The 144,179-nt window shown below is 37.2% G+C and overlaps 1 pseudogene; it reads left to right on the top strand.

Moving 5' to 3' along the window:
• The first annotated feature begins 86,482 nt into the window (after nucleotides 1–86,482).
• On the top strand, nucleotides 86,483–140,938 carry LOC149146598 (eukaryotic translation initiation factor 3 subunit A-like; annotated as a pseudogene).
• Nucleotides 140,939–144,179: the final 3,241 nt, after the last annotated feature.

Raw genomic sequence — 144,179 nt, 5'->3', positions numbered from 1 at the left:
CCGGGACCATTCCGGATAGTTCTCCTTGATAGTGAGAACTATTCCCACCATGGATATGATTGAATGCATACTGTAGCGAAAAAAACTTATGTTGCAAAACTTTTACTCTTAATGGAAAAAAAATATAGTTCTGATGTGACTGGACAACAAACTCAAATTGACAGCAAATGTCAATACCCCAGAGATATATATCGGCCGCACTATTCAAAATATAAATGTGTTTCTTCTTTCCTTTTTTTTTTTTTGGACGAACACTAGATTTCATTTTTTTTTACTTCAGGTATCAACAAGACATCCATAGGAAGAGCTACAAACATATGCAAACATTACAGTATTTCCCAGGTGTATGTCCTAGCAATATCGAAGTGTCTTGCAGGTGCAAATGTTTTAATTTAAGAGCCCTATGGCGAAATGCCACAACCCCAATTTTAATTTCAAAATGAAGAGCGAAACCCAATTATAACCCAACGTTGAGATCTTCAAGAGGCCGCATGCAGGTCATTAAGAACAGATTCGATTTTAGAGAGAAATTCCATTTCTTCAAATATTGTCCATCAAGCAAAGAGACTACAATCTCCACCAGTAATCGAGCCTCCGTTGATGTGTCGCTGGTTCTATAGACACCGCAGAGATAGTGAGCACCTGCAATCAGATTCGAAATGGATAATGGTATAATAATGGATAATGGTATTATAACCACGAGGAGGAATATGGGATGGAGATGGAGAGCTGCAGAAACCCTTGTATGAGATCGATGTCATCAATAGAAAGATACAAGGGTTTCTAGCCCTCTTTACAAGGAGAAATACGGGATGGAGATGGTGTCAGGTCACAATGGATATCGAATATAATACAAAAGCGTTATTTCAACATATTAGACTGTGGACGGAGAGCTCCTCTGATACCCAACAACATTTGCTGCGCAATGTGAATACCAAGAAAGCCAACGAAACAGAATACCTTAATGAATACATGTGACGTCATTTTGAAACAGAATCGTAGGCCCTTCAAAAAAATTTAACGCACAGTGCTTCACCCAGCTTACTGCCATCGAGGTGTTCACTAAAGGAATGTCAGGACAACGCTTTTATTCCATGAAAGGATCATTTCGAGCACAGTCATTTTATGGACAGTCATGTATGGAGGCACCACAATCGTTAGAGAGGGGAGGGGCAGTATGGACAATGCTTTTTATGAAATGTTTATGGACAGTCCAGAGAGTGCAGGTAAAGAAGAATTTAGACCTGGCAGCAACAGTGGAGGGGGTAGGTCTAAATATATGGAATATGGCAGACAGAGGGCGCAAGCAGTGTTAGGAGAAGCTAATTATATGGAGGAGCAGCTCAGCTATATGGAGAGTAGACTAAGGAGTTAAAAGGGACATAAGAGCTAAAAAGGAGCTAGCTCTGATACCATGTCAGGCTAGGCAGTAACTCCATCAGGAAAAAAGGATTCGTGTGTTTTATTCCATTAGGTAGGTCTTCATTATATACATGAGGGAGAGACTGTTCAGTTCATCTCCCGATGACTATTCATATTTCTAATTTATATATTGACATAAATTCACCCAGTCATAAGGATTAGGTGTCAACAATATTACAGTACGGTTTACTCCTCCATTTCTCTACATTTGTAGTTATGTTGCTTGTTTCTCTGTCGCTAATCTCAAAGAGTTGTTGGTGGTTTTGCCACAGAGTATTACTGATGCTATAGGAGTTTGTCAAGTGCTCCATTGTTTCTTCTTGTTCCTGGCATATGACAGCGTGATGGTCCGTGCGTCCCCTTCCTTCTCAATTGGTCTCAGGTTAAGGCTCGCCCATGGGACAGTATCCAGGTAAATAATGCCACCTTTGTCCAAGTATTCATTCTCCAGATTCTATCCATTTTTTTATGTCTGGGTTGCTGGTACTTCTGACCTTTATGTAATACCCTTTCTGTTGTTCTAAACATTCCTGTGATGCATTTTCCCCACCTTATTATGTATGTTCCTTATTTGACTGCAATTTTCCTTGTCTCCATTTCCTTTTTGTAATTTACCCATTGTTGTGTTTTTGGTGCTTCTTTTCAATCGTTTTTCATTTTCCATTTTCTCCAGTAACCATATTTTTCTGACAGCCAGTAGTTCTAGGTTGCATCTTCCTCCATTTTGGTGGTGAATTGTTGAATATCTTGGAGTTTAGGTTACTGGTTGAGGGTTTCTCTCTGTTGCCATGCCTCCTTCCAGAATTTTTCTTTGTCACCCTCCCTAATTTCCCAAAAACTATTTTCTCTTATCAGGTCCCTATTTGTCCTTGCTAGGTTCCAAATTGCTGAGCCTTTCTTATCTTAATGGCTTCGCAATTTTCCTTCAAGGGACCTTGCCATCTCTTATTTCTTTTCCCATAATGTATTCCATAGATTTTCTCCTCCTTGAATCCACCTCCACCATAGTTTTTCACCCATTATTTGGTTTAATATATATGGATCATGCAACCCTAATCCTCCTTCCGTTAAAGATTTTCTCAGCCATTTCCATGAGAGCAGCACCTACTTTTTCATTTTGTTTGTTCTTTGCCACAGAATTTTTTTGAAAATTTCCACCATTTTTTGGCATATAGATTTTGGGATAGCTTGGCTGGCCATTTGGTATATTGGCATAGATTAGAGGACTGACTTAAGGAGAATGAGGCGGCGTGGTATGTTCAACGTTTTGAACGTCCAATTTTCCATTCTTTTTTGAATTTTCCCTATCAGGCCTCCCCAGTTAGCTATTATATTTTTCTTGTCACTCAGTTGGACACCCAGATATTTGGTGGGGAACTTCCCAATGCGGAACCCCATTATTCTGGCTAGGAATGATTGTGAAATCATCGGGGTGTTGAAAAATAAGATTTTTGTTTTATCCTTATTTATCTCTGTACCTGATGCTTTTGTAAAATCTTCAAGGATATCCAGTAATTTCTTTGCTTCCTTAAGATTGGCTTGACCATACATCATTACATCATCTACAAATTGTTGATGTGTAATGGTTAGTTCTTCTCCCCATAATCTAAGGCCTTTTAGTTTCCCATTGTTTACTCTTGCTTTTATTAATCTACCCAAACCATCAGCTGCTATTATGAATAGGAATGGTGACAGTGGGTCCCCTTGTCTAAGCCCTCGGGATGGTTTAAAGGTTTCTGTAGGGGTTCCATTTAGCATTATGGACATACTTGGAGTGGAGATCATAGACATTATCCATTCTATCCATCTATCATTGAACCCATAAGCTTTTAAGATTCTTTGGAGGTATTCCTAGCTTAGCTTGTCATAAGCTTTTGCTAAGTCGAGTTTGATCATCATTCCTTTGTGTCGTGAATGCTTCAATGAATGAATCGCTTTTTGTGCAACTATGATTCCATCCACTATATGTCTCCCTTTCATGAACCCTGTTTGTTTTTCTAAGATGAATTCTAGAAGTATAGACTTTAATATTTTCATCATTATGGTGGCTAGGATTTTGTATATTACATTACATAATGTTATTGGTATAAAACCTTGAGGTTCATCAGCCTTTTTTAGCTTTAGTATCAATGCTAGGAAGGTTGTGTTCCATGTTGGGTGCATTCTTTTCGTGCATCTTGATTCTTCCACTGCATTTACAATGTCTTGCTTCATCAAACTCTAGGTTGCTTGGAAGAATTCTATTGTATAGCCATCTGGTCCTGGGGCTTTGTTCTTAGCCATTGTCTTCACTGTCTCCTCTACCTATTTTTCAGTGATTACCCCTGGGAGTGCCATGTTTTGCTCTCGATTCACCTTTTTGGGAATATATTTACTTATTTTTGATATCTCCTCTTCTCTATTGGTTTGCATCTCTGTCAAGGTGCCTTTAAAGTGTTGTATCAGTAATCTCTCCATTCCCTCTTTCTGAGTTAACCTGTTGCCTTGGTTATCTCTTAGATAAAAAAATTCTATTATGTTGCCTGTGTTGCTGCAAGGCTCTGTGGAAGAATTTTGTATTTCTTTCCCTCTCTTTCAACCATTGTACTCTTGACTTTTGTCTCCATAAAATTTGCTCCTGTTTTCTTCTTTCCTCCAGTCTGTTTAAAGCCCTCCTTCTTCATGTGCTAGTTCCTTTGTTTTCCCTTCTTCTATTATTTTATGTTGTATCCTTTTCATGTCTATCGGAAGCTTTTATTGGTCTTTTTGAATATTACCAAATTCTTCTCTACTCCATTTCTTTATTTTGCCTTTTAGCTCCTTTAATCTCAATTGGAGTGTGTACATCTTATTCCTTCCTTTTATTTCAACCTCACTGCTCTGCCACCATTGCTCCATTTTTTCTATGAAGGTTAATTCTCGCAGCCAAAAAGCTTCAAACCTGAAAGGTCTGTTTTGATTTTGATTTTCCATGGCTATTTATAGTTTTCTGGGCTAGTGGTCTGATCCTTGGCATGGAAGGATTGTCCCTTCATAGAATATGTCTTTCCTAATAAAGTGTTTTGTTTCTAAGAACCTATGCAACCTTGAAGCTATCTGCCTGCTTCCTCCTCTTTTGTTATTCTAAGTGTATTTTCCATTAATGGTGTGTATATCAATCATTTTTAGAGCTGACTGTGTTTCTCTAAATATTTCCATGTCTAATTCCTCCCGTTGCAGTCCCCCTTTCTTTTCCTCTTTTGATGTGATCATATTAAAATTGCCCGCTATCAGCCACAATTTTTCTCTGTGCATGTTTCCCAACTGTTGTAGATGTGTGAGGAAGTTCCCTCTTCCACTGTTATATGGGGACCATAAACCGCCGAAACTAAGAACCCGTCTTTGTGGCCTATCAGTCTGAATCTCCCTAAAAGGATCCTTTTCATTCCTATCTAGTCGTCTATAGTAACTTCTGCAGGGTTCCACAAGTTTGAAATTCCTCCCACACTACCTTTTGGATCAATTGTCATACATTCATAAGTAGGTTTGACTTTTTAAGAATCTCCTCCATTTCCCCCTTGTTATTTTTGTTTCTTGTAGCAGCATAATTTGGGGTTTTTCTCTTTTAATCCTTTCTGCTAGGTATCTCTGCTTACCTTTTCTATTAAGACCCCTAATGTTCCAGGATGTAATTATCATTGGGTAGGTGGGGTTGTTTGGTGGAAGACCACTGAGAGCGGTACTACTCTTCCCGTATTAACTAGCATTTCTCCCATGACTTGTATTGACTCTTGAAGGTTCTTTCTTCCTCTTTTTTTTCCTCCTTTCCCTTTACTTTGTTGTTCTTGGTTATTTTTAGGTTGTATGCCTAGTTGCTCATTCATTCTTGTGTTTCCTTGATCTTGTTTTTCTTTATATTTTTGGAAGGTTTCCTTATATAATTTTTTATCCTCTTCTGGGATAAACCTTTTGTCCAAGTGTCCCCATTTGCCCAGAAGTTTCCTTAGAATTTCTTCTTCTGTTGTTGGGTCTTCCCCTTTCCTGATATCTATTTGCATTACTTCATTTTCCAGTTTATCCTACTTTCTTTTCCTAACTTTTCCCCTGTTTCTCTTTGGGTTTTTTGTTTAGTGTTTTTGTGTCTTGACTTGGTCTGCTTTCCCGTTCTTTTTCCTCCGGATAATCCATTACTCGGATCTCTTAATCTTCTTCTTCTACCTGTAGGATTTCAAACCGATTTACCTTATTTGTTTTGACTCTTTGTTCTTCTTTTCCGTCCTTAGGCATTTCCTTTGCAGGTTTTTTCCTATTTTTTATCTCTTGGAACCCATCATTATCTTCTATACTTTTCCTTTGTTGCTTGGTCTTCTGTTTTTCCTCTTCGGCATTAAGGGGGCATTCCTTGTAGAGGTGCCCATATCCGTGGCATTTTCTGCATCTGAAGGAGATGTGTTCGTAGTCCAATGCCCGATGCCACACCTCCTCGTGGTATTCTAGCTCCACTGCCCCTGGGATAGGGTTTTCTATGCTCATATAGACGTAGATTCTTGCATAAGAGATATATCTTCCTTTCTTTGTTGATTCAACTATTTTGACGAAGCTACCTATGGTATTTCCTATTCTTTCTAGGATCTTTGGATCCCAAAAATCCAATGGTAATCCAAGCAATCTTACCCACACTAGCGCTACTAGGAATTTTTCTATATCAAGGTTGTAACATTCCTCACAATACCTCATAAATAAACTTGCATTATTATGAAAATATGGACCATTCTCAAACACTCTTTCTTTATCTTGTGGGTTTGAGAAGATTACCATAAAGAAGCCATGTGCGCCTCGCTTCAACTCTATGTGGCTTCGGGGTCGCCATTTTTGTTGTATCCATCTTGTTAGGTCTTTCTCTGACGACCAAACACTAATGAACTTGCATATTAATGCATGGTCCTTCATGTAACTTCTATTGCGCTCGAGTTTGTTCATAGGAATAACAAATCTCGGTTTTTCTATTGCACATGGTAAGCATTTCCCTTTGCTTCCTACCTGCCATCTTGCTTCGAGGACTGGTTCTGGTGTCCTTATCTCCTCCTCTAGTTTGTTGTTGCTTGTTCCCTCTCCTGTCGCTGCATCTCTATAGGAGGGGATCTCTCACCTCCTCACTTCCTCTGTCATTTTTGTGCTCACTTGGTTTCAGTGCTTTTTGTCTGCTTGCTTTCGAGGTTTTCCACGCCGCCTGCCTCATGAGCGCGTGAACATTAGAGTTGCAAAGTTCCAAGAAACCCTCATCATTTAAAATGAATCCTTAACCTGACATTTGCTCTCCCTTAACGAGTTTGACAAATTATAATAAATAACGTCTAAATATTTTACGAATGAATAAATATAAAATATAAAATATTTTATGGCTAACAAATAGTCAAGATGAATAAATATAAAATATTTTATAGCTAACAAATAATCAATTTAAAAAAATATATATTAAGGGGAAAAAAATCATATGTGAATCCTTTATTTTATTTGGGATAGTGTTAATCATTCATATGATAATGCTTGCTTTTGTAATTTTAACAGTAATTTCAAAGACTGAGATGACCCATTGAAACATTATCTCATAAGTTTTAATTAAATTTCCATCCATAAATAGTTTCAAGATCCTCACTTCGAGGTAGTTACATTATCTCATATATATATATATGAGAGAGTATAATGAAGGGTTTGAACTATCTTTTGCATTGTGGAAAAAAGGTGCTATGATAACAATTATGGAAAAGAAAAAAAACATGGTACATTTTAATTGTGGAGAATTTATTAAACTTGTAATTTTGTGGTATGATAAGTAATTATATATATAGTAATTGAAAAAAATATAATATTATTATTTTATATTATTAAAATAATATTTATTTTTATATTTTATATAGATTAGGTTGAGGAATAAAATTTGTTTGAGTATAGTAATATTATTTTTAAAATATTTTTTTTAATTTTGTTAAACTTGTAATTTTATGATATGATAAGTAGTTATATATATAATAGTTGAAAAAGAAAATATGATATTATTATTTCATATTATTAAAATATTTATTTTTTATATTTTATTTAAATTAAGTTGAAAAATAGAATTTGTTTTAGTGTAGCGATATTTCTTTTAAGTAAAAAATTCTTAATTTTATTTAATTTAAAATAAGGAATAAAATTATATTATGTAAAAGTTGAATGCATTTGGTTATATATGTCTTTAGTTTGATTAGCAATAAAAAAAAAAATTATAAAAATTAATAAAAGCAATAAAAGAAAAGTTATAAAAATTATGCCCAAGTCAAGTGTGATAAAAATCACCCATTTCTCTTTTGCTTTTATTTTTTGAATCATTTTGCTAAACCCCATGGTTGGGTTCGACTATTTCCATGGCTAATTCATTTCGAACAGTCTACAAGGGGACTTCTTTTGTTTGAGTCTAAACTTTCAGAGACATGGGTTCACTTTGTAGCCACCCTTCCCTTTTCATTTTGTGGTTCCTCCTTCTACGTTGATGCTTGGATCTCTAGCTTTATACCTCCATTTGCTTGGTTATCATGTAGTGATATCTTGTTGGCATAAAAAATAATCATGGATAATAAATAATAAAATATATTACATGTAACATGGTTAGAGTTTATGAAAGGTAATGATTCCTAATAAATAATAAAATATATTACATGCAACATGAGTTTATGGAAGGTGGTATTAAACTCCTCTAAGCCATGCAAGTTGTTTCTCTTCCATCTCAATGATGATTTTACAGGCTTTCCCTTTAGGAATTTCATAGTACACCATCATTTTACTTTAAAAATCACTAGAATATTCTGTCCCATAGAAAAATTACAAAACTACTTTGTATAAGCATCAATTTGTCTTGGCATGGGGCAATTTAGTCAATATGCAATTAATAGGTTCATAATTTTTTTTAAGTTTATTTATAGGTAAATAAAGGAAAATTTTGTGATCAGGATTTAAACATAAATGCTACAAATTACAGATATAAACATAAATACAAATAAATTACAGATATAACCATAAATACAAAGATGCACCAAAAATAACACTTCATTTCATTAATATCAAATACTGAAATATGCTTACAAACAGAATGGAAATAAGACTAGCTTGGGCGCTCTCACAAAATAAATGGCTGCTACATGTCTCTGAATTGTGTTACATTGAGGCTCAAAGGCCTGTGTATTATTGAGAAACAATGGAAAGCCCTACACATCCAAAAACCTAACCCAACCTAACCCTAGGAGATGAAGCACCAAAACTGTGGACCCCTTTGGGTAAATTGGTACATCAACTTCCGAGAGTTGTAATTTGGCATACAATCTTTGTTTGGCTATCATAATACCTCTACCATAATACCTCGTTTCAAAGATCTGGAAGAGAAAGTCCAAAACAAATTGGCAAGACAATTTGGGATGTTTTTGGTTTTTCCGTTTTCCCTAAAAACATTGTTTATTGTAGCTCCTAAAATTGACCCGAAAAACTAGAAAAATAGTAAACTCTGCTACAATTAAGGAAACAAGAAAATTGAAAAAGACAATGTTTAGGTTCTTGCTGAAAAAAACAGTGTTAGGGTGCAATAAGAATAACCAAATTGCAACCAATTATCCATTTAGATTATTTTCATACCGAAATAAAACTTTTGCAAATGGACCATTTAGATTTTCCTTAAACAAGTTGTTAGTTCTTTGATTTTCGTCTTCCTTGAGCGGTTAGTTCTTTGTTTGCACTAAAAATTCGAAATTAAGAGCTGGAAGTTCATCTCTGCCTCATAAATCATTTGGATGTTCAGAACTCGAGGTTCAGCTAGACTCATAAATCATTTTCCTTCGTCAATGGAAGTTCATCTCTGCCTCATAAATCATTTGGATGTTCAGCACTGGAGGTTCATCTAGCCTCATAAATCATTTTCCTTGGTCAATGGAAGTTCATCTCTGCCTCATAAATCATTTGGATGTTCAGAACTGGAGGTTCATCTAGCCTCATAAATCGTTTCCCTTGGTCAAGCTGTTAGGATGAATAAAAATAAATACTTAGAAAACCTCTAGGTATTTACATGTTAAATTCAAAAAGTATTCGAGACCAGTCCGAAAAGACTAGCCAAAAATATTTCAGTCGTTTACTACATCGGCGTATGTACTTAACACAGCTGCTAGAGACATTTGAACGAGATAATGTTTCCGGATTTTCTATTTCGCTAAGGCACCAGAAAGAATATGCAAAAACAAACCCCAACAAAAAGTAATACGGCCGAACAACTACTCCATTAGACACTCTACAATATACGAACAACTACTCCATTAGACACTCTACAATACAAGAAGCTTATGCCTTCAACCAAATGCAAACAACCCTACGAAACCACATATCCAATCTTCAGTAGCAGAAGTACAAAAAAAATTATGGGATTGAAACGACCCGAAAGAAGAACTTAGCTTTCATAGCCTTTTCTTTAAGCATGTCCCATGCAGATGGTGCAGATTGAATTTACCCATCCAACAAATTCAGCAACGCTAATCTAAAAAATCCGGGAATGCTGCTGGCTTCATGAAGAGGGATGACTATAATCATATAAAACACAAACTTGGATATAAACAGGGAAACATAATTTTATACATCAGAGTGTCTTACATTTGTTTCCTTAGAAGTTTATCCTACAGAGTGTGCTACATTTGTTTCCTCGGTTTGAGAAAAATATATGGAATTATTTTTTTTAACTAAAAAAAACCAATCCAAATTGAATTAGTATGAGAATATCATATTAATTCTAAATAAAGTGACCTTTTTATTTTATTGGGAAAAATAATATTTGTGGAAATGATTGGAAAACACCTAACATAATTTTTCATAAAATCTAAGAGGCAAATGTCGATAATCATGCATAGTGAAAGAAGGTTTTGAACTTTTCCTAAAATATCATGACTTGAAAGAATTTATGATCATTGTGTGATATTAAATGAATAAAGATAAAAAGTACTTTCTTTTGTAACATGTTATGCATACTCCATAAAAAATATGTTGATTTAAAAATGTTTTTCAAAAAGATTTTAATGTAAACAAATAGTTTTTTAATGTAAAGAGGTAATTTTTTATTTTTTTTGGAATTTGATAAACTAAATTTGATTTCAATTCACGTTAAATGTTATCATGGATCCATCTTAACTCTCGATGTACCGGGCATGGAGAGGGAACAAATCTATTTTTCACTTTAAAAAAGGTTTGTACCTCAAGAGATTTGATCCCTCTAAGTGTTTGGTACATTGAACTTAAGATGGATATAGGTTAGTTTTACTTTAAAACTTATTGCCCCAAGACAATTATCATTTACATATTTTATTTTTATCTCAATGTAATTTGATAAGTCAAAATATTTAACATGGTAGGATATGACAAGACCTTACATCTCTTTGTTATTGAATTGGAGAGAGCCTATTGGAACAATAAATTTTAAAGTAAAAATAACCTAAATTCATCTTAATTAGAAAAATTGAATCTCTTAAAATACAAAGATCATTGAGAATAAAAAAAATTGATTTTGTTAGCACTTGATAAATAAAAAATTAAACAAATTATAATAAATAATATTTAAAATTTTTGCTCTAAATAAATTATTATTACAAGGAAAAATATCATATGTGAATCCTTTATTTGGAATAGTGTTAATCATTCATATGACAACGCTTGCTTCTGTAAATTTAATAGTAATTTCAAAAACTGAGATGACCTCTTGGAACATTATCTCATAAGTTTTAATTAAATTTTCATCGCTAAATAATTTCAAGATCCTCACTTCCAGATAGTTACGTCTATCATATATATATATGAGAGAGTATGATGAAGTGAAATGATTGAATTGCGTTTTGCATTATGAAAAAAGGTAAGGTGCTACACACTTACCATGTGATAACAATTATGGAAAAGAAAAAAACAAATATGAGAGAGTATGATGAAGTGATTGGACGGCGTTTTGCATTGTGAAAAAGAAAGGGCAAGTGCATTTAGTAAGTGATAACCATAATGGAAATGGAAGAAAAAAAAACATGGTACATTTCAGATACGGAGAATTTATTAAGCTTGTAATTTTATAGTATGATAAGTAGTTATATATATAATAAAGTAAATTAATAAATTTTTACTATAGAAATTGTTTTTATTATTGAAAAAAATATGATATTCTTACTTTATATTATTAAAATAATATTTATTTATTATTTTTTGTTTAGATTAATTTGAAAATATAAAATTTTTAGTGTTGTGATATTTTTTTTAGTAATTTTTTTTAATTTTAGTCAATTTGAAATAAAGAAAAAAATTGTATTTTGTAAACGTTGAAAGCATTTGGTTATATATCTTTTTAGTTTGATGAGCAATAATTTTTTTTTATAAAAATTACATAAATTATGCCTAAGTTAAGTGTGATAAAAATCATCTAACTTCTTAAATTTGTCTTTATTTTTTTTTAATCTTTTGCTAAACCCTATGGTCGGGTTCAACTATTTCTTTTTTTTGAGTCCGAACTTTCAGAGGCATGGGTTGAACCCTTCCCTTTTCATTTTGTAGTTCATCCTTATACATTGATGCTTAGATCTCTAGCTTTATACCTCCATCTACTTGGTTATCATGTAGTGATATCATGTTGGCACAAAAAATAATGATGGGTACTAAATAATAAATTATATTACATGTAACATGGTTAGAGTTTATGGAAGGTAATGATGGGTATTAAATAGTAAAATATATTACATGCAACATGGCTAGAGCTTATGGAAGGTGGTACTAAACTCTTCTCAGCCATGCAGGTTGTTTCCCTTCCATATAAATGATGGTTTTACATGCTCAAGGTGCTACTAAACTCCTTTGAGTCATGCAGGTTGTTTCCCTTCCATCTAAATGATGATTTTACATGCTCTCCCTTAAGGTTGTTTCCCTTCCTTCTAAATGATGATTTTACATGCTCAAGGTGGTACTAAACTCCTCTGAGCCATGCAGGTTGTTTCCCTTCCATTTAAATGATGATTTTACATGCTCTCCCTTAAGGAATATCAAATGGAAGGACTATTTAGATAACATAAAGTATTGAGTTCTTTCAGTTTTGGATTTGGTGTTATCTATGAACATGGTAAACATCTTTATATGGTTCTCTCTATTTTCCCTTTTTGATAAAGTTATTTTCTTGGTCTCTCCTTATTTTTGGGCCTGGCTGAGTTAGCATCTTGGTTCCTCCCATTTATTAACTCCCAATAAGCTTTGGCTCCTCATAATTTTTCTATATACGAAGTTCTAGCATGTGGAAATTAACTATGGAACTTCTTTTACTTCAGTTCAAAGTGTATATTTTGAGGGTATCCTCCAATTTGTTTCACCTTTCCTTTGGGTTTTCTAGGTGGCCCATATTATCCACATATCTCTCCTTACTACACCACCTTATGACCCTTATTCAACCTATTAACTTGTGAACTTGTTACCTCAACTCCTTTCTTCTTGTTAACTAGTTACCTCATCTCCTTGTTTCTCTAGATAGTGTTCCTACAAGCATGCCTTAGCATGGTGTAGGCCAACACAATAGAACCAAGCTTGGTCACAAAGGATCCCCCCAAACTTGTGCTCAAATAAATTCTAAGAACTCATCTAATAACTGTTGGGTTTAGATGCATCTAGAAGAGAGAAATGAAGTTAATATTCTAGAGCCTGAAGCAAAAGTAGAAATATGGCTCATGTAAGATAAGAAATAGAACAAAATGTGGGTCAAGGAATCCTTGACACTAGAACTAGAAAGATACAATGGATATAACCAAATAGCGGACCTATATTAGCCAGTGAAAAGCATCATGGAAAAGTGATGGTGGAAATGATTGAGGCCCAGTAGGATATCTTGTTATGCATAGATTTTATTCAACTCCAAGTGAAAAAACTGGATCATAAGGTCTACTATCTCACAAAAAATATTGCCATCTTGGAATTCCAGGATTCTGAAAAGGAAGAGGATCATCTAGTGGTAGAAAAATTGGACTCACACTTTAGGTAATCGTATTGAGATTTTTTTTTTTTTTTACCTTTCATCAACAATAAATATCCGTAGTAGTTTAATTTAAGTAGGCTATGTATGTGAAACCCAAACATAATATCTCCCAAATGACAAAGAATTTCCACTAGCATGGCTAGTTCAAGAGTAGATGAGGCTTACCTGTCGTCATTGAGAGTGGGAGACGTGGGAAATACAGTGGGATTTTTGCGCAATGGGACTAGGTATGTTCACAATTTAGCTATACGGAAAATGAATTCAACAAAATCGATCTTGGACAGAATGATAACAAAGAGGCATGTTGTGCATAATCAGATCATATAGATTGGGGGAAGTTTAGGTCACAATGAAGATAGTGAAGGAAAGAGAGTAGAGAGGGGTGCAAAGGAGGAGTTCATGCATCAAGAGTGGAGCATAGTGCCATGGAGAGGGCCCTCCACCTAGATACGAGGAGAAGAACACCATGATGGAGAAGAAGAAAGGGGAGTGCAACATCCAAGTATCAACATGGAAGTGAAAAAGGAAGGGGAAGGACGCCTTGATGTAGAGGATTTTCTACACCCCATTTTCCAAGCCATAGGCATACTTTCAATTGGAGTGATGACCCCACACACACCTTTTGAACTAGAGGTATATTATTTTTTTGCTATTTTTTCTCAATTGTCGATGTCATGAAATTGTGACCACTTGGAGAGTGATAGCAGTATTAGGGAGAGAGAGAAAAAAGTAGAAGGAGGATACATAAGTTTAGGTACAATTATAAAACAAGTCAAAGGAATAGAAATAGGTACATGTACATGTGTAGGGGAAGCTTAGGTATCTTAGATGGAAGAAACAATTTGAATTGTGTTATCTATGACAAGGACCACAAACGTAGAATAGGTACACACCAGGAGACCAAACATGGTAAGTGTTGATTCTACATTGAGACTACTAATATTCCAGAGAGTAGAACTAAAGACCCAGAACAACATTAGATTGTATGTGAAGCCATGTGGGCTACTAAAAAATCCCAAATGAAGGAACATAAATAGCTGGACTAGAGACCACTTTTCAAGACCATGCACTTGCATGGTATATGAATTATAAAACCACCTCATCCTTGAAAAAACTTTGAACTTTGGAATATATCAAATAGGCATTATTGAAAGAATTCCAAATGCCCAAGTTAGAGTCCCAATGTATAACTGAGATCAAATAGATTACGTAGACCAATAATGAGTCATTGTGGGACTATAATTAGAGGTTTAAAATTTTCATGGACAGACTAACATTCCAAATCCTCAATGCATTACATTGGGAGTGGTTTATCATAGGGTTATATCCATATCACACTAACATAACAGAAAGTGACTTGACAACTTGAAATGTTGGAGATTTCTATGCAGTTGGGGGCTATGCCAACATGTGGGGAGAGTAGTGCAGGTATAGTTGCAATTGGTTGCATTTATGCTATAATACAGGACCTCACAAAGAGTAAGGATAAATGTAAGGTGGTCTACAATTTGCAGGAGGGAGGGACATCGTCGCAATGAATGCTCGACTGTAAGAGATTTTTTCACTATAGCTGTAGTGAATCCATTGGTCCAAGGTAAGGGATTATGGTGTGATATTTTCAAAGCATGGGGGTACCTACCAACAAACTACCCTATGATGTAAAATTTACCCAAAGCTCAATAAGGACACCATTTATGATTTTTGTAAATCAATTAATCATGGCATTCACTCTTGTCACACATTGGAGTTAATGTGCGAATATACCTCAGATGCCTACTGCATACATGTGGTAGAGGGAGGTTATGGGGCTGCACAAAAATATTAAGGGAGAGATTATCTCGAAACAATGTGAGGATAGGAACCTCCAAGAAGAGGATAGGGCCCATATGCAAGAGGGTGAGGGGGATTCAGATGGAGAAGAGGATAAATAATTTTCAATAACCATAGTCATCTAGGATAATTGGTGAGAGATGGTCTGAATCCATGCATGACTTATATATATATATATATATATATATATATATATATATATATATATATATATATATATATATATATATATATATATATATAGATATATATATATATATATATATATATATATATATATATATATATATATATATATATATATGTGCGTAGTGACCAGAGGTGGTACCAAGACAAGCATGGATGTGTTGAACCCATCAAAACATCCTCATTAGTGGGTGTGAAAATCTACAAAAACTTATCCAACATTTGACCCTGCCAAGGATAATCAAATGTAGAAGGAGGCGAGGAAGGACTTCCTAATTATAGAATGGGGAGCATCAAACTCAACAAGGAAGATGTAGGGGCCACTGGTATATGATGCTCCACTAATGTTTGATGAACCCTTACATGAGGTGATGCCATGGGAGGTAAGTCCCATCCAAAAATTCTTAAGGAGTTGTTTGAATTCAATGAGAAATGAGTAGGAAATTGAGAGACTGCATAAGATGATTGATCACTATGCCCAAGAAACTGTGGATCACTATGGGTAGGATAAGGAATCTAACATCACATAGTTACCTATAAAGAAAATAAAGTAAGTGTTACACAAAAGGTGCATGAACAAGGAATTTAGATTCAACGCCTAGATAGTTGACTGCGACATGGATAATTCCATCGCGATTTAGGTACTCACATTAATATTCTACAAAAGAAGGCTTGGGAATTGATGGGAAAATCTAAGCTTGTATGGTCATCGATCTAGTTTTTCCTTGCTAATTAATATTGAATATTCCTAATCGGGTTGTTAGTGGATGTGTAAGTGAATATTGATGGAGTAAAGAGTCTGAAAAACTTCAAAGTTATTGAAATTGTTGATGGCACAGACTCGTACATAGCCTTACCTAGTATTGATTAAGCATTCAATAACTAGGTTACTATTAACTTGAAAAATAGACAGCTGATTTTTCAATTAGGAGATTTGTGGGTCGTCATGCCATTGGATGCTAAGGAGGGGGACAACTATTTCGAACTAGTGAGAGAGGACCTCGATGCAGTCAACCTCAACAGTATTTATAACATTATAGATTAGTGCAATGTTTGCATCAAACCATTCGTTGTTGGTACATTGAGATAGAGAAGTATTAACTCATGTTCATTAGACATAGATGAAGCACTAGAGAAATAGCCGCAATAACTCCATGAGGTTTCCACTAGAAGATGTACCCAAATTACGAGGTCTATGAGATGGATTGGCATAGAAGTATGGGAACCTCCTCAATTTGATGCATTACTAGAAATATTTTATTTTTTCAAGGGTGCTCAAATAGAGGTGTCATACAATCTTAGGTTTTCCACGTTAGATGTTGCTCTCAAGGAAACTCTTGCATGTTACTGGGTAATGCATGAGGTAGACATAGAGATGTGGAAATAGTGTAGGCACTTGATACAAATAAATTCTGGGTTGGATGCTAGGGAGTATGCAGAATGATACAACAGGGAAGACTCACCAAAACCTCATTTGGAGAAGTGTGATGCCCTCAGTATTATTGCAACAACAATGTTGCAACTCTAGCGAGTCTCATCCATAACTATCAACCCAGAGTTTGTACAAACTTAAGACGGGTCAACACTATATGTGCAACATGCACTTTTTTTTTCTTTTGTTTATTTTTATGTAAATGAAAATACTATAGAGAAAGATAGATGTATAGAGACCATGTTGACTAATCTATTCTATAGGAAAATTACAATTGCCGGAAATAACTTGCGAAAAGGAAAATGGAATTCAAACTTAGGATACTTGCAATAAAGGAAGGAACAATCACACACTTATACATTATCTAGAATTAAATGAAAGAATACTTGCACAACTCTATGCTATCTTGCAAGGAAAGAAAATCATGCTGCTAAAATAAAAGTTGGTAAACTGAAAAACTTAATTTGTCGTAAAGAAATTTTATAAAGAAAAACGATCAAAAGCATACATAAGGTATCTATACCTCCAAGTTCCATTATCAGGGTTCTAGGAGTGTTGTAATATAACAAAGAATACAAATCATGAATTTATTCTAATTCTGAGTGAGTTTGAAAGGCTAGTTACAAAATGCTACAAGAGTCCATGTTTTACTATAGGAGATAGTCCAATGAGCATGTCACCAAGTGAAATGAAATATTGAGAAGAAAGGAAGCTATGGATATGTTAGGAAATAAAAAAATAAACCTATTCAAAGCATCGAAACAAATGATTTCAATTTGAACCTAGAAAAACCCAAATCTATGTGTTTTATGTAGCTACAAAATAGGTTACACCATGCAAGAAAATAATGAATATTAAAAAATGAACAACAAATGTGTGAAAACAAGAAAAATGAATTAAAATCAAAGTGGAAATGAAACTAATTAATATAAATATTCTAACGTAGTGACCATAAGAACTATAAGAGATGTTTGTTAATTAAAAATTTCTAATTAACCATGCATGAGTGATATAAAAAGGAACATTTATAAATTATTTGGGAAAGTAAATAGATGCATATTACTGATAGAAATATTACAAGAGGGATCTATAACAACTAGGGTGGGCCCTAATCGAAGGAAGTTGATAACCCTAAGAAAAACTCCAAACTAGGAGCTGAAATAGGACACCACTTCCGTTAATTTTTTTTTGGTACATTACAGAGTTACAAAACTTTCTTGTAAACACAAATCTATAATTTCACCCTCTTCTTCACATTCTTATCTTCATTTCTATTGGGTTACTCGAGTATCTTGTTTATACAATGAATAGGAGGCAACCTCCTTGAGGGGAGGATTACATTTCCCTCCAAAAATATCTAGAAAAGGTCATGTTTCTTCCTAGGCCACCTTGTAGTAGTAGGAAGTGCCATCAAACACTCTCATCTAGCTAATTTGAGACTCTCATGCAACCTAGAATAGGATGAGAAAATATCTCTAGCTATATATTCTCAAAATGTGTGCAAAATATCTTCAAAGAATACATAGTAGACATGTTAAGGAACATAAAATATGAAAGTCTCATTGACTCCTAAGATCTCATTAAGTTAGGAAAGAATGTCATCAACTTAAAAAGCTAATATAGTTTGTATGTTCCTAGGAGTGGATACATGGGCATTATGTTTTACTTATTTAGGAGGCTCATCATACCCCCCACTAGAACTATTTCTCGCCATTTGAGCAACTAATTCTTCTTCTTTTCCTTTACTATTTTTCATTCATCTCTCTAATATCCTGCTTGACATCCCAAGATGAGCTAGAAATGGTTATGTCTACTAGGTGGAAACCCACATTTTCTTCTATGGACTTCCATTCCTTAGATTCATCTTCATGAATCTGATGTTGTTGGAGTCCGAAAAACAAGGGTGGATTAATTGTTACCCCAATCCACTAGACTCTACGAATTTGGATAATTCTTTTTTTTTTGTAAGCTGGGGCGGGACTCTCTAATTTACATGTCCATTATGTACCCCTCTACGGGGGAGGGGTAGCCCAAGATTTGAACCCAAGACTTCTGGTTCAGTGAGACTTCATTTCCATGGCCCTTGCCGCTTGAGCTACCCCATGTGGACGGAATTTGGATAATTCTTTTATATAAGGGAGTCTTGGCAATTTCTTCTTGTAATCGATAAAGTGAGTGGTATTCTATGATTTTTCACATTATGTGAAAATTATTTCCGTATTATTTAGAAAGATTTTGTGAGCTCTCCTCACCTAACATTATGAAATGTATTCAAAGTGGAGGATGACCTCCACTTGTCTTTTCATCCAAATTTCCACTAGCTAAGGATATTTTACAAGAATGGCATGAGTTAAGTTGAGTATGGAGGGGTTTGGGTTCTCATTTGCTTTAGGGATTGAAGAAGGGAGTAGGGAATACTCAATATTTGATGAGATGTTGGAGGGTGAGCTTGTAATCATAGTTGATATAATAATATAAATTGATAGGCATACAATATACTTAACTTACCCTCATAGGAAATGTATCTAAAAATGTGATAGGCTACCTCATCCCAAGGGCTAGGTAGACTCTCCCTTCTAATTCCATTTTTATCCTCATTAGGTGTCTCATTGTGTAATAAGAATGCTCCCTTAGAATAATGGCTTCTTGTCTCTCTTCTTTGTTCAAGTGCAACCTCCTAGGGAGAGTGGTGACTCTACTAATGTATGCTTCATTAATATAGATCACAAGTGCCATAACTACAATGAATAGTTCTTAACCATCAGGATTCTACAAATGCATTGTAAATTTCATAGCATCCTCATCACCAAACCTTGTGAGTTTCTCCATGAATCCCAACCATTGATAATTTTCTAAGATAGTAACAAGCTCAAGATTTTGGTCAATTCTAATTGTATCAATTGGTTTCCTTCTGTTAAAGTCACCCCCCATATTGTATAACAAAGTCCTTTCAAAGGTTTGGGGTTTGATTTCACAAATTTAGACAAAATTTAACAAGTTTTCAGATATAAGAAGGAATTGTTTCTCTGTTGCTACAAGATATAGATTTTCTTGTGGTAGCAAGTTGCTCTAGTTTTTCTACACCTATAAAAGTAATACAACCTAACTAGAATTGTAAAAGAAAGAAAACCTAACCTTATTTCTTAACTATCAGAATAGGGTAACATGTATGCAGTTGGAAAAATTTATTTTTTCTTATTTGACAGTTATTGTATAGGAATTCTAAAAAACTAATTGATAATTCTCAACTAGTATCTAGTAGGATAATGCAAAATGCGGGATAAGATGGTATCATGAATTCAAATGTAAATATTTTTGACAGTACCAACCTCTTACAACATGCTTGGGGATATCTACAAGTGATTTCAACAACACATTGTTTTATTGTAGCAAACCCTCTGCCTTATGTAGCGTTTTGTGACCTATCTCTTGTAGCTTTGTAACCTAAGTCTCGTAGTTTTGCAACCTGTAACTTCTCTTCCTAAAGTGATTGAAAATATCATCATGGGCTCTTTATCATTTTTTGCATGCGTAATGTTGAATGGAGGATGGGTGGTGAGCTCGAGTTAACTCTCGATTTAAGCAGATATGAGTTTGGGTAGTAGAAGAGGAAGGCTCAACATGCAAACCTACTGTCATAAATCCTCATGTTTCCTGTATATTCACCTTAGCCAGTCATCATTGATAAAAATGACCACCTTTTTGAAGGATAATTTTTTTTCTCATTTTTCGTCTCCCACACATGGGACCAGCCTTTCATATAAAGTTGAGTTGTATACTAAATTGGTCAAGGTTTTTGTTAATTGGGATAACTATTTAAATTATTCCTTTTCAACAAAGAACATTTTATCCTATGTTTGAACGAATTCAGAGGGCAAGTGCTAGAGGATTCATACTTTATGATTACATTTAATGGTGTTGAAAAGTGTTGTTTTTCCATTTACAGGTGCCTTCAATGTGATGTGTGGTGAAGAAGTAATCATATAACAACCTATAGGGAATCATGTAACTACTCAGGCCTCTTTCATCAAAGTTGGAGAGAGTGTCTAGAGTTACTGATCTTGTTGGAGGATGTCATCTTCTTTAGGAGAAATTTTTCTATCCCAAAACTTGAGCTTGTAGAATTTTTGCAATATGGTACAGGACTATGTACTCCCATACAATAGATACAAAAGTCCTCCATGCTCACTGAAAAATCCTTTAAAGTGGCATGGTGAATTGGTAATTTATGGAGAATTATTTGATGTTGATGGAGAGGGATTCTATTGTGACTATGGTAGAAAAAATTTAGGAAATGAGTTGTTTCATGGTGAAAGATGGTGATTATTAGGGGAAAACTAGGTTATGATGCATGATGATGAAATAATTAAGTGCTAGGGTTCCCCTAGTGTCTTTCTCATTAGAGAAATTTTGAGGTCTAACATGAGCCTAAAAACCAACTTATAAAACCAAACTAAAATTTATAAGAACCAATAGGATTCAAGATAATGATGTCAACCACAGGGCATGATTCACCAATTTTTGAGTATTAAAGTAAAAAGATTAAAAAAAAAAAAAAAAAAAATCAACTCATATTTTCAGCTTATCTCCCCATGATTTTACTCAAATTTCAAGAGAGGGCACTTATTGGATGAATTTAATCCTCATCCAAGTACTACCCATGTTGCATACTTTTGATGGACCCTACTACATGAAAAATGAGAAATACATGAAAACATGTGAAATACATGAAAAAACATGTAGTAGGGTGCATCAAAAGTATGCACCATGGGTAATAATTGGATGAGGAATTGAATTATGCATTCAAATTATGATTAATCTCCCTTGAAATTTGAGTAAAATCATAAGGAGATAAGTTGAAAATATGAGTTTAAAAAAGTAGTTTTTTCTTTTTTCCCACTAAAATTTGATGATCTAATCTTGTCTTATTTTATTATTTCCACTATTATTTAATAATAATACTTGGGAGGCCCATTTTATACCTCAAAATTTCTCTAATGCCAGTTCATATGCGAAAATATTCGTTTCTTGTAGATGTTTCTAAAAAATAAGATTTCTTGTAGAAATATAGGACTTTCTTGTAACAGTTCAAGGAAACTGGAGAAAGCGTATGGGAAGGAGATGGTGATTGATGCTTGATGTGGTGGATGATGAAGAAAAATGGGAGATGGTGTAGGGATGCCACCTTAGCCATCTTGAAGTGCTTGGGTTGATGTATTAGACAACTGATGCGGTCTAGACTATTCAATTTGTGTTGTTGTATTTCATGGTACCTACACATGAATCAAGGAGAGACAAAAATAGTTTTTATTTATTTATTTATTTTCCTTTTTTCTTTTTCTTCCTTTTGGGCTTACAAAATTCCTCATGGACATTTTCATTTAGTGGGTATTCTTCAGATTCCTTTAAAGAGGTTTTCACATGTAGTTCTTATGTTTTCTCTCTTTTCCCTTTTGACTTACAAACTATATCATGGAGGTTTTTAGTTAGTGAGTCTCCCTCAAGTGCCTCAAAGGAGGTTTTCACTTGAGGTTATATTTTTTTATTTTTTCTTTTCTTTTTATTTTTCTTTTGTTGGTCAGGGACTGAATGGATTGGGAGCTTTCATGCTCTCAATCATATTCAATTCATTATTTATTGAATTTTTAAACTCAACCTTGGAGATGAGCCTCTTGTAATATTTCAACTGGTATCAATTAACTAGAAGTGAAATTTGTTCCTCATTTATAGTCCTAATTTTGATTGAGCCATTACCAAAGCACTTTTCAACCCATTAAATCCCCAACCATTTGGTCAAGAGATCTCCCTTAAAATATTTAAACCTAGAGTCATATAGGAGGGCCCAATCACCCTCTTGGAAGGCTTTTGTTTTAATTTTCTTTTCATGCCATACTTTTCTCTACAATTTGAGTACTATAGTGTGTAACAAGGCCTACATTATATACCCATCTACTGCTTTCTATTATTGTAGCCTATCATCCCATGCTTTAGTTAAATCAATGTAAAGCTATGCTTCCATACTATGTGTGTTGCACTCAAATTAAATTGAAAATAAAGCCTTCATATGGGGTGAAACAAGTGATGGTTTTCAAAGTAGTGTTGTGGGAACAAGTTCCCTTAATAAGTCTTTCTACCTAGCCCTTTTTGCTTGATCTAGATTTAAACAGGAACGCAACAAATTACAGATATAACCATAAATACAAAGATGCAGTAGAAATAACACTTAATTTCATTAATATCAAATACTGAAATATTCTTACAAACAGAATGGAAATAAGACTAGCTCAAGCGATGGTAGCTTATCTCTGAGAAGAGATGTGGTGGCTACATGCCTCTTAACTACGTTACAATGAAGCTGAAGGGAATTTTCATTTTTGAACAAAAGAGAAAACCCTAAAAAACCAAAATCCTAACCCGAGGAGATGTAACACCAAGAGTTTATGGGCCCCGTTGGGGTAAGTTGGACAACAAACTTCCCAGGGTTGTGACTTGGTCATATTATCTCCATTTGATGCGCATGATACCCTGTTGGAAATATCCCTCGGAGGAATATGACAAAAAAGATGATTTCAAAGAAAATATTGTTGGTGCAAGATTGTCAAAAAAACATCATTTAGGGCCTCAAAACGGCTCCGGAAGTTTAGGACCTGAAAAGCTGCTAAAAATAGTAAATTGTGCTACATTTAAGGAAACTGGAAAACTAAAAGAAACAATGGTGGGGGTCCAAGTGGAATTGGTAGGTGGCCACCAATATCCACCTGGATCATTCCTCCCACTTTAGGAAGCAATGATCACCATTGCTTGAGTTCGTCCACGAGGTGGGCAAACTTTTGTTGAACTTGGTCCCTAGTGAGCCACTTGCCCTAGTGAAGGAGTTGTCCTTCTTTGAAAACTCAATACAGTTGGATATTCTCCTAGCGAGTGTGCTTGATCTGTGTGTCCATGATAAAATTTGGCACATGGTCCCTTCCCCGTCACAACATTGTCCACTTTATGTATTTATCCTCATAGCTTTCGATAGGGTAGTACTGCTCCTTGATGGCATCCTAGATGAGTTCCAAGTGGGTGTGGCTAAAAACAGTTAGTTCATACTTTCATCCTTCTACTCACAATAGGTTTCCCACCAATCCTTGGCATGGGGGGCTGCTTTGAGAAGTGAAAAAGTGATCTTTTCCTGGCTAGAAAAATCATGAATGGAAAAATATCCTTCTAACAGATTTAACCAATTATCTATAGCATCTGCATCTATCTGACCCTCAAATATGGGAATGTCAAAGTTAACCTATACCTTAAAGGGTATGGCGCTTGCAGAGTATCTTCCAGAAGTAGATGCATCGCCCTTGGGTAGTCGCTGAAGGATCTAGGCAAAGTTGTACATCATCACATTCCTTTATCGCTCAAGGGCTTCTTCGAGCAAGACTTTGATAGGATCTCCTTCCCCCTCAGCTTTCTTTTCATTCACCATGGGAGGCCATCAGGATTTGCGAGGCTGGTCTTGCAAAGGTTTAGCCAGTTCAAGCACTAACTCCTTATATCCTGACCTTGTTGGGGACATGCAAGGAAAAACAGAGAAATAGAAGACCACTTTGATACCACTGATCTAGATTTAAATAGGAATGCAACAAATTATAGATATAACCATAAATATAAATATGTAGTAGAAATAACACTTAATTTCATTAATATCAAATATTGAAATATGCTTACAAACAAAATGGAAATAAGACTAGCTCGGGCGATGGTGGCTTATCTTTGAGAAGAAATGTGGTGGCTACATGCCTCTGAACTGTGTTACAATGAGGCTCAAGGACCTTTTTATTATTGAACAATAAGAGAAAACCCTAAACAACCAAAACCCTAACCTGAGGAGATGTAACACCAAGAGTTTATGGGCCCCGTTGGGGTTCGTTGGATAGCTAACTTCCTAGGGTTGCGAATTGGTCATATTATATTTTTTTGACATGCATGATACCCTGTTGGAAAGATCCCTCCAAGGACTATGATGGAGAAGAGGATTTTAGTTACGAAATCGTTGGTACAAGATTTCCAAAAAAATGTCGTTTAGGGCCTCAAAATGGCTCCAGAAGTTTAGGACCCGAAAAACTACTAAAAATACTAAATTGTGCTACAATTAAAGAAACTGATAAAATGAAAGAAACAATGGTGGGGGTCCAAGTGGAATTGGCAGGTGGTCACCAATATCCACCTGGATCATTGTTATGACTAACAACTTTGGTAAGAGTGCTCTCCAATGTCGTGTTAGTGATTTCAACCTTCCCATCTTCTTAGGGGTAGTATGTTGTTGGCTTAAGGGGGCCTCACCCATGTTCAGAGTTGTTCACACCAACCAAAAAAACCCTAACTGCCGGCCCTTTCGGCAACAACCTGCATAGTGAAGGTTGCAGTCTCGCCAGAAGCAGTATTGGGGGATGATAGAACTAGGTTTCTGCATCCAAAGATCGTGTGATAAGATATCTTAACCCATTGTCACTCAAATATTCCCTCTTGTAGGTTTCTATCTTTCTATGGTATGCTACTTTAACTCCAAGAAAACGGATTCTATACCTTCGCGAAGGTCTGTGATCAGACTTTATAGACCCTAAAGAAATAGACTATCCACTTTCACGCACTAAATAGTAACCCTAGATCTGCCATCGCACGGATCTACCTGATTCAAAATAAATCATAACATATTTAACTTTACCTTCGCAAAAACAGAATATTACTTTGTTCATGCGTAAATATTAAAGATTCAATAGATTCACATAGCAATTACACTTCATTTCACATAAAACATATCATTAAACCATACTGCATAACTTGAATAGAAATAGGAATAATACACAAAGGCAAGATATTTGTTCCAAAATTGGTATTTATTATATTTAGTGTTAAACTTTACAGAATCTTCCACCCTATGCACCCAACTACAGGGGCCCACGCACTTAGTTGCGGACTTGCCAAGGTCTCCGTGAACTCAGCTAAAGGACTCTTTCCCTTTCGCCTAAGTACATGAAACAAAGCTTTCCTGCATTAGCACTTTCCCAAAACATAATATTCTATCTCTTTTTTCTATATCTAGTCTCGATATGACTCAAATATATATAACATTTTTCTTACAAGACCATGGCTTGCGGCCTATGGGTGAGTCTCAAAACCAGCCTACCAATTACCAAAACAAGGGCATAAGGCCCCTTTGCTTCCTACTTAGCTACACACTCCACTTCCACCTTTCGCAGAGACTTTACATTCTTTACAAACTCTTTCTCAAAAATTGGTTAAACTAACCCAAAATTGACCATGGGGACCTTATCCTAACAGGCCCCCAACACAAATATGGTGACTCACCCTCGAGTCACTCAATTGGTGCCTCGATCTTGGTGTTGAGGCCACTGAACTCAACCTCCAATGTTTCTACATCAATAGAACTCTATACCGTGGTCTGTTGCACTTCCTCTACTAGCTTTTCTGTCGTTGGGCCTTCTACTGCTATGCACATCATTCTTTGTGTTTGTTGCAGTGTCTTTAACTTTTCCTAAACTGGAAAACTTAATTTGTCGTAAAGAAATTTTAGAAAGAAAAAAGGTCAAAAGCATACATAAGGTATCTATACCTCCAAGTTCCATTATCAGGGTTCTAGGAGTGTTGTAATATACCAAAGAATACAAATCATGAATTTATTGTAATTTTGAGTGAGTTTGAAAGGCTAGTTACAAAATGCTACAAGAGTCCATGTTTTACTATAGGAGATAGTCCAATGAGCATGTCACCAAGTGAAATGAAATATTGAGAAGAAAGGAAGCTATGGAGATGTTAGGAAATAAAAAAATAAACCTATTCAAAGCATCGAAACAAATGATTTCAATTTGAACCTAGAAAAACCCAAATCTATGTGTTTTATGTAGCTACAAAATAGGTTACACCATGCAGGAAAATAATGAATATTAAAAAATGAACAACAAATGTGTGACAACAAGAAAAATGAATTAAAATCAAAGTGGAAATGAAACTAATTAATATAAATATTCTAATGTAGTGACCATAAGAACTATAAGAGATGTTTGTTAATTAAAAATTTCTAATTAACCATGCATGAGTGATATAAAAAGGAACATTTATAAATTATTTGGGAAAGTAAATAGATGCATAATACTGATAGAAATATTACAAGAGGGATCTATAACAACTAGGGTGGGCCTTAATCGAAGGAAGTTGAGAACCCTTAGAAAAAATCCAAACTAGGAACTGAAATAGGACACCACTTCCGTTAATTTTTTTTTTGGTACATTACAGAGTTACAAAACTTTCTTGTAAACACAAATCTATAATTTCACCCTCTTCTTCACATTCTTATCTTCATTTCTATTGGGTTACTCGAGTATCTTGTTTATACAATGAATAGGAGGCAACCTCCTTGAGGGGAGGATTACATTTCCCTCCAAAAATATCTAGAAGAGGGCATGTTTCTTCCTAGGCCACCTTGTAGTAGTAGGAAGTGCCATCAAACGCTCTCATCTAGCTAAGTTGAGACTCTCATGCAACCTAGAATAGGATGAGAAAATATCTCTAGCTATATATTCTCAAAATGTGTGCAAAATATCTTCAAATAATACATAGTATACATGTTAAGGAACATAAAATATGAAAGTCTCATTGACTCCTAAGATCTCATTAAGTTAGGAAAGAATGTCATTAACTGAAAAAGCTAATATAGTTGGTATGTTCCTAGGAGTGGATACATGGGCATTATGTTTTACTTATTTAGGAGGCTCATCATACCCCCCACTAGAACTATTTCTCGCCATTTGAGCAACTAATTCTTCTTCTTTTCCTTTACTATTTTTCATTCATCTCTCTAATATCCTGCTTGACATCCCAAGATGAGCTAGAAATGGTTGTCTACTAGGTGGAAACCCACATTTTCTTCTATGGACTTCCATTCCTTAGATTCATCTTCATGAATCTGATGTTGTTGGAGTCCCAAAAACAAGGGTGGATTGATTGTTACCCCAATCCACTATACTCTAGGAATTTGGATAATTCTTTTATATAAGGGAGTCTTGGCAATTTCTTCTTGTAATCGATAAAGTGAATGGTATTCTATGATTTTTCACATTATGTGAAAATTATTTTCGTATTATTTAGAAATATTCTGTGAGCTCTCCTCACCTAACATTATGAAATGTATTCAAAGTGGAGGATGACCTCCACTTGTCTTTTCATCCCAATTTCCACTACCTAAGGATATTTTACAAGAATAACATGAGTTAAGTTGAGTATGGAGGGGTTTGGGCTCTCATTTGCTTTAGGGATTGAAGAAGGGAGTAGGGAATACTCAATAGTTTATGAGATGTTGGAGGGTGAGCTTGTAATCATAGTTGATATAATAATATAAATTGATAGGCATACAATATACTTAACTTACCCTCATAGGAAATGTATCTAAAAATGTGATAGGCTACCTCATCCCAAGGGATAGGTAGACTCTCCCTTCTAATTCCATTTTTATCCTCATTAGGTGTCTCATTGTGTAATAAGAATACTCCCTTAGAATAATGGCTTCTTGTCTCTCTTCTTTATTCAAGTGCAACCTCCTAGGGAGAGTGGTGACTCTACTAATGTATGCTTCATTAATATAGATCACAAGTTCCATAACTACAATGAATAGTTCTTAACCATCAGGATTCTACAAATGCATTGTAAATTTCATAGCATCCTCATCACCAAACCTTGTGAGTTTCTCCATGAATCCCAACCATTGATAGTTTTCTAAGATAGTAACAAGCTCAAGATTTTGGTGAATTCTAATTGTATCAATTGGTTTCCTTCTGTTAAAGTCACCCCCCATATTGTATAACAAAGTCCTTTCAAAGGTTTGGGGTTTGATTTCACAAATTTAGACAAAATTTAACAAGTTTTCAGATATAAGAAGGAATTGTTTCTCTGTTGCTACAAGATATAGATTTTCTTGTGGTAGCAAGTTGCTCTAGTTTTTCTACACCTATAAAAGTAATACAACCTAACTAGAATTGTAAAAGAAAGAAAACCTAACCTTATTTCTTAACTATCAGAATAGGGTAACATGTATGCAGTTGGAAAAGTTTATTTTTTCTTATTTGACAGTTATGGTATAGGAATTCTAAAAAACTAATTGATAATTCTCAACTAGTATCTAGTAGGATAATGCAAAATGCAAGATAAGATGGTATCATGAATTCAAATGTAAATATTTTTGACAGTACCAACCTCTTACAACATGCTTGGGGATATCTACAAGTGATTTCAACAACACATTGTTTTCTCGTAGAAAACCCTTTGTCTTATGTAGCGTTTTGTGACCTATCTCTTGTAGCTTTGTAACCTAAGTCTCATAGTTTTGCAACCTGTAACTTCTCTTCCTAAAGTGATTGAAAATATCATCATGGGCTCTTTATCATTTTTTGCATGCGTAATGTTGAATGGAGGATGGGTGGTGAGCTCGAGTTAACTCTCGATTTAAGCAGATATGAGTTTGGGTAGTAGAAGAGGAGGGCTCAACATGCAAACCTACTGTCATAAATCCTCATGTTTCCTGTATATTCACCTTAGCCAGTCATCATTGATAACAATGACCACCTTTTTGAAGGATAATTTTTTTTCTCATTTTTCGTCTCCCACACATGGGACCAGCCTTTCATATAAAGTTGAGTTGTATACTAAATTGGTCAAGGTTTTTGTTAATTGGGATAACTATTTAAATTATTCCTTTTCAACAAAGAACATTTTATCCTATGTTTGAACGAATTCAGAGGGCAAGTGCTAGAGGATTCATACTTTATGATTACATTTAATGGTGTTGAAAAGTGTTGTTTTTCCATTTACAGGTGTCTTCAATGTGATGTGTGGTGAAGAAGTAATCATATAACAACCTATAGGGAATCATGTAACTACTCAGGCCTCTTTCATTAAAGTTGGAGAGAGTGTCTAGAGTTATTGATCTTGTTGGAGGATGTCATCTTCTTTAGGAGAAATTTTTCTATCCCAAAACTTGAGCTTGTAGAATTTTTGCAATATGGTACAGGACTATGTACTCCCCTACAATAGATACAAAAGTCCTCCATGCTCACTGAAAAATCCTTTGAAGTGGCATGGTGAATTGGTAATTTATGGAGAATTAGTTGATGTTGATGGAGAGGGATTCTATTGTGAATATGGTAGAAAAAATTTAGGAAATGAGTTGTTTCATGGTGAAAGATGGTGATTATTAGGGGAAAACTAGGTTATGATGCATGATGATGAAATAATTAAGTACTAGGGTTCCCCTAGTGTCTTTCTCATTAGAGAAATTTTGAGGTCTAAAATGAGCCTAAAAACCAAGTTATAAAACCAAACAAAAATTTATAAGAACCAATAGGATTCAAGATAATGATGTCAACCACAGGGCATGATTCACCATTTTTGGAGTATTAAAGTAAAAAGATTAAAAAATTAAAAAAAAAATCAACTCATATTTTCAGCTTATCTCCCCATGATTTTACTCAAATTTCAAGAGAGGGCACTTATTGGATGAATTTAATCCTCATCCAAGTACTACCCATGTTGCATACTTGTGATGGACCCTACTACATGAAAAATGAGAAATACATGAAAACATGTGAAATACATGAAAAAACATGTAGCAGGGTGCATCAAAAGTATGCACCATGTGTAATAATTGGATGAGGAATTGAATTATGCATTCAAATTATGATTAATCTCCCTTGAAATTTGAGTAAAATCATAAGGAGATAAGTTGAAAATATGAGCTTAAAAAAGTAGTTTTTTCTTTTTTTCCCTCTAAAATTTGATGATCTAATCTTGTCTTATTTTATTATTTCCACTATTATTTAATAATAATACTTAGGAGGCCCATTTTATACCTCAAAATTTCTCTAATGCCAGTTCATATGCCAAAATATTCTTTGCTTGTAGATGTTTCTAAAAAATAAGATTTCTTGTAGAAATATAGGACTTTCTTGTAACAGTTCAAGGAAACTGGAGAAAGCGTATGGGAAGGAGATGGTGATTGATGCTTGATGTTGTGGATGATGAAGAAAAATGGGAGATGGTGTAGGGATGCCACCTTAGCCATCTTGAAGTGCTTGGGTTGATGTATTGGACAACTGATGCAGTCTAGACTATTCAATTTGTGTTGTTGTATCTCATGGTACCTACACATGAATCAAGGAGAGACAAAAATAGTTTTTATTTATTTATTTATTTTCCTTTTTTCTTTTTCTTCCTTTTGGGCTTACAAAATGCCTCATGGACATTTTCATTTAGTGGGTCTTCTTCAGATTCCTTTAAAGAGGTTTTCACATGTAGTTCTTATGTTTTCTCTCTTTTCCCTTTTGACTTACAAACTATATCATGGAGGTTTTTAGTTAGTGAGTCTCCCTCAAGTGCCTCAACGGAGGTTTTCACTTGAGGTTACATTTTTTTTATTTTTTCTTTTCTTTTTATTTTTCTTTTGTTGGTCAGGGACTGAATGGATTTGGAGCTTCCATGCTCTCAATCATATTCAATTCATTATTTATTGAATTTTTAAACTCAACCTTGGAGATGAGCCTCTTGTAATATTTCAACTTGTATCAATTAACTAGAAGTGAAATTTGTTCCTCATTTATAGTCCTAATTTTGATTGAGCCATTACCAAAGCACTTTTCAACCCATTAAATCCCCAAAAATTTGGTCAAGGGATCTCTGTTAAAATATTTAAACCTAGAGTCATATGGGAGGGCCCAATCACCCTCTCGGAAGGCTTTTGTTTTAATTTTCTTTTCATGCCATACTTTTCTCTACAATTTGAGTACTATAGTGTGTAACAAGGCCTACATTCTATACCCATCTACTGCTTTCTATTATTGTAGCCTATCATCCCATGCTTTAGTTAAATCAATGTAAAGCTATGCTTCCATACTATGTGTGTTGCACTCAAATTAAATTGAAAATAAAGCCTTCATATGGGGTGAAACAAGTGATGGTTTTCAAAGTAGTGTTGTGAGAACAAGTTCCCTTAATATGTCTTTCTACCTAGCCCTTTTTGCTTGATCTAGATTTAAACAGGAATGCAACAAATCACAGATATAACCATAAATACAAAGATGCAGTAGAAATAACACTTAATTTCATTAATATCAAACACTGAAATATTCTTACAAACAGAATGGAAATAAGACTAGCTCAAGCGATGGTAGCTTATCTCTGAGAAGAGATGTGGTGGCTACATGCCTCTTAACTACGTTACAATGAGGCTGAAGGGAATTTTCATTATTGAACAAAAGAGAAAACCCTAAAAAACCAAAATCCTAACCCGAGGAGATGTAACACCAAGAGTTTACGGGCCCAGTTGGGGTTAGTTGGACAACAAACTTCCCAGGGTCGTGACTTGGTCATATTATCTCCATTTGATGCGCATGATACCCTGTTGGAAATATCCCTCGGAGGACTATGACAAAAAAGATGATTTCAAAGAAAATATTGTTGGTACAAGATTGTCAAAAAACCATCATTTAGGGCCTCAAAATGGCTCCGGAAGTTTAGGACCTGAAAAGCTGCTAAAAATAGTAAATTGTGCTACATTTAAAGAAACTGAAAAACTAAAAGAAACAATGGTGGGGGTCCAAGTGGAATTGGTAGGTGGCCACCAATATCCACCTGGATCATTCCTCCGCCTTTAGGAAGCAATGGTCCCCATTGCTTGAGTTCGTCCACGAGGTGGGCAAAATTTTGTTCAACTTGGTCCCTAGTGAGCCACTTGCCCTAGTGAAGGAGTTGGCCTTCTTTGAAAACTCAATACAGTTTGATATTCTGCTGGCGAGTGTGCTTGATCTATATGTCCATGATAAAATTTGGCACATGGTCCCTTCCCCGTCACAACATTGTCCACTTTATGTATTTATCCTCATAGCTCTCGATAGGGTAGTACTGCTCCTTGATGGCATCCTAGATGAGTTCCAAGTGGGTGTGGCTGAAAACAGTGAGTTTGTAATTTCATCCTTCTATTCACAATAGGTTGCCCACGAATCCTTGACATGGGGGGCTGCTTTGAGAAGTGAAAAAGTGATCTTTTCCTGGCTAGAAAAATCATGAACGTAAAAATATCCTTCTAACAGATTTAACCAATTATCTATAGCATCTGCATCTATCTGACCCTCAAATATGGGAATATCAAAGTTAACTTATACCTTAAAGGGTATGGCGCTTGCAGAGTATCTTCCGGAAGTAGATGCATCGCCCTTGGGTAGTCGCTGAAGGATCTAGGCAAAGTTGTACATCATCGCATTCCTTTGTCGCTCGAGGGCTTCTTCGAGCAAGACTTTGATAGGATCTCCTGCCCCCTCAGCTTTCTTTTCATTCACCATGGGAGGCCGTCGGGATTTGCGAGGCTGGTCTTGCAAAGGTTTAGCCAGTTCAAGCCCTAACTCCTTATATCCCGACCTTATTGGGGACATGCAAGGAAAAACAGAGAAATAGAAGACCACTTTGATACCACTGATATGGATTTAAATAGGAATGCAACAAATTACAGATATAACCATAAATATAAAGATGTAGTAGAAATAACACTTAATTTCATTAATATCAAATATTGAAATATGCTTACAAACAAAATGGAAATAAGACTAGCTCGGGCGATGGTGGCTTATCTTTGAGAAGAAATGTGGTGGCTACATGCCTCTGAACTGTGTTACAATGAGGCTCAAGGACCTTTTTATTATTGAACAATAAGAGAAAACCCTAAACAACCAAAACCCTAACCTGAGGAGATGTAACACCAAGAGTTTATGGGCCCCGTTGGGGTTCGTTGGATAGCTAACTTCCTAGGGTTGCGAATTGGTCATATTATATTTTTTTGACATGCATGATACCCTGTTGGAAAGATCCCTCCAAGGACTATGATGGAAAAGAGGATTTTAGTTACGAAATCGTTGGTACAAGATTTCCAAAAAAATGTCGTTTAGGGCCTCAAAATGGCTCCAGAAGTTTAGGACCCGAAAAACTACTAAAAATACTAAATTGTGCTACAATTAAAGAAACTGATAAAATGAAAGAAACAATGGTGGGGGTCCAAGTGGAATTGGAAGGTGGCCACCAATATCCACCTGGATCATTGTTATGACTAACCACTTTGGTAAGAGTGCTCTCCAATGTCGTGTTAGTGATTTCAACCTTCCCATATTCTTAGGGGTAGTATGTTGTTGGCTTAAGGGGGCCTCACCCATGTTCAGAGTTGTTCACACCAACCAAAAAAACCCTAACTGCCGGCCCTTTCGGCAACAACCTGCATAGTGAAGGTTGCAGTCTCGCCAGAAGCAGTATTGGGGGATGATAGAACTAGGTTTCTGCATCCAAAGATCGTGTGATAAGATATCTTAACCCATTGTCACTCAAATATTCCCTCTTGTAGGTTTGTATCTTTCTATGGTCTGCTACTTTAACTCCAAGAAAACGGCTTCTATACCTTCGCGAAGGTCTGTGATCAGACTTTATAGACCCTAAAGAAATAGACTATCCACTTTCACGCACTAAATAGTAACCCTAGATCTTCCATCGCACGGATCTACCTGATTCAAAATAAATGATAACATATTTAACTTTACCTTCGCAAAAACAGAATATTACTTTGTTCATGCCTAAATATTAAAGATTCAATAGATTCACATAGCAATTACACTTTATTTCACATAAAACATATCATTAAGCCATACTGCATAACTTGAATAGAAATAGGAATAATACACAAAGGCAATATATTTGTTCCAAAATTGGTATTTATTATATTTAGTGTTCAACTTTAAAGAATCTTCCACCCTATGCACCCAGCTACAGGGGCCCACGCACTTAGTTGCGGACTTGCCAAGGTCTCCGTGAACTCAGCTAAAGGACTCTTCCCCTTTTGCCTAAGTACATGAAACAAAGCTTTCCTGCATTAGCACTTTCCCAAAACAAAATATTCTATCTCTTTTTTCTATATCTAGTCTCGATATGACTCAAATATATATAGCATTTTTTCTTACAATACCATGGCTCACGGCCTATGGGTGAGTCTCAAAACCAGCCTACCAATTACCAAAACAAGGGCATAAGGCCCCTTTTCTTCCTACTTAGCTACACACTCCACTTCCACATTTCGCAAAGACTTTACATTCTTTACAAACTCTTTCTCAAAAATTGTTTAAACTAACCCAAAATTGACCATGGGGACCTTATCCTAACAGGCCCCCAACACAAATATGGTGACTCACCCTCGAGTCACTCAATTGGTGCCTCGATCTTGGTGTTGAGGCCACTGAACTCAACCTGCAATGTTTCTACATCAATAGAACTCTATACCGTGTGTTATAGACAATTTTGTGCCTTACAGCAACAAGCATGAATTGTCAATAATCCAAGGGATCCAAAGTTCCCTAAACATGATGTTCCTACCCCTAGAGGAACAAGGTCAGCAAACCAACAGCTCTCAGATCAGTTCTCCACCTGAAAACACTCAAAAACAAGCAATCCTGAAATCAAAGCAGGTGCTCCACTAGGTTTCTGCGCTGAAACTCAGTTGCTCCATGGTGTACCTGCATTGCAAAGCAAGTGGGACAAAGGCCACCTGCGCTGAGCGAGATGGGACAAGTGGCACAATGAGTCATTGCTTTGGAATCTTCCAAAAATGACACTTGGATCAGGTATTTCGCCTTGTGATGAGTCAGAGGCTCTGTTTCTCCAAGTGGAAGCAAAGTTCTCCAAGTGGACTCAAGAACTGAAGATCAACTAAAGATTAACTGAAGAGAGAGAGGACACAAGGCAGCTACACATCAGTTGCAAGCTGACTCATCCCTTCTCAATTCATCTATATATTGAGCTATCTCCTATGAGCTCAGGGGGCTGGAATTTTGTGCAAAGTAATGATATGCTGTTGGTTTCACTATTGAGCTATTGGGTGATTGTTTGAGAGAGGTGAAGAAGAGCAATTCTTTCTGCTGGGAGGTGTTGCTGGGTTGGAGCCTTCAATGGTTGTAATACTCTCAGAACCTTTACTTATTCATTAATAAAAGCTATTGAGGTTCTTCTATGTGCTCTTGTTTCAATAATATATTGTGATGATTGCATGTTTGGTTTACACTAATCCATGAACCAATTATGATTGCATGCCTCTTGTAGTTTCCTTCTTTGTTATTTTGCAGGATCTCATTGTAGCTGGGCAAGCAAAAGAATAAGGAGCTAGGAGCAAGCGGCCAAAGAGAAGAGTTTGGATTCGACATTAAGCGCAAGGCAACGGTTAGTGCATTTCTCCATTCTCTTTTGCTTTCATAAAGAAGTAAACCTTAAGTAGTTTGTTTTACAGTTGTTGCTAAGGAACTATCACCCTTAGAGTGGGATAGGGTCATCCGAGTCGGTTACTTTTCCCTACAACAAACTGGCGACTCCGCTGGGGATTATCCTTTATCCATAGGAAGCCGTGTCGGCCGCCCTACTGATCGCGATGCAGTGAACACAGCATTCACGAAGATTGACCACCCGTACCGTAAAACGTATTCTGTGGTTTCGCGAAAAGTTTGGCACACCCTCTGCCTAGAACTCCAGAGAAGTTTCTTTTGGCCTTTTTCAAACTCTATAACTGAAAAAGTCCATCCGAGCATTTGTCACTTCGGGCTCGTTAATACATCGAAGGCGACTAGAGTCATCTTTAGCTTTTTCTCGACTCTTAAAACATGAAAAAGCAAGTTTGTGTCTAAAAGTGTCATTAATAAAATTTATTTTAAGCGGAACATAATCACCTGTTATTCCCACGTTGATCTTTCAGTTGAAAAGTATGGAGCCCACCAACCAAGGAAATAACCTTGGTGGAAGTCCAAATCCCTTCTCCTCTTGGGGAGATGTTGGTGCGCCTCATATGGCAACATTGTCACTTCCAGGATTGACAATTGGCCTACCTGTATGGCTCTTTTCAACTAATGTAGTCCAGATCGCCACTAATCCTGAGCAGTCGAATCAACAGTCAGAACAGTCTAGAGCTACCCACCAGCCTTCCACTTCTTACAATTCTTCCTCTGATCCTTCATCTTCACAAGGTAGAGCCGGCAAAAGTCAGCCTCCCATGGAGAAGAAGGAAAAGAAGAAGAGAGAAAAGAAGCAGAAGGGGCCTATGGCGAAGGCGACTGGGGGCAAGCAAAAGACAGCTGACAAAAACCCACACACTGCACCGACCGGGCCTAAATCGCCATGTGTCATTTGCAAAGGGGCCCACTTCCATCGTGATTGTCCTTGTACTCCCCGGATACTAAGGGACTGGTCCCCAAGGTTGCACAATCCGATAGCATCAACCTCTGGTAGTCATGTTGATTGCAGTCCATCAACTAGCGAGAGTGAAGGACGAAGAGGGAGACCAAGATCACCCTGTATGTTGTGTGAAGGCGAGCATGCCATCCACTGATGTACATATCAAACTAGCGACTCCGCTGGGGATCGTATCCGTTTGATTGTGTTTGTAGTATTTTGCTATTCATTTCCTGAACAAAAGAGTACCAAATCGAAAAGCTTTTGACTATATCAAAAGCGAAGTAGAGGGCAGCTACTCTAGCTCATTTCTGAGCAAGTTCATAATTTGAAGAGCTGATCTACAAAGATCCTTGTAAGCTCTTAGTGATAGTTTTTTACCTTCCTAATCATCCCTTTGAGTGTGCTTGACTGATTGCTTCTGATTTGAGCAAAAACCGTGCATTTTTGAGAAAATTATGACCCGGAAACTGTGAAAACACAATTCTCGTTTTCCAAAGCAGGTAGTACATAGGCTACCTGCTTTGCAACGCAGGTCCCGAAGGGGCTACCTGCGCTAAGAGCCAGTTTGGCTGTGCAGCACCTGCGTTGGCCCAAATTTGCCTAGTGCATTTGGGGATCGTATCTGTTTGATTGTGTTTGTAGTATTTTGCTATTCATTTCCTGAACAAAAGAGTACCAAATCGAAAAGCTTTTGACTATATCAAAAGCGAAGTAGAGGGCAGCTACTCTAGCTCATTTCTGAGCAAGTTCATGATTTGAAGAGCTGATCTACAAGGATCCTTGTAAGCTCTTAGTGATAGCTTTGCACCTTCTTAATCATCCCTTTGAGTGTGCTTGACTGATTGTTTCTGATTTGAGCAAAAACCGTGCATTTTTGAGAAAATTATGACCCGGAAACTGTGAAAACGCAATTCTCGTTTTCCAAAGCAGGTAGTACACAGGCTACCTGCTTTGCAACGCAGGTCCCGAAGGGGCTACCTGCGCTGAGAGCCAGATTGGCTGTGCAAAGCCTGCGTTGGCCCAAATTTGCCTAGTGCATTTGGGGTTTCCTCCCTTTCTCTTGCCTGTTTTCACTTAGTTTTGCTGCTAGGTGTCAGTCTTGTGCCTGTTCTGAAACCAATATTACTTGCCATCATTCTGCCTCTGTTATATAATGAAATTGTACTTGTTCTTTGTATTTCTTACTCATTTACAATTTCCCATAACGAAGAGTAAACTAGTCTTGCTTATTGGCCTCTTAGATCTGAACCTGTGTTAGGCATTTTGCTGGTCTAAAGAGTTAGCTTGTTTGCTGTCCATAGCTGATTAGTCATTTTACTTTCGTTAGTATGGTTTGATTTCATGTATTTCCAGTGATTAAGCAAGTGAATCTTAAGGTGTCTTTTGATTTTGGACAAACTTGTTTGTTTTCGCTCTAAATCGAAATCAAAGTTATATAACCACTTTCTTTTTGTAATCCATCCACATTAAGAAAGGGAAAAGAAAATACATGCATTGTGCATTTTGCATTTGACTGTTTGCTTGACGATTTAGGAAAAATTTGCATTTTAGTGTGTGCTCTATGATCTGTGTGAAAAGATTTGCCTTTCTTTTCCCTCAGTAGTTAAGGTTTTCAAAGTTGAAAGATTGAAAAGTTTGCTTCTCATCTTAGACTGCATTCAGGAATTTGTTATATACATCTCGTGGTGATCCTTAAAGGCAAACTGCTAAGCAAGATCAACATTAAAATAAATCCAATTTACATAACAACGCTTTGTAACATAACGCAAACACATAGAGGTCTAGGTAGAGACGTGTTCCGGCGTCGTTAAACATAGTGACTGTCGATCTCTACGAAGGTGGGTGATTCCTCCTGAGAGTCGGTGGCACTAATACGGACTTGTGCTCCCACGTACCGTTGCGTATATATTGGGAGACCCCTATAGGCAATTATCCTTTATCCATAGGAAGCCGTGTCGGCCGCCCTACTGATCGCGATGCAGTGAACACAACATTCACGAAGATCGACCACCCGTACCGTAAAACGTATTCTGTGGTTTCACGAAAAGTTTGGCACACCCTCTGCCTAGAACTCCAGAGAAGTTTCTTTTGGCCTTTTTCAAACTCTATAACTGAAAAAGTCCATCCGAGCATTTGTCACTTCGGGCTCGTTAATACATCGAAGGCGACTAGAGTCATCTTTAGCTTTATCTCGACTCTTAAAACATGAAAAAGCAAGTTTGTGTCTAAAAGCGTCGTTAATAAAATTTATTTTAAGCGGAACATAATCACCTGTTATTCCCACGTTGATCTTTCAGTTGAAAAGTATGGAGCCCACCAACCAAGGAAATGACCTTGGTGGAAGTCCAAATCCCTTCTCCTCTTGGGGAGATGTTGGTGCGCCTCATATGGCAACATTGTCACTTCCAGGATTGACAATTGGCCTACCTGTATGGCTCTTTTCAACTAATGTAGTCCAGATCGCCACTAATCCTGAGCAGTCGAATCAACAGTCAGAACAGTCTAGAGCTACCCACCAGCCTTCCACTTCTTACAATTCTTCCTCTAATCCTTCATCTTCACAAGGTAGAGCCGGCAAAAGTCAGCCTCCCATGGAGAAGAAGGAAAAGAAGAAGAGAGAAAAGAAGCAGAAGGGGCCTATGGCGAAGGCGACTGGGGGCAAGCAAAAGACAGCTGACAAAAACCCACACACTGCACCGACCGGGCCTAAATCGCCATGTGTCATTTGCAAAGGGGCCCACTTCCATCGTGATTGTCCTTGTATTCCCCGGATACTAAGGGACTGGTCCCCAAGGTTGCACAATCCGGTAGCATCAACCTCTGGTAGTCATGTTGATTGCAGTCCGTCAACTAGCGAGAGTGAAGGACGAAGAGGGAGACCAAGATCACCCTGTATGTTGTGTGAAGGCGAGCATGCCATCCACCGATGTCCATTCTTAGATGAGGCAAAGAGAGTTTTAGAAGATCGTCCGGTTTCACCGTTACGACTTCCTCCTGGATACCAAAAACTCGCGCCTAATCCCTCGGTAGTTGAAAATCCAGCTGACCCGCTAAAGTGGTCGGCTGAAGTGTCGGTCATTGAGAATGAACCTACTGAATCTAGACCAGACGAAAGTCTAAAGGTCGAAACGGCAGTTGACCCGGTTCTTCCTTCAGAGGTTTCATCGTCCAATGACTCCGTCATTGAAGACCCATCTTCAAATGACACCCTCACTGAAGAGGATAAGGATGACACTGTCCATATTCTTTTCATCAACACAGACTCTGATGAGCATCAGGGCAATGCGCCCATTCCTTTATCGCAGGAAGGAACATCGTCAGGGTCGTATCCGGCCATATATTCGGTCCCACCACCAAGCAACCTAGTTGTATCCTTTGATTGGAATCAACTAGGCAGACCCCGGTTACCAGCCAGTATCCCATTCAGAATCATAGTCCAAATCTACAGAATGGTGATGGTTGGAACTATCATTGATGAAGGGGCATCTGTGAGTATCCTTTCCTCTGTTGCTTGGAAAGCACTGGGTTGCCCGGCGCTTTTACCTGAGATGAGAAATCTATCAGGTTTTGATAAAGGAACCAGTCACCCGTTAGGGATTCTCCCCAATGTTCCAATTACATTGAAAGGGAAAACAGTTCATATGAACATCATGGTCGTCCAGGGACCCTTAGTTTATAACTTACTCCTTGGACGAGACTATATATATTGCATGGAGGCAATAGTGTCCTCGCTCTTTAGAGTCATGTGTTTTCCGCACGAAGGAAGAATGGTCAAGCTCGTGACCAACTTTCATTTCCAGGATCATGCATTGCAAATAGTCAAATACCATCCCTTAACGGTTTATTCACTCAAGGAATGCCACCACCCCCGGTTCTACTTCCCGATGAATGCGAGTAATTCGGAATGAAAAGAACTGGGACCCAGGGGGCATGCACCCTGGCCTGCCTTGGGCAGAGAAAACCTTAGGTATAAAGTTAATTTCCGCAGAAGAATGGACTAGTTCGTACCCCGTCCGAAAAAGGAAGAGAGGGTTGTTCTAGGATAAAATTCTTTTGTCAAAGTTATGTTGAAGCGGAAGAATCGCTCCCTTTGTCTAAAGAAGTAGGCTCTCCTAAGGAGGAGGTCTATCTGTGGCAGCAAGAAGGCACCATCTTTGAATGTCAAGCCTCACCCATTAAAACAATATGTTTTAAAAGAGAGTAGGGGCAGTCTTCAAAGAAAGAGAGGAAATTGCTGCAACAAGTAGTCACCATCCTTAGCAACCTAATGATAGACATCGCCGAAAAGAGAGTTTGGTTTGCGGCAGCAAACAAAGCCATTTTTCGGATAATAAGTAAGAGGACAGAATCTCGAAATTATTCTTTATACCTGGGGGCATGCAAACCTTTTGGAGTGCAAGCACGGGACGACTATTTATTTTTTAAATTTTTAGGTCCTCCCTTTAAACCTGTAGGTCTAACCCGTTAAACTCGTAGGATTAGTCGTTTCCAGCTTGCATAAAGAAAGGATGAAGGGCAAAAGTTAAAACCTGCCAAATTGGAGTAATTAGTGAGGTATCGCTCCTTAAATAAGATTACCTCACCTAAAGCATTCCTTGTATTAAGACTGGTATAAATCGAGCAGTTTTAGCAATGTTCATGCTCGTTAAAAAATAAACGCAGGAATCGAGCAGTTTTGTACAGAGTTCATGCTCGTTAAAAAATAAACACAAGTTGTGAGCAATCTTTCCCTAGCAGTTCAAGCTCATCCAGAAAAAATGAACCGGTAAATAACCTGGAGAAATGTAACCTTTGAAAGCCGTTTTAAAAGCCCTTGGTCGTGTTTTCACCTCCATCCGTTCATTTGGCCAATCGTTCACCTCCATATGTGTGTTTACCCATTTTGAGGAACAGCTGCGAAGAGTGATTTCACTTAGCCATCCTTGTGACACTGCCGTGATTGGAGAATTCCAACCTGTACCTGGAATCTGCTGCTATCCCTGTTCATCACTCGTTCCTCAAAAGACGAGTCTTCTTTGAGCTCTTTTCACTGACTCGTAAAATATGAAAAGTTTGCCGAGTTTTGGCCTTCCAGCTCGTTAAAGGACAAGAAGAGCTATCCCTCCTCTAGATTTTAATCTTTTTGGACCTGAGGGATTATTGCACAAAAAGATCGAGCGCTTGTCTTGTTCGGCTCGTTAAAGAAATCGAAAATTCATCCCTTCTGTATTGTTTTATACTTTTTCGGACTTAAGGGATTAGAAGACGAAAAAAGAATTTTGGAGTTAACTTTTCGTACCTTTTCAGACTCTCTAAAAATGAAAAGGACCGAGTTTTCTTTGTTGTTAGACTCGTTAAAATGATTAAATAGCGACAAACTTGTCTTTAGACGAGAACGAGTTTCCCTATCGCTAGGCTCGTTAAAACATAGCGATGGGCTTGCCCGAAGGGTAGGTTATAGAACAAGCATATGTTATCCTCCTCAAGCTTGAAAAAAATAAAGAGGTACTGGTCAGCAATGACTGGGGAAAAATTGGGAGAACCTCACAGCATTAATGGTAGCAAGTCGCTCTTGAACATGACACTTTGTCCTCCGTATCACATCGGGTTGGGTTGTTTCATTCACCGGTCTCATAACCATGGTCCTCGCCACACCATCCGCAATTGGGGTAATGCTACCAATCCATCACATCAGTGTCGTTATATGTTCAAGAGATGTGGTTCTGCAAAGAGTCAACCGTGTTCCACCCGCTGCCATACATTATCCTTCATCCACTTCATGACCGCCACCCTGAATCATACATCACAGTTTGTTTTCACCTCATCACAATCACTAGCTCCGTTCCGTGTCACTGATGTGGGATTCATTAAGGCCCTCCTTTGACGGATCGCTCCTTGTCGACATCAGCTCATTATCCAAGGAGTTGATCTAGGAACACCCCCTTCAGTACTTTGAAGCTTGCATGCCTCAATGGCAAGTTTCTCACTTCCGGCGACAGGTATACATCAATGACCTTCGACCAGAAGATTTTGCATGGTGGTCGACGTCAAGTCCTTTATTCCCACCATGTGGATTGTACTGTCGTACCTTGAGGGTCATCATCCTTATCGGTGATTCCTCTCGCGCTTGTTAACGGTTTACATCATTGACCGGTAATCAAGTGATGTCTTTCCATGTTCGACTTCAAGAAATTCTCACATGGATCGACTTGTACATCGAGTGAAGATTGGAAGAGATTGAAGACCCCGGATCTAGTTTCATCCATCCGGGCTGCGATATATATTCAGGACATAAAGACATTTGATATGTACATCATTACAGTAGATGATCATCCTTCTCAAAGGATGATAATTTCAGCAGAGAATTATCAGTCTACAATCAGACGATCGTCTGTTCTATGTACCGAAATGTATTTATAAAGCTGAGCATGGGAATGCCCGCCTCAGCTAGATCATGAAAATGTATGAAAAATAATGTATTGTATTGTATCTTATGACAGGACACTTCTCAGCAGATTGAATGAACTTCGGATCCTCTCAATAAAGCATTTCACCCGATAAACGACCTCATACTTTAGGGGGCATCTGTTATAGACAATTTTGTGCCTTACAGCAACAAGCATGAATTGTCAATAATCCAAGGGATCCAAAGTTCCCTAAACATGATGTTCCTACCCCTAGAGGAACAAGGTCAGCAAACCAACAGCTCTCAGATCAGTTCTCCACCTGAAAACACTCAAAAACAAGCAATCCTGAAATCAAAGCAGGTGCTCCACTAGGTTTCTGCGCTGAAACTCAGTTGCTCCATGGTGTACCTGCGTTGCAAAGCAAGTGGGACAAAGGCCACCTGCGCTGAGCGAGATGGGACAAGTGGCACAATGAGTCATTGCTTTGGAATCTTCCAAAAATGACACTTGGATTAGGTATTTCGCCTTGTGATGAGTCAGAGGCTCTGTTTCTCCAAGTGGAAGCAAAGTTCTCCAAGTGGACTCAAGAACTGAAGATCAACTAAAGATTAACTGAAGAGAGAGAGGACACAAGGCAGCTACACATCAGTTGCAAGCTGACTCATCCCTTCTCAATTCATCTATATATTGAGCTCTCTCCTATGAGCTCAGGGGGCTGGAATTTTGTGCAAAGTAATGATATGCTGTTGGTTTCACTATTGAGCTATTGGGTGATTGTTTGAGAGAGGTGAAGAAGAGCAATTCTTTCTGCTGGGAGGTGTTGCTGGGTTGGAGCCTTCAATGGTTGTAATACTCTCAGAACCTTTACTTATTCATTAATAAAAGCTATTGAGGTTCTTCTATGTGCTCTTGTTTCAATAATATATTGTGATGATTGCATGTTTGGTTTACACTAATCCATGAACCAGTTATGATTGCATGCCTCTTGTAGTTTCCTTCTTTGTTATTTTGCAGGATCTCATTGTAGCTGGGCAAGCAAAAGAATAAGGAGCTAGGAGCAAGCGGCCAAAGAGAAGAGTTTGGATTCGACATTAAGCGCAAGGCAACGGTTAGTGCATTTCTCAATTCTCTTTTGCTTTCATAAAGAAGTAAACCTTAAGTAGTTTGTTTTACAGTTGTTGCTAAGGAACTATCACCCTTAGAGTGGGATAGGTTCATCCGAGTCGGTTACTTTTCCCTACAACACCGTGGTCTGTTGCACTTCCTCTACTAGCTTTTCTGTCTTTGGGCCTTCTACTGCTATGCGCATCATTCTTTGTGTTTGTTGCAGTGTCTTTAACTTTTCCTAAACTGAAAAACTTAATTTGTCGTAAAGAAATTTTATAAAGAAAAACGATCAAAAGCATACATAAGGTATCTATACCTCCAAGTTCCATTATCAGGGTTCTAGGAGTGTTGTAATATACCAAAGAATACAAATCATGAATTTATTGTAATTCTGAGTGAGTTTGAAAGGCTAGTTACAAAATGCTACAAGAGTCCATGTTTTACTATAGGAGATAGTCCAATGAGCATGTCACCAAGCGAAATGAAATATTGAGAAGAAAGGAAGCTATGGAGATGTTAGGAAATAAAAAAATAAACCTATTCAAAGCATCGAAACAAATCATTTCAATTTGAACCTAGAAAATCCCAAATCTATGTGTTATATGTAGCTACAAAATAGGTTACACCATGCAGGAAAATAATGAATATTAAAAAGTGAACAACAAATGTGTGACAACAAGAAAAATGAATTAAAATCAAAGTGGAAATGAAACTAATTAATATAAATATTCTAACGTAGTGATCATAAGAACTATAAGAGATGTTTGTTAATTAAAAATTTCTAATTAACCATGCATGAGTGATATAAAAAGGAACATTTATAAATTATTTGGGAAAGTAAATAGATGCATAATACTGATAGAAATATTACAAGAGGGATCTATAACAACTAGGGTGGGCCCTAATCGAAGGAAGTTGAGAACCCTTAGAAAAAATCCAAACTAGGAGCTGAAATAGGACACCATTTCCGTTAATTTTTTTTGGTACATTACAGAGTTACAAAACTTTCTTGTAAACACAAATCTATAATTTCACCCTCTTCTTCACATTCTTATCTTCATTTCTATTGGGTTACTCGAGTATCTTGTTTATACAATGAATAGGAGGCAACCTCCTTGAGGGGAGGATTACATTTCCCTCCAAAAATATCTAGAAAAGGGCATGTTTCTTCCTAGGCCACCTTGTAGTAGTAGGAAGTGCCATCAAACACTCTCATCTAGCTAAGTTGAGACCCTCATACAACCTAGAATAGGATGAGAAAATATCTCTAGCTATATATTCTCAAAATGTGTGCAAAATATCTTCAAATAATACACAGTAGACATGTTAAGGAACATAAAATATGAAAGTCTCATTGAATCCTAAGATCTCATTAAGTTAGGAAAGAATGTCATTAACTGAAAAAGCTAATATAGTTTGTATGTTCCTAGGAGTGGATACATGGGCATTATGTTTTACATATTTAGGAGGCTCATCATACCCCCCACTAGAACTATTTCTCGCCATTTGAGCAACTAATTCTTCTTCTTTTCCTTTACTATTTTTCATTCATCTCTCTAATATCCTGCTTGACATCCCAAGATGAGCTAGAAATGGTTATGTCTACTAGGTGGAAACCTACATTTTCTTCTATGGACTTCCATTCCTTAGATTCATCTTCATGAATCTGATGTTGTTGGAGTCCCAAAAACAAGGGTGGATTGATTGTTACCCCAATCCACTAGACTCTAGGAATTTGGATAATTCTTTTATATAAGGGAGTCTTGGCAATTTCTTCTTGTAATCGATAAAGTGAGTGGTATTCTATGATTTTTCACATTATGTGAAAATTATTTTCGTATTATTTAGAAAGATTTTGTGAGCTCTCCTCACCTGACATTATGTAATGTATTCAAAGTTGAGGATGACCTCCACTTGTCTTTTCATCCAAATTTCCACTACCTAAGGATATTTTACAAGAAGGGCATGAGTTAAGTTGAGTATGGAGGGGTTTGGGTTCTCATTTACTTTAGGGATTGAAGAAGGGAGTAGGGAATACTCAATAGGTAATGAGATGTTGGAGGGTGAGCTTGTAATCATAGTTGATATAATAATATAAATTGATAGGCATACAATATAATTAACTTACCCTCATAGGAAATGTATCTAAAAATGTGATAGGCTACCTCATCCCACGGGCTAGGTAGACTCTCGCTTCTAATTCCATTTTTATCCTCATTAGGTGTCTCATTGTGTAATAAGAATGCTCCCTTAGAATAATGGCTTCTTGTCTCTCTTCTTTATTCAAGTGAAACCTTCTAGGGAGAGTGGTGACTCTACTAATGTATGCTTCATTAATATAGATCACAAGTGCCATAACTACAATGAATAGTTCTTAACCATCAGGATTCTACAAATGCATTGTAAATTTCATAGCATCCTCATCACCAAACCTTGTGAGTTTCTCCATGAATCCCAACCATTGATAGTTTTCTAAGATAGTAACAAGCTCAAGATTTTGGTGAATTCTGATTGTATCGATTGGTTTCCTTCTGTTAAAGTCACCCCCCATATTGTATAACAAAGTCCTTTCAAAGGTTTGGGGTTTGATTTCACAAATTTAGACAAAATTTAATAAGTTTTCAGATATAAGAAGGAATTGTTTCTCTGTTGCTACAAGATATAGATTTTCTTGTGGTAGCAAGTTGCTCTAGTTTTTCTACACCTATAAAAGTAATACAACCTAACTAGAATTGTAAAAGAAAGAAAACCTAACCTTATTTCTTAACTATCAGAATAGGGTAACATGTATGCAGTTGGCAAAATTTATTTTTTCTTATTTGACAGTTATGGTATAGGAATTCTAAAAAACTAATTGATAATTCTAAACTAGTATCTAGTAGGATAATGCAAAATGCAAGATAAGATGGTATCATGAATTCAAATGTAAATATTTTTGACAGTACCAACCTCTTACAACATGCTTGGTGATATCTACAAGTGATTTCAACAACACATTTTTTTCTTGTAGCAAACCCTTTGCCTTATGTAGCGTTTTGTGACCTATCTCTTGTAGCTTTGTAACCCGAGTCTCGTAGTTTTGCAACCTGTAACTTCTCTTCCTAAAGTGATTGACAATATCATCATGGGCTCTTTATCATTTTTTGCATGCGTAATGTTGAATGGAGGATGGGTGGTGAGCTCGAGTTAACTCTCGATTTAAGTAGATATGAGTCTGGGTAGTAGAAGAGGAGGGCTCAACGTGCAAACCTACTCTCATAAATCCTCATGTTTCCTGTATATTCACCTTAGCCAGTCATCATTGATAACAATGACCACCTTTTTTAAGGATAATTTTTTTTCTCATTTTTCGTCCCCCACACATGGGACCAGCCTTTCATATAAAGGTTAGTTGTATACTAAATTGGTCAAGATTTTTGTTAATTGGGCTAACTATTTAAATTATTCCTTTTCAACAAAGAACATTTTATCCTATGTTTGAACGAATTCAGAGGGCAAGTGCTAGAGGATTCATACTTTATGCTTACATTTAATGGTGTTGAAAAGTGTTGTTTTTCCATTTACAGGTGCCTTCAATGTGATGTGTGGTGAAGAAGTAATCATATAACAACCTATAGGGAATCATGTAACTACTCAGGCCTCTTTCATCAAAGTTGGAGAGAGTGTCTAGAGTTACTGATCTTGTTGGAGGATGTCATCTTCTTTAGGAGAAATTTTTCTATCCCAAAACTTGAGCTTGTAGAATTTTTGCAATATGGTACAGGACTATGTACTCCCCTACAATAGATACAAAAGTCCTCCATGCTCACTGAAAAATCCTTTGAAGTGGCATGGTGAATTGGTAATTTATGGAGAATTAGTTGATGTTGATGGAGAGGGATTCTATTGTGACTATGGTAGAAAAAATTTAGGAAATGAGTTGTTTCATGGTGAAAGATGGTGATTATTAGGGGAAAACTAGGTTATGATGCATGATGATGAAATAATTAAGTGCTAGGGTCCCCTAGTGTCTTTCTCGTTAGAGAAATTTTGAGGTCTAAAATGAGCCTAACAACCAAGTTATAAAACCAAACTAAAATTTATAAGAACCAATAGGATTCAAGATAATGATGTCAACCACAGGGCATGATTCACCATTTTTGGAGTATTAAAGTAAAAAGATTAAAAAATTAAAAAAAAAATCAACTCATATTTTCAGCTTATCTCCCCATGATTTTACTCAAATTTCAAGAGAGGGCACTTATTGGATGAATTTAATCCTCATCCAAGTACTACCCATGTTGCATACTTTTGATGGACCCTACTACATGAAAAATGAGAAATACATGAAAACATGTGAAATACATGAAAAAACATGTAGCAGGGTGCATCAAAAGTATGCACCATGGGTAATAATTGGATGAGGAATTGAATTATGCATTCAAATTATGATTAATCTCGCTTGAAATTTGAGTAAAATCATAAGGAGATAATTTGAAAATATGAGTTTAAAAAAGTATTTTTTTCTTTTTTTCCCTCTAAAATTTGATGATCTAATCTTGCCTTATTTTATTATTTCCACTATTATTTAATAATAATACTTAGGAGGCCCATTTTATACCTCAAAATTTCTCTAATGCCAGTTCATATGCCAAAATATTCTTTGCTTGTAGATGTTTCTAAAAAATAAGATTTCTTGTAGAAATATAGGACTTTCTTGTAACAGTTCAAGGAAACTGGAGAAAGCGTATGGGAAGGAGATGGTGATTGATGCTTGATGTGGTGGATGATGAAGAAAAATGGGAGATGGTGTAGGGATGCCACCTTAGCCATCTTGAAGTGCTTGGGTTGATGTATTGGACAACTGATGCGGTCTAGACTATTCAATTTGTGTTGTTGTATCTCATGGTACCTACACATGAATCAAGGAGAGACAAAAATAGTTTTTATTTATTTATTTATTTTCCCTTTTTCTTTTTCTTCCTTTCGGGCTTACAAAATGCCTCATGGACATTTTCATTTAGTGGGTCTTCTTTAGATTCCTTTAAAGAGGTTTTCACATGTAGTTCTTATGTTTTCTCTCTTTTCCCTTTTGACTTACAAACTATATCATGGAGGTTTTTAGTTAGTGAGTCTCCCTCAAGTGCCTCAAAGGAGGTTTTCACTTAAGGTTACATTTTTTTATTTTTTCTTTTCTTTTTATTTTTCTTTTGTTGGTCAGGGACTGAATGGATTGGGAGCTTTCATGCTCTCAATGATATTCAATTCATTATTTATTGAATTTTTAAACTCAACCTTGGAGATGAGCCTCTTGTAATATTTCAACTGGTATCAATTAACTAGAAGTGAAATTTGTTCCTCATTTATAGTCCTAATTTTGATTGATCCATTACCAAAGCACTTTTCAACACATTAAATCCCCAACCATTTGGTTAAGAGATCTCCCTTAAAATATTTAAACCTAGAGTCATATAGGAGGGCCCAATCACCCTCTTGGAAGGCTTTTGTTTTAATTTTCTTTTCATGCCATACTTTTCTCTAAAATTTGAGTACTATAGTGTGTAACAAGGCCTACATTCTATACCCATCTACTGCTTTCTATTATTGTAGCCTATCATCCCATGCTTTAGTTAAATCAATGTAAAGCTATGCTTCCATACTATGTGTGTTTCACTCAAATTAAATTGAAAATAAAGCCTTCATATGGGGTGAAACAAGTGATGGTTTTCAAAGTAGTGTTGTTGGAACAAGTTCCCTTAATAAGTCTTTCTAGCTAGCCCTTTTTGCTTGATCTATATTTAAACAGGAACGCAACAAATTACAGATATAACCATAAATACAAAGATGCAGTAGAAATAACACTTAATTTCATTAATATCAAATACTAAAATATTCTTACAAATAGAATGGAAATAAGACTAGCTCAAGCGATGGTAGCTTATCTCTGAGAAGAGATGTGGTGGCTACATGCCTATTAACTACATTACAATGAGGCTGAAGGGAATTTTCATTATTGAACAAAAGAGAAAACCCTAAAAAACCAAAATCCTAACCCGAGGAGATGTAACACCAAGAGTTTATGGGCCCCGTTGGGGTTAGTTGGACAACAAAATTCCCAGGGTCGTGACTTGGTCATATTATCTCCACTTGATGCGCATGATACCCTGTTGGAAATATCCCTCGGAGGAGTATGACAAAAAAGATGATTTCAAAGAAAATATTGTTGGTACAAGATTGTCAAAAAAACATCATTTAGGGCCTCAAAACGGCTCCGGAAGTTTAGGACCTGAAAAGCTGCTAAAAATAGTAAATTGTGCTACATTTAAGGAAATTGAAAAACTAAAAGAAACAATGGTGGGGGTCCAAGTGGAATTGGTAGGTGGCCACCAATATCCACCTGGATCAATCCTCCCCCTTTAGGAAGCAATGATCCCCATTGCTTGAGTTCGTCCACGAGGTGGGAAAACTTTTGTTGAACTTGGTCCCTAGTGAGCCACTTGCCCTAGTGAAGGAGTTGGCCTTCTTTGAAAACTCAATACAGTTGGATATTCTGCTGGCGAGTGTGCTTGATCTGTGTGTCCATGATAAAATTTGGCACATGGTCCCTTCCCCGTCACAGCATTGTCCACTTTAAGTATTTATCCTCATAGCTCTCGATAGGGTAGTACTGCTCCTTGATGGCATCCTAGATGAGTTCCAAGTGGGTGTGGCTGAAAACAGTGAGTTTGTACTTTCAACCTTCTACTCACAATAGGTTTCCCACCAATCCTTGACATGGGGGGCTGCTTTGAGAAGTGAAAAAGTGATCTTTTCCTAGCTAGAAAAATCATGAATGGAAAAATATCCTTCTAACAGATTTAACCAATTATCTATAGCATCTGCATCTATCTGACCCTCAAATATGGGAATGTCAAAGTTAACTTATACCTTAAAGGGTATGGCGCTTGCAGAGTATCTTCCGGAAGTAGATGCATCGCCCTTGGGTAGTCGCTGAAGGATCTAGGCAAAGTTGTACATCATCGCATTCCTTTGTCACTCGAGGGCTTCTTCGAGCAAGACTTTGATAGGATCTCCTGCCCCCTCAGCTTTCTTTTCATTCACCATGGGAGGCCGTCGGGATTTGCGAGGCTGGTCTTGCAAAGTTTTAGCCAGTTCAAGCCCTAACTCCTTATATCCCGACCTTGTTGGGGACATGCAAGGAAAAACAGAGAAATAGAAGGCCACTTTGATACCACTGATCTGGATTTAAATAGGAATGCAACAAATTGCATATATAACCATAAATATAAAGATGTAGTAGAAATAACACTTAATTTCATTAATATCAAATATTGAAATATGCTTACAAACAAAATGGAAATAAGACTAGCTTGGGCGATGGTGGCTTATCTTTGAGAAGAAATGTGGTGGCTACATGCCTCTGAACTGTGTTACAATGAGGCTCAAGGACCTTTTTATTATTGAACAATAAGAGAAAACCCTAAACAACCAAAACCCTAACCTGAGGAGATGTAACACCAAGAGTTTATGGGCCCCATTGGGGTTCGTTGGATAGCTAACTTCCTAGGGTTGCGAATTGGTCATATTATATTTTTTTGACATGCATGATACCCTATTGGAAAGATCCCTCCAAGGACTATGATGGAAAAGAGGATTTTAGTTACGAAATCGCTGGTACAAGATTTCCAAAAAAATGTCGTTTAGGGCCTCAAAATGGCTCCAGATGTTTAGGACCCGAAAAACTACTAAAAGTACTAAATTGTGCTACAATTAAAGAAACTGATAAAATGAAAGAAACAATGGTGGGGGTCCAAGTGGAATTTGCAGGTGGCCACCAATATCCACCTGGATCATTGTTATGACTAACCACTTTGGTAAGAGTGCTCTCCAATGTCGTGTTAGTGATTTCAACCTTCCCATCTTCTTAGGGGTAGTATGTTGTTGGCTTAAGGGGGCCTCACCCATGTTCAGAGTTGTTCACACCAACCAAAAAAACCCTAACTGTCGGCCCTTTCGGCAACAACCTGCATAGTGAAGGTTGCAGTCTCGCCAGAAGCAGTATTGGGGGATGATAGAACTAGGTTTCTGCATCCAAAGATCGTGTGATAAGATATCTTAACCCATTGTCACTCAAATATTCCCTCTTGTAGGTTTGTCTCTTTCTATGGTCTGCTAGTTTAACTCCAAGAAAACGGCTTCTATACCTTCGCGAAGGTCTGTGATCAGACTTTATAGACCCTAAAGAAATAGACTATCCACTTTCACGCACTAAATAGTAACCCTAGATCTGCCATCGCACGGATCTACCCGATTCAAAATAAATCATAACATATTTAACTTTACCTTCGCAAAAACAGAATATTACTTTGTTCATACCTAAATATTAAAGGTTCAATAGATTCACATAGCAATTACACTTCATTTCACATAAAACATATCATTAAGCCATACTGCATAACTTGAATAGAGATAGGAATAATACACATAGGCAAGATATTTGTTCCAAAATTGGTATTTATTATATTTAGTGTTCAACTTTACAAAATCTTCCACCCTATGCACCCAGCTATAGGGGCCCACGCACTTAGTTGCGGACTTGCCAAGGTCTCTGTGAACTCAGCTAAAGGACTCTTCCCCTTTCGCCTAAGTACAGGAAACAAAGCTTTCCTGCATTAGCACTTTCCCAAAACAAAATATTCTATCTCTTTTTTCTATATCTAGTCTCGATATGACTCAAATATATATAGCATTTTTTCTTACAATACCATGGCTCGCGGCCTATGGGTGAGTCTCAAAACCAGCCTACCAATTACCAAAACAAGGGCCTAAGGCCCCTTTGCTTCCTACTTAGCTACACACTCCACTTCCACATTTCGCAGAGACTTTACATTCTTTACAAACTCTTTCTCAAAAATTGGTTAAACTAACCCAAAATTGACCATGGGGACCTTATCCTAACAGGCCCCCAACACAAATATGGTGACTCACCCTCGAGTCACTCAATTGGTGCCTCGATCTTGGTGTTGAAGCCACTGAACTCAACCTGCAATGTTTCTACATCAATAGAACTCTATATCGTGGTCTGTTGCACTTCCTCTACTAGATTTTCTGTTGTTGGGCCTTCTACTGCTATGCGCATCATTCTTTGTGTTTGTTGCAGTGTCTTTAAATTTTCCTAAAGTGATAGAGTAAGTTGACAAACTTCCTCTATCCATGGTTGTATTATGGCTTTGAGAAGGGCCTCTTTCCTTTGTATCTCTTCGATTTGTGATTGTAGCTATTTGCATTCCTGCAATCGTGAGAGGTGTTGGGCTAGCCCCAAAGTGTGCATAGTCACCCTAACTTCATCAAACCTTCGTTGTGTCTCCCATATATCTGTGTTAAGCTTCAGAACATTTGGGTCCTCCTTGAGAGTCGTCCATACCTCCATGGCCTGATCGAATATCAACATGCAGCTTGTGATGGCTACATCCAAGGTTCCCATGCTTTCCTTGATAGCTTCTCTGCACTGCTCCCAGACCTCTATCGTAGTGGTTGGATATAAATTCAACTGTAGCTCTAATATATTCATCTGAAATTCAAACGTGACTTTTCCTATCTCATCCTTGGATGCACGGACCAAAACAACCAATTTCTTGATATTTGTTGTAGCTGTGGCATCCTCCGAAATGTTTAATTTTGGATGTGTCATGCATGCCTATGTTATTGTTGTCTCTAGGCTCTGATTGTGTACTTGCAACTATTCCTTTTATTTCAGAGCTTGAGCCTTCTCTGCAAAAATTGGCTCAATATTTACTTTGAATTCTCTTATCACTACAAGCATGCGCTACCCTCTGATTCTAAGCTCATCTGAGACCCCCTGGTGCATTGCATGGAGAGTCTGAAGCAGAACCATGGCTAAGTTCACCCCAATATCTTTGACTTTACTCAACGTAGCGTGGTATTTCTCTGATTCCACGTAGACTGATCCTTCTGGTAAGGTTATGACTCTGAGGTCCAGAGTCTATTTTATATCTACTACTTGCTCACTCCATTGTGCCAGGCTTGCTTGCACCCCGCTCACTTGCCCAACGCTCACTTGAATTCGGCCTGTTTGGATCTCCATCTCACATAGATCCTTTTGGATTCTCCCTAGAATCTACATACACTGTTTTTCAAATTGCTACCACAAATCTGTTGTGGTGTCTCTTACCTTGTTTCCAATCTCATCTAGATCCCCTTCTGTGAGGATCATTAGGTCATTGTGCGCTTTTTTATCAAATTTGTGCTTCTTCCTTGGCCCAACATTTGTCTCCTTAACGCGCTTCCTCAATGTGAAGGGAGTTCTCTTCTCCTCTCCTCCATATCCACCCTGTTTCGATAGTTCCTGCTCTTCGGTATGCTGAGAAGTTGATGCTTCAACTTCCTTTGTGCTAGTGCGCTCTGCCTCAGCATGCTCTTTCACAATGTGCTCTTACTCCACAACTGCCTTAACAACAACTTCTTTCTTTTTCCACTCAGCCAAAGCTCATGTTGCTTTCTATGCTACTTTTTTTCGCTTCTGCGTAGCTATCGTATGCACATTAGAGCTTTCTGCAACCTTACTCTTGTCTGCGCCAATGTCTATGGGTTCACACCACTTGGCTGGACAACACCCTACAACTTCATACACATCGGTCTCTGAGACTAAGTATGGTAGCTTGTGTCATATATGTTTAGGGTCCTTCCACATCATGACTGATACATTTTGGAAATTGGCCTTGAACTCTACGAAGGCCCTCAACTGCTCGAACAAGGTTGGAGACAACCTTGGCCACTGATTGATTACTGTGTGAAGATTCATTTCCACTAAAATACAACAAATATTCAACTCCTTGATCCTCTTCGAATCCTTTGTTGCAAATAGCGAAGCAAACTTCACTGCCTCTGGTAAATCTTCTAGCGGGGGGGGGGAACTTATTGTCCTTCGAAAATTTCCAAGCTACTAAGACAATGAGCAACAAAAGCTAGCATAATGCAAGGGTTTACTATCCTCCTGCACTTCATGAAAGTTAGTGAGGAACTCCTTACACAAATATTATGTATAGTTATATTGTACTCCCTTCACGCACTGGGCAGCCAATGACACTACTGGCGCTAAAACCTCATCCACGTGGCATTTCCTCATAATCTTCCCTGATGAGATTTGGGCGAAAAACTACACTGCCTAGTCCTAAATGGAGCAGATAGAATATCCGTGTGACTTCTTTACTAAACCAAATTAAGCCTTCATCTTATCTTTGAACTCTTTTTCTTCACTTTTCCCTCCAAACACCATGGCAAGGTCCACCCCTTTATAGGGAAGTTTCAAAATCCAATGGATAAGAATATTCATGATAGGGACGGGTTGGTTGAGACATAAGCATGCATCATGCACCAACATAAGCAACTGGTGCACACAAACAATGTTGATAATGAACTTGTAAAGATGTGGTATAGAGAGCATGTGGAGCAACCCATTCTACTTAACCCCTCTGACCCATTTCATGGGTTCCAGCCGTGTAATCCTAGTTTCTTCGTAATAAATATTCTTCATGTATTTGTGAGTAGCCAAATGAGGGAACCTCTCATGGTCCTGGAGATCCCAATCCTCTACTTTCAACACCAGAATGTGCGTTAAGACTACACCTTCAAATTCAACTTGTTCTGGTAATAGGGGCATCAAGACCATAAAATTTATGGAATCAAGGTCTTTCGTTATGTTTGTCTTTCCTTTCTGCAGAGGGATATACTCTAGGAGCCATGTCATAGGCTTGCCCTCCTGAGCATCCAATTCCTCTACTCCTTGGAATTCCTCTTCCTCCAGGTCCACGATTTTCTCCGGCTGCTTATCCTTCTTTTCCTTCTGCCCAACCTCCAAGTTCTTCCTCGGTGAATGTCTCACTAGTATAGGTTTCTTCTGCTTCTCTTTTCTAGTTGATTTCTTCATCATAGGCAACCTCGGTGCCATAGGCACAATGGATGTAGCTTCCATAGATACAACCTCAGGGCCCTCTGCTTGAGAAACAATGGCTTCAGGACTGACTAGCGTAGACATTTTGACAAGGATGAGCTTCTGGTTCCACTTAGGTAAGGTTGAAAATATTGGGCTTGAAGCTAAATCCTCCCAAAACTATTGACTCATATAATTAAAGCAACAAGGCTCATAGACAATTCTTAGAAGTCAAAGTGTTCTTTGGTGGACCAACCTATCGAATTTATAGGAGGGTTTAAATTCAAATCTGACCATTCCCTCAAATTTCTAATCATAAATGCATCTTTGGCGGAAGATCTCCAAATAGTTTCTCCATAAATGGTGCCTACCTAGTCCTCTTAATGGAATTTTTGCTATAAAATCATGAATAGTGACTCCAATGGCTACTTTTTGACCCATATGCACGGTACCATCTTCCATGGCGTAGCTATCCAAGTGCAACTTCACCTGTCACACTCTTGTCTTCCATCGTGCAACCTCCCTACTATGTTTTTCTCCTCTTCGGGCAGCATAGTTTATAGTCTCGCAATCCCTTGCAGCTACTAGGATTACTAAGATTGTCCTGCTACTATGTAGTCATTATGCAGGGGCAAGATCCCCTATATATAGCTTCAGCGTACTTCCATTCACTTTCCCCGGGAATGGTTCCCCATTTAGCTTTACGAGCTGAACTGTGCCACCATCCATGATCTCCTTAATGACATATGGCCCCAACTAGTGCATTTGAAATTTCCCTAGAAATTTTGTGAACTTGTTGTCATGTAGTAGCACTAAATCACCCGTCTTGAAAGTGAACAGCTTAATATACCTATTGTGCCATGCTTTCTCGCGTTCCTTTTGCACTTGCTAGTGAAATCCTACAAGGATGCAATCCTCTTCTAACTCCATTAGATGCGCGAGTCGTTCCTCCAAAGTCTTGTGATCCGCCATCTCTATCAAAGTTGCAATACATAAACTTGGCACAATATACTACATAGGTATCATTTCTTCAATCCCATAGACCAACCTAAACGGTGTTTGGCCTCTCAACTTCTTGTAGGTCATCCTATAGGCACATACCACTGCTGGGACGTGCATATCCTAGTCATTTCTCTGTAAGTTATATACCTTCATCAATGCATTCTCCAATATTTTGTTAAATGCTTCCACCATTCCATTCGCCTATGGGTGATAGGGCGTGCTCTTTTGATGATACACCTGGAATTCCCCAAGCATCATACTAATTGTTTCATTTAAGAAATGTGTACCCCTATCACTCATCAACATCTTAGGGCATCCAAATCATCTTAAAACATATTCAAACAAAAACTTCGCAACAGTAGCAGAGATATAATCCTTCACTGGCTACGCTTCCGCCCATGTGGTTAAATACTCAGTCGCGGTAATGAGATACCATGTACTCCTCTTGTTTCATGGTGGTTGTATCAGACCTATGAAATCAATGGCCCACTTATCAAATACTTGCAATGAAACCTGAAGATTTAAAGGCAATTAATCTCTTTGCAAAGGCTTGCCCGTCCTTTGGCAAGCATCACATGCCTTGCAATATGCCTTAGAATCCTTATTTAATGTTGGCCACCATAACCCAGCATGCAAAATCATCTGCGTGGTCGCTTTTCCTATGTATCATCCTCCTACCACTCCTCTACATGCTTCAGTGAGGATACTAGCACATTCAAACTCAAGAACATACCTTCACAGTATTACATCGGTTCCCATCTTATACAAGTGACCCACAATCACTGAAAAATATGCAACACGGACTACTAATTCCTTCTTCTGTTGAGTGGAATATCCTTCTGGAGTTGTTCCTGTGGTTAAAAAATGAATGATATCCACAAAATGGTCATCTGCGATGTTTACTGCAAAGAGCTACGCATCCGACATTCCTTCCTCGAAGTTGTTTGGTTCTTCAACCGTTTCAATCCTTGAAAGATGGTCGGGTCCTACATTCAACCTTTCAGGCTTCACAATAACTTCAAAGTCATATTCTTGAAACAACGGTAACCATTGGCATATCTTTCCCCCCAACACAGGCTTGTTGACCAAGTACTTCAATGTAGAGTGATCTGTATACATTTTAAAGTGTCCACCCAATAAATAATGCCAAAAATTTTGTTGCGCATAGACCATCACTAGTCCTTCACACTCTGTAGAGGAATAATTCTTCTTAGCTTTAGATAACTTTCTACTCACGAAGGCTATCAAATGATCAATTTCTCCTTCACCTTCCTGTGTTAATACCACACCTAGTGCAATGCAAGAGGCATATACATGAAAATGGAATTATTTCTTACAGTCGAGAAACACCTAAATAGGCGCAGTCACCATCTTTTATTTTAATACATCCAGACTGCACTGACAGTCTTCATCCCAACAAAACATCACATCTTTCTTCAATAATTTTTCCATAGCTGTGGTTATCTGAGTGTATTCCTTGATAAAATTTCTATAATATCTAGTGTGCCCCAATGTCAAACGCAACTATTTTACATTCCTAGGAGCTTCCAAAGTCACAATGATAGTGATCTTCACGGGGTCCACCATCGATCCCTGCTTACATATGACATGGTCAAGAAAAATTCCAAAGGGCACACAAAATATGCAGTTCTTAAAATTTAGCACGATATGATACCTTCGACATGTATCCAAGATAAGGTGTGGACTCGAAACATGGTGCTTTATCAATACAAACATAGTCCAATCATCAAAATAGACCTCCAAAAACTTGTGAATAAATTCCTTGAACACCACAATTACTGCTCCGGAAAAAATTGCAAGTGCATTATTCAATCTAAATGGAATTACTGTATATTGAAAGCAACCCATCTCCTTCGTGAAGGTTGTTTTGGTTTGATCTTCTACTGTGATCTTTATTTGATGATATTCGAAAAAGCCACCAGAAAATGAATAAGCCTCATGTACGCTAACATTCTCTAATACTTCATCAGTAAATGGTGTTAGAAACGGATCGTGCACACATGCATCATTCAGCTTTCGTAGAGCTACACATATACATATTTTTCCTTTCTGTTTCTTTTATTGGACCACCATTGGGCTTACCCAATCAGATTCTTATACTCATACAATAATACGAGCATCCAACATCGTATCTATTTCTTGTCACATTTTTTCTTTATACATTGGATTTAGCCGATAAGGTCTCTACTTAACAGGCTTCGCATCCAATTTCAACGTAATCTTCATAATACCTAAATCTCCAATGATCACTTTCAAATTCAAAATCTTTGTTGGGAGAAGATTCTGATATTCGTGAAATAGCTCAGCTACCTTATCATAAGTATCTTCGTCCCAATAGTCCCCTCTCTTCGCGAACTTAGGCTCTACTTCAGATCTAATATTTACTTGTCTAGTTTTCAAAGGTTCTGATACATTTAGGTTCGAAACTTTTGGTCCTTCAACTGTGCATTGTCCTTCTATCTCTAGAATATTAATATTCTAGGGGTCTTCTTCTTCTTATTCGACAGTCACATTGTAACACTCTAGTGCATGGTGCAATTATGTACTCCAATCTGGCCAAGCCCATTCTACTGGTTCCTTAGGTGTTCTGAATATAGCTACTTTTATCTCTTGGAGCAGTTCATCAATGCACTCAAAGCCATTGTCAAAGCTAAAAGTTAATAAGAAACTCTCCCTTAAGATGTCCCATTCATTTGTCCCATGGTGAAGCTCCATCTCCAAATACGAGTTCATTGGAATTGTATCTAAGGTATGACAGAAAATGTGCACGCATTCTGGTTGTGGTCCTGTTCCCCAAACCTTAGTCCATTATGACAAATAATCGCGTGGATCATCCCTCCCACTGTATTTTTCTGTCATCCAGGTATTAGCATATATAAACCTTAGTTTCATCATCCTTATGTATTCCTTCCATCCAGCAAAGCTCTCCGTGTGTGTACCCCACCAACGGGCAGACATAGCACGCAGTGCCAACTTCAGTGCTTGGAAGCGATGTTCTTCCGGTACTTCCCTTTCAAATTCATCTAGAAACATATCCACATCAACTAAACCATCACAATGTGGAAGCTTCCTTACCTCATTTGAGGCGCACCGCAATGATTCATTCATCATATTGCAACGGAGTGTAGATACTTCATACAACTGATTCTTCCATTGTTCAAGTTCTTCATCTGAATCTGAGGTGCAAGAACTATCTATGTCCCATGTAATTTGTCCATCAGTTGTAGGATTGATCCAATCTTCATGTCATGTTGTGATATTGTATATTTGATCCATATCATCATCACTTTCCACAAAGTCACAAATAGGTTTAGTATAATGCACTCCTTCTACAGGGTCTAGTGGCACTATAACCCTGAGTGACTTCCTTTCAATCGTCATCTTCTGCTTCTTCATGTTGATTAATGAATCCATATAAAAATCCCAATCAATTCCTAGAAGCACGGGGTATGGGTTATTGTCATATACTATTTCAATGACTTCGAAGTCAACCAATGTGTTTGCACCCTCAATGTCCACCGTTACACCATATAAATGCCCCATCAGAATAATATTCTGTTGATTTTTCATGCAAAGCTGATTAGGAGACCACTTCACTGCAAGTATCCCCATCCTTTCCCATGTCTACCTGGGTAGGATGTTTACATCAGATCCTAGATCCAAGATTACCTACTCCATATAATATTCGCCTATCTGCACAGTCAGCCTCATCTTGCGCCGTGTGTGCTTCTTATGCTTACCAATTTTCCTCACGGTGCACTATTCGGTTGGAGTCTCTTCTTTATTTGTGCACTTGTCAATTAACTCTTGCAACCCTTCTAATTCTTTCTTATCATGCAATAACTTCATACAAGTCTTAAAAAAAAGCTAGTATCGAAGAATCTACTTCTTGTGTTGCACTGGTTTCTGGCATTTTCTCTTGGCTTCCTGAGGTGGAGGCCTCAACGATGTTCTTCTTTGCTTCCATGAAGGTATTTTTAGCATGATTAAGATCAAAGTCTATTTCCTTCTCATCATCCTTGTGCATCCACCCGTCATCCTCAGGCTTCTTAACTTTATCTGTTCCAGTTGTCATACCACTTCTTGTCACTATATTTATGCTCTGGTCCTCTTCGTGGGCCTCAACCCTCATCATTTGAATGTTCTGCATAGGCTTTTGGGGTTGTTTCTTCTTTTCTTGCATCTTTGTCATAAGGACTAGACATTACTCTATCACATGGTCAAACTGTCAATAATACTAACATGACGGATGCGTGGGATTTGTACAATCTCGCGCGAATTTCCCTGCTTCGCCATAGTTATAGTAGATTACTTGCCCATGCCCTCAACCAGTTTTTTCCTCTACGTGCTACTCTTGTGCCCTAATCCTAAGGCTGGTTCTCTGCCTGCATTCAATAGGTAGGGGTTCTATCCATCATTACCTCATAACTCCTACAATGGTGTTCCTCATGTCTAACAAATTTATAGAAATTGAAAAACAACTGCTGAGGGGTCTATACAAACTTCTGTAGTAAATGGAAATTATCAGCTGTGTGTTGTCATTTAACCTGACAGATAGCGCATCATAGTGCAACTCCCGCTCTTGGTCCAACATTATTCTCTAGCTTCAGGGGAACATGCCCTCCCCCCATAATATAGTTCTTACAAACTGGGCAATCATCCTTATCGTGTCCATGACTTTTTCACTTCAAAAACAAGACCTCAGCGTGCACCTCTGGCTGGGCTTCCTTTCCTTTCTTTAGGTTCTACAAATCCAAGTGCAGGCTTTCTAGTTGTGAGTGAATCTGTTGCACTCTAAGGTTCGTATCATATATGGGCAAGGCGTCCAACGTCATCGCAATTTCCAAAGCTTCTGCATGCGTTGCTATCTTTTGTTGTGACAGAGGCACTTTCAAGTGTGGCAAGTGTGATGTTATATACCAGTCGCGATGATGGTAATCTGTTATTATCGTATTGGCTTGCTTAATAAGGAATTTCAACCTTTTATCAAAATCCCAAGGCGTCTCATCTACCTTATGTCAAATTTCCTTAAACTCAATTATAGATTGTGCCTCTGACTTAGGCTTTCTAAACTCCTTATTCAAAGCTTGTTGGGTCTCTGCCAACATCACGGTGGGGTTATCAGTGGAATACATGATGTACCATGTTAATACGAGATCATGTAAGGTTGTGACAAGATCCACTTTATTGATGTTATCATTCACAATTTGTTGTGTTGTCCATATAGCTCATGTGACAAACCAAAACTATCTAGGATCTTCACTCCCTACTCCTCTAAATATCATCATCTTCATCACATACGCCATATTGAATGGTAGAAGTGGAGGTCGAGGGGGTGAAGGAGTAGTTGTATGAGGTGGAGGTGGAGGTGGAGGTGGAGGCAGAGTGGATGGATGAGGTATCATAAGGATAACCTACGTAATTAACTGTACTGCATGTCATGGCATTGCCAACACCATCCCTTTGTCGTCACTTTTAGGGGGTTCAATGAGTGGACTATATTCTGAGTTTGATCCTTCATTTCTTCTCAAGAATCTCCTGCTTCACGTAGCCCAAAAAATTAAGGTAACTGCATAACCCTGTTTTCACATAAAAACATTTTAATCCAAGTATTCAATGATTTCAAATACTTACCATACAATCCCTTAAAGAGCCTTTTTTTTTGCTTCGCTATAGCTGATATTTCCTTCGATTGCGAAATAAGTCATAAAACTTCTCAGTGTGCGATCAATCCAGTGATCCACAGCCCTCGCGATATTACTTTCTGATGCATCTAAACATCGCACCAGTTCAAGAGGCCACACTATAGGACCATCAAGCTTCCACGTCCCTTGACTATTAGCCAATTTAGACAACCACTTTTGTCTTTCATCAGGGAAGAAACAAAAGAACGCTTCAATCTCGTCTATGTATAAATATCTCTGCAACCACTACTCCTTGGATAATTTAGGGCTCCTGTTTTCTTGAGCTGTGAATTCGTGCAAATTTTGATCAATCCACTTTTCAATCTCTTTCTTTGTAGGAAACCATTTATCACACATCTCTTAGATAGATATCGGTCCCGACAGTGAAACCATTTGTTGGCTTAAGGGGGCCTAACCCAGGTTCAGATTTTTTCATGCCAACCAAAAAAACCCTAACTACTGGCCCTTTCAGAAACAACTTGCATAGCGCAAGTTGCAGTCTCACCCGAAGTAGTATTGGGGGATGCTAGAACCAGGTTTCTACATCCAGAGACCATGTGATAATTGATCTTAACCCTTTGTCACTCAGATATTCCCTCACACAAGTTTGTATCTTTCTATGGTCCAGTACTGTAACTCCAAGAAAAATACTTCTAGACCTTCGCGAAGGTTTTCGATCATAATTTATAGGCCATAAAGAAACAGACTGTTGACTTTCACGCACTAAATAGTAAACTTAGATCTCCCTTCTTGCAGATCTATGCAATTCAACATAAATCATAACAAATTTAATCTTTACCTTCGTGAAAACCAATTATTACTTAGTTCATGCATAAATATTAAAGATTCAATAGATTCACCCAATAATTAAACTTCATTTCATAGAAAACTGATCATTAATCCATAATGCATAACTTAAACAAAAATAGGAATAATACACAAATGCAAGATATTTGTTCCAAAACCAGTATTTATTATATTTAGTGTTCGACTTTACAGAATCTTCCACCCTGCGCACCCAGCTACAGGGGCCTGCACACTTAATTGTGGACTTGCCAAGGTCTCAACACACTTAGCTTCAAGAGCCTTCCCCTTTCGCCTAAGTACATGAAACAGAGCTTTCCCACCTTAGCACTTTCCCAAAACAAAATATTCTATCTTTTTTTATATCTATGCTCACTATGACTAAAATATATATATATATCTATATATATATATATATATCTATATATATATATATATATATATATATATATATATATATATATATATATATATATATATATATATATATATATATATATATATATATATATATATAATTTTTGCTTACAATACCATGGCCTGCGGCCTATGGGTGAGTCTCAAAACTAACCTACCAATTACCCAATAAGGGGCTACATCCCCTTTGATTCCTACTTAGTTGCACGCTCCGCTTCCAAATTTCGCAGAGACTTTACATTCTTTACAAAATTGACCCTGGGGACCCTATCCCAACATAGGGAGTGGAATTCCGATGTCAAATGTGATGTTGCTTCATTATCCCTTCGATTAGATTGGATGTGGACTAGGAGCCTTGATCTCTCACCAATTCTCTTAGAAAATGGAACTTGTAGAAAATATTTTCCCTTAAGAATTCAACCAATTTATATTATGTTGTTTCCTTTACTACCTTCACTTCATCCCACTTGGTCAGGTAGTCAACGCATGTAATGATGTCCTTCTTATATCCATATTTCATATCAATGGGACCAATGAAGTCCATGCACTACTTCTCAAATGGATCTAAAGACACTTCGGGTTGGAGGGGAATCTTATCCTTTCTACTACGTTTTCCCATCCTTTGGAACTCATCACGTTGTGAAATATATCTTTAGCAATCCTTGTTAAGGGTTGGCTAAAAATATCATAATGGCAATATTTTATAAGTTTTCCTCTTTGTAGTAACATGTCCCCCATAGGGGAGTTTTTGTATTTTAGCTCCTTGAGGTTGATGATAACATGCCCATATCAAAAGACTAAGGGGGAGCAATGGGAGAGACCTAGGGTTTGCAGCCGCAACCTGCATCCTCAGCAACAGTTCTGGAAGCACAAAGAGACAGATTAGCAGATTTACTCCATAGAGGTCGAGGACTGACCCGAAAAATGGTAAACGAGGGGTCCACTAGGACCCCAACCTTCAAGTAGGTAGTCATGCAAAAGCAGAAAACGCTAGAAGGATTTAAAATCAATGGCTCTGGAGATCGTAAGGATGGTAGCGACAGCAGAGGAGAAAGGACACAGCAGCTGCAGAAAGAGACAAGGAAAAACCCCAAGATGACGGGTAAAGCCAATAATGGATAGGAGACAGAGGACAAAAGACCAGAAGCAGAACAAAGGCACACATCACCAATAACAGCTCAAATAGAAGGCGAAAAAGATAATGGAACAGGGCCACACTCACAAGAGGAAGAGGAGAAAGCAAAGACATACAACCCTGGCTCCAAACAGACAACGCAAGGTGCATGCAAACCAAAGAAAAAGGAAACCCTTCGAGTAGTCTTTTCAGATCCAGACATTCAGGCCTATAGAGACCACATGATGGAGCATGCAGTCATTTGCAAATTTATGGGACTGTGGCCAACAGAACGCACACTCTGCCGATGGATTAAACAACACTGGAAGCCGAAAGGTGATGTCAAACTCCACCTTGGAGCCAAAGGCTTCTTCACGGTTGTCTTTACAAACTTAGAAGATAAGGACAGAGTCTTCGATGGCGGACCATACCTTTTTGCCTCAGCTGGACTCTACATAAGGCCGTGGAAGGCAAACTTCGTACCTGAACAAGAGACATTCACACAAGTTCCAGTGTGGATCCGGCTATTCTCCCTTCCCATAGACTACTGGGGACTGGCAATGCTTAAGAAGATTGGAGACCGGCTCGGAACCTTCATTAAAGCTTCTGAAGCAACAGTGCAACGAATATATACCTCATGCGCACGCATTTGTGTTGAGATGGACGTCTCAGGGGCTCTGCATGAAGGTTTGTGGCTGGAATTCAGAGATGGAGACTACTATCAAGCCATCGACTACGAACAAATCCCCTTCCATTGCAGCAAGTGTCATGAGCACGGACACCTCTTTCGAGAGTGCCCTCTCAACAACATAGGGGATGAACACAAACAAGAACAAGCAACAAAGAATAAAGAGGCCTTCACAAGGCCGAAAATAAGACAGAGAGCCAACAGAAAAAGAACACACAGAGCAGAAACAGGACTTGGCATCATCAGCAACACCTTCAGCATTATGGAAATAGATACAGACTCAGAAGGCACTAACAGAGATACAAAACTTATTGAAGCACGAAAAAACAAGACAGAACACACCACTCAGGATGGGGAGGAAAACACACTCAGAACAGAAGTGCAAATGCGAGAGTTCGAAGATGAACATGATGAAGACACATATATGTTAACTAGTGATGGGGGAAGCGAGGATCTAGAGCTCAATTCAATCGTAGAAAAAGAAGGAGTCAACCTCCCAGCTATGGAAAAAAATTGGAAAACCCAAGGGCTAGACAACATTCCGGAAGAAGAAATCAAGAAAATCAGTGACCTCTTCATAGCAAGACAAAAGGTGGAACTCGAGAGGCAAAACAGAAGATTAGGCATTGCAAAAGGCACAGGTAATCAGTCAAAGAGCATATCTCTTAACCCAACAGGCTGGAAGCCAAATAAAAGAAGAGGCAGAAGAACCAGTGGAGAGGTATTGCATGACCTGGGGGTTCTAATGATCAACTCTGGGAAAATGAAGGCTCTTCATGCCTTCCAGACCCACCAATAAGTCTTTTAGTTGTCAATGAAGGTCATCTCATGGAATGCAAGAGGGCTTAACAACCAAGCTAAGCAAATATTGCTCAAGAGAAAGTTCTAACAAGAAAAACCAGACATCATGTTCATACAGGAGACCAAATGTACTACCAATCAAATGGAGAACATCAGCAAACGACTAGGCAAACCAATCAAATATATAGATGTAGCCAGTCAAGGATGGGAAGGAGGCATAGCTACATTTTGGGACACCCGAACAATAAACATTATCTCAATGGAGGCTCCATGCTCGTTTATTGCCACAGAAGTTCAAATAACAGGTAACTCTAAAACCTACCTATGCACTAATGTCTATGGCCCGCAAAGACTAGACGACAAATTTTCTTTTCTTAATTCTCTTATGAATTTAAAGTTAAGATACCCCACCTCTAAGATCATCATGGAGGGAGATTTTAACATGATTACATCCCTATTGGAGAAGAAAGTAGGTCTCAGAAAGCTCAACAAAGATACAGAACTCTTTGTTGATTTCATAGAAGCAGCCAAGCTAGTAGACATTCTCCCCAAAAATGGCTCCTACACTTGGAACAATAGAAGAGGAGGAGACAATAGGATTGCCTCTCGGCTGGATCGATTTCTGATTTTGGAAAATATCCTACTCGGAGGAACCACAGTGGACTCTGACATCCTCCCCAGTGGAGAATCAGAACACTGGCCTATAGCTTTGGAAGCAGCCATCCTCAGCACCCCTAGAAAAAAACCCTTCAGATTTGAAAAGTTTTGGTTAACCCATCCCGACTTTGCAAATCTGCTGAAGGAATGGTGGCGCAAACCATCAGATCTAAGAGGCACCAAAATGTTCAAGTTCCAAAGCAAGCTAAAACACATCAAACACATAATCAAAGGATGGAACACTGAGAAGTTTGGAAACATCTTCCAGGAAAAGAACACCATCGATGGTAAGATAAATCAAATTCACAAGGAATGGGCTTCCGGGAACTACAAAGAAGACTCAAAAGAACAGGAGAAGGTTCTGATGCAGCAATGGCAACTTCGTTGCCAACAGGAAGAAACTTTGTGGAAGCAAAAATCAAGGATCCATTGGCTGAAGGAGGGAGAACAAAATACAAAATTCTTCCACAGTTCAACGATGGACTACAGTGGGGCAAACAAAATCCTGAGGCTCAAAAATGAAATAGGGGAAATCCTTCAAAACCACAAGGACATATCAATGCTGCTCACCAGGCACTTCAAGCATATAGCTCAGGAAATGCAAGAAGATAGATCTGAGGCCATAGAGGAGCTAACTAAATCCATACCCCGCATCATAACCTCAGAGCAAAACTCTGCTCTGCTCAGAAAGGTCTCAATGGAGGAGGTGGAGGACGCGGTTAAAAGCATGCCAAATGATAAGGCACTGGGGCCTAATGGATTTACAATCAACTTCTACAAAGCTTGCTGGCCAACTATCAAAACAGAGGTATGGGAAATTGTCGAAGACTCCAGACACTCAGGCTTTATTCTCAAATCCCTGAACGCCAACTTCATAACACTTATCCCCAAGGAAGAAGAAGCCAATTCCCCTAACAAGTTTCAACCTATAGCTCTCTGCAATGTGATATATAAAATCATTTCTAAGGTCATAGCCAACAGAATTAAGCCCGTTCTACCTGACCTAATCTTAGAAGAACAGTCAGGGTATGTGGAAGGCAGGAAAATTCTAGACAACATCCTCTTAGCTCAGGAGATGATTCACACCCTGCAGACAAGGAAACTTCTTGGCATGCTAATGCAGCTAGATCTCTCAAAAGCATTTGACAAAGTCAACTGGAATTACTTGGAGGCCATTCTAAATGCCTTTGGATTTGACAGGCAATGGACCAAATGGATCCTTGCTCTGATCAAATCTTCCAATTTTTCCATTCTAGTAAATGGCTCCCCCTCTGCTCCTTTCTCCCCCTCCCGAGGCATTCGTCAAGGAGACCCTCTATCCCCCTTCCTATTTGTAATCCTCATGGAAGGGATCAGTAGGCTCATTCACAAAGCAAGAATGGAGAGAAAGCTTAATGGCCTACACCCTTTCCCCACCATACCTGCCACAACGCACCAGCAGTTTGTCGATGACACAATGCTGCATGGTTCTCCAACCGTCAAAGAAGCTATGACTTTCAAAAGCATCCTTCATCTCTTTAGCAAAGCTTCAGGCATGGAGATAAACCAGGCCAAATTGACTATCTTCTTCTTTAACACTCATTCTGCCATCCATAACCATCTCTCCAGCATTCTGGGCTTCTGAAAAGGCTCTCTCCCATCTAAATATCTGGGAGCCCCTCTCACTACCAAGCCTTGGCAAAAAATTCACTGGGAAAACATCTTAGCAAAGCTGGAGAAAAAATGCAAGCATTGGACTCACAGAGCTCTTAACTTCACTGGGAGACTTGTCCTCACCAAAGCTGTACTGCAGGCCATCCCACAATATTTGCTATCCATCATGCCAGCCCCCAGTGGTACCATGCAGAAGATTCGAAACATCAAAAGATCCTTCTTATGTAGTGGCAATGCGGAAAAAAGAAAATGGGCACTGGTAGCCTGGAGCAAGCTCTGCACCTCGAAAGCAGCTGGCGGTTTAAGCTTAATTGACCCCCACACCGTCAATAAAACATGTGGAGCCAAGTTGTGGTGGCGCTGGCTAAAGGAAATCAACCTACCTTGGGCCAGACACTAGAAGGAGAAATACACTCCTAACTACAACAATCAGGACCTAATCAGGATACAGGAAACTCTGGAGGGTTCTCCAATATGGAACTTAGCCAGAAGAAACCGCAACTTAATTCAGGACCACAATTTTTGGGAGATCCGCAACGGGGAAACTACCCTCTTCTGGGAAGATGCGTGGCAGTAGCTCCCAAAGCTGGAACAACCAGAGCTTGAAGAGTTCAAAACAGAATGCCAGAACAGGGGAAAGTTTAATGTCCACCACTACTCTAACCCTAACAGCCACGACAAGGAATGGAGGGAATGGGCTATCCAGGATGCTGAGAACCCAATTGAAGAAAATGACAACACAAAGGACCTCCTGAAAGGCATAAACAATCACACTATCAGGAAGGCCACAGAAAACAACATCCTAAGATGGGGCATGAAAGGAAGCGGAAACTTCACTCTCAAAGAGGCCAGAGAACAACTAGAACTCTCGGAGCAAATGGAGGCGATACAATGGAGCAGCAAGGTTTGGGACGCCATATTCTGGCCTAAAATAAAAACCTTCTTATGGCTCGTCATGAGCAGGAAAACTCTTACATGGGAGAACCTGCGCAGAAAGGGTTTTGAAGGTCCCTCCATATGCCCTATGTGCAAACAGGTAGAAGAGACCATGAACCACCTTTTCAATTCCTGTGATTGGGCTGATCAACTATGGCAAGGGATGGAAACTATATTGTAGCAAACAAACAGAGACAGGGAATCCATTCAAAATACCATCATGAATTGGCCTAGCAAATACTCCAACAACATAAGAATCAACAACATATGGAAAATTCTACCAGGCTTCATCACTTGGACCTTATGCAAAGAAAGAAATCGTAGAGTCTTTCAAGATGAGCACAGAAGCATAGAGTACCTGCATAGCACCGTAATCCAAAACATGCGCCAATTAATCCTCGTAAAATGCAAGGCAGACCCTGATAATCATCCTTCGGCCGAGGACCTGCGAATTCTGAATGCCTTCAACCTGCTCAATGCACAACAACCACGATCCTTTAAGCAACGACAAAACCTAAATACAGAACCGAAGGGCTGGAGGCTACCGCCTGAAGGGTTTTTAAAACTAAACTTTGACGGTGCCTCGAGAGGCAATCCCGGCCAAGCAGGTATTGGAGGAATCATCAGAAACCATGAAGGAGACATACTCTACATATACAACAAAGCTCTGGGGGAAGGCACAAATAATGAAATGGAATTCGGAGCTCTGGAGAAAGGGCTAAGAATCCTCCAAACTAATCAAACAGGCAAGGCAGTAATTGAAGGAGACTCCGAAGTAGCCATTAATGTGGCCAGGAAAATCCATGGAGGAATGCTGGCTAGCAGAGTCACAAAGCACTGGCGACTGTCCAAGGTCACAGACAACATTGCCAAGCTGATAGGAGCGATGAAAGGCCTCATCTTTCAGGCGGTAAGGCGAAATGCCAATGCAGTTGCTGACCACTTGGCAAATCATGGGATTGAACACCCCAACGAAGTATGGGACAGCTGTTGGCAGCAGGTCGACAATCAGCAATTAAAGAGCAAATGCATCCAACTCTCTCGATTGGATATGGTGACGACAAAGGAGTCCGACCAGAGGGTCGAATAGCCCAAAGCCATAATTGCATGAACAGGCTGACTAGGCGCATACCATTAATTACCGGCATAATGTGAAGGACATATAGGATGAGGGAAACCATGACAAAAGTAGGTGACATAGATTTGGGCAGACCCATAATCTGTGGTAATATGAGCCACCGAAACATTACAAGGAATAGGGACACATAGCACAATATGGAGCAAGCAGGGCGTGACGACCGTAGACGGGCTCAATTATCCCACAACCCAACCAAAATTCCATCATGCAGCAATTATGGTGATCTGATGTGCAAGTTGCACAAAATTAACTGATCACTCACCGGAAACCTCCCCGATTTTGGTTATTTAACCACTCTCAATTGCCCATCGACAAACATTGTCTCAGTGAGCAGCAAATTCGTCCCTACTCCATCTGCAAACAGCGATCGGGATACAGCTAGGCAAGACAGCAGCACCATGGCTGGGGAGACTAGCCGCAACAAATCAGCCAACAATGATCTGCAGCAGGCAAGAGAGATGTTTGAGAGGAGAACCTCGCAACGGAACAAGCGCAAAATCATTGATTTAGAAGCCACTGTCCAGGACGAGGAAAGTAAGCTCTCTGATCAGCAAATCGGGAAGGAAGTCGACTGGCTCCAGGACCCGGGAACGCCCAGCACTCGGGCCACTCAGTTTGTAAGAACTCAAGCGGAAGCGTGGCGAATGAAGACCCTCCTTGCCAAAGCTATGGATGTCCAAGGCGAGCACGCGGAACAGCTGCGTAAGCTCAAACAATTTGCTGAAACTATATCGCATGACCACATGGCAGTGGTGGAAAGCTGCGAATTAAAATTAAGCGCGATCCACCAACAAGTCGATACCATGGAGAAGAAACTCACTGTGCTGATCAAGATTCTGAAGCAAACCATTGGGCAAGACAACAAGCCCTCCGACATGTAGAAGAATGAACCTTCAGGAGACCAGCAGGGCACCTCATCCAAGCCTAGGGAGAGCTACATGGCCAGACCCAACCCGGTCATGGAAATGTTCAAACGCCTCTGATTCTGCAGTCCTTCAGGCCTTCCCTGCTTTTCTCCTCTTAGTGAGTTACTATGTCATCTGTCCAGGTTTCCTCTGTCTTTGTCTGCTGTCCACTCTTGCTAATAGCCGCCCTATGTGGTGTGCATGATCCTAGTTTTCTGTTATCTAGTCTCTTCCAGTACTCTGTCAATCTAGTATTTTTTGGTATATGGGGCAAGGCCTGCAGTTTAACGGCCAGTAATCTGCTTCTGCAGAATTTTTGTACTATATTTGTTTATGTTAATAACAAAGCTTACTTACACAAAAAAAAACATGTCCCCCATAGGGCCCATCATGCAAAGCTAAAAGGATGTCATAAAATTCATCCTTCATCATCTTCTCAGAATATGATTAGGCCCAAAATTGAATAATTTTTCCCTAATCCAAGTGTAGGAGGCACTTTTTCTAACAATCTTGCTTTTCTCCATTGAAAATAGGTGAAGAGGTAATTGGCCAATAAATAGGAAATTGGAAATGTTGGTGAACCATGGAGATAGATTCAAAAAATATGCTCATAAGGGAGTTGGTCATTTGTCACTTCTTCATCTATGAAAAAGGTTAGTCTTGATAGAAAATATGCAACAACATTCTCTTTTCCATTTTTGTAAACAATAGTCATGTCAAATTGTTGCAACAACAATAACAACCTATTTATGCAAGCATTCACATCTATTTTATTCATTAAGTAATTCATTGTTGCATGGTCAGTATGCATGAAGACTTGGAAAATAGTGATGTAATGCATGCATTTACTTAAAGATTTCTTAATGGCAAGGAACTATTTTTCAATTACTGTATAGCTTAATTCAACGTTGGACAATTTTTTGCTAATGAAATAAATTGCATAAGGGTGTTTGCCTTCAAATTTTCCCAGAGCGACCCCAATTTCCTTGTATAATGCATTTTTATCAATATGAAAGGCAAGGTTCAATTTGGTCCTCTATGTATAGGTGCTATCATTAGTTTTTCTTTTAAACCCTAAAATTCTTCTTGACATGAATATGTCCAAAAAAATTGTGACATCTTTGGTTAGTAATGAAAATAGAGGAGAAGCAATTTTAGTAAAACATTTTATGAATCTTCGATAATATCCAATAAGGCAAAATAAACTTCTAAAATATTTTTTCTTTTCAGAAACAAGAACATATTTTATGATGGCTATTTTATTAGGGTCCACATTGATTCCTTTTGAGGAGAGGAAATGTCCTAGGACAATTCCTACATTCATCACTAATATACACTTCTCATGGATTAGGGAGAGGTTCATCTCCTCACAGCTTTCAAAGGCTTTGCTCAGTTGATCCAAAAATGGATCCTGGATAAAACTCTAAGTCTAAAATACTTCATATAAGAGGTAAAAGGTGCCAAATGGCACAAATCCTTTGTAAATAAGAGGAAAATAAAAATCATAGGCTGCTCTTAGAAATAGTCTCATTGCATAGATCTCCTCATTCTGAATCCAACGCAACTTGAATGGGCGAAAATGGACTTCAAATGAAGGAGTTATCATGAAATGAAGCTGCCCTTTTTCAAAGGAAAAAGAGGCAAAACAATGGCTTGAACAGTGTTTGCACAGGAACCATCAGATTGGGCCGACCAATAGTCTAGATTCGATCGAAAATTGCAATCAACAGTGGCAGTTGGAATATATGCGATGGGATCAGGCCGAGCGATATGCCTACCGCCGATATCGGTGGATCACAATCAGCGATGCCACAAGGCAAAGACAGGACCCCACAATGCGCCATGTGCCGATCACCGATATCGGTGGATCGCAGTCAGCATTGGCATCAGTCATGCCATATGGCTTACCTTGGGTCCCCCCTGATATGCGACAACGATATTATGGACCTGATGTAAAAATAAACATTGTTGCATAAGATTTGAGATCTGCCAAAAGGCAATTTTAATGTATTTTCGTATATTTCGTTATCAAACAAAATACAAAGGGAAACCTTGGAACCATGCCATTTGCGATATGTAATAGTGACTCCTAGGTGGACTCGATAGAAATATAAGGCGGGATTAAGGACTTTTGAAGTCCTAAAGATAGTGTTTCTATGGATTTTCCCGTGTTTTACAGCGTTCTCCATGCAAATAGAGAACGACTATTTTTTAAGGATTTCAAGCGCCGATGGGTCAATTCCATTACGGAATAGGTGGCCGCCTACCCTAAAGGCATTATGTAATGATTATTGAATGCTAGAAGAGGGATTTGAGCAGACCAAAGCCAGAAATTGCAGAGCCCAACAGGGAAAATGAATAGGCAACACGATTTGGCTTAAAAAGCCACAAAACAACAAAATGAGGGGACTGTTGGTTGTTGAGGGTGTTGTTGGGGTTTTTGTTGTTGAAAGTGAAGCCAAGGCAGGAAGCCAAGGTGAAAGAGGCAACACAAAAGCAAAAGGAGGCAGCGGAGAAGAAAAATGCAGCCAAGGGAGTCACTTGGAGTTCAAGTGAAAAGCCTAGAGAGAGTTGTAACCTGATAGAAGGCAGAAAAAAGCTAGAGTGAAGAGCCAGAGAGCCAGAGCCAGAGCCAAAGAGCCAGAGTAAATGCTAAGAGCCAGAACTAGGAGCCAAAGAGCTAGAGTCAGAGCCAAGAGCCAGAGCCAAGAGCCAAAGAGCCAGAGTCAAAGCCAAGATCCAGAACCAAGAGCCAAGAGCCAGAGCCAAGAGCCAGAGCTTCAAGATCCAGGGGATAACGGTGTTTGAACCCACTATTTCTGTGTAAAACAACAGGAGTTGAGCCAAGAGCTTGTAAAAAGGACCTTTCCATAATCCCAGAGAGCCTAGTTTATTTGACTAGAGCTCACAGAGATGTAGCCCAAGAGTTGTGGGTGAACTCCTAATTAAATTGTTGTTATGTGTGGGCTTTACTTGCTACATTATTTACTATTCTTTGTATTTAAAATATCAGTATAAGCAATAGTAATTACATCACTTAACAGTAAAAAATAAACACAAGCATACACCTATTTTAAGCACATTCACATATCAGCACAAACAATAGATTTTAAAACACATAATCAATTTAAGATAAACATAAACATACACTATATTTTCAAGCATTTCTTAAATTCCGCATTGGTTAATCAAATAGACTTGGGAATATTCAAGCTTTGGAAGTGGGAGAGGTTCTTGTAAGTTAGACAAGAAGCCTAGAAGCCCCATTTTCAGATCATCAGGTTTGAGAGAGCCTCTTGTAAATCATCCTCATAGGGTTTGAAGTCATGTATGTTGATTTCCATTGAATAACACACAAGATCAAATAATATAGTAAGAACAACCCTTTGAAAGGTTTTAGGGGAATTATACAACCCAAATGGGAGGAATTTGTAAGAAAACTTCCCCCAAGGACGTGTGATGGTGGTCTTATCTTGATCCTTAGTACTGATTTGGGTTTGATTATACCCAATAGATCCATCCAAAAAGGAAAAGAATTTCCTTAGATGCACATCAATAACTTGGTCAAAGAAGCGCAAGCAATGATGATCCTTCGTGGTGGCTTCGTTGAGTGGTCTATAGTGAACATAGATTCTGTACTTGAAAATTTTATTAGGGAAAATGTCTAGGGATACACCCATTTACTATATAATATTAGATAGATGAATCTTCCATCTAATAATTTCTACAATTCTTTTTTCACCATATCTTTCAATGTAAGGTTCATTCACCTTTGTGGCTAGTGAACAAGTTTTTTATCCTCGATGTATATATAGTGAGTACAAATAGAAGGATTTAATTCTTTCATTCCCTTGTATTCCCATGCAAATGCATCAATATGTCATTTTAAGACAATGAGAATTTGGTCTTCTTGAGTAGCTGATAGGAAGGGGATGATTTTCAATGTTTTATAGGGGTCAATTTCTACTGGTTTTACACTATTTTTATTAGAGCCAACAATAAACAAATATACCCATGAAAAACCTTGCAAACAATGAGGATTCACTATGGATGATTCTTCTTTGATTTCATTAATATTCATGGAAACAAGATATTGGTTTTGCATAAATTTATCAATCAAATCATCTTCATCAATCTTCCTTCTACAAAGGGTGGTTTCTAATGTACATACAAGGTAGGATGGTGAGAGGCAAGATATATTCTTTTCTTCTTCGTCTATGCATGTAAGAAATTAGTTCTCAACAAAAGATATAGATGGTGGGTATAATAAAAGTTATTTTTTGGCTTTCCCATTTGTGATGGTCATGTTTCCAGCCCTACAGTTGTTGTATGCATCGACAATGGTTAACCATGGTCTTGCTAAGATGCGTGGATATCCATTAAACTTGGTCTTCGGCTTGAGGAAAATGAATTTAGTGGGATACTTCCAAGAATAAATAGAGAACATTACATCTTCTATGATACCTTCACGTTCTACTATGGATCTCTCAACAAGCTGTAGCACAATAGTGGTATTTCTTAGAGATCCTTGAAGCTTAAGTTTGAGTGTGGTTTCCTTGGTCATGAAATTTAATGTAGCTCCCAAGTCAACGAGAGTGTTTGAAAATATAATTCCATTGATGTTCACATCTACTAATGGGCTCCTAGGATCTAGATACTTCAGGATGATTACTCTCCCAAGCATCAGATCAACTACCTGCCCTATGACATTAATAGTAGGTGAATCCATTTTCTTTCTCCCGAGCCTTTTGAGACATTCCTCTTTAATGAACTTGTTATAGATATGAACATATTTTATGGCTTGAAGGAGAATAATTTTGAGAAATAGATTCTTCATTTCTCCCATAAGTTTGGCTTCTTCCGAGTTGTATGCTTTGTGTGCTGTCAAATTTATAGGGTAAGGATGTTCTAGTTGGGTTATTTGAGATATAGAATCCTCCTTCTCTTCCTCAATATTTTATGTTGGAAAAGGTGGACCTAGATATAAAGTTGATTTCCTATATTTCTACAACATAATTTTGGTAGGAAGTTTCTCCACTACAAACTAGTTGAGCCTGCCTGTTGTTGGGATTTGGATTTAGATGGGTAAGTATCTGTGGTTTCTTTAGAGGAATATTTTGGGATAATTATGGTTGCTAAGGAGGAGGCATCAAGGTAGGTGGGTAGGAAACATTAGGCCTCTGTCACACGGAATGAGTCAATCTTGCGGACAAGATAGACCTTCCTAGAATCTAAAGAAGACCTAATGACAAGCAAACCAATCACAAAATATCTTTCTCTCAATATGCATTTATAAACAAAGGCAAACAAGTGTTTTAGGCCTAACTTGGGTCTAACGCAAGTTTGTGGAAGCCTCGCTCCTTCAATCCAAATGAGCTCCCTTGTCACGAATCTGCAAACACAAACAAGCAAACAAATTAAATAGCACCTGAAAAGCCAATATCATAAAACATATTTAACATGAAAGTCAAGGAATTCATGAAACAAATGACATGAGACAATTTGTTGAGAAAAATGAATCTGATTGTATTAGTTCAAATCGAAGAAGAACTTTACAACCTGTGCCTTGACGCTGTACAAGCTCCTCCCAGGGTCCAGCAAGAAGTCTCCTCTACTTTGACATGTTTCACTCTCTTCCCAATGAAGCCAAAAAGGTATGTGATATCTCCTCTCAAGCTTAACTAGGAAGTCTTAATTCCACCAACATTTACCCTAAAAAATGCTCAGCTTCTAACCTCCTTAGCAACCAGCCCAATGCCTAAATTTATAGTGCAATGGAGGGAAGTTACTAGGTCCTCCTTCAAAGGGATAAAGCCCTCCTTCAAAGGGATAGCTCCTCTCATCAAGAGATTATCTCCTTCTCTTTTGGGATGCATGAACCACCTAAGAGCAGCCAATCCACATCAAAATTCCTTCTAGAATCATCTAGAATTAACCCAAAGTGAGTTTTTTAGAATAAACTTGCGCCTTTTGGACTTTCACAGGGGTTCGCACCCACACCTTTAGGGACAGAGCGGGCAGGTCCACAGTTTTTGTAAACAGAAGGTGCGGGACCGCAGGCAATAGTGAGAGAAAGTGCGAAACCAGAGCTTTGTTTATTTTCAATGTCTTTCTCTTATTTTCAAAGCTTGACTTGTAGAGCTGAGGTCCGAGACTTGCTTAGGAGGATAGTACAAGTGGTGATAGACCCATACTGACTGCAAATAATCATGGTGATGATATTTTTGTGTAACATATTGCCCCCTAAAGTGCGAAGTCTGTAGTAGATGAGGATTTCATTTATCATTTAGGAAGAGTGAAGTACTTTATCATTTCAAGGATCATCTTGTGGAGAGCCCGATTGGAACCTGTAAAAAAAAATCAATGCAAGATATATATATGAGATCATATCATCGCTGGATTGGTCCACTTTACATCAAAGATATTATAAATAAAAAATTATCACGCTCTGACCATTTATGTCACATTAACCTCTTCATCTAGTATTTACCTCGCCTTGTGTGTTCATTTTAAACAATTTTTATAAAACATGTTTTATTGTTATGTAAAATTGATATTACTTTTTATGAAATGGTAAACCTAGGTTACTTATTCAAATCATAAATATATTTCCAGACACTCAACTTCCTATTTGAAAAGGAGGACCACTATTTAAAGATAAATATTGCATTTTTTATCCGATTTATACTCTCATTCAGACCTGGTTCAAGTGTGGCTGAACTCCAAACCTTTTGGAGCAGCCAAACCAGTTAGAATAAACCTCTAAAAGTGTTTGGAAAATAGCAAGGAGAATTCTTGAGAAATAAACATATTGATAAAAGTAAAAAATGTTTATCTTAGAGCTTTACTACTCCATATCATTCCTCATTTTATAAGTCTGTTTTGATGTTTCTATTTTTAAAATCTCATTTTTTCTTTCGGATTGGTATCTTTACAATGGATAATTTTATTATGTATTAGGGGTGTTATGTGTAATTTATTTGTTTTAGTTATTTATTGTTAAATTTCTATTTGTTTGTCCTTTTCTTTTATCTTTTTCTATTTGTTTTTTTTATGCTTTATTCCCATGTATATATATATATATATATATATATATATATATATATATATAATATTTTGAATTTTATATTGTTAAGGTAGCTTTCATGTGGATTATTGTATGGTCCTAGGAAAGGTGCCAACAAACCTTATGCACTTCGTATGGTCCTTGCTTGCACCTTGCCTCGGACCATACAATAATCCAAATGAAAGGTACCTCAACAATATTAATATAATCAATAGCCACATTTGGAAAACTCCATGTAGGGGAGTAGCATTGCTTGCTAGGATTTGAATTTGGGTCATTGTCACATTAGCTCTCTATAGCGAGTTCAAAGAGAGAGAGAGAGAGAGAGAAAGAGAGGATTAAACATATGCTCTCTCTCTCTCTCTCTCTCTCTCAAGTGAAAATTGGATTTGTTACTTATGTCACGTGTTTCCAGGAGTTCCTTCATACCATAGTTGTTCCCTTTGTGAAATTTTGGCCTTAGAGAATGGATTCTTACATCTCTTTTACGTCATTGATAATGAGATTCCCTTACATGACATTTTGATATTTTTTTCGTATAACTTCATATCAAATCCTTGAAAGGAATAGATCATGGTTTATGAGTGGAGAGGGAGAGATCCAGAAAATAGATGAGGATCTAGAGGTGCTTCCCTTATTCAAGACCCAGACAACAAAACAAGGTGAGAAAAATTAGTTTTTTTCTTGTGCTTAAAATTTATTAAAATAATATATACAAGCCTATGTAAAGATTCGATATGCACTGGGAGATTTCTAGGCTTGAGAATTTAAGGGATCAATTTATAATGTGGTGGGTATATTTATTAGATTTCGTTTTTCCTCAATATTTTCAACACATTTTATCTGATTAGATCCCGCATGAAAATTATTTTTTTCTAGAACTTCTACCTATTCTAGAATAGAGTATCTCCCTACCTTCTATCATTTGGAAGGTGGATCTTTTACATTCACATTAGCGTTGAAAATGGACCATATTTGAAAATTTCCTTTCTCAGCTACAGGTAAACCAAGTATGTGATATGAACAGTTGGGTTGATGTGCTCCAGCTGCAAGGTACTCACAGAGAATTTGGTTTCCATCACCTTGATTTCCTTTAGGGAACCAATCCAATTCCTAGAGAGATCCACCCACATTTAGCACAAAGTCATTCTGAGCTATGTGAATTGTTTCCTTGGTTTCCCACTCCTAGACTCCTGCAAACAATTATAACCTGAAAAGCTCCAATTTTGTTTGAAGTGTGAGAAAATATATTTTGAATCTAAGTTTCTTTTACATTTTCTTGTTATTGTTTTCCCTATCAAGGCTAAGCTATCCTAGACTTGAACCACTAGTGATGATATGTCCTGCGTAACATTAGCATATTGTCTTAATGAGAAAGGTTTATTTGAGAGAGAGCTTGGCTGAGTTGAATCTCGTATATGTTATTCAATGAAAGTTGAAGGTTGGGTTGTCTTGTTTTCTAGCACATACAATGAAAAGCCATTAATTGGTAGCATATCTATGAGAGTGTGTCTGTGTTTTTTTCTATGTGGGGGTATGCAAATTAGGAACATGTTGAATATTTTGGAATAGTTCCTACTCACAATGTTTTTAAGTTCATACAGTGGTCAACTGGATCACTAAATAAATGACATGAGAGATCTCAGTGAATTTTAGAGAAGATGTAACTTGGCCATAGCTATAGACAATGACATTGAAGGTATTAGAGGTTATAAATTGATATACTATGTGATTATCTATAGCAATTAGATTCAGTTCCAGAGACAACAATGAGTCATGAAAATCTTCTAACTAATCAAAATTTTACCTGAGATTCTAGTAGATAGTCCTTAGGTTAACCCCTCAAATTGTAGGCTAAGTTGCAAGCACCGATTCACTTTTATAGACAATGGCCAAATACATGCTTCTTGCATGGCTTTCTCCATTAATTGAATGACATGGCACATTAAATTGAAAGAAGGTGTTTCTCCTACAAATGTTGTTCAATTCATTACTCTGTAATTGCTATTTCAGGGAGTTTCTTCCTATGTATGGTCATAAACAATCTCACAAGAACCATGTCTGACTTTACTTCTTCTACAAATTTTTCCCCTAGAATTGGCACTAGACAAGTTCTTTTTCCTCAAAGTTCTTAGAATTATCCCTAGATATTATTGCTGCTAGGATGTGTTGGAACTTCTCCAACTGCCAAAAGCCACATTCCATGAGCTATGCGATGATGTCCTTAGTGAAAAATTGTCATTTAGCATCTCAACATGGAAAATCTTGCGGGGATTTTCAAGAGCTTTCAAGTCATGGCGCATTGTTGGCCTCTTGGATGGTCGAGGATTGAGACAAACCTTGGCTATTACAACTACAACCTAGGCTTCCTCTAGTAGATCCTCATCTAAAATGAGATAAGAATCAATGATTCGGGGAAGATTATCCTTGTCATAAATGTCGATCAGTTTCAAGCCATGGTCTAGCCATGAAGAGTCACCATCGGACATGTCATTGCATTCAATGTTGGTAATGTTCCCTGAAATGATCTGTAGTAGGAATTTTCCAAAATAGTAAACATCATGTGCACATGTAGTGGGTGGTGAACCTAAGTATCTTTGGTCCCATGAACTGCATTTATGCACCTCAAAAAAATTATATAATTATTAAAATGCCAATTGCTATATCTACAACACAATGAAATTTATGTATATTCTATGATTACAAGCTGATATTATGGAAATAACAGAGCTTAGATATCTTTATTTCTTGATAAATATAAAATAAAGTCAGCCAAATATTGTTGAACAAGTCAATCAGTGATTGGAGATGGATAAAAGATGATGCTATAGTTTGGGGTTTAGGGTCCAGGGAATGATGAGCCATAACTAACATTTCTTGAACAAAGCAAAAATAGCACATGAAAATTATGAATATATCATACAAAATGCCATGGGATACATACTAGGAAATGGCCAAGAGACATGCAACCAAGCAAGGTTGAGAGTCTCCACCTTGATTGCCTACAAAACTTAAGCTACTACGTCGTACTTCAAATTATATCCATGACATGGTATAATGATGGAATGGAGTGGGACATATATATATATAGAGTTAATATAGATGTGTGCTAGTTCCATAGCAGTACTATATCCTCCAATGAATTCCTTTCTTGAAATTCATATTATTTCCTCATTTAAATATGCATGTGTCACCACTTTTGGAATGAGGTGAGGGAAATGAGTAGCAAATTCATCTTCTAGAAACCTATTATCTTGGGTGGGGATTTTACCCTTGTTTTCCATTATGTAAATAGTGATAATGCCATGATGACTTGATATAGGGCACACCTTTAAGAAGGTATCATTATCAAATGAGGGCTAGAAATCTAAAAAGTTATCCATTTGAATGATATATAGGATTATATTTGTCTAGATAGGAAGGTTGATATAACTTGAGCTTGTAGGAATTAATTATTGGAGAGTACCCTATTGTAGAGGAAGCTCTAATTTGAAGGAATTCTAACCAATCTACTATAGAATCTAATATTTGCAATAAAGGAGTGGGCAGAGGGGCTTCACCTTGTTGACCAATATCTTTCCATGTTCATTCATAAAGGCACTTTTAAAATTGTAAAGAATAAAGTCAATGCATTATAAGTACTATGGGGAGTTGTAGCGTACCAAATGGTTTATAGGTATTGAGGGGAATTTAAAGGATATCTAGTAAAAATAAAGGTTTGCTTTATTGGCAATATGTATTGGGAGGGGGGCTTGAAAAAAGGATTTTTGGAGGTATTTATCAATGCCTAGTGAAATTAAAGGTATTCTTTAATATTCTGTAATGCAGGTTCTATGTCACAATTCATTAGGTGAAGGCCCCATGGGAGTGGATGAAGCTTATGATGTTCAACACAATGAAAGTATTGTTTCTAAGGATATGGTCATATTTTATCACTAACCTATAAGGATCTAGGGCTATGATAATGATAGCAAAACATATGAATGTGTGTTATGTTACACTAAAGAGGATAATTGTAGATGATGTGGGCCATATGTTTCACAAATGCAACAAGAAACTTATAGGCATTGATTGATAATTCCTTCCTTGTTAAACATAGAGATAACAAATGGAATTTATATATTCAAAGTTAATGTGGATCCATGCTAGTGCCATGTAAATACTATTATATCCTCCAATTTCTTCCTCTCTTGAAATCCATGTTATTTCCTCCTTATTTGAAGATGCAAGTGTCCCTACTTGTGAAATGGGATGAGGGAAATGTGTAGCAAAATCATATTCTAGAAACCATTTATCTTTGGTTGGGATTTTATCAATATTTCCCATGATGTAAATAGTTATAATGTCACGTTGAGTAGATCTTTGGCACACCTTTAAGAAGGTATCATTATTCAATGGGGGCTAGAAATCTAAAATGTTATCCATTGAATTAGATATAGGATTATATTTGTCCAGATGGGAAGGTTGATATAGTTTGAGCTTGTAGAAATTAATTATTAGAGAATACCCTATTACATAGAAAGCTTTGGGTTGAATGAAATCTCATGAACCTACTGTAGAATCTAATATTTACAATAATGGAGTGGACAAAGGGAATTTTCCTTGTTGACCAATATCTTACCATGTTCATTCATAAATGGACTTTCAAAATTGAAAAGAATAAAGTCAATGTATTATAGGTATTGTGGGGAGGTATAGTGTACCATAGGGTTTATAGGTACTGAGGGGCATTAAAGGATATCCAATAAAAATAAGGATTTTTATTATAAATATGTATTGGGAGGGAGGTTTAAGAAAATGCTATTTGAAGGTATTTATCAACACCTAGTGAAATTAGAGGTATTATTTAATATTCCATTAACACAAGTGCTATGTCACAAGTTCATTAGATGAAGGCCCCATGGGATTGGATGAAAGTATGATGTTTAGCACAATGAAAGTGTTGTTTCTAAGGATATATCCATACCTTATCACCAACCTATAAGGATCTAGGGCTACAATTGTGACCACACAAAATCTACACGTGTTTGGTTTCTCTAAAGATTATGCATAATTGTAGATAATGTTTCCATGTATTTCACAAATGCAATGATCTAGATTGGATCCTTATCTTATTTTGCATTCACATTGATGCTTTTAGAGTGGATCTTGGTATAATTCAGTCCAAAAAATTGAGATCAGTTTAAGAATTTTAAAACGTTTTTTGCAACAAACCAATGTCATTCACAAGGATTTTGCATAAACCTAGAAATAATCCCAACAAAAAATGAAATGTATAATTTGGTGGTGCTAAGGTAGATAAGACATCTAAGAAGTTGAATGTACTTGGTTGCATCCTTAAATTCATTTTCTTTTTTTTATGTGAACTTCAAATTATTTCCATTAGAGTAGAATGAGGGTTACATTCAACCAAACCAAACCTATTCAGTAATTCTCCAATGTAATTCTCCATTGTCTACCCATCTAGATTCAGACCTATGTTTTTTTGGGAACTTTGTAGCACAAAATGCAAATTTTCCTTGGACACCTCTTCCATTAGATAAGTCATTTTTACTGCACTTACGAAGCTAGGGAAAAATAAGTTTTCTTGATTACCTTTTCTATAATAGCTTGTATCTAAACATTATAGATGTTTTTAAAATAGTATATCTCCATCTATAAGAATATTCTCAAAATTAGAAGACACTGACCCATCTCTTCTCACCACCTTCCAAATAGTAATGATGTTTCTCTTCTGGCTTGCATAACAATGGAAAAATTTAGTATTTTCATCCCAACTTAATAGCCAAACAACCCTACTCTCAAGTTTATGAGGTTCTTCCTTTTCCAACAACAACTTTCTTGTATTTTCTTTAAAAATGATGCCTTTAGCTTATGGTTCTTCAAAAAGGTAAGAAACCACTTATTTATTATACAAATCCTCTAATTTACTTCCACGTGATATATAAATTTCTCATCTTTAATCTTATTAGCATGTACCAAAGTAATGGAAGCTTTCTTTTATTTTTATAGTTTGTTCTCTAGTAGAAGCTACTTCAATTAAAATTGAAAAGTGTTTGAATTCCCCCTAAGCACTTACCCATTGTCTAATTTTGATAGGATCATCAAGCCAAGAATTTGAAACTATAAATATATCCAATCCTTTTGCTATTTTCTCTTCATACACCCTCTTGTTCTTCTAAATAAATTTTTAATTAGTGAGTTCAGTATCATATAAATGTATATCATCAAACCTTTTCAAAAAATAGTTCCACAAGATCTCAACTTAAGCCAAACCCCAAGTCTACAAGCTCTTCAATTTAACATTGATATTCTCATATAAGTATATGAATATTATTAATGCATAATAAAATTCATAGCCAAATCAATAATTTGACATTAAATATTCATTTTGAAAATTTGTGCCGTGTATTTTTTACTAATAAAAGTATAATTTATGTATTTAAAATAAAGATTAAAATAAAACAACATAATAACACAACGCAATTTAAGATTGATTTTCCAATGAAATTTGGAATTCTCCATTTTCTATCCATCCATCAATGCCAAAATGACAAACATCTAGGTAAGATTTGATAAAAAATGAAAGTGTAGATTTCCCTATCATAAGCTACCAAAGGCGGACAAATATATTCATGAGTGTACTTCTTCAGTTCTACTATCCAATGCAAAATTATCTCTCGCATTCGACCCCAAAGTGAGAGGTATTTGATAAAATCTTGAGCTTCACAAAGGCAAGGCACTAGGTTTGAGTTGTGCTCCTGAATCGTCACAAATTTGTTTAAGTTCCAAATGACACGGGAACTAAAAAAATAAATCACACGTGTTTTCTTTGGTGAGGCCCCTAGATCATCTCAGGATGCATTATCTAGTCTCTACTAGTGCCTTTTTGGCGCTCTGTGACTTAGGGTTTGCAAAAAACCCCTATATGTTTCTAATAGCCCAACAATTATTTATAACATTGGTGGGTTCGTGATGTTTTGAATTCTACGAGGTTTCATCATCATGACAACCTTTTCCAAGTCGGAAAATGCTCTCACTTGGGTCGAAGGTATGTATCATTCACTTGGGTCGAAGGTATGTATCATTCACAAATATTTCTCGTTACATGGATTTTTTTTTGCAAACATTTGTTAAATTTGTATTATTTTATAAGATTCAGAAGGGTTTGTGCTTCCTTGTACTAGATAGGTACATCAAGTCCTAGGGTTGGGTTTTGAAATTGCATATCTCTGTTTCTGAAATTCTGATTATTTTCTTCAAAAACCGCACATCTAATCCATGTTTAATATGTGGATGTAATAGTTATGCTAATGGGAACTGAAGATTCAAAGTATCTTCTGCAAAGGTTAGCCATTGCATTGTTTTCATTTATGCCTTTATACTTGATCTTGTATTTTTGGTATTTTAAAGTTTTCACTGTAGAAGTTGCTTTAAACCCTTCATATTTGTAGCAGGTCCTTGTTACCAAATTTTTTGTACGTTGAATTTTCGTAAGGACCATTTTATGGTAGTATGTATAGGAATTCATTTTCTATAGCCTTGTCTATATCTTTGAGGCCACTTTTTTAGGTCATGTCAATTTTGACATACTAAAAATCCTGTGTATTTAGGACGTGAAGGACATATCTAGTTTATTTTTCCCTTTTATACTAAAAAAATGAGCATTTGACGTACCTTATGGTCATTCACCAAGTCCATAGCTCAAGCTCATAAATAACATCATGTCACAACTCAAGCTTTTAGTCTATCCTGGAAGTTTCCAAGTCCATAGTATCATATATATAGAAAACGTATATACTATATAAATGAACCTAATTGGAAACCTCATCAAAAAAATTGAACTCGAATTGAACCTAATCATTGTTGAACCTAAACTTCAAATAGAAGTGTGTGACTTAGGGCAAGGATACACTTCCTCTCAGGGATGTAATCTTATGATTCCACCCACATTAACTGATGAGAGGGTCTTTGAACTTTTATTATTTTACATAGAAAATTACGAATTCTTAGGTGATTTTTCATGATTATTTATGTCACGAGAGTATCTGAATAGTTTTTATCTTGTATTATTTTAGAAATTATGGAGAATAATAATAAATTATCAATGTTGACACTTTTGTGCTTTGACATAAGGAACAATACATAAGAAGAGATTGTCTCATTATCTCAGGTCTGAGTTGAAATATTTTAGAGAAATAATTATAAAAAATAAATGGCATGTGCTTAGTGCCTAGATGTGAACACATGAAACCATGGTAATCTGTTTTCAGAAGTAGAAATATGTGCCTAACTCTTTCAGTAATGATATAGAAGATTAATGAGCTTTATTGTAAACTGTATGTAGAGTTGATGAATGTTGGCCAGAAGCAGGCAGCATTACAGGCACTTCACAACTTGATAACATCAAAATAGTACAGAGAATGGCAAAAGACACTAGAAAAGATAATGTTCAAATATGCGCTTTGTGTAAATATGAGTCATAGCAGGTTTTCAAAGGATGGACTTATTCAATATCACATTGTATCCCTGCAAATGAATGTCAGTTCCTTGGAGGAGGTTATCAAGTATTTCCTCCATCTCTCTAGTGAGAAGGTTGAGTGGGCTAAAGATCAAGCACAAGCATCTGAGATTGCTCTTGATGTTGATGACTTAGAGGCAAAGAATATGCCAAAGGAATTTATGCTCAGTTATGTCCTTGGAGATAAAAGGAAAGACAAGTCTGATTGGGAACGAGTTACCCAATGGTTTAAGCTTCTTTGGGAAACCTATAGGACCATACATAAATACTTCATGAATCGTAACAATTCAAAGTTGGAAGCATCATATGCAGTGAGTGCATATTAACTAGTGTTGGAATAGATGGAACACTTGCATAATTTGGATAATTTTATAGCAATGGTTGTTAACATGTATTCCACTAATTATTTCACAAATAACGCCAAACAATCTACCCCAATCCCAACAGTGGATGCACTGACATTGATTGATCCTTAGTTATCTTGGTTTAGGAGCTTCAAATGTTTGTCTATGGAAAGTATGGCAAATTTTGTTCTATGTATTCTGTTTCAACGACATAGTATATATTTTGTTTCAATGACAGAGACACATGCTGCACTCCTTCTACCATGTGCAGTGGATATAACATCTAATGATTACATAAAGGAAAAATATTGTGTTTTTTTTTAGTTTCCTATTAAAGAGTGTTTTGAATAAGGTCTTTTTCTAGTATGGCTAACTACAATCCTAGTTGGATCGATAGATGACTCCACATTGAGCCTTTGAGTTATGTTTGTAATATAACTGCAAAACAGAGTCCGTTGGCTTATTGAAATAATACACAAACATCTTGATAATTTCAATAAGTATAGGGATCAAAGAGACAAGCCTGACCTGAATCTATGTGAGATTTTGTAGCTTTACCTTGATACAAGGTTTGAGCAACTAAAGGCTACAACTCAGCGTCAGCTCTGGCAAGTTGGTGAGCTAATTTTTTTTTTTAATATATTTTTTCCTTATACTATTTCTTATGACAAATGGCATATGATGCATTTATATGTAGGAAGCTTTTCACTCTATAGAAGATATTCATGGCCTTTTGTATGGTAAAGAAGATTTCCTAAATCTCAAAGGTCACAATCTGCTATTCAAAGTTAACAAAGATATTTTGGATATTAGAAAGTCATTTGTATCATGCTTATGCATGGTACAAGCTCTATATCCTCTAGAAAAGCTACAATAAATAATTAGCATAGAAGGATTTGCATCTGATGGCATCATCTGGATTGTTGGGTGCAATTTCTGTTATTCCCTATGATCACAAGCATGTGGCTCACCATTTTGAGTTGGAGAATGAGACAGAAAGAAGTTCAAGAATGGTCAGTCTTTTAAGTTTTGGGATTTAGTTTGGATTATAAAATGGATACCAGAGAAGTGGCAAGTTATTTCAATGAAAAGGCTTAAGTTCATCTATCACTGTTTGAGATGTTTGCATTTGTATAGGTTTTTCCAGTATAAGTATTATATTTTATGCTTAGTTCAAAGGATTTTTCTTCCAATATGTCTAATAATAATATGTTGTTTTGGTAGTTGTCATGCTCAACAATTCTATTTGAAGTGGTAAGTAAAAGGTATAGATCTCATTAAAGAATTTATTTTTGAAATTAAGTCTTTCCTTGATGTTGCTGAGAATTTAGAGCACACATATATTCTTCTACGCACTTTTTATGCTTGTACAAGTTTTTTTTTTAGCAAGCTACATGATTTCAATTATAACTAGATAGAATGTGGTGCAATGTTAGGACAAATTTTACTATATCTACCTATATTTATAGCTTATACTAAATTTTTGTACCATATAATCATAATGTGCTTCATTTTTTAATAATTCAAAAGTGTCTTCACTTCAAACTATTTGGTTCTACGTATCTCCATTATTATTTATAAAAACATGGTTTATGTTAACTCTTACCTTCAAATATAAATTAACATTTGAGGATATGTGAATATAAGTTAATTGAACTGACTTTAAAGGCTCTTTGGGTTCATGAAAAGAAAGTGGGAACATCTACTTATGTGGGTAATTTGTGTCTTTATTATGTTTTAGGTTTCCAAAGGTGTCGTGACATGTGTTCTGCAAGAAGTGAAAAAATTGTATCATCTATTGGAAAATGATTTCCACCCTTTAGGTATTGCTGATAGAGTTCAATCACTGCTAGGTAGGCTCTCTAAGCTTAGTGAAAAATTTTCTTCATCTTCTCTGGTCCCATAAGTGCAATAGGAGCAACACATTCCTTATTTAGAAGGGCTAACTACCTTGAGAGTGTTACAACAGGTGATGGGATTTAATTCCTACTTTCATTTCATGCTTTATATTATTCTTGTTGGAAATAATACTGAGAGGGGGGGGGGGGGGGGTGAATCAGTATTATCACATTAATAAAACTTTTTCAATTCCATAATCAGATTCATATATGCTACTTCCACAACTTCTTAAGATTAAGTTAATAGATCTTCAATGAGTGCATTAGGACATTATCAACCATATTATCAGTTAACAGATGCAGTAACATAAAGTAGATCATCACACATAAGGCACACACATGAACACAATGATATAAGGTGGAAACCCAATGCGGGAGAAAACCACCTGCTGCAAGTCATCTCAATCTTCTTCTTAATAAGAAAATCCTTTTACAATATTTGTACTGGTGCAGCCTCATACCAGTACGGGAGCTACAACCCCCTTTGCTCTTGTACTAGCCGATCCATTTACTAGTACGCAGGGTACTACCTGCTACAATGCTCCAAAGATTTCCTTTAGCTCTTGTACTAGCTTAGATACTAGTACGTAGGCGCCGGCCTACAATCTTCTCTCCTCCAAGTACCACGTTTCATCTATTTTCATATTGGATACACTGAAGCACAACCCATAATCTGAAAGGCCACATTTCATCCAATTTTCATACAAGGACCACTTTTCATTAATTTTCAAACTGGATCCATAAGCATCAATTGATCATCAAGTGTAAGAGAATCACCCAATCAACTGTAGTAACCAGATCAACAATAATAGGACCAAACCCAGAACACCATAATGATAAACAAAGATTTTAAGAGAAGGAAGCACCCTGCTCAACTGCTAGCCTGAGTCCGGACTCACCCTGCTCAACTGCTAGCCTGAGTCCCGGACTCACCCTGCTCAACTGCTGGCCTGAGTCCCTGGACGCACCCTGCTCAACTGCTAGCCTGCGTCCCGGACGCATCCTGCTCAACTGCTAGCCTGCGTCCCTCACACTGAGTCTATTGAACTGCCTGCGTCCCGACGCACCTGAACCCTTCTGCGCCTGCGTCCCGGCGCACCTGAAACGCTTCGTTCCTGCCTCCCGGACGCACCTGAACCCTTACTGCACCTGCGTCCCTCCAGGCATAGATGATTTCAAGACTTCAGAAGTAACCCAGACAATCAAATCCACAGATCTGAACATGCGCCAAGAGATCTCGGTCCATTAATAGATTCGCCTTGATTAGATCTAGACCAGATCTAGCCCTCATAAGATATTCAACCAAAACCATGCCTAAGCCAAATGATCTCCTTGCTTTATATAGGCAAGCTCCTCCTCAAAACATGGAACAATACCACGAGCCGACACCATAGAAACACAAAACCGTCGGCTAGAAACCACACAAGAAACCCCCACGTGCTTTTCTTTGTCTTGAAATGTGTGCACAGGGTGGACGCGCCTTCTGAACGGCTGGACTGCGTCCCTGGACGCGGTTGCTGCTTGGTTTACCTGCGGGTACACACTTTCTGTAGGGTGTACCTGCGTACCCCTTATTTTCTTCAATATTTGAACCTCTGCTTACTAAGAACTTGCCATTTGATTCCTTTGAGCTATCCTGTATTATGTCACATTTGATATCTCTTCTGTAGATTCATCTGAATGTATATAAGTGAGATGATCTTCTATGAGAGGGTTGCCATCAAGTACAACACATGCATCATAATGCCAACAATCTCCCCCTTTGGACTTGATGGCAACAACACCAAATCACTCTCCCCCTTTGACATCAAGGGCAAAGGGGTATGCTCCCCCTAAGGACATGCTCCCTTTGACTATAAACCAGATCTACTGAAGTCTCTGAAAGATCTCCCCCTTTGTATATGTCATGGTGCTCCAATCTGATAATGGTCTTTCTGAGAACAAGCTGAGATGTCTGCTTTCCTATAGTGTTGTTCATGCTCAATCTCCCCCTGACTGTAAGCAAGGTCTGCAAAAAGATGTTCTACAAGAAGAACATGACTCTATATATCATAAATGACCTTCCTATCACCAAAAGACTCAATACATACATCCATCACCCATCAAAATAAGGATCATCCATCCAACCAAGTGGGAATACATCAGAAATATGAAAACCAAATACATTACATCTTTATCCCATGCATAGTGGGGGGACATAGGCCGTTACATGACCTGAAGAGATGACTACAATAGATAGACCATTACAACCTGAGTCTTGCTATGATCTTTCAAACATCTAAAGATCATGACAAACATCATTAATAGCACTGTATAATCTGCTCCATAGTATCTGTCAACATCAACTCATAACCATCCAGATCTACATGAATCAAGAGCCATCAAATGAAAGCATCAGCATCAATCAACATATGTATGAATAATCATCCCTGTATCCAGCCAACAATCCTCATCCATTTGTGTCAAGAAAGAAATCATGCATCATGCTCATGTCAACATCATCATGAAATGCATATGAGTAACTCATCATCATCATGTCTCCAACAATGCGACTTTGAATAATCATCCACGAAATCAGCCAACCTCATCCATATATGTGCCAAGGACAATAAAGACTTCATGCAAGCATCATTAGAGAATCAACCATAAATCTGATCATGTGACCAACTCATAATAGCAAGATGAATCATAAGCATTGTCACCAAGGACCATAATGCCAACAATGCATTCAGGACATATGCTCCCCCTGAACCAGTGCCATCTGTCAAATCTGATCATCAATAAGAAGAATCAGCCAATAAATGCCTTGAGACAGGTACGCACTTCATCTTCTGCTTTCCTGCGTACTGTTGCTGCAGGGACGCACCCAAAAACACTATCGCGCCGCGTACTTTGCTGGAGGGACGCACTCAGTAATACTATCGCGCCGCGTCTTTTTGCTGCAGGGACGCACCTGAGCCTTATTCTGCTCTGCGTCGCCACGCAGATCTCCAGTTACTAAACTGTGTCCTGGACGCACCTAAGCTTTGTCTGTACTGCGTCCACACGCAGGTCTCCTGTTACTGCACTGCGTCCCCACGCAGCTCTTCAGTTAAACACCTGCGTCCTTCTGATTAGGGCCAAATTTAACAGTCCTCCTTTGTGTCACTGACAGTCAGATTCCCAGATCTGATAGGCTCATTTACAACTTCACTTACCTACTGCCTTCAAACAAGCATATACGCGATTGTGCAGTATCCAACTCGCGTATATATATATATATATATATATATATATATATATATATATATATATGCGACTTTGCCTTTATGAGGTATGAGGTTTAGGAACCTGAAGTTTTGTACTTCCAGCTCCCTCTGATTTTGGTATGTTTGTATATTGTGCTGTGCCATCCTTTTCTGACTGAACTTCCTTTTTCCTCCATATCTTCAAGCGTGATGATGACATTTTCTCCTTTTGATATGGTGCCCACACTTTGTTCCTGCATTCCTTAGCTATATGTCCAGGCTTGTTACATGCATAACATCTTCCATGTTTCATATTTCTCCTGTAACAATCAGCAGCTTTGTGACCAAACGTATTGCAAGCAAAGCAATATCCATAAAAGTACCTTGAGTGTGATGATATTTCTGCATAATGATCTTGAACCCTTCTTCTACATCTAGCTGCAACATGTCCAAGGTTATGACATACATAACATTCAACATTATTCATAGAAGGGGTAAAGAATTTTCTTTGAGGAATTTCTTTCCTTGGTTGATGATGAGATTGATCTTTCATTCCTTCATTGATCGCTTTAGATTTCTCTTTAGAATTTCTTGCCTCACCTTGTGAACTAGATTCACCTTCAACAGATTTATGGAAACCAAGACCAGTCTTTATAGCAGGGGACCTTTGACTACTAAGAATATCATCCAATACTTTAGAGCTATCTTGAAATCGTAAAAGCTTATCCTTTTCCTCTAGTTTACCTTTCAAGATATCTACCTCAACCTGGAGCTGTTCTTCCTTTTCAAGAGATTTCTTTTTCAAAACTTCTTCAGCTTTCCTTCCTTCTTCCATTTGTTCCCTTAGTTTGAGAATTTATTTTTCTTGTTCTTCATACAGATCCTGCTGCATTTGACGAACTCGGAAGGCACATTCTAGTTGAGATTTAAAGCTGGTGACTTCGTTTTCTTGTTTTGCAATAGCTTGGAGTAGATCTGTATTCTGCTTCTTTCACTCTTCAAGATCTCCTTTTAGTGAGAGGATTGTAGCTTCAAGATTTTCATAGTAGCTGGATCTATCTTTGAGTTTCTTGATGGTTGTGCTTCTTTCGTTGACTTCTTTTCTTAATGATGTCACTTCATGCTGCAATTTTTGACATTGGTCTTCCTTGTCCTTGAGTAGCTTTCCTACCTTGTTTCCTTCTTCTAGTTGGGCCCTTAGTTTGGTTGCTTCTTCTTTGAAATCACATTCCCTTTTGTTCAATAGATCTTGTTGATCTCTAATTTTGTCTGTCAGCCTTTTAAATTCTGCCTCTATTTGATATCTTTCTTGTTCACCCATAAGAGCAAATTCAGTAGTTTCGATATCACTTTCATCTCTTTCACAAGGAAATATAGCTGGAACATCAGAGGATAACACATTCATACCTGATAATGATTCTGAATCTGATTCTGAATCTGAAGAGCTTCTTATGCCTAATCCCCAATCGATTCTTCCACTGTCATAGTTCTTCTGAGATGACTTCTTTTTCTTATTAGCTTTCTTCTTAAGCTTCTTTCGCATTGTTCCACGGATCTCCTTCAAGCGATCAAGCTTCTATCAAAGGACCTGCTCTGATACCAATTGTTGGAAATAATACTGAGGGGGGGGAGGGGTGAATCAGTATTATCACATTAATAAAACATTTTCAATTCCATAATCAGATTCATATATGCTACTTCCACAACTTCTTAAGATTAAGTTAATCGATCTTCAATGACTACATTAGGACATTATCAACCATATTATCAGTTAACAGATGCAGTAACATAAAGTAGATCATCACACATAAGGCACACACATGAACACAATGATATAAGGTGGAAACCCAATGCGGGAGAAAACCACCTGCTGCAAGTCATCTCAATCTTCTTCATAATAAGAAAATCCTTTTACAATATTTGTACTGGTGCAGCCTCATACCAGTACGGGAGCTACAACCCCCTTTTCTCTTGTACTAGCCGATCCATTTACTAGTACGCAGGCTACTACCTGCTACAATGCTCCAAAGATTTCCTTTAGCTCTTGTACTAGCTTAGATACTAGTACGTAGGCGCCGGCCTACAATCTTCTCTCCTCCAAGTACCACGTTTCATCTATTTTCATACTGGATACACTGAAGCACAACCCATAATCTGAAAGGCCACATTTCATCCAATTTTCATACAAGGACCACTTTTCATTAATTTTCAAACCGGATCCATAAGCATCAATTGATCATCAAGTGTAAGAGAATCACCCAATCAACTGTAGTAACCAGATCAACAATAATAGGACCAAACCCAGAACACCATAATGATAAACAAAGATTTTAAGAGAAGGAAGCACCCTGCTCAATTGCTAGCCTGAGTCCGGACTCACCCTGCTCAACTGCTAGCCTGAGTCCCGGGCTCACCCTGCTCAACTGCTGGCCTGAGTCCCTGGACGCACCCTGCTCAACTGCTAGCCTGCGTCCCGGACGCACCCTGCTCAACTGCTAGCCTGCGTCCCTGGCACTGAGTCTATTGAACTGCCTGCGTCCCGACGCACCTGAACCCTTCTGCGCCTGCGTCCCGGCGCACCTGAAACGCTTCGCTCCTGCCTCCCGGACGCACCTGAACCCTTATTACACCTGCGTCCCTCCGGGCATAGATGATTTCAAGACTTCAGAAGTAACCCAGACAATCAGATCCACAAATCTGAACATGCGCCAAGAGATCTCGGTCCATTAATAGATTCGCCTTGATTAGATCTAGACCAGATCTAGCCCTCATAAGATATTCAACCAAAACCATGCCTAAGCCAAATGATCTCCTTGCTTTATATAGGCAAGCTCCTCCTCAAAACATGGAACAATACCACGAGCCGACACCATAGAAACACAAAACCGTCGGCTAGAAACCACACAAGAAACCCCCATGTGCTTTTCTTTGTCTTGAAATGTGTGCACAGGGTGGACGCACCTTCTGAACGGCTGGACTGCGTCCCTGGACGCGGTTGCTGCTTGGTTTACCTGCGGGTACGCACTTTCTGTAGGGTGTACCTGCGTACCCCTTATTTTCTTCAATATTTGAACCTCTGCTTACTAAGAACTTGCCATTTGATTCCTTTGAGCTACGCTGTATTATGTCACATTTGATATCTCTTCTGTAGATTCATCTGAATGTATATAAGTGAGATGATCTTCTATGAGAGGGTTGCCATCAAGTACAACACATGCATCATCATAATGCCAACAATCTCCCCCTTTGGACTTGATGGCAACAACACCAAATCACTCTCCCCCTTTGACATCAAGGGCAAAGGGGTATGCTCCCCCTAAGGACATGCTCCCTTTGACTATAAACCAGATCTGCTGAAGTCTCTGAAAGATCTCCCCCTTTGTATATGTCATGGTGCTCCAATCTGATAATGGTCTTAAGCTGAGATGTCTGCTTTGCTATAGAGTGTTGTTCATGCTCAATCTCCCCCTGACTGTAAGCAAGGTCTGCAAAAAGATGTTCTACAAGAAGAACATGACTCTATATATCATAAATGACCTTCCTATCACCAAAAGACTCAATACATACATCCATCACCCATCACAATAAGGATCATCCATCCAACCAAGTGGGAATACATCAGAAATATGAAAACCAAATACATTACATCTTTATCCCATGCATAGTGGGGGGACATAGGCCGTTACATGACCTGAAGAGATGACTACAATAGATAGACCATTACAACCTGAGTCTTGCTATGATCTTTCAAACATCTAAAGATCATGACAAACATCATTAACAACACTGTATAATCTGCTCCATAGTATCTGTCAACATCAACTCATAACCATCCAGATCTACATGAATCAAGAGCCATCAAATGAAAGCATCAGCATCAATCAACATATGTATGAATAATCATCCCTGTATCCAGCCAACAATCCTCATCCATTTGTGTCAAGAAAGAAATCATGCATCATGCTCATGTCAACATCATCATGAAATGCATATGAGTAACTCATCATCATCATGTCTCCAACAATGCGACTTTGAATAATCATCCACAAAATCAGCCAACCTCATCCATATATGTGCCAAGGACAATAAAGACTTCATGAAAGCATCATAAGAGAATCAACCATAAATCTGATCATGTGACCAACTCATAATAGCAAGATGAATCATAAGCATTGTCACCAAGGACCATAATGCCAACAATGCATTCAGGACATATGCTCCCCCTGAACCAGTGCCATCTGTCAAATCTGATCATCAATAAGAAGAATCAGCCAATAAATGCCTTGAGACAGGTACGCACTTCATCTTCTGCTTTCCTGCGTACTATTGCTGCAGGGACGCACCCAAAAACACTATCGCGCCGCGTACTTTGCTGGAGGGACGCACTCAGTAATACTATCGCGCCGCGTCTTTTTGCTGCAGGGACGCACCTGAGCCTTATTCTGCTCTGCGTCGCCACGCAGATCTCCAATTACTAAACTGTGTCCTGGACGCACCTGAGCTTCGTCTGTACTGCGTCCGCACGCAGGTCTCCTGTTACTGCACTGCGTCCCCACGCAGCTCTTCAGTTAAACACCTGCGTCCTTCTGATTAGGGCCAAATTTAACAGTCCTCCTTTGTGTCACTGACAGTCAGATTCCCAGATCTAATAGACTCATTTCCAACTTCACTTACCTACTGCCTTCAAACAAGCATATACGCGATTGTGCAGTATCCAACTCGCGTATATATATATATATATATATATATATATATATATATATATATATATATATATATATATATATATATATATATATATGCGACTTTGCCTTTATGAGGTATGAGGTTTAGGAACCTGAAGTTTTGTACTTCCAGCTCCCTCTGATTTTGGTATGTTTGTATATTGTGCTGTGCCATCCTTTTCTGACTGAACTTCCTTTTTCCTCCATATCTTCAAGCGTGATGATGACATTTTCTCCTTTTGATATGGTGCCCACACTTTGTTCCTGCATTCCTTAGCTATATGTCCAGGCTTGTTACATGCATAACATCTTCCATGTTTCATATTTCTCCTGTAACAATCAGCAGCTTTGTGACCAAACGTATTGCAAGCAAAGCAATATCCATAAAAATACCTTGAGTGTGATGATCTTTCTGCATAATGATCTTGAACCCTTCTTCTTCTACATCTAGCTGCAACATGTCCAAGGTTATGACATACATAACATTCAACATTATTCATAAAAGGGGTAAATAATTTTCTTTGAGGAATTTCTTTCCTTGGTTGATGATGAGATTGATCTTTCATTCCTTCATTGATCGCTTTAGATTTCTCTTTAGAATTTCTTGCCTCACCTTGTGAACTAGATTCACCTTCAACAGATTTATGGAAACCAAGACCAGTCTTTATAGCAGGGGACCTTTGACTACTAAGAATATCATCCAATACTTTAGAGCTATCTTGAAATCGTAAAAGCTTATCCTTTTCCTCTAGTTTACCTTTCAAGATATCTACCTCAACCTGGAGCTGTTCTTCCTTTTCAAGAGATTTCTTTTTCAAAACTTCTTCAGCTTTCCTTCCTTCTTCCATTTGTTCCCTTAGTTTGAGAATTTCTTTTTCTTGTTCTTCATACAGATCCTGCTGCATTTGACGAACTCGGAAGGCACATTCTAGTTGAGATTTTAAGCTGGTGACTTCGTTTTCTTGTTTTGCAATAGCTTGGAGTAGATCTGTATTCTGCTTCTTTGACTCTTCAAGATCTCCTTTTAGTGAGAGGATTGTAGCTTCAAGATTTTCATAGTAGCTGGATCTATCTTTGAGTTTCTTGATGGTTGTGCTTCTTTCGTTGACTTCTTTTCTTAATGATGTCACTTCATGCTGCAATTTTTGACATTGGTCTTCCTTGTCCTTGAGTAGCTTTCTTACCTTGTTTCCTTCTTCTAGTTGGGCCCTTAGTTTGGTTGCTTCTTCTTTGAAATCACATTCCCTTTTGTTCAATATATCTTGTTGATCTCTAATTTTGTCTGTCAGCCTTTTAAATTCTGCCTCTATTTGATATCTTTCTTGTTCACCCATAAGAGCAAATTCAGTAGTTTCGCTATCACTTTCATCTCTTTCACAAGGAAATATAGCTGGAACATCAGAGGATAACACATTCATACCTGATAATGATTCTGAATCTGATTCTGAATCTGAAGAGCTTCTTATGCCTAATCCCCAATCAATTCTTCCACTGTCATAGTTCTTCTGAGATGACTTCTTTTTCTTATTAGCTTTCTTCTTAAGCTTCTTTCCCATTGTTCCACGGATCTCCTTCAAGCGATCAAGCTTCTATCAAAGGACTTGCTCTGATACCAATTGTTGGAAATAATACTGAGAGGGGGGGGGGGGGGGGGGGGGGTGAATCAGTATTATCACATTAATAAAACTTTTTGAATTCCATAATCAGATTCATATATGCTACTTCCACAACTTCTTAAGATTAAGTTAATCGATCTTCAATGAGTGCATTAGGACATTATCAACCATATTATCAGTTAACAGATGCAGTAACATAAAGTAGATCATCACACATAAGGCACACACATGAACACAATGATATAAGGTGGAAACCCAATGCGGGAGAAAACCACCTGCTGCAAGTCATCTCAATCTTCTTCTTAATAAGAAAATCCTTTTACAATATTTGTACTGGTGCAGCCTCATACCAGTACGGGAGCTACAACCCCTTTTCTCTTGTACTAGCCGATCCATTTACTAGTACGCAGGCTACTACCTGCTACAATGCTCCAAAGATTTCCTTTAGCTCTTGTACTAGCTTAGATACTAGTACGTAGGCGCCGGCCTACAATCTTCTCTCCTCCAAGTACCACGTTTCATCTATTTTCATACTGGATACACTGAAGCACAACCCATAATCTGAAAGGCCACATTTCATCCAATTTTCATACAAGGACCACTTTTCATTAATTTTCAAACCGGATCCATAAGCATCAATTGATCATCAAGTGTAAGAGAATCACCCAATCAACTGTAGTAACCAGATCAACAATAATAGGACCAAACCCAGAACACCATAATGATAAAAAAAGATTTTAAGAGAAGGAAGCACCCTGCTCAACTGCTAGCCTGAGTCCGGACTCACCCTGCTCAACTGCTAGCCTGAGTCCCGGGCTCACCCTGCTCAACTGCTGGCCTGAGTCCCTGGACGCACCCTGCTCAACTGCTAGCCTGCGTCCCGGACGCATCCTGCTCAACTGCTAGCCTGCGTCCCTCGCACTGAGTCTATTGAACTGCCTGCGTCCCGACGCACCTGAACCCTTCTGCGCCTGCGTCCCGGCGCACCTGAAACGCTTCGCTCCTGCCTCCCGGACGCACCTGAACCCTTATTGCACCTGCATCCCTCCGGGCATAGATGATTTCAAGACTTCAGAAGTAACCCAGACAATCAGATCCACAGATCTGAACATGCGCCAAGAGATCTCGGTCCATTAATAGATTCGCCTTGATTAGATCTAGACCAGATCTAGCCCTCATAAGATATTCAACCAAAACCATGCCTAAGCCAAATGATCTCCTTGCTTTATATAGGCAAGCTCCTCCTCAAAACATGGAACAATACCACGATTCGACACCATAGAAACACAAAACCGTCGGCTAGAAACCACACAAGAAACCCCCACGTGCTTTTCTTTGTCTTGAAATGTGTGCACAGGGTGGACGCACCTTCTGAACGGCTGGACTGCGTCCCTGGACGCGGTTGCTGCTTGGTTTACCTGCGGTTATGCACTTTCTGTAGGGTGTACCTGCGTACCCCTTATTTTCTTCAATATTTGAACCTCTGCTTACTAAGAACTTGCCATTTGATTCCTTTGAGCTATCCTGTATTATGTCACATTTGATATCTCTTCTGTAGATTCATCTGAATGTATATAAGTGAGATGATCTTCTATGAGAGGGTTGCCATCAAGTACAACACATGCATCATCATAATGCCAACAATTCTGTGGTGTGACTACTTGTGATTTGTAATTGTGACCTGCATTTAGAGTTACACAACTTACAAAATATGATGGGGAATTTACTTATTACTTTGTTCAGTTCATTTGTCTCTACTATTTTATGCCATATGGTGTGACAATCTTGGATTTGGTATATTTCTTACACTTTGGTGTTAAAGTGTACTCATTCTCTTGTGCCTTCTAAAAGTAGAATTCTTGAGGTTTTCTAAAGTTAACCCTTGCATGTTTCTAGGTAACACAAGTGTATCAAACATTGAAAATCATGGTCCTATCAAGGATGATACCATTTTTTGACTTTTTTTATAAAGAGTATGTGTGGATGATATGAAGTACAATTTTTTATGGTTGAATATTAACCATTTAAAAGGTATTGTACAATTTGAAAGTCAGGTGAAGTAATACAATTTTATGATTTTCAATATTTTGTATAAAAATAGAGCTTTTGCCAATTTTCAAGATTTAGATTTTGTGCATGGAGTCTTTTTAAGAGTGAGCATAATATAAGATCATCAGTGAATAAATTTATCCAATACCTTGAATCAGAACAGTCCATATATCATAATCTTATTGAATTGTCTAAACAGTCCATATATCAAAGCTATGAATTGCAGTAGGAGGGGCTCAATACCTTAAGTACTGTTATTAACTTACAAGCCAAATGTACCTCCTTAAATCATAATGTAGGTATGGTTATTATCCACTCTTAGGGAAATAGTTACCTGACTTAAAGTTTAGATCTCCTGAAGCCTGAATCACGAGACATTATAATCTAATACTTGAAGGATCTTGTGAAGATAGGATGTCAATCTACCCTTGCAATAAGCATGCCTATTGATCTAAAACCATAAAAAATGAATTATCTATTTTATGCACAAAGTAGACTTAGAACAAATAATGTGTCCTATAACACTTCTTCTGACATATGTAATAACCAAGACTGACTACAAATATACTCCAGAGATTCTTTCTATTAGTGTCAACGCTACAATAGATATTTTATGCCTCATTAAGGTCTACAAAGCTACTAAGGGACTTTTCTCTCACTAGTAATTATTAAGGCCTACACGCATAATACATCACTGTGATGACCCCAGTATCTAGTTGAGGACCTCTATGAGTACAGTGCTATTGTTGGTATACAGCTTTGTTGTTACTAATACCTGTTAAGGCTTGTGCATGGAGCATATTACCTGGTTGGAGCTACTATATATCTATCTTATTTCATCCATGACAATAATTCTAGATGTTATATCTTTGTAGCCTTTGATTTATATAATATTTAACATAACCAAGGTAGGATGGTCCAGATTGGAGTGCAGTTATCTGAGAAATTGACAGGCATTGTCTCAAGCTAAGTCTACATTAATTTAGTATGCTTGATCTTGAGAATCTAGTGCCATAATTGCTTCAACCCTACAAAATTACTTGATTAACCGTTGTGTGTTGATTTTAACCAAGAGTATGTAAGTGCAATATGTAAGAGTAATAGTACCTCTAAGCCCTGAGCAGACATGTGTTTACTTCTGCTTGGACATTGTTTCTTAAGGTGATCAACACACCACAAGCCAGATTTAATATGAGCCATTTCTTTTTATTGCCTCATTGAGTAGGATATGTTGATATGGTCTTCAATGCATCAATATACTCCATCACTTAATGGTGTAAGTAGATCCACTAGTGTTCACTAGATATTGCCAGTGATGTTATCATAGAGTAAGGTAATACTATTTGTGTTTGTAGGCCCTAGATAAGCATTTTGGATATAGAAGCAATCAAGTAGCACAAATCAACAGAATTTGTGGACACCCATTACAACATGGGTGCACAAATCAAAAGGATGGCTGAAGCCTGAGAATATATATATGCTAATTGGTGTTTGTACATCCTTCCATTGCATCATATTCATAAACCTTTAATGCCTTACTTACACCTCTGTAAGATGGTACTGTAATTGACCTTATGCCAAAGTATAGCATTAGAGAGGTTTGAATTATACCCTATTTATAGAAACAAGTCTAAAAATGCAATATATGTGTGATGGATCCACACTCTCAAAAGGTGGTCATGTTAGTTTCACTTCAGTGGAATCTAATGATATGTGGCTAATCTTCTCATCTTTATCCTATAATAAAGTAAGGAGAAAGCATGAACAGGCGTTAACTCTAGAAGCATTATGGTAGGACTGAGTTTGTAACGACAATGTCAAGTATTTCCCCATGGCATTTGCATAGGAGGCACAGTGGGTAAACCCTCATTCTCGTAGGCACATGTGACAGGAAGTTGAGCCTTATTAGATTCATATCTCTTGTTTCTATAGTGTCATCTATTGCATACTTATTTCCACTAGGGGGAACTCTAGTTCTTGTGACTCTTTGGTAGCATAAAAGGGCATGGATAGTAACTGTATTACTTTAGAACAGTCTTTTAATACTTTATAATCCATATTTTGTAGCAGCAAAACCATGCATTTTCTATGGAGATTAGGCCTATAGAATCACTATGAGACATGTAACAACAACAATTTACTGAGACAACATTAAATTCAACATGCAGGAGACTACAAAGATATGATGACGTGGCTACAATTTGCAAATCAATTTGTGGGGAGATCCTATAAATTTTCTCATCATCAAAACAATAGCTGAAAGGTATGATTTTAGATCCACAAAAGTATTCTTTTAGGTTTATAGCTCTAACTAGGTAGTAAAGGGTTATCGTGGTTAACAAAAAAAAACTTATATAATAAATAAATAATGATAAAGGGTTTTTTTACAACCTAAATTGGGGTCTACTACTATTTCAATTAATTATTAGATGATCATGGTGGGTCATAATTTCTAAGCTAAATGCTATGACTCTTCATAGGATATTATTAGAGATACTTGAGGAGAGACCTCTTTGGCTCAAGGGTTAAGGAAGGATTTTGACTTCAATATCAAACCATCAACCATATCCTCAAGCTTTGTGCCATCATGGAGGAGGGGAGACATTGCTCTTCAAAATTATTCTTCTACTTTGTAGGTTTTCAAAGTTTTTTGATGTTATCTTGAGAGAGGCATTGTTCCATGGATGACATTGGAATTTCAAAGATTTTGTTTACTGCTATTATATGTCTATTAGTTTGTTCTTGGGTGCCTCCAAATAATGAATGGATTGTCTAGTTTTATCAAGAAGACCATTGGGGTGAAGCACGGGATCCTCTCTTGCCCACGTTGTTTGGGATATATATCAATGAGAAGGATTCCTTTTTGTAGGAGCATATTCAAACCTTGCTTCTTTCAACATGTCTTGGTCTCCATTCTCCTCTTATTGATGTTGTGGTCCTCTTGGCATCTACCTTGGAAGATATTCAAAGGATCAACCTTGGGAAAATTAGGGTTTATGATCTTTAATGGCTAGAAGAATGTCCTATTAGATCATGATTTTCCATTTCTTGTAGGTGGATATTGAGATCACCATAGTTTATACCTACCTGGGTGTTTGATTTTTCAAGCTCTCAATTTGGATTGAGATTGGTTCTCTAGCCTTGGATCAATAAGGGCTATGGTTCCCTTGCCCTTTTTGAGCATTATTGTTTTCAACACCATTTTTAGGACATTTTTCCTAAGATGGACCTTTTGGATAAAGTCATCAAGTCCACAATTTTTTAGAGTTTTGACATTTGGGGACCTAGTTTTTTAGAGGATTATTAAAACTAGATAGAGAGGGTTTAGGCTCATTATCGAATGCAAGAGGATGGTTCCTAGCATATTGTTCAAGAAAAAATTGCAACACACCCTTTTTTATTTTTAATATTATTATTATTGAATCTTATCTACATCAGCCTATGGTGTCATTTAAGTCATATATTTTGCATTTTTTTCTCGTTTAATTCTTTCTTGTATGTCTTATTTCTATTTCTTGTGGACATATATATATGGAGAATTTCATTGTGCATCACTCTTTTTATAGCTTCAGAAATCCCCTACTCTTCCAAAGCAGAATCTATTGAAATAGTTATTGGTTGCCAAAATAACATTTTAAGTTAGGTTATCGACAACCATGAATGTAATTGATTAAAGGTTTGTTGTTTCCCTCGTGGTGGCATGAATTTGGGTTGAGAAGACAAAACAAATAAAATTCTCAAGCAAAATCCCCATATTCGAATGGGAAAAACCAATGTAACATTGGTATGTGTACCTAAGCTTTTCTGAGGACTACATTCTGAGGACTAGGGTATGTACTAGGTGTGGTCCATATGTACCTTGTTACCTCCCAAAATTGCAAGTAAATTGTTACCTTCCATATGAATAATTATCATCCACTAAGACAGAAATCAACGTTTCACCTGCCCAAGGTCCCAATGTTTAATCAAAAGCAGTACCCATAGGACGGGGACTTCACTCAAAGAGCCTCTAACATATCATGTGCGTTCGTGGCATACCAAACAATACCCCTAATTTGACTACATATTGGAAAATACCTCTAAAAATCACATTATTTAACCCCCTACCAATATGAACCCAATACATCTTCCCAATTTAAAAAACCCCTATTTTCACTAGTTATTGTAGGTATCCATTTTTTCATTAACATGTTTTATACCCCTTTATATTTTTTCATTAACTTTGAGCTACATTTTTTATACTTTCCAATATAACAACCCTTTAACCCCTCTTATATGCTCAATATATTACATCCTTTTTTCCTCAATACGTATCCCTCAATATGAATGCAGGTGGTATGATATTGCTCCCTTAGTGATGCCCCTGTGACCTATAGCAACAACTCCACCTCCATATCCTATCCTAGATCTTCTTGGTTATTCGATAGGTTTAGGCAATGGAAAGTTTATAGTTTTAAGAGATTGTTGGAGCAAATTTTATTGCCTCAGATTCATTTTTGGAATTGCATGGGGAGGGGTTTCAGAATCTTGAATAAGATTTCTGAACTTGAGTGCAAATTTTTATTTTGCTGCCAGTATTTTTTTTTATGTCATTATGCCTCATATTCTATCGTGAATTGCCTTCTTGTTATTATGTACTCTAATGACATGAGAACTAAATCAATAGAGTCAAATTTCCTTATGAGAAATAAAATAGTCTAGCGGATACCAAAAACAAGACTTTATTATATGGTGCATCAATTGAGCTTTATGCTACTGGTAAGTAGGGAGAGGGTGTGAAATTTTGGCAAGTAAAAAAAAAAGAGACCTTTAGATCCCATTCCCAAAAAAGTTGCATTGGGAATTGACTCTTTTCAATAATGAATTCTACTTATCAAAGTTGATAAGGAGGGGCAGGCTTTAAAATTGACACCTGTTTACACATTTTCATTGTTTTTAGCCGTCGAATACACATTATTTCAAAGGAAAGGAAGGAAAGTCAGAAGGGACTATGTATTAAGACTGTGCGGAATCATTTTCTCCTTATATGGAGCGCATGTCAATGCAAAGACCGAAATATTTTTCTGTGCTAGGTAACGAGTTGCCTAGCAGTTTTTTCTGCCTCAACCCTCTGAAAAAGCCGGGAAGAAAGCTATATCCCCCAGAAAACCTTTGAAGGCATATATACGTCCTTTAAAAATATTTTCTCACATGATGATTGTATTAAACAATATGATAGACCGGACCAGACAGACTTGACATTACCTTTGGTACTCTAACTTTCACATAAATGATTTTTTTGGGAGAAGTGTAAGTATTCAAGTTCTCACATATACTACCCTAACTATTGTGTTTAAGGTTTTTTGGACAGTTCTGAAGCATAAGACAAATTTTTTATTATAATATTGTACAAGACAAAAACTGAAAGTCTGTAATAATTAAGATTGGCCACATCTTAAAAAATTTAGGACTTCAAGCATATACCTTTCATATTTCAAAACAATCTGTTAGTATTTTGAGAGAATTTCTTAGAATCTTAATACCAACCTTTGTTAGACAATAATTTAAATGTTAATAAAATATTAATAAATTTGTACTTTCCATGTTCCTTTACATGTAAAGCAGGCATTTGGAAGGCTTGTGTTTCCTTGAATGTTGAAGATGGGAAGAACATGGTATGTTCCCATTTCCTAAGCTTGCATTCTTCCACATTCTATCATCAATGAAAATTTTGAACTCATGGTTACATACAAATATCATTGTTTAACTTTGGATTATCTTTGTAAGCCACGACCATCCTTTACTCCGAATTTTATCTCATATCACATGACTGAATGGATCTTTTGGAACATATGATTATGATGGAGGAACTTTACTTGTTTTACTGTAGCTAAGTCATAAAATAAGTGTGTCTAACCATTTGTTTTTGCATATCATATGATTGAGTCTTTAGGAACAGAGAATAATTTTATTGTGGCTTAGTTATTCGTTATGAGTTATAAAGTGAAGTAAGTCTAGATTTTACACCTTTCAAATGAATTAGAAGTGAGTGCAACCTGTTAAAAAAAAACACTCTAACTTTAAAGGCTCTTCTTAAAAACTTAAGTTGAAGCATTCAAATACTTTGTAAAAGTACGGTCTCTTAGAAATACTTTAGGCATTAGGTAGATCTTGCCTTGGAAAAGTATGTGCACGCTTGTATTTAAAAAAATATTCCCTTGTTTATGTAAACGTATAGAAGAATCGAGACATAATACATTACAGATTTCAATAAAAGCACTGTACCTTGGAGATTTGACTTTTCCTTTTTTGTGTCTAGCTTCTCACTTTATGTTAAAACTAATATCACTTAACTTACACAAATTTTCTCATATTCTTTATTATATGTCAATTTTTTCCTCGAGGGATTTTGCAGGGCTCAATCTGTACACCGCCTAGCCCTCAATTTGTTTGAAAATTTAAATGTTGCGAGTCCTGACTCACTCATAACTGTGTTCCAATTTTTCAAAACAACCCGAGGGCTGAGAGGGTAGCAGGTCCCAACTCTTGGTGGATCCAAATGGTGGCTTCTCGTAAGTTCCAACATCTTTGTCAAAATATAGTGTGTAGTGCAAAGGACAGAGTGAACAATATTGTTATGAAAAAATATTCCTAACGTAACCCTTTGTTTAGTTCCTTCCAATAAATTCTTGCTTGTCCTTTCAATATATTCTTGCTTATGTCACTACGATTATAGAGAGGAATTGGTTACAAAACAAATTACATTTAGATTTCTTAGAACAAAACTGATTAGAATGCATTGTGGATGATATGACAGTGCTTTCCTCGAATACCACTACCATTCCATGATATCACTATGATATGATAGAGCTTTCCCAAAATACCAATGGAATTCCATGGTATGATTATTATTCAGCAAATACAATTAATGTAGTGACAAGTCTGATTTGTTCAGATTTCAAGGAAATAAGCATATATGCTAGTTGCAATTCATCAATATCAATTATGGCTTTTCTATTTTAAAAAATATAATTCAGAACATGCACTGCTATTATCTTTTGCATGCTGGAATATTAACATAGTTAAAGCTATATTGTCTTTGATTTTCCCAAACCCGTGGCTATATATGATTTTAGGTTAGAGTTTTTTTTTTTCATAGAAGGTATATAAAGATTAGTGAAAGTATTAATACTCACTACATGCAATGTAAGAAAATTGGAGCAATAACTTTTGAATTAGAAACAATATTTATATTCACAATTTTCATGAAAGAGCAATTATAAATATAATTTGAAGAGGTTAGATCATTTTAAAAGTCATATGAAGGGTAGTTTTAAAATAAAACCGCCATAAAAAAATTTCATGATCAGCAAGGGGAATCGTCAAATTTAACCCTGAGGAGGGGTGTTACAACATCAACTCTGTTGAAATATGCACTTTTTTTTGTGAAATTCATCGTGTATCATGCACTTTTTTTGTGAAATTCATCGTGTATCTGTATTGTTTTTTAAATCAATGGTTATAAATGTAATTTTAAGGATTTCCATAACTCGTCACATAATTCTTTAAAGTTTGTTAGCTCAATAGAAGAGCAGGAGGTTGGTGGTTTGATTCCATTGTGTGCTAACATGAATTAATCAATGATTTTGTAGTTTATTTTTAATTAATTTTTTTTATATATCGATTTATTTCAATGGTGAGTTATTTCTGGATTAATTGTTTTATATTGTTTCTAAAGAGACAAAAGTGATCTTTAAATAAATTTTTTATCATCTCTAAAGAGACAATAGCTAGTATTAAATACATATTGTCTCTAATCCGAGTGTTGTCTCCACAAGGACAAAAATGAAATTGTCTTCGGAGAGACGAAAATGAAATTTTCTCCTTAGAGACAATAATTCTTGTGTTATATATTGTCTTTATAGAGACAATATTTTTTAAGACAATAATTTTTGAGACACCCGCTTAAAGACAATATTTAAAACAATACACAATTTTTTTTTTTTTTTGTCTTAAGTTAAGACAATTTACCCAAACATTGTCTTAAAACCCTCCTTTATGTAGTAGTGGGACATCTGACCTATCCTCATTCCTCATCTCCACACACTTCTCAATTTGGTTGTAAAGCGTGGCCTCCCTAAACTTTGGATGCAAAGCCTTATTGTGCCTATCTTCAAAAATAGGGACAAAATTGTTCCCTCTAACTATAGGACCATTATTATTAGAGACATCTTAGCCAAGCTTTATGGGATCATTCTAGAAAAAAAGCTTAGCCTTTGGCTTGAGAGACAGGGTAAAAGAGCTAAAGGGAAAGCTAGTTTTAGGAGACATCACTCGAACATTGACCACCTTGTCAGTCTTAGGATCATTGCAGAGGAATGTCGCAATAGTAAAATCAATCTCTTCTGTTGTTTTGTGGACTTTAGAAAATCTTTCGACATTATCCCTCGAGATAAGCTCTGGGAGAGGCTTGAAGAGATCATGCTTCCTACTGAACTAAGGATTGTTGTGATCTACCTCTAAGAGATTGTCATTTCCAAGATTAATACCAATGAAGGGTCGTCTAAAGATATTACATGTAATATCGTGGTTAAGCAAGGTTGTCCCATTTCCCTACCCTTTTTAGTCTTTACATCGATAAACTAGAGGAGTGTCTAGAAACTGCAGGCTACAAAGGCACTGAACTTGTTGGTATTGTCATTACTCTTCTCCTTTATGCTGATGATATCATTCTTCTTGCAAGAAGCCATGATGACCTAAACAAGAAGCTTAAGACTCTTCATGTCTACTGCTGCAAGATGGGTATGATCATTAATACGGACCAGACTAAAGTCATGATCATTAAATCCAGAAAGATCACCCATGGTAGTTTCGTCTATGATAACCATTATCTAGAGCAAGTTTCCTCTTACAAATATTTGGTTATTGACTTTTCTCATCAACTCAATTGGAATTACAACATCGATAAAAGAGCTACTAGAGGTTGGAAAGCTTATTATGAGCTTGAAAACAATTGTAAGTGAGTCGATATTTACATTTCAAGTAAAATAAGGTTCCCCTTTGAGACTCTCGTCACCCCCGATATCTTATATGGAAGTGAAATTTGGGGGTGCAATATATCTAGGGATTCATGGAGAAAGATTGAGATGATCCAAAAAAAATTCATAACTTAACATCAAGATCAAGGGAAATACTCCCTACCCTATCCTCTTGATCGAAGCTGGCCTGTCCCCCATTGAAAGTGTGACTATGTTTATGTATATGATGTATAAGAATAAACTTCACAATATGGAATCCAAGAGGCTCCCAAAATTTCTTCTAACTTTAGTCAAAACCTCAACCTACACCTCAAGCATGGGTGGCATCAAGATGCTCAATCTTGGCTGAACTTTGGGGAATTAAGGAAGAGATCATCATGGAAGTAGGGACAGTATCAAAGACATTATTACCTCTAGCATTAAGGACAATATGTGGGATGTTAAAGAGATGGCGGGTAAAAGGAAGCTAATGTGCTATAAGGAGGTGATTAACCCCATCCTTGATAACTAGAATTATCTCTCTATGTTGACTAGCACTAAGAAGAAAATGAAAATCACTAAGATTAGAAGTAACTCTCATGATCTTCAAATTGAGACCAGGTGGTGGTCTACTCCCAAGACTCCCTTGGATGATATAATCTATCAGATTTGTGATACTAAGAAGGTGGAGGATGAAAATCACATCCTTTTAGACTTCGGGGCTCTTTCCCATATCTGCTCTCAATTCCCTATCATCAATGACACCTCCAATCTTCTTGACTTATTATGTCAACCCAACTATAGTGATCTTGGAACACTTATTTCTCTTCTCCTTGATCACATAAATAAGATTTTGAAGAATGACAATTAGGCTCTCTTTTCTTGAGGTCAAGTAGACCACATTGGTCTTAGTGGACTTTAATAATCATCATCATTATAATTTATTTAATAGTTTATTAATTTTAATTGGTCTTATTAAGTTTAATATTTTTAATAGTTTATTATTTATAATTCAATTTTGTTGTAATATATTAATATTTAATAGTTTGATAATATTCGTATTAGGTATTAATACTTTAATATTTGTTTTATTATCTATGCTTTAACTTTGATTTTAATTATGGTCCTATTTTAATAGTAAAAATTAAATAATAATAATAATAATAATAATAATAAATAAATAAAATTAATTTTATATATATATTTAAATAAATTGTAACATCTAATCCCTACCGTCTCTCTCATCGTCACTACTCTTAAAAAGGATTTGTCTCTATTTCTCTTCATATTTTCTTTTGCTTCATGTCCCTAGTGATTAGTGAAGGGTTCACTTGAAATAGTGGACGTTTCAAAGATCATTAACTCAGTTTTCCTAGAAACTTATTATTCAAAGGCTCAAACTTCCAATAAGGCCAAGAACAAATGTATCAGTAATATGGAAGGCAGTCCTGACATCTTTCCATCTCATTGGGGATGGTCTAGCATGTTGGGTAGGGAATGGCCAAAGGGTGCAAGTGGGTGTAGATCCCTAGTTGGGCTCAGTGTTGACTATCAATGTCTCGAGGATATAGCTACTTTATTACACAATAATGGCATTTTCAAGCTCTCACAGGTGGCACACCAGACACAAACAACCATTTAGGCCCAAGTTTGGCTATTTGGAACGAAATTAAGTATCCTCTCAAGGCACCGAGGAATATTTGTTGTTGCTCTACAAAATTCACACATTAAACTGCCAGTAAGGGAAGATGAGCTGTTGTGGGTGTTTTCCTCTTTTAGTGATTACACTCTGAAACTAGGTTATCAACACCTAGTAATTAATCAATATAATGACATCTAGTTCTCATGGTGGAAGCCACTATAGAAGATTATATGTTTAACAAAGGCTCAATAATTTATGTGTTGTCTCCTAGAAAACAAAGCTCCAATCTAAGACATTATTCACAAATGTGAGATTGATGGACCAAGTTGGTGCTCACTTTACAAGTATGAGAAGGAGACAACATAGCATCTCTTCACCCAATGCACTATTTACTTAAGTCATGTGGGTTGTATGCAAGACACAACTGAACATGTTAGGTGAGTGGAGGGGTGAGTGAATCCTAGAAACATTGAGAGATTGGTCAGAAAATGGTGAGATTTTAAAAGTTAGGCCCCTCCCCCAACTCATCTATTGGGATGTTTGGCTAGCTCGTGATAAGGGAGTTTTGCAAGATATCATCTCTTCCCCAGATAGGATAGTAGCACAAATTTTAGCCATTTTTTAGCTTTTTCCCTTGAAGGGGAGAATCCTCACAACCATATGTAGCATGGAAGAAATAGACCACTAAAGACCTTGGGCATACTTCAACAAGGCATCATAAGGTACGGTATGTGGGGAAAGAACTATACTGCACCTCTTAGAAACATATAGTTTCTCCATAAAAATGGCCCTAGGGGAGGGCATGAATAATTATGATGAGCCAATGACCCTAACATTTCTAATTCTCTTTGAAAATGAAAATGGGTGCCACAACCTTCAAATCTTTGGTTACTCTTTGCTAGTCATGAATTGGGTCCAGAATCGCCATCATCAATTTGCCGGAAGAGGTTATTAAAATTAAAGATTCTCCTTGAGCTTGAGGCTCTATGAAAACAATTTTTTTTGATTGTGTTCCTTTTTGCTACAGTATTGACCACCTTTATTGGTCCATATAGGCATGTTTCCAACATGTAAAATGAAAATTTGAAAACTTAGTTGATGTATCATTCCCACTTTCACGGGAGTATTATGATGTCTCCTCCTAAACATAACAAATGCCATGAGTGATGCTTTCAAAGAAGAAAATGGTATTTATAATTTTTAGTGGGCCAACCTCATTGGGCTAGGAATACATACACTATATGCAACTAGAAAATGTAATTGTTCATTTTGTTAATGAAAATTTACAAATGTTTTTTAGGAAAATGATGTTCAAAGATACTAGAAAAAAGTATTATTTTTTCCATAAAAATATATAACTTTGTGTGATTTTTATGGATAGTTTTGTATAAGGTATTGTTTATTATCATAACACTTACCTCATGATACATCTCACACCATTATTATTATTAATTATAAAAATAATTACTGTGTTAAGCATATATATATATATATATATATATATATATATATATATATATTAAACAATGAAGATTTACACTCACTTTGTGATGGATATTCTTAGATCATAAATAGACTTTGTTACTATACCATTGATCAATACCATGGATAACTACTACCAAATGCCCATAAAACTATAAATCTCACAAATGCTCATATGGAATTTTTAAGAGCTTCTAGAAAATTTAATTACTAATAATTATTAGGTGTATGGTAGGGATTTAACCTTCACCAAATACTCACAAATCAAATATTGAGATTTATTTTGTGGCCAACAACAACCCCTCTTCTTATTTAGTGTTATTACTAATTCTAAATAAGTAGGGGCCCTTAGTTAAAAAATTTAGAAATCAATTAGTGCTTGTATTACTCTCCTAAATAAAACTTACCATCATAAACTTAGGAAAATACCTTGAAAATTCTTTAAAAAGCTTAAGTTTTATGATAAGGTAAGACAAATCGCATCGCAAAAAGGATGATGGATAACTCTGTATAAGGAGAAGTCTAAGACTGCGGGATCGCGACGCAAAACTTCATCGCATCGCATGGATTAAAGACCACTTACACCCAAAAACCTCAAAACCACCGATATGTGATGATCGCACTTTGCAGAGAACACATTAAAAAATGATTCTAATATGCTAAGGATCTATGATATTGTGATATAGCGATATCGCGACCGTGCGATATTGTGATAAAGTGATGTTGTGATCTGCGACTTAGCGATCTGCGATATTGCAAAGAAAATCGCAAAATTGCCTCGTCGTAGATCTTTTCGAGTTCATTTTTCAAGGAATCTTTTTCCATAAATCGAGACCTGGTTATGTGCTTTAATGCTAATTAATGAGTTAGTTTCCAGTTGTTAATTAAATATGGTTTTGTGCTGATCGAAGAGTCATTCACGTAAGGTGGTATATTTCATATGTCTTCAGCATTTAAAGCTTTCCCATCACCTTTCCTTATCATTACTCTCACCTTACTTGTAAACTGTAGTAACGAAGAACAAAGAACTATACAAAGTAGTATACAGGATATTATGGGGAAGAAAGGAAAAGCTCCGAGCTTTGACGACAAAGAAATGACGCCCCTATATACAGACATTGCCTATAACAGAGACACTGGTATTACTACTTAGGAAGGCATGTATAATCTACTTGAAGAAGAGAATCCCAAGTTGATGGAGGTTACAGCCACTGCAGGTTCACAAGGGTCTTCTAAGGCATCACTTGCAGATTTAGCTTGTTCATTTTTCCACTGGATAGCGGCGAGGCCCAAAATTCTCCCCTACACCGTTATGGTTAAATGGGTACTAGATAGTGCTGACATCAAAAATAAAAAATTTAAGGCTCAAGGTCAAGGACTTATGGAATCATTATTTTCACAAAATTTGAGCTTTATGTCTGCTAACAGAAAGCACACAAGAGGCAAAAAAATCACACCAAGGAAGCCTGATTAAGAAACGGAGGCAGTTTCCAATGCACTATTAGCGATAATCGCACATCGCTGGGTAAAACTTCTTGAAAAGGAAAGCCTCTAAATTGCTCAGTCACCTGTAAGCCCAGAAATTTGTAGGAAAGAACACTAAAGGTAAAAAGTGAAACTTAAATCCAAAAATAAGTGGTAATTGTCAGAAATATTTCCAAAATGGTATATATATATATATATATATATATATAGATAGATATATATGTACAACAATTACAGACAAACTGAAGACAAAAGGCTCAAGAAAAGGCATAATCAATCAAAAGATTAACTAAGTTGAATTGGGATTCTTACTGAGCGTATTTTGTAAAACCACATAGCCAATGTATGACTCTCAAATGAAACATCAATTCTGCCGAGAAGATGACGCTAGCTCTCGCTGATTCCGTTTTTATAGGACAGGTAAAGTCTGAAGTCGGCCATCCAACTCTACTCAAGAAAAATGATGAATGCTTGTGATTTCAAAGATCAGATACAGAAATAAATAGTTTTTAGATTCAATATTAGTATTAATTTGCTTTATTTTTGCCTAAAAGAAGGACGGTCATTTAAACCGTATCCTTCATTTTTGTAATAAGTTATTTTTAGATTTAGTTAGTAGTATTCAAACCCTTCTCATGCATTTAGAGAAGGGTCCTGAAATTTGTCAAAAACTTCTCCTCAGAACATGCACTTTTTCACCCTCCGAGGAGGTTTTGATGAATGAATGGAACAGGATTTATTGATATCTGTATTTAATATCTGCTACTGATGTTGTACTTCTATACTCTTGGTGGATGTTGGATTAAGAATAAATAAATCGTTATCGCTTGAAGCTCATGAGTAGAACTAGTTATAAATGGTACTTATATCTCTTAACTATTTCTGCCTTTGTGTCAAAGTGATATTCATGTTCAGTTGTTTATATATTAATGCGTGAACTCCTGAGTTATCATTTGGCACTTTTGTATGGTGATAGCTATTTATTTATGCATAATGTATGAGTAGCTTAGTATGCGATACATTTTTCACAACTGTTTCGTCTAAATTTTTATACGAAGTGGTTTATCTGTATTGAATTCTTTTCTCATAACAGTTGAATGATCTTTATTACCGATTGTTAACTGAAATCTTTTTAGATCGCATAACAGAAGGATTACACCCCTGGTTAGTGTAGACTTAGATATTTCTGTTTATTAGAATAAAATTGCATGTCATTAGATTAGAGTTAGAACTAGAGCATTTCACTTAGAAACTTTTAGAAAGGAAATATCAATTCTTCAGACACACACACATAAATTGGGAAGCTGGTCCCATATCCCTACTCAGACCCACTATACCAAACAGAAAAGGAGCTGCTAACTAGGTTCCTGACTGGGTGGGTATCCCCCTTGTTGTAGACTCGATTTTCGGGGCTTCAACATATTTGGTGCTAGAAGGAGGGCCTGAGCTATGAATGGAAACTAAGTCTAAATCTAAATACCATTCTGAGAGTGCATCACCCTCACCATCTCCCCTGACTTCTCCATTGCATTTTAAATCTTTAAATCTAGAGCCAGAAGTTGAAAGAGTAACAGTCGCTGCTACGAATCCTGATATTTCAGAACAATCTACTATTGAACCTCCTGAAGTTGAATCTTTGATTCACAAGCTTCAGTGATTTTCTATATCTCCTCAAAGATCTGATAAATCTCAAGGTAGCGTGACTTCGCAATATAACCCTGCTCATCCTCTTACCAGGTTAAAGAGCGAAAAGTTTGCTGTTCAGCCAACGAGTTACCTATACCCACAAGAAAGAGAGCAAGGAAATCACCTAAAGGGTCTGATAGCGAGACTCTTTCATCATCATCATCCATCTCAACCTCTCCACCGCGAAGTGAACCATCCACCCCTCCACTTCATATCATTGTCCATCAGTCCACCAGTACTCCCACATCTCCTTCTCAATCATCTGGAATCATAATATCCTCATCTTCTCAACCGCAGGGATCATCTTTTGCACTTTCCTCTATTAATAGATCAACAATTACCCAATCTCCATGGAATAACCCAGGGGCAGTCTTAATGCCTGCACCCTTGAGTCAGTTACCAGCCCATCCTGAAAAATGGCTGCCTAAGTTTAATCTTGAGGCAGGCATGCTAGCGGAAGAACATATAAATAACTTTATGCTATCCATAAATCTCAATGGAGTTACCAACGAAGACGCTGTTGTTCGACTTTTTCCTTATACTCTGCAAGGAACAACCGGATCATGGTATTTTTCATTACCATCTGGATCTATCACTAGTTGGGATATCTTCCAATAACAATACCTTATTAAGTTTGGTGATGATAGGTCCATGACAACATTGATCAACGACCTGTCTAACCTTAGGGCCGAGTCAAAAGAACCTATCAAAGATTTCAATTCACGTCTCAATAAAATTTTCAACAAAATTCCTACTACTTCCAAGCCTAGCGAAGAAGTGCGAAGTGAATGGTACATCACTGCTTTACCATCAAACATAGCAATATTTGTTTACAGGGCTAATAAAATTACTTTAGCCGAAAACATGAAAGAAGCAAAAGCAGTAGAGAAATGGATTATAGCCCTAGAAAAGAAAAATGCGAAAAAAACAATCGAAAGATCCATTCAATTTAGAAGGATTACAAAAAGTTCTGAAGACCATGTCTAACGAGATGGTCAACATTAAGAAACAAGTGGCATAAACTTCTTCTAAAAAGCCATACAGACCTTTTAAAAGAAATCCTTCGTCCGATTCCAAACCCCCTAACACTATTACAAGTGTTGAATCCGAAGAAGAAGAAGAAGAAATCGCTACTGAAGAGCATACCGACAAAGAAGAAGTTGTAGAATTACAAGGTATGTGGGATTTCATCCTCCCAGATGAAGAGGATCAAGAGGCATCCCCGGTTAGTACTCACAGTAGAAAGCAACTTGATCCTCCCCAACCTACCCCTAAGCCAAAGAGTGTAAGCTCAATGACTAAGGATAAAGTCGCACCCAAGAAAACGACACCTAAAGTGACTCAAACTAGCCCAGTCCAAACAGACCCATCAAATCCATCTAAAACTCTGATTGTTTCAGATGAAATGGAGTATAATATCATAGAAGACATGAAAAAGACTAGGGCCAATATAACTTTTTACTAATTGAGCAAGTTAAAACACCAGCAAAAGATACTTTTGAAAGAATTGCATGTTGTACTAGTTGCACCTTTGCTCGCTGTTGTAATCTCTCAAGCTTCCCATGACATGGGAAGACCTCCAACTAATGTGATTAATAAAGTTGATCCAAATGATATCGCCTTAATTGGAGGAAGATCGAGATCTCATACTCCCCCATTTCTTCTTACTTATGAAATTTTCAATAAAAATTTGCATAATTTCTTAGTGGATTCTGGAGCTTCATCGAATATTTTACCAAATTCAATATGTGAAAAATTGAACGTTCAACCACAAAAATTCGTTGTGCGCATAGTTCAACTAGATCGATCGCAAGTTGAAGTGATTGGCGAATTAAATCAGGTCACCATAAGGCTGTCATCCAACCCAAAGGTATGTCAAGTTATCGACATTCTAGTTGCTGATATTCCGGAATTTTATGGCTTAATTCTTAGCAGAGATTGGTAAGAAAAACTTCATGGATACTTTGCAACTGACTGGTCGCATATGTGGCTCCCTTACAATGGTAAACCAAATCAAATAAAAGTTGAGTGGGAAAGACATCAGAAATACATAGTAACAGAGCTGGAAGGAGAGAATGAACCAGTAGCATACAACAATAATATCATTGGAAACTACTCAGTAGATTCTTTCTTAGGAAATTTTAATGCTCATGCTTCACCTTACTTAGAACATTCTATTTTATCTCAAGTAGAAATTTTTTCTCAAACAGATAGTTCTAAATGTATTAATTTTATAGATAGTCCTGTAAATAAATCTTTATTTTGGAAATTATTTTTTGACGGTTCTAAGTCTAATGAAGGAGCAGGAGCACGATGCGCATTAATCAGTCCAGAGGGAAATAAAACTATGCTAACTTGCAGACTTGAATTTGATTGCACCAACAATACCGCAGAATATGAGGCTTTAGTCCAAGGGTTATACAAAGCAATCGGATTAGACATCAAGTACCTTCAAGTTTTCGGAGATTCTGAAATTGTAAGCAGACAAGTACGCAATACTATTCATTATTTATCAGGTCATTTAAAACATTACCAATATTTAGTCCAAGATCTGACCGAACACTTTATAGCATTTAATATTTCATCAATTCCTAGACTCCAGAATGCTAGTGCAAACCTCTTAGCTAACGTAGCTTCCAAGGTCATTCCTTCAGAAGATTTTAGCCCTGATCGATTTTCAATTGAATTAATTTTTAGACCCTGGATTCCTGATAACATTACCAATTGGAGGATTTTCAACAGCGATCTTGATATCGTGAGTTTTTTCACATCTGAAGGATCCTATACCAATCATATAATTGATGAAGACCAACATGACCAACAATCGCAACAGGATAGCATTAACAATGCTATACCTAAATCAGTAGTCAAGTTAGAAGATCTTTATGATTTGAAAGATTGATTTAAAAGATCTACCATTTCAAAACTACAAAGTTGAACTTTGAACTATGAATTAGTAAATCTAGGAACTAATACCAAACCACAGAATATCAACTTAGGCCTTGACCTAGCTCCTGAAGAAAAATTAGCGTATATTCGTCTCTTGAGACAATACAAAAGTGTTTTTTCTTGGAACTATGATGAACTCAAAACTTATGACACTTCCATCATCCAACATACTATTTCAATGATAGACAATGAAAAACCTTTCCAACAAAAGTTGAGAAAGTTCCATCCCAATCTAGAAAACTAGATCAAATCTGAACTCAATAAGTTATTGAAAGCCAAAATAATTTTTCCCACTCGACATTCCAAATGGGTTTCCAATATGGTCCCTGTTAGAAAGAAAAACGGAGACATTAGAATCTGCATTGAATTTTGAAATATTAACAAAGCTTGCCAAAAGGATAATCTTCCTTTGCCTCCCATGGAGCAAATACTGCAGGCAGTTGCGGGATCAGAATTAATTTCCTTCTTGGATGTATTCTTAGGATACAACCAAGTGTTATTACATTCCAATGATCAATTAAAAACCACATTCAGAACTAAATGGGGCACATATGCATATGAAAAGATGCCATTTGGTCTGATTAACGTTGGTGCGACATTTCAGAGAGCCATGGACATCGCATTCAAGGGGTTAGTTAATAAATCAGAGGTAATCTATTTGGATGATATAAATGTATATTACAAGAAACGAACCAATCATCTTAGACATTTAAAACAAATCTTCCAATGTTGTCAAAGGTATGGAATTTCACTTAACCCGAAAAAATCCTTTTTCGGATTAAGTGAAGGAAAAATTCTCGGATTCATAGTGTCAAAATCTGGAATACACATTGACAGGAGCAAGGAGATTTCCAAAATACCCCTGCCTCACAACAAGAAAGTCATGCAATCTTTTCTTGGCCAGATTAACTTTGTAAAGAGATTTGTTCTAGATTTTTCAAGAATCGTGTCTCCTTTACAAGCAATGATAAAAAAGAACTCAAATTTTAAATGGGGCCAAGATGAGTATGAAGCATTCAATCTGATCAAACAAGCAATAGTTAATGCTCCATCTTTAGCAACTCCGATTTTTTTTTATCCATCTATTTTATATACATTTGCCTCTAATAGATCATATGTTGCGATACTCACTCAAGCAAATCAAGAAAAGGCAGAAACCCCAATTGCTTTTTCTAGTTCCAGTTTACAAGGTGCTGAGTTAAATTATTCAGATGTGGAGAAACAAGCTTACGTTGTTTTCAAAGCAATTAAATATTTCAGACCCTTTTTACTCAAAACACATACAAAAACCATAGTACCATTTCTAGCGGTAAGAAATCTTTTAGTACAGAAGGATGTGGGTGAGAAAAGAGCCAATTGGGTTACTGCCTTACAAGAATATGATGTAGAAATCAAACTAGAAAGTATTTTCAAAGGTCAAGGCTTTTTCAAAATGCTGGCTGGAGCATTGCTTATTTCCGAAACACTAGTTGCAGAGATAAAATTGTACGAGGTAAGCCTAAACGATGTTGAGTCATTATACGCTGATATCATTTATTATCTAAAGAATGGATACGCTCCTTCAAACCCCGATCATACCAAGAAAAGAGCTCTAAGGTTGAAAGCCAAACAATATCAGCTCGTGAACAATGTTCTTCTTAGAATAAATTATGATTCTGTTCTCCTTAGATGTCTTGAGAAATCTGAAGCTGAAAAAGTTTTGCAGGAACTCCACAATGGGCCAGCAGGCAGACACTATGTTGGAGATGCTACCGCTCATAAAATCTTACGTGCAGGCTATTACTGGCCCACATTATTCAAAGACTCACATAACTACGTGAGAAAATGTCAAGTCTGTCAAACTGCTGCTAGGAGACAAAAGAAACCATCCTTGCCACTATAGCCAGTTAACATTGAGCAGCCTTTCGATCAGTGGGGATTGGACATAATAGGTGAGATTGTTCCTCAATCTTCTAAATAGCATAGATATATCCTTACAGCAACAGATTATTTTAATAAATGGGTAGAAGCAGATCCACTCAAGACAGCTAATGCTGAACATATTATCGAGATCATAGATCAGTTCATAATCACCAGGTTTGGGTTGCCTTCCATTTTAATGTTTGATAATGCATCATATTTTTCTAGTAATGTAATGACTGATTTTACACTCAAAAGGGGTTTCAAACTTAAATACTCCACCAATTACTATCCACAGGGGAATGGATTCGCTGAATCTACAAGTAAAAACTTAATCAGAACTATTAAGCGAACCATTGACCAAAATCATAAACATTGGTACAAGTCTTTAATATATTCTTTATGGGTAGATTGAATAATGCAGAAAGCCTCCATCGGCACTTCCCCCTTCAATTTAGTTTATGGGAAAGAAGTGGTTCTTCCAACTCATTTGGCAATTCCCTCTTTATTCTTGGCTCAATATATTGATGAAGCTCCAACTTCTTCCTTACAACTAAGGCAGCTGGAAATAATTAAGTTAGAGGAACAATGAGAACAGGCCAAAATAACTCACGCTCATCATCAAGAATTAGTTAAAGCACTTTTTTATTCAAACATGATATCCAGAAAAGAGTTTTAGATGGGAGATCTAGGTTTAAAATGGGACAAGGCTCATGAGGAAAAAGGGAAACATACAAAATTTCAACAAATGTGGCTTGGCCCTTTCCAAATCATTGAAGTCATAGGTCCGTCCACTTTTATGTTACAGGATTTAACAAGAAAGAGAGATTCATTACATGTTAATGGATAGATCCTCAATAAATATTTTCCATAGGAGATCATCCTTCTATTTTGTAGATTAGTTTTTATTTCCAAAATAAAACCGGTTGTAAATGGTTACATTTGAGATTTATGAAAAAGACACAAATTCTCTTTTAGATTTTGTTTTTTCACTTGTATAAATAGAATTCTTTTAGAATTTTGATCCTTATTATTGAAACATACAGTTAAAGACTCTAGACCTAGAAATGATACTAGTTTCAACTGTGTAAATTTTGATGAAAAGCAACCTTTAGTGGGAAATTGTTTTAAATCAGTCCAATGAAAGGTATCAATAACAAAATGAAGATTCTCTGTAGAAAAGCTCTTTCGAAAAAACTCTATCATTGTCATCCAGAGCTATCTTAAGGAAACAATGAATTCCTCTCCACCTAGGAAACTACAACGTTCAAAGAATGATCCAATGATACACTTTAACTTAAAGAGTAAGATGTCTCATCACAAGCCGGCTTATCATGATCATAGATATTATGGCTTGCTGACTTTGCCAATACTGTATACCACAATAGGGCAATGACTCAAGATTGTTGCAATCAAAAGACAAGGGGTCTCATCACGAGCCAACTTGTTCAGCAAAGCCATAAATCAAGTGAATGACTGTGTCATAAATTGGCTATCAAACCAAGACATTTTTCTTTAAGGGTAAAAAAGAAAATGAAAGCAATAAGTGTGGATATGGATTTCTCTTTGAAAGCTGTAAATTTCTCTAGTAGGATACAGGATCATTGCTGGGTAACAGGTAACCCTGTCGAGGCTATAAATGCCTGTTGGTAGCAGAGGCTTTACCTAAGACAAATGAACATATTTAAAACTGATTTACATAGAAGTCTTTTTTTTTTATCTTTATCAAACCAAGTAATGACTGATGCAGATACAAGGACTAGCTTGAGGGAGTAAATAATCAAAGTTGAAAATAGAAGAAACAAAATATCATTGATAGGTAAAAGCAGAATGTACTTTGTCTTTCTATAATAAAGTTTAATTTTCTGGAAAATTTTCTGTTTTGGAAGTTTAGAAAATTCAAAAGAAAAGCAGAGATAACTGGTTCTTCCAAGTGAATCGCCAATTGTTGTGGCCAGCAACAACCCCCCTTCTTATTTATTGTTATTACTAATACTAAATAAGTATGGGCCCTTAGTAAAAAAATTTAGAAATCAATTAGTGCTTGTATTTCTCTCCTAAATGAAACTTACCATCATAAACTTAGGAAAATAACTTGAAAAAGCTTAAAAAAGCTTAAGTTTTATGATAAGGTAAGACAAATCGCATCACAAAAAGGATGATGGATACCTCCGTATAAGCAGAAGTCTAATACTACGAGATCGCGACGCCAAACTTCATCGCATCGCATGCATTAAAGACCACTTACACCGAAAAACCTCAAAACCACCGATATGTGATGCCGCCTATCACAAATCGCACTTCGCAGAGAACATATTAACAAATGACTATCATATGCTAAAGATCTGCGATATTGCAATATTGCGATATAGTGATATCGCGACCGTGCGATATTGTGATAAAGCAATGTTGCGATCTGCGATATTGCGAAGCAAATCACAAAATCACCTCGTTGCAGATCTTTTTGGGTTCATTGTTCGAGGAAGATTTTTCCATAAATCAAGACCTGGTTATGCGCTTTAATGCTAATTAATGAGTTAGTTTCCAGTTGTTAATGAAATATGGTTTTGTGCTGATCGAAGAGTCATTCACATAAGGTGGTATATTTTATATGTCTTCAGCATCTAAAGCTTTCCCATCACCTTTCCTTATCATTACTCTCACCTTACTTGTAAACTGCAGGAACGAAGAACAAAGAATTATACAAAGCAGTATATAGGATATTATGGGGAAGAAAGGCAAAGCTCCGAGCTCTGACGACAAAGAAATGACGCCCCTATATACAGACACTGCCTGTAACAGAGATGCTGGTATTACTACTTGGGAAGGCATGTATAATATACTTGAAGAAGAGAATCCCAAGGTGATGGAGGTTACGACTACTGTAGGTTCACAAGGGTCTTCTGAGGCATCAGTTTCAGATTTAGCTTGTTCGTTTTTCCACTGGATAGCAGCGAGGCCCAAAATTCTCCCCTACACCGATATGGTTAAATGGGTACTGGATAGCGCTAATATCAAAAACAGAAAATTTAAGACTCAAGGTAAAGGACTTATGGAATCATTATTTTCACAAAATTTGAGCTTTATATACGCTAACAGAAAGCGCGCAAGAGGCAAAAAAATCGCACCAAGGAAGCCCGGATCAAGAAACGGAGGCAGTTTCCGATGCACGATTAGTGCTAATCACGCATCGTTGGGTAAAACTTCTCGAAAAGGAAAGCCTCTAAATTGCTCAATCACTTGTAAGCCCAGAAATTTGTAGGAAAGAACACTAAAGGTAAAAAGTGAAACTTAAATCCAAAAATCAGTGGTAATTGTCAAAAATATTTCCAAAATGGTATGTATATATGTACAGAAATTGCAGACAGACTGAAGACAGAAGGCTCCAGAAAAGGCAAAATCAATCAAAAGATTAACTAAGTTGAATTGGGATTCTTACTGGGCTTATTTGGTAAAACCACATAGCCAGTGTATGACTCCCAAATGCATCATCAATTCTACCGAGAAGATGGCGCCAACTCTCACTGATTCCGTTTTTGCAGGACAGTTAAAGTTTGAAGTCAGCCAGCCAACTCTACTCAAGCAAATGCTGAATGCTTGCGATTCAAGGATCAGACACAGAAATAGATAGTTGTTAGATTCAGTATTAGTATTAATTTTTCTTTATTCTTTCCTAAAAGAAGGACGGTCATTTAAATAGTATCCTTCATTTTTGTAATAAGTTATTTTTAGATTTAGTTAGTAGTATTTAAACCCTTCTCATGCATTTAGAGAAGGGTCCTGAAATTTGTCAAAAACTTGTCCTCAGAACATGCACTTTTGCACCCTCCGAGGAGGTTTTGATGAATGAATGGAACAGGATTTATTGATATCTGTATTTAATATCTTCTACTGATGTTACACTTTTGTACTCTTGGTGGATGTTGGACTAAGAAGAAATAAATCGTTATCACTTGAAGCTCATGAGTAGAACTAGTTATAAATGGTACTTATATCTCTTAACTAATTATGCCTTCGTGTTAAAGTGATATTCATGTTCAGTGGTTTATATATTAATGCGTGAATGCCTGAGTTATCATTTGGCACTTTTGTACACTGATAGCTATTTATTTATGCTTAATGTATGAGTAGCTTATTATGTGATACGTTTTTCACAACTCTCTCTTCTAACTTTTTATACGAAGTGGTTTATCTGTATTGAATTCTTTTGTCATAACAGTTGAATGATCTTTATTACCGATTGTTATCTGAAATCTTTTTAGATCACGTAACAGAAGGATTACACCCCGGGTTAGTGTAGACTTAGATATTTCTGTTTATTAGAATAAAATTGCATGTCATTAGATTAGAGTTAGAACTAGAGCATTTCGCTTAGAAACTTTTAGAAAGGAAATATCAATTCTTCACACACGCACACACATAAATTGAGAAACTGGTCCCATATCCCTAGTTGGGCCCACTATATCAAATGGAAAAGGAGCTGATAACCAAGGTCTGGACCGGGTGGGTATCCCCCTTGTTGTAGACCCAATTTTCGGGGCTTCAACAATTTCTAAAGTAATTATGCACTTCTTGTCTTTTTAATTTAATTAATCAATTAGAAAAATGTTATAGGAACAACTCTTATATGAAATTAGTTATGGTTTTTTAGGCATATAAATCATGGTATTGGCATATAGTATTGTAACAAAACCTATTCAGAAATTAAGAATACCCATGGTAAAGTGGGGTTCATCATTATAGTTAAGAAACTTCTTGTTATTATATGTTAGGTCCCTATAATACTAATGGTTCCCCCATTAATATTGTAGTTGTATCCCTTATTAATATTGTTGTGCACCTATTGTCCCCATATTGTTATTACTATGCCCCATAGAAACCCTCTATTGTTATTTTTGTGCCTTTATATTATTATTGTTAGGTTGGCTTGGTTATATTGTGACCTCTTAGACTCTTATATATAGAAAGGAGGTTTTGTAATTTGAATCATCCAAGAATTTTTCATTTATGTAATGTAAAGGAGGTTGCCCCTTGAAGAGGCTGAATTTTAAGGCGTTGATCTATCTTTTCTATATTTTGTGAGCTGGTTTCATAACATTTGGTATTAGAGCTTTGGATTCTAGGGTTTCACTACTCCAAATAGGTCATTGTGGAATTTTTGCTATAACTTTGTTTCTACAATGTTTCAGAAGTGAACTCAAAAACCCATTTGAGACAAAATCATGCCAAACCTTGGGTCCAAATTTCAAACCCTTTTGCACTATATTTGCGGAGATATGATCTGAGGAAGTTGGTCTTTTTGCAGACTCATGAATTAGATTCCAAACAGGCGACCTTGGGAAAATAGTCATAACTTTTGTTTTGAGGTTCAAATTGCAATTTCGTAAGAAGTTACAGAAAGGGGATAGACTGTAGTTTCCTTTGTATATTGTTTAGACTCGAAGGTGAAAATAGTGACACGTGGCACTTAATACAAGTTCGCTCTTATGAAAAGGTACATAATCAGGTTATCTTGGGAGATTATGCATAACTCTTTCTTGAAGAATCTAAATTTGATCAGACTGGTGGCATTGGAAAGAGGACACAGAGGGCTATTGCAGGTCACAATTTCAGAACTGGAATATCCGAAAGTACAGAGATACATCAGATTTAATATCGAGTGCCTACAAAGTGAGAAAAGGTGTGTATTTTTTTAAATATTTGCATAAGCTTGGTTTGAAAAATTAGTTTGAAGGAATTCAAGGGGAATAGTGAAGCATTATTATCAGTAATTGATGCCTCGAAGAAAGAAAATGGAAACACCCAGTAAACAACGTGAAAGCTCTAGCATGACTCATGAAGAAGAGGAAGAAATGCTACACGATATATCAAAATTATGAGACCAAGTGCAACAAATGTTACTCTCACAAAAGCTAACAGAAGCTAAGATAATTGGCATGGAATCTAAGATAAAAGGCATGAAAGCTGAGATGAATGGCGTGGAAGCTAAGATGAATGGTGTGGAAACTAAGATCAATGGCATGGAAGCTAAGATGACTGGCATGGATGCTAATATTGATGGCATGGACACTAAGATGGAAGCTAAGATGAATGGCATGGATGCTAAGATGAATGGCATGGACGATAAGATGGAAGAATTGAAGATAAATTTGAATACGTTGCTACAAGAAATGGCCACTAATGGTGAAAGGGTAGTAAAGGAAACTCATGATGAGAACAAAAGAAATGTTAATCGTGATCTCATAGACTCTAAAGTTGGATCAAAGACCCACCATATTCCAAAAATAGATATGAGGAAGTTTGATGACGAGGATCCCGCAATATGGATACTACAGATGGAGCAATTTTTTGATCTCAATAATGTGCAAAACACACAAAAGGTACGTATTGCAACTTTATATTTGGAACCAAATCACTTTGTATGGTATCAATGGCTTTTCTCTAGTAAACAAATTGTCACTTGGAAATTTTTACGGAAGAAATGACAACACATTATGAGGATACAAAAAGCAACACCTTTTTTAGCCAAATGATAAGTCTCAAACAAAAGGGTTCAATGATGGAGCACATTGAGGAGTTCCAAAAATTCAACATAAGGGTGAAAAATAGTCCAGAGGAGCATAGGATTGATGTGTTCATAGGGACTTTAAAGGAGAATATCCAACATGATGCTCACCTTTGGGAACCTGATTCATTGGGGAAGGCATTTAGGTTAGCAAGAAAAATGTAAAGCAAAATTATAGCAACCAGGAAGCCTACCACTCACAACTATAAAGATGGAAGTGTTGTTGCCCCCAACCTTCCACAACCTATAAAATTGACACCACAACAATTGGGAGACAAAAGAGCAAAAGGGCTTTGTTAAAGTTGTGATAGAAACTACAATAAAGGTCACAAGTGTGCTAAGAAGAAATTATTCCACATAGATTGTGAAGAGGAAGAAGAAAGGGAACAAGAAAGGTCAAAACAAGAGGATATACTCCAGGAACAAAGCCTAGATAAAGAATAAATGAATCTGGCCATATCTTGTAATGCATTGGCTGGAATTACCACTCCTCAAACCATCAAGATAGAAGGACATATCAAGAAGAAAAAGGTAATAGTGTTGATTGATTCAAGAAGTACCCACAATTTTATTCATTATAAGATAGCAAAAGAATTTATTTGCTTCCTATATCCAGCACCAGAGTGTCAAATGATGGTTGCAAGTGGAGGAACGATAAATCGCTCTGGAAGTGCCATAATATCAAGCTATCCATGGGAGAATATATATTGAATAGCCCAATGCTTTCCATTCCAATGGGAGGTGTTGATGTTGTACTAGGATTTCAATGGCTACAATACTTGGGTACAATAGCTTTTAACTTTCAAGAACTTTTCATGAAATTTTATGCGGAAGGAAAGGAAGTTGAATTAAGGGGTATTGCAGGGAAACTAGGAAAGATAATTAGCTCTAACGGTATGAAAAAGCTTCTAAAAAAGGAACAACAAGGTGTAATTGCACAATTATGTCCGCTAGATGTTTCCACATCGAAATCATATATTTCTTTAGATCTCCAAAAAGTCTTGGACAATCATTCCAAGGTATTTGAGACTCCCAAAGGTATCCCACCTATTCGTGATCACTATCATGCTATTCATTTGATTCCAGGAAGTGTTCCTTCGAACATTAGGCCATATAGATATCCCTATTCCCAAAAGAGTGAAATTGAACGTATGGTTGCAGAAATTCTAGAGGGTGGTATAATTCAACCTAGCCAAAGTTCTTTCTCTGCTCCAGTAGTTAAGTACAACTTGGTCTAGTATCGAGTTAGGTATAGAGTTAGGTAAAGTGTGTTTCTTTACCGTTGTACATTTTGTAACTTACAATCCGAGGGTCACGATATGTAGTGATCCGACGGTTCATTCTCTCCTCGGTATTACCGACACTTGATCCGTGGCTTGACACCTGATTGGTCCATGAATTCTATTTAAAGTGCATGGAGGGTCATTTGTAGGGTAATCCGTGCATGAGAGAAGCTTATGTAAATTTTCATTCTTTGATTAATAAATTGCCTGAAGTGGCCGCATTGGCTCAGGCCGTGGACTGTTTCCCTCTTTGAGGGTTTTAACCACGTCAAAAATACTGGTGTATTGATCTGTGATCTGGTTGTGAGCGGTGTCCTTTTGGTGTTCTTTCTGAGGAAGTTACCCTGTAAATTCCTACATGGTATCAGAGCTATTTGAGGGCTGCGTCCGTTGGTGATCCAAATCTGAAGCCGGTAGAACTGCATCCGACTGCTGTTTCCTAGATCTGTTGTTTCTGACTGCTTTTGGGTCGAGAGAACTGCTTTGTTGTGTTCAGAGCATCTGTTCCAGTGAGGAACCCCTTTCGTTTCACGCGAAAAGGTTTCCGGTAGCCCTAGCTGCGACATTTTTAAGATTTGGAGGTATATAGTCTTTATTTGCAGTTTACTGTTATTTTCTCTCTGCTTATTTCGGTTTCGGTTTATTTAGCTTTTTTTTTAGCCAGATCTATACCTTTCATTTCTGCGTATGCTCTTTGCCCTGCAACTCTGTGCGATCTGGGCAAATCAGAAACAGAAAGGAAGGATTTTTCTCATGCGTATGCTCTTTTCCTTGCACCTTAGTGTGATCTCAGAAAATCAGAAACATTGAGAAAAATATTTAGTTTTTCGGCTAAAGCTAACTTTGAGCCGCAAGGTTCAATTTTTGAAAATATTTAGTTTTTTGGGTAAAGCTAACTTCGAGCCATAAGGTTCATTTTCTTTGCATGTCCGTGTTGGGTTTTTTGTTTTTTGTTTTGTAGGGAAAAAGAGTTTTCTCAAAGCAAGCACACAACCCAAGCCCCCCCCCCCCCCCCCCTCTCTCTCTCTCTCTCTCAAATTTTTTGTATAGATCAATTGGTTAAAAGCTATTTTAAGAGAGTAGAGGTCTTGGGTTCAAGTCTCCATTTTGTGGGGGCGGACTTTTTCATTTCCGCACATTCCCGCACTTCATCAGCAACTTCAACAACGTTTTTTCAAAAAGCCATAACTTCTTCATCCGGAAGCCTTTTTCAGAGCCGTTTTTTTTAAACCAACCTAATATTTTGAGATCTATCCACTGGAACACTTACTTTCAGCATCTTCAGCTTTAGTTTCTATTGAAATGGAAAGTCAATACCAAGTTACCCTTGACAGCACCAACTACTTCCAATGGTTGTCCTACATGGAGGATTTACTTAGAAGTAAAGGTCTCTACTGAATAGCCACAGGCCAAGAAAAGAAACCGAAAGATGAAGACAAGGCTGCTAAATGGGAAAATAGATAAGATCAAGCACGTGGTTTGATAGGGATGTCTATTTCTCCAGATCTTCGATTCCATATTGCAGAACTTGAAACTCCTCATGAAGCAATGGAACAAATCAATAAAGTTTTTGGGATTAAAAATGAAATTAGAGCCCATCAACTTGAAAATGAGTTGCTTACATTGGACCCTAATAATTTGTATTGCATTGAAGATTTCTTGTCTAAGTTCAAGACCCTTAGATATCTTTTGGAAGGTGTTAAGGTTAAGAGAGAAGATAGTAATCTCATTTATTCCATCCTTACTAAGTTGGGACCAGCCTACTCTGTATTTGTTTCCACCTTCCATTCTACAAGGGAAGCCTTCATTTCTCAAGGAAAAGACTATAAGCCTCCTTCCTTTGACTCTTTTTGTGATTCTTTAATAAGAGAACAAGAAAAACTCTTACACCTTGGTCTTCTTAATCTTGGAAACTCTTCCAAGAAAGCGTTAGCCGCCTAGCAGCAACCAAATTCAAAGAATCCTAAGAAGTCATATCCTAAAAAGAATGGTCCTAAACCAAACAAGGGTCCTAAGAAAACTCAACCTCAAAATGAAAGATCATTTCAGCAAAATGATAAGACCAATAAAAACAAATGGAAGAAGACTGACAGACATTGCAACTTTTGTAATCGAGATGGCCACTTAGAATCAAAATGCTTTAAAAAGATGGAAGCCTTGGAAGCAACAATGAAGAACCATAACATTCATTTGGGGCAATCTTCAACTTCAACTTCATCTTCAGGAATGGCACTTTCTGCATGTGGTTGTCAAGCATCTCGGTCTGGCTATGCATTAAATGTATCTTCTTCTTCTCATTCTCATGAGTGGCTCATTGATTCTGGAGCTTCTTATCACATGGCCAAAAACAAAGCCATGTTTTCTTCTTTAAATGATTGTAACACCAAAAATATATATGTTGGTGATGATAGATCTCTTAATGTTGTAGGGACTGGAACTGTTCATCTAGACAATGGTCAGTTTAATGATGTATTATGTGTTCCAACCTTATCCTGAAACCTTCTATCTGCATATCAGATAACTCATTCAGGTGAAGGTAAAATCGTTGAATTTTCACCTCATGATGTTGTAATCAAGGACTTAAAAGATCCTAAACAGATTTTGGCTACTGGCATTGCTGATGATTCTACAAGGTTGTATAAGTTTCACAACTTTGGGTCATCAAACCTTCCCTCAGTATTTGTTGCTCATAACGATGAGGTGAGCAAACTTTGGCATGAGCGATTTGGTCACTTAAACCAGGGAAAATTTTAAGAACCCCCCTTCAATTTATAAATATAATAAATGGGCGAATCTCCATGGTATATAGGAAAAATGGAAGGCGATTTTTTAAATAATATAATATGTATATATAATTTTTTGGCGAATCTCTCACCAGGCATGGCGAATATTTTACTCAATTATAAAATCTTGTAAGATCTTGGCGAGTCTTTCACTAAATAATAAAACTTTGTAAAGTCCTAGTGAATCTTAGCATAGGCTACATTCCAGGTGAATACCATGGGTCAATACCATGTGCCATTTTGGTGAATACCATGGGTCAATACCATGTGCCATTTTTATTTTTATTAATTCTAATATTAGGGTTAATAATGGTTTTTTGCATGGTATTAATAACAATCTAGTCCATGGTATTTGTCCCATAGTATTTTGGCCATAGGTTTCACCTAAATATAACCCATTTTTTGAGTGTTCGTAAATATAAGGTGACTTATGGAGTAAATATAAAAAAATGTTTTATTTTTTTACCATACCTCTCGTTTATTTATATTTTTATTAATTTACCATACATCTTTTACAAATATGGTATTTGGCCCATAGGATTCACTTAAATAAAACCTCTTTCTTGAGCCTTCGTAAATAGAACGAGGGTTATGGACTAAATATAAAAAGAGGTTTTATTTATTTACCATACGTCTAGTTTATTTATATTTTTATTTATTTACCATACCTTTTGAGTAAGTATAAAAAGAAGTTTTATTTATTTACCATACCTCCACTTTACTTATATTTTTATTTGTTTACACCCTTACATGTATATAAGGTGACTTATGGAGTAAATATAAAAAATGTTTTATTTATTTACCATACCTCTTATTTATTTATATTTTTATTAATTTACCATACCTCTTTTATAAATATGGTATTTGGCCCATAGGATTCACTTAAATAAAACCTATTATTGAAAATGGGCGAATGGATTCACTTAAATAAAACTTATTCTTGAAAATGGGCGAATGGAAGGTTGTAAGTCCTAATTTCAAGGGCTAAATTTACCTTTTTTACCCTCTCCCTTAAAATAAGGTGGGCTATTTGAGGTGTTTTGTAAAAATGTACTATGATACAAAATATTCGCCCACTAAAAATTTAAAACCCCTTAATTTCGCCAAAGGGCGAACATTCGCCCCTAAAATTATCCTTGACTTAAACTATTGCTCCCTTCAGCATCTATGTAAAGAAAATATGGTGACATTGTCTTCCTATGGTATCTTGCAGAGATGGTGTTTGTTCCGAATGTGTACTCGGAAAACATCATCGGGACAGTTTTGAAAAACGTGCCTCTTGGCATGCCTCAACCCCTTTACAGCTTGTGCATAGGGATTTATGTGGTCCACTTCCAGTTGTGTCATTCTCTGGTTGCAAGTATTTCTTAACTTTCATTGATGATTTCTCCAGACGCACTTGGGTATACTTCTTAAAACTCAAGAGTGAAGTATTTAACACTTTTTTGGCCTTCAAGGCCTTTGTTGAAAAACAATTTTGACATCAAATTCTTAAGTTAAGATCTGATAATGGTGGAGAATATGTTAAAAACACATTCATCAACTATTGCACTGAGAATGGAATTCAAATGCAACATACTGTTCCATATACTCCACAACAAAATGGTGTAGCTGAAAGGAAGAATCGCACCTTAAAGGAAATGGCTAATTGTATGCTACAATCTAAAGGACTTGGTCTTAGTTTTTGGGCAGAAGAAATTAACTGTGCAAATTACATAATAAATCGCACTCCTACTAAGGCTTTAAAGAATATCATTCCAGAAGAAGCATGGAGCTCAATCAAACCAGATGTAAGTCACTTTCGTGTTTTTGGAAGTGAAGCGTGGGCCCATATTCCAAATGAAAAGTATAAAGCTTTAGAACCTAAGAGTGAAAAATGTACTTTTGTTGGATATTCTGAAGATGTGAAAGGCTATAAACTTATTCCATTTAAGTCCAAAAATGTTATTATTAGAAGAGATGTAAAATTTGATGAAAATATATTGGCCTGCGAGCCTAGTCCAGCGGTTGTGCCACCTCTCCCTATCTCTTCTACTTTTGAAAACATTTCTTGTTCAGATGATGAAAGTGAGGATGACAATCCTCCCCCACCATCTCAGGATCCTCCTTCAGCTCCTGAGCTTCCAAAATGGGTTCGTGCTACTCGAGATGCAACAGGTGATCTTGCCGGTGATCCTACGGATCAGCGACGCACACGTTCTCAGTTCGAGAGAGCCTCTTCTTTACTGGCTCAAGCTCCAGTAAATCATGATCCTGACACCTTTGCAGAAGCTTCAGGCCATCCAGATTGGGAAGCAGCTATGAATGAAGAATATCATTCATTATTGGCAAATGATACATGGGATCTTGTTCCTCTACCGAAGGGACGAAAACTTTTTAGATGCAAATGGGTTTACAGAACCAAGTATGGACCAGATGGGAAAGTTGATAAACATAAAGCTCGTCTTGTTGCTAAGGGATTTTCACAGGTTGAAGGCATTGACTACACTGAAACCTTCTCCCCTGTTTCCAAAATGAACTCTATCCGCCTTGTTCTTTCCCTTGCTGCCTCTTTCAAATGGGAAGTCCATCAGATGGATGTTAAATCTGCCTTCTTGCATGGGGACTTGCATGAAGAAATATATATGGAACAACCCATTGGCTTCATACAAACAGACTCCAGCCTTGTTTGTCAACTTAAGAAATCCCTTTATGGTCTCAAGCAAGATCCTCGGGCTTGGTATGCCAAAATGGATAGCTTTCTTTTAAAATCTGGCTTTTCTAGGTGTCATTCTGACAATACTGTCTACACCAAGAAAGTGGGAAACTCTCTTATCATCCTTGTTCTTTATGTTGATGATCTTATCCTTACTGGTAGTGATCCCAACCTTATAAACCATGTGAAGTCTAGCCTCAAAAGGAAATTTGAAATGACAGACTTAGGACACTTACACTATTTTCTCGGTCTTCAAGTCTTGCAATCCAAGGAGGGTATTTCCCTTTCCCAGTCGAAGTATGCTTGTGATATTATACATCATTTTCACATGGAAGACTGTAAGCCAGCCCCTTCTCCCTTTCAGTCTGGAGTTAAAATTTTAGTCACTTGTACTTCTCCTGAAGTTGATGCTACATTATACCGTCAACTTGTAGGAAAACTTTTGTATCTAACCCATACTCGTCCTGACCTTTCCTTTACTGTTGGCCTTGTTGCTCGGTTCATGCAAAACCCCCGTGAAAGTCATTGGAAATCAGCTAAAAGAATACTTCGTTATGTTAGAGGTACAGTTCAGTTTGGGATTCATTACAGTGCCAAAGCATCTCCTCTATTGGTTGGTTTCACTGATTCCGATTGGGCTGGTGACCCTGATGATCAGAAGTCTACTGCTGGTTATGTGTTGACTCTTGGTTCGGGACCTATTACATGGGCTTGTAAGAAACAGGGTGCCATTTCTCTTTCATCAGCAGAAGAAGAGTATCGTGGTGCCATAGAAGCTAGTAAGGAAGCCTTGTGGCTTCGTCAGATCCTGTCAGAGTTTGGCTTTGAGCAGCAGCATCCGACTACACTTTGGTGTGATAATCAAAGTGCCATTCATCTATGCAAAGATCCAGTCCAACATCAACGCAACAAACACATTGAACTGCACATGCACTTCATCAGAAAGCTCATTCACGACCATGTTCTTGAAGTGCAATATTGTTCAACAGATGATCAAGTTGCAGACATCTTCACAAAGGCTCTCACAGAGGCGAAGTTCACTAAACTTCGATTTATGGTTGGAGTTCAGGAAGTTGTCACTAAGGGGGGATAGGCTCTAGTGCCTCCTTCCTTCTCCTATTGTGTCATATTTGTAAATCCTTCAATCCTATCCCAAGTTGTTCTTAAGGGGGGATGTTAGGATATTCCGACACATAGGAAATAGTTAAGTACAACTTGGTCTAGTATAGAGTTAGGTAAAGTGTGTTTCTTTACCGTTGTACATTTTGTAACTTACAATCCAACAGTCATGATATGTAGTGATCCGACGGTTCATTCTCTCCTCGGTATTACCGACACTTGATCTGTGGCTTGACACCCGATTGGTCCATGAATTCTATTTAAAGCGCATGGAGGGTCATTTGTAGGGTAATCCGTGCATGAGAGAAGCTTATGTAAATTTTCATTCTTTGATTAATAAATTTCCTGAAGTGGCCGCGTTGGCTCAAGCCGTGGACTGTTTCCCTCTTTGAGGGTTTTAACCACGTCAAAAATACTGGTGTATTGATCTGTGATCTGGTTGTGAGCAGTGTCCTTTTGGTGTTCTTTCTGAGGAACTTACCCTGTAAATTCCTACAAAGGATGGATCATGGCACATATGTCTGGATTATAGGGAGCTCAACAAGCTCACTATTAAAGATAAGTTTTCCATTCCTGTCATTAACAAATTATTGGATGAATTGCATGGATCAATTTACATCACCAAGTTGGATCTTCGTTCAAGATATCATCAAATCAAAATGAAGAATGAAGACATTCCAAAAATAGCAATTAGAACTCATGAGGGTCACTATGAATTTTTGGTCATGCCTTTTGGCCTTACCAATGCACCTTCTACATCTCAAGGTTTGATGAATTCCATTTTCAAACCCTTCCTTAGAAAATATGTGTTAGTATTTTTTGATGACATACTAATCTACAGCAAGTCTTGGAAGGATCATGTTGAACATGTTGACAAGGTGCTACAACTATTGGAGGAGAAACAATTTTATGAAAAAATATCCAAATGTTTCTTTAGAGTACATGAGGTGGAATATCTGGGTCATATTGTATTGCCTGAAGGAGTTAAGGTAGACCCTAGCAAAATTAAAGCCATTAAAGAATGGAAAATCCTCACATCCATAAAGCATTTGCGAGGATTTCTCGAGTTGACAGGATATTATCGCAAGTTTGTTAAGAATTATGGGAAAATAGCAGCACCTCTAACAACATTATTGAAGAAATATGCATTTTCATGGACTCAAGAAGCAACAAAGGCCTTCGAACATCTTAAAGAGGCAATGTGCCAAGCACTAGTCTTAGCTACACCAGACTTCACAAAAAGCTTTATTATGGAATGTGATGATTCAAGAAATGGAATTGGTGCTATTTTAATGCAAGATGAAAGACCCATTGCTTTCGAAAGTCGTCCCATCAAAGGAAAGTATTTACACAAAGCTATTTATGAGAAGGAAATGTTGGAAATACTACATGCACTTAAGAAATGGTGACCCTACCTAATGGGAAGACACTTCAAGGTAAAAACGGATCATGATAGCCTTAAATACTTTTTAGAACAAATATTACCCTCTGAGGAACAACAAAAATGGGTCACAAAGATGTTGGGTTATGACTTTGAAATCATCTACAAAAAAGGGAAGCAAAATGTTGTGACAGATGCACTCTCAAGAAAGGATGAGGATGTGGAAGCATTGTTGTGCGCCATTTCTATTATCCAACTAGATTGGATAAATGAAGCAAAGGGGGGAATGGAAGAATAACGAAGAAGTGTGGGAACGTATTCGAAAGTTACAACCAGATTCCAGTACATCTGATACATTTAGATGGAAAAATGATTCGTTATGGTACAAAGATCGCTTATACCTCTGTAAGAATTCCCAACTCAAACAAACGATTCTTCTGGAATTGTACGCTTCTCCCTTAGGAGGGAACTCAGTTTTTTTAAAAACTTACCATAGGGTTAAGAAGGAATTTTTTTGGGATGGCCTTAAATTAGATATTCAAAGGTTTGTGGTTGAATGTTTGGTTTGCCAACAAAATAAAGCTGAAACAATCAAGACAACAGGTCTATTACAACCTTTATCCATTCCAAGCCAACATTGGAAGGAGGTTTCAATGGATTTTATCACAGGTTTACCCAAGTCTGAGGGAAAGAGTGTCATCATGGTGATAGTTCACAGGCTTACCAAGTATGCACAGTTTTGTGCATTATCACATCCATTTTAAGCCAGTATAGTTTCTACTACATTTATGGAAACAATTCAAAAGCTACATGGAAACCCAAAGATTAATGTAATTGACAGAGATCCCATTTTTAATGGAAATTTTTGGACATAATTATTTTCTTGTCTTGGTAGTTAGTTAGCTCATAGCTCATCTTATCATCCTCAATCTGATGGAAAAACTAAGATAGTAAACAAATGTTTGGAAGGATATCTTCGTTGCTTTGTATATGATAAACAGACACAATGGGTCAAATAGTTGCCTCTGGCTGAATGGTGGTATAACACTTCCTTCCATACTACAACAAAAATGACCCCATTTATGGCACTTTATGGATATCAACCAACATCCATCACATCATATTTAAAATAAAATTCTAAGGTTCAAGCAGTGGAACATCACATCAAGCATCAACAACAAGTTCTCCAACTCTTAAAGGATAACCTCATGTTGGCACAGAATAGAATGAAACAACAAGCAGATCAACATTGGAGCGAAAGAAGTTTTGATGTAGGTGATTGGGTATTCCTACGGCTACAACCATATAAACAAATGTCCCTAAAGCAAGCTAAGAAGGATAATAAATTATCACCAAAATATTATGGTCCATACAAGGTGTTGCAAAGGATTGGTACTATGGCATACAAATTGGAGCTTCCTACAGCTTCTCGAGTGCACCTAGTTTTCCATGTTTCATGTTTAAAGAATGTTATAGGTGAAAAGTTCCCAGTTCAAACAATATTGCCAGAACTTGACGAGGAAAGAAAAATTATACTGAAACTCGAAGCAGTCATAGAAACAAGAACTCGACAGCTACGAAATCGATACATTTCAGAGTATCTCATCAAGTGGAAGAAATTATTTGCTGAAGATTTCACATGGGAGGATGAGAATTTTATATAGAAGCATCCAGAACTACTCAAGCATTGAGGACAACACTTTTTTGAAGGAGAGGGGCATGTTAGGTCCCTATAATACTAATGATGCCCCCATTACTATTGTATCCCTTATTAATATTGTTGTGCCCCTATTGTCCCCATATTGTTATTACTATGCCCCATAGAATCCCTCTATTATTATTATTGTGCCTTTATATTATTATTGTTAGGTTGGTTTAGTTATATTGTGACCCCTTAGACTCCTATATATAGAAAAGAGGTTTTGTCATTTGAATCATCCAAGAATTGTTCATTTATGTAATGTAAAGGAGGTTGCCCCCTCGAAGAGGTTGAATTCTAAGGTGTTGATCTATCTTTTCTATCTTTTGTGAGATGGTTTCATATATATATATATAATTTTTTTAATAATTAATAAAAATAATAACATAAAATAAAGTTATAATTCAATTAATTTTAAATTTTATGATCTTGAAATATATCATGAATTAAGTGTTTTAATGTTGATCATAAATTAATGAGATGTTTGTTTAACAACCATTTAATTTAATTTAGTAAAAAAAAAAGAAACTACATAACTATTTTTGAGATAATAGTTATTATTAAGAATATTTTGCGAACTATAATTAAATTAAGGGTCACTCTATCTTATAGATGAAATAAACTTTTTCACTGGAATCTAGCATAACAATCTCAAGAAAGAATGTGATTTTTTGTTATATAGAATGCAATTTTGAATGCATAAATAGATTGAACACCCGAGAAAAATAATGGAAGACACTCCAATTCTACAAACAACTTAAACTGAAATTTTTAAAAATATCTACCAATTTTTTATTAAAAAGTACAAAAAACCATATCATGAAAAAAAACAATTTCTTTTATAATTACATTGCACCTTAAATTATTTTTTTATAAATATATTTCAAAATATAAAGCTGTTTAGAAAAAATGGTTGCATAACGTGTAAAATTACCATAATAAAATATTCTTTATTCTCACTTTCCTTTAAATCTTGCGAAACCAGCAGACAAATATCCTGACCTCCACAATTGGGCAGAGTATAGCCAGGCCGACTAGGATAATGGAAATTATTTGGATGTTTTAGGCATGCAATAAATAACAATTATGATGGACGAGGCATATAGGTTGTACGGAGTTTGAAAGCAACTCCGTCATTACTAGCGAGGTTTTGATTTGATAATTAGCAGAGTGTTTGGGTGGAAAGGGATTCGTTCAGTATGGAAAGAGGAAAAAGATCCATTACTAGAAAACAAGAGGATACAACCATCGATCATCTCGTGGCTACTGGCAAATATGGCTCTACTGTGAAAGCTTCTGATAACGTAATCAATCATGCTCAAGTAATTCTGAAAGAATTGATTGAAACCAATGGAAGTATACGGAAGAAAAACCATAGTGCTATCTATGTCGCATGCCTTTACGTTGCTGGTAGATAGTATGATGAAATGAAAACAATGGAAGAAGTTACAGAGAAAACTAGCGTGAACAAGAAGGATACTTTCAGAGCATCGCAATTTATTACTAAGATGGTTCCAAAGATAGCTTGCCCTGCATTGTTTCTCACTTGCTGCCAATCTCAACCACAAGAACCTGCAAATGCGAATGAAAATGATAAAGGTGGTAAATGTATGGAGAGTAGAGATAGTGTTGAATTTTCCAGTGAATCATTAATGGTTACCCAACATTTGCGAGATCATATTATACGTCTATGCAATGTCCTCAACTTTGATTATGAACAAAAGAATTGTGCAAAAGATATGGCCACAACGGTTGCTAAATTTAATTTGGGCTTGAACCCTATAGGTAGGAGTCCTATCCATCATCAGCTCATAACTTCTACATTTGTGCTCATCATGGCCCACCGATCTACAGAAATTACAGAACAACTGCTGCGAATTCTTCATGTATTTCTCTAACAGATGACAGTTGTTTGTAGCATGCTTTCGTCCTATTTGACAAATTGTGCACCACAGAGCAAGTGCCGCACTTGGTCCTGCTTGCACTTCTAGTCTTATCGGCATTGGTCCTCATCTTGTGAGGTAATTTACAAACAATGGGTAACGGTCTTTGTCATTACCATGTTCCTTACATTTAACGCACCACACCTCTTCATGTGCTTTTGGTTGAGCTGTCCTATCTTGTTTCAGGCTTTGCATTTCTAGGCACAAGTTTTTCAACTGCGCATGGATTTGCTGAACTCCTAAATTAGGGTCTTACATTGCGGTCTCATACAGCCTCATCTCATTCTCTAAGGCTTCAGCCTGCGTTTTCAACCTTTGTGTCAGTGTGTTCCTCAAATGTGGTGATAGTGATGCTACAAACCATTCGCGATGCTGCCCATCTGTCAAAGTAATGTTATCTTCACGAATTATGCACTTCAGTCTCTGATCTAACTCCCAAGGAGTCTCACCTGGAAGCATCGTAATTTCCTTGAACCCAATGATCGACTGCGCCTCTGACTTTGGTCTAATAAATTCCCTAGTTAGTGCAGCTTGGATTGTCATGATTCTTGCATTTAGATGGTCATATGAGTGCTTAATGTACCAAGTCAGCGCACGATCCTCTAGTGCACTAACCAATGTTGCTTTCTTGATATTATCGTCTGTTACTCCCTACACTTTGCAGACAACTTTTACTACGAACCAAAACTGGTCCGAATCTTCACATCCCATTCCTTTGAACACATGCAACATGATCGCTTTCGCCATATTAAAACGCGGGGGTGGTAGAGGTGGTATGGGCGAAGATGGAGGTGATGGAGGTGAAACAAGTAGAGGTGTGGTTGGGGATGGTATGTGTGGAATCCTTTGTCCTATCAATTGGATCGCACTTCGCGAAGAGACCCTCATGAGCTCTTCCTTGTCCCCTCTCGGAGGTGAAATCAAGGGACTAGTTTCTAGTTATGTACTGCCTTCATTCCGTAAATTATCCCACTTTGCATAGCCCCAAACATTAATGTATTCGCATAATCCAATTTTCACACAATAGCATCTTAATCCAAGTGTTTAGAGATTTAAATTACTTACCTCATGGTCTGTTGAGGAAGAATCACTCAGCCTCGTTGTAGCTTACGGAAGTGTCTACTGCGAACTCAGTAATAAATCCTCCTATAGTCCGATCAAGCCAGTGTTCAATATCACGTGCGATCTTATCCTCAGATGCTTCCAATATGCATAATAATTTATGGGTCCACACAATAGCATTGTCGAGCCTACACCTTCCTTGTCTATCTTCTAGGTTCGTGATCCACTTGTACAGCTCAGTAGGAAAAGATGCAAAGATAGTTTTGTGGATTTCTATGTACAGATAGCAGTCTAACCACTCTTCTTTTGTCAGGCATGGATTCCTATTCTCCTGTGGCGTGAACTCATGAATTCTCCTGTCAATCCAGCCTTCGATTTCCTTCTTAGTTGGATTCCCATGATGCGACATTAGACATCTCTATGCAGATTCGGGTCCCGACAATGGAACCATTTGTTGGCTTTTTGGGGCCTGACCCACGTTGAGAGTTAATTAGCCAAACAAATCCCTATACTACTGGCCCTTTCGGCAACAGTCTATAGAGCGCAGACTGAGGCCTCACTCGAAGTAGTATGGGGGGGTGCTGGAACTAGGTTTTCACACCCTTGAGATGTCTGAGGGTTTGATTTAGTCCAAATATAATTAACTTCATGCAGGATACCTCATGCACCTCTCTGGCCTTCGCACCCTGATATATTAGCCTTCGTGCAACCCTAACCAGGGGTTGTGGGGCTTCCACGCTGCTGGAGTAGCTCTCTGCACTATTTACCTAAGTCACACCTGAGATATTACTCATCTTCTTACACTAGTTAGTTAACTTCGCATACAGATATTTATCGTAGATTTACTTACTCAACGTATTCATATAAGTTCGCGCAACATTTAAATAGTAAATTTGTAAACCCAATATACTTCATGCATAAAATAGGAAAAGATACACTGAAATATGAGATAACTTCTCTTTTATTAATGCTTTGATCGGTTACAGACTCAACCTGCCCTGTGCACTCAATTGCAGGGGTTTGCGCACTCAGCTGTGGACTACTAGGCCTCTGTGCACTCAGTTGCAGAGCCTTCTCCTACTCGACGACATGAAAGACTTAACCATGCACTTAGATCTGACTCAATTCATCATTTTCTACCTTATCTGTTTACAACTTAGAGCCCCACTTTATTTATACAATCCCATGGTCTGCGAACCATGGGTAGAACTTCTTAAGCCGACGCTACCTAACAAAACTAAGGACGAACAACCCCATGACTCAATTACAACTTCGCACTCTGCACCCACAAATCAAGGAGTCTTTACAATGAACTTAGTCAAAACTTTGGCTTTAAGCCCCAAAACATGCGTTGGGGGATCCCGCGCCCAACATTACATGAGGTATATTATTGGTATGTGATTTTCACTTTCAAATGCAAGCTGACCTAAAATATTAGCTTCATCTGAAACTTGATACTAACTAGCTTGATTGATCCACTTTACATCAAAGATATTATAAATAAGAAATTATCACGCTCTAACCATTTCTATCAGAATAACCTCTTTATCTGGTATCTACCTCACCTTGTGTGTTCATTTTAAACAATTTTGATAAAACATGTTTTATTGTTATGTAAAATTGATATTACTTGTTATGAAATAGTAAACCTGGG

Source organism: Pinus tabuliformis, chromosome X, assembly GCF_031772625.1.
Source record: "Pinus tabuliformis cultivar Carrire ecotype Pingquan chromosome X, CPIR1, whole genome shotgun sequence".
In the NCBI taxonomy this organism is placed as follows: Eukaryota; Viridiplantae; Streptophyta; class Pinopsida; order Pinales; family Pinaceae; genus Pinus; species Pinus tabuliformis.
Note: the sequence above shows the minus strand (reverse complement) of the source record. Positions and strands in the feature narration are given on the sequence as shown.